Consider the following 121,896-nt stretch of genomic DNA (forward strand, 5'->3'; position numbering starts at 1 on the left):
GTACAATAAGAGAATGACTTTAGTTGAATTTTAGACTTTCAAATGCTAAATACTTATTTATAAAAGGTTCAAAACATTAAATTCAATTAAAAAAATAATAATTTTGAAACTACATATTCATTTATTGCAAAGTCACAAACAGTTAAGGTGAGTTTCAAATTCAACTGAAGGTATTCTCGTTTTTTCATATTGCGGCGCATAATTCTATACAACAAATTTGAATTTGTTTCAATTTTAATCTTTCAAATGCTAAAAAGGTAAATAAAAGGTCCAAAACATTAAAAATAAGAGTATTTTATATAGACGTTATTACTGCTACTGATTCATATGTTTCGTGAATAATTAATAGAAATACTATTTTTCCATTCCTTTATTTAAATAATTTTAGATACAATAATTGAAACAAAATATATATTATTATCGAAAAAGTCATGACAATATAGAGACAAGATTTACACTCCCAGATTTATTTACCTGTCGTGCTCGTGTAATAAATAACGGCCACATCGGAAACACGTTTCAGGAAAACATACATTGGAAGTAGCAGCGGATAGCATGAAATAAAAATCGCATTGTAATCCGGTATTGGCTGCTGATAAGGAGCTGTGACAAGGCAAGAATTATGTGCTCCAGAGGGCAATTTTTCTTTCCCGGGATTTATTCCCGTAATTTATAGAGGATCCCTGTATCTGGGCTAACCCGCCGGCCTAACGAGGCCCACAATAATTAAGACTTCGCCCCTGATACTAATTAAATTGCTGTAATCTGTAATAAAATCAAAAGGGAATTTTGTTTGACTTGAGCACCTATTTACTCCATACAATATTATGGGCGATAAATGACAGAAAAAATCTTAATATATACTGTATACAACTTTAAATTAAACTAAACGTGTTATGCAGCGAGCATTCTGCAACCTCTCCGACTTTATATAGGTACCTACCTACTAAAACTAAAGACCTTCATTATAGTTAAGGAAGGAACATAATAAGAGCAGGGACGTGGTTGAAGGTGCTCGTTTTAAAGAGACATTAATTTATCCAATCTGAACATCAATCGAGTGTCTCGTCGGGAGATATTTGACACGCAAAATTTTGGCGGAGCGTGCTTCGTCATGAATTGTTGTCGACAAAAGTGTCTGCGGTGCGACGAGCCGGCTTAGCGCCCGCCCCTCCGACCGCAGTCGTAAATTCAGGGTTTCATAAAACCAGATCCGAGATAAGACACAGTGTGGAGTGCGTCCCGGATCAAATGCGAGCAAACCGAGCCCATAGACAATAAAAATAACGCTGCCGCATCTGCGAATGCCATTTTACATCACTGCCACGAAATTTGTCGTGTTTACATAAAATACGCGCGCGATAGTGATCGAGGATCCACCAGAATTGTTACAAGATGTCACTCTCGGCCGTACCCCGCACCCGGCGCGCTGAACACGAAACCTTCGATTGAAAAAATCCAACAGAGCTGTCAAAAGGCCAACAAAAGCGCATTATGATTTTAACAGTTTCTGAATTGCTGCGCTATTATGGGGCGTGTATTATGCTTTCAGCCAGTGTAAGGGTATTTGGGCGCCTTTGTGGCTCGGTATTGACAAATAAGTAAGATTTACTCTTAAAGTAAAAATAATGGAGGATTAGGCTGGCTTTATAATTTTTTTCCGATAATACCTCGGAGATGGATGGCGCCACTGGCCGATATTGCATTATCCGCGCGGAGGCGGTGCGCCGTTTCATGCCGTAGTGTTACAACAATATTGCAAATAGATCAAGTGGAAAGCACAATGCCGTTCAGAGACGATGAAAGTATTCTGCATCTATTCACTACAATAAACAAACAGAGTGAAAGAATAGATTTATTTCTAATAGATTTTCTGCTTATGCAATAGTACGAAAGTAAAGCGAGAGTAAACTTATTCGCTTGACATATTCCATTCTTTATATCGTTGTAAGTACGTTTACTTTATAAGAAAGGTACCTATCTACCAATACATCAAGATAAGGAATAAGCTAGAGTTTCTTTTTCTACAGTCTTTCAAAGTAGGTACAAAAGCGTCGTATTTAACTTGGAAACGGGTTGTAGGCATAACTACGTGTCGGGGACATATATTTAAAGCTTCAGTAGATAGGGGTGCAATAATTTTGACAATGACTAGCAGCCTTACCCGGCGAGGCGTAGGCGCGGGCGGCGCGGGGCGCGGGGGGCAATCTGCGCACTAAATCACGCTACGAATAAAATTTATGGCGCCGAGATAAAAACTCGCAGCTTTTCTCTTTTACGTTCCTTCCCTCCCCGCGCGCCCGCGGGCCCCGCGGAAAATCCATAGGGAATTTTCCAAGTGTTCGGGCGACGGCGGCTCGTGTGGGTCGAGCGATTTTGTTTTATGCTTATTGCCGTTGCTATGTTTTGTTTGCGGAGTTGCACAGATAAGGAGATTGTCTCTAACTCCGCCGGACTCCGCGCCCGCGCTAGACGAAGGGTACGGTTTTTTGGTCGTTTAACTCTGAGATCAATGTTACTGATAATTAAATTGCATCCCAACCTTGTTTGGAAATACTCGTTATTGCATTGTTGTACTGCGTGAGCGTGCAACTTTAGATCCGCTAAAATGGGTAAGTATGTTCTTTTTTATTAACAGGTAACTAAAGTACTTAATTAAGTATTTCATAAAACCTGTCAATCATAACTACAAAAACATAGTAAATGGGCCAGTTCGTCAGACATACTAAATTTATTACGATAGGATTCATGTTAATAATCAAAGTCTTAAAGAAGTTATGAGAGTTTATGTCTGTACTTATTCACAATACTTAAAAACCCCACGATACATTACCTACGTCATTTCCACTTTCACTTACCCCACTTAAACCAAACAATATTTTTATTTTTTCAGGACATTTGTCCCTAATGTTGTATATGTATAGTTATGAGTTTCTCTTTTAGCTTAGAATTTACTAAACTGTACTTAAATATAGGTAGGTGACGAAACAAGTGATCAGTAATCAAGTTGAAATACTTATTTAAAATACTCTACTAAATAGATACGTATTATGTAACAGTTAAGTTTTGAACTCTACTGTTATTTAAAAATAATTAATATTCACAAAAAAATTAAATATCATCGTCACCGAACTCACCGACCATACGAAAAGATAAGAATAAATTATCTAAAATATTTTTTCTACAAATTAAATACTAAGTTCTAGATGTACCTAACATTAAAGTTTTACATCCAATATAATGCAAATAATAATTACCCGAATAAAAAGATATATTTTATAGCATTTATCCTGTAGCACCCTTAATAGCCGGCATGATGTTCATTTTAGAATTAAATTAAAGTCCTTGAAGTGTTTGTAATAACTTTAAAGGCAAGTGTATCGTGCGGCTTATCTGGATGTTAGTGTGGCGTGATCGTGCGGGTGCGCTGATATCGCCTCTTTACGGCTTAATTCGGCAAAAATTACCGCCCGTCGGCTTAAGCTAAAACAATTCAAAACTGGAATGTCTCAAGCCAGGACATTCATAAACACCATTTTTTATTGGCTGTAAAATACTCGTGAAACTTTGTACTTTGTCGGCCCGCTTTACTTGCTACCGACGCGACGCGTAATATTGCATGCCATTAACAACTTCACTTCGCATTGCCTTGCTTTGAACTAATTTTGACGATTTTTCTAGATAAACAAGTTTTATAACAACTTATATATTACCAGATTGAAGGTTATAAGACATTCTAAGCCGCAGAACAGCTGTCATATCTTCCTGGTAACACTAAGCGATCCTCAATACACAGCTTCAATTCGCGCTACATAACCCACATCTAAGGGTATTTCGGTTGTCTTACTTATCTGTACTCAATCAGTGTTTACATTATTATGGCGGCGTGCTCCACGTCAAAATAATGTCCCTATTAGAGGACAAAGGGAGCTTTTCAAAGAATCAACAGCAAAAAATGACAAAAATATCCAAGTAGACCGCAGAGATTACACGACAGCAAGGCCATCTGTGGATATTGAGACCGTCTCACACGAGATACCTTATCGGCCCATCTCGACTCAGATTTTGTGAAGAAAAAGCCAGAGAAAAGGCTCCTATTTATAGACGAAGACCCATAGACTACGAGCCCACATCGCATTAGCTCGGCGGCTGTCGAATGCCACGATGATTTGAATTTCCATTGTTTATGGTGGCAGACATGTGTCAAAGTTCGATTGGAATTTAAATTCGGCTCCTTTGTTATTCTTGTTTTTTTGTTGAGTTGTAAACACGGCACGGTGATGTTCCAATTTGGTTACCAGCTCCGCCGATGGAAGGTTGTATCTATGACTTCTCTCGTAGCTCGGATAATATTTTTGACGTCGGTATGCGATATGAATAATTACGAATCATGTTCCAAACGAGCCGGCTTACTTTTTGTGTTTGTGTTGTGTAGTTTCATGTTTATGAATTCCATGATATCTAAATGTCGCGAACATTTTCCTGCAGTGAGACATCAAAGGTGCAGAGCATCTGCTAAATTACCGAACTGGCGCAAGGAGAGGGCTCGGAGCCGGGCGCGGGGGCGCGCACAAAGCGACTACCATTTTGTTCCGACACTTTTCAAAATTGGAACGTGACGGTTGCAAGCGCTCCCAGAGACAATGACATGAAAAGGAAAAATGTAAACGGCCCTGTTCTAAATAGGAGTTTTGCGGGGACTAATATTTTATATCGCTCTTCACCCGCAAGCGACTATAGCAGTGTTCATATTTCGCTTTTTCGCAATAGGGTCGAGAGTGGCGTGAGTTACGGCGGTGAGTTATTGCCTTGTTGAATTCATTTCGGTTAATTTAAAAGTGAGTTCTTGAACCCTTTCAGAGGCATTGTATCTTTGTGAGCTTTGTACCGAGATGGTTTATCTGCGTCGCGGGGTACATAAGTGCTGTTTTTTCATTCCGTAATGCTTTTACATTTCAAAGGGGTTAAATGTTATTCAGGCTGGCTGTCCGCTTAGAAAATGTGTGGGTGTCGAGGGGGGAATGCTTTGGTTTCCTATTCTATTTTTGTGTATTTGTTTTCTACTGTCTCTGTACATCGCTATGTCTATACTACCTATTTATATTTTGAATATGCTCAAAGGTTTTGTTATGTTTGCCGGTATTAATGATTTGTTTATTTTCAATAACTTACTGTAAATGAGAATTATTACAAAATTAGGATAAATGTAAGAATACGAATAATTTGAAGATGCAGTTTGGTTAGTGCTTACTTAAAATTAATAATTATTTTTATTTTAGAACACCACAAATACACTGGTTTATAGTTACAGTATTTTTTCTTAAGATATTAATGAAAAATACTATCTATATTAGTACGGAGAGTATAACTATAGTAAGACTTAGGTATTCAGCAGATACCCTAAGTCCTAGGCGACGCGGAACCTGGCTAATTACAATCAGGACTAAGGCGGACATTTAAATAATTGTACATTTAAATTGTTGTACATTTGAATGAAACCTTATACGTCCAATAGTATAATGTATAGTAATTACTAAGAGAACTAATTTGGTTCGAGGCTTAGTAAATAACATAGCAAAGAAATTATAGGATACCTAAGGTTTTGATATTAGAATGTTTGTAGATTTACGCTGATATCGTGACGTATTTTATATTCAATCGAGAACTTGTTTTTGTCCACTATAAATACATAACCTTTGAAACTTTTCTGTGGTAGTACTAACTTGATCTAATAACCGTTTTGAAGATTAGTCTTAAAGTGCTGAAATAATTTATTTATTTGTACACAATAAAACAGATAAGTAAGTACATGGAACTTACAAAGAAAACAGACAGTACGGTCACGAGCGCGTCAGTTGCACGGTCGCTTGCCCACCATTTCTTTCTGGTGAGATCGTATTCAAATCAGTATAACGTTGGGAATTAAAAGTAACGTTTAAATTCTAATAAGGCCACTGTCTGTTTTGCTACTTTAGAATATGTTTAAATTTGTATTTTATAACACTCTATGCATGGTTGGGTAAGACGGAAAACTTAGAATGTATCATGGTGAGGTACGGTCACGAGCATTAATATACACTTTGGTACCATGTCACATTAACTTTTTTGACAAATTGAACTGTAAGTCTCACTAAATGTCAAATATGTAGTGCTACAGAGTCCTAAAGGGGGTACATTATATTTCTCATGACTGTACAGGTAAGCTTATTTCTAAACAAAGACATTTCTTCCAGCTGACCTACATATAATATTTTTTCCGTAGGTTTCGGTCATGTTTAAGTTCCATGTGATAGAAGTCGAGCCTATTGCCATTAACCGGCCACAAATATCAATGAATTTAGACTACGATGTAAGCTTTCTGATGTGTAAGCACTTTAATTAAGAGAATAAAGGAAATGGTATGAGAAAGTCTCTATTTGTTAACCTCTTTGTTTGCTGTTACAGACAGAGGCTAGTGTCCGAGAGCTAGTCATAGACTTTTTCTGTTATTGGCATGTGATGTTTTTGCAAATTGCCCAGGGTGCACCGAACGAACTATAAATAGTACTCTAATTACTCTAGAGGGTTTCTATCTAGGTGATAAAGTATTAAATTGTAAAGTTAGTCCTCTCTTTAGTTGCAGAATTCTCTTCAGGTATTTAATATTACAATATAAATTTTATTATTTTAACTTAACAGTTGCAGTAGGTACAAAAGTAGCAACTTAACAGTTGCAGTAGGTACAGAAAAGTGAAATGTATATACACTGACGTGTATTGTTGAGTAGTGACTGTTTCCTTAAATCTTTTATTTATGTTTTATTTATGTATATTTTATAATTTAACTGTCAGAACCTCAAAGTTCTGACATGCTCCCTTAATGGGCGTAATCGTCTATATAAAGCCCATCTTTAAAAGCATGTAAATACGATTTATTTTACAGACATAACATAACATAAGCTCGCGAGGTAAATTCATAGAGAGATGAACTGAGTACCTAGATACCCACGCCTCACTGAGATTTCTGTTAGACCGGCTGAAATTTCGACATAAAAACCTACATTCTAACCTTTTATCCTAACGCTGGTGTTATGTCATTAGCCATTAACGCGCAGCACTAGTGCAGATAGTGTTGCGACAGATTTATAGCAGGGTACTAGAATAAATCACTGGGGTTGGCTGTCTTACGGTCGTGTAGCGACATTGTGCCGAGTTTCAGAACGTTGCTGAAGAGAAAATGGAGGGAAAATGGCGCAAAAATTCGTTCGAAAACCGAATACCTAATGGGAATATCTTTCATTGCCTGCTTCTACGGGAAAATACAATACTACTATCTACTAATTTACTACTTACTGGTTTTTTTTAAGAGGCCTGTCTGTAATTCTGCAGATGAGTGTTGTAGGTAGAGCCATTAGTCATCATAATACAATTTGATTTTTATTTTTATATATTTGATTATTTTTTTCACGCATAGTATAGAAGTCCTAATGTAGAGTTCTGATGTAGTACAAAGTAGTATTTAATTTTGTGATTTATATATACTAAGCCCAAAATTCAAATCAGGGCTTAAGGTAGGTAACTCATAAAACTGGATAAATAAATCTATGCGTTATAAAATTAAAAACGCAGTAAAGTCAGTAAAACATTCTTCACATATTTTTTGAAAAGAACAAAATAGATTTAGTGGAACCGAAATTATAGATTACCGATAGTGGAATGCTTTGTAGGTATGTTTAACCAAGTTTGTATTGAATCTGAGACCATTTATATATTCCTATTTTTAATTAAAAAATATAAACGTACTTTGTTTAATTTTATTTTTTCGTACTGAAGAGCAGCCCATAATACTTAGACTTAATCCATCCTTTATCATAGAGTAGGTACCTAATTAACGTGAAACGATCATTGCACAATATCCGACGGCCTAGAAACTACCTAATTTGTTGTAGAAACAATATAATATAGTCTATGCTCTACTTACATTATATATAAATTAATAATATAAAGGTATACTAAAAATAATTATGGCTAAAATAAAAATACATACTTAATATAATTTATATATTTAGTCTAGTACCCATTGTTTTATCCATTTTAGAAAATAAATAGGTAGATGAGTAAAAAAAGACACTGATGTAAGTTTCAGTCTCTTCTACAATAGTTGTTAAGTCTATGTATGTTCAACATTAGTCATAAGAACAATTATCAGTTTAAGGCACAAATAATAAATCGCATCGTAACATTATTAATCCAGAATAGTAGAGCTAGAGTTTAATCGTAGGTGAGATGTAGAGAAGCAAGCATAGAGCGTCGCCGTCGGCAGAACCGCGCGCGCGACTAACGCACACCACCGCACGCGCCCGCCCAAAAAGAGAAAAAGAAAACCTGAAAAGAGAACACTCCCATCACAGGTCCGTCGCGGTCAGGCTCCGCCCTCACCCACCGCCTGTGCGGGGCAACAGCCAATCAGCGTCCGAGAATTTCCGAAGCCGCCGACGACGCCCGAGGGCACCCGAACGCGTGCGTTCACAACAAAAAGTCACACGACTGGTTTAGTATCGGGTTGCGTCCCATCGACGCCACATCACGTGCCGCGGGTAGCGCCGGTCGCCGCGCAAGCGCATACAACATGAACTGTTTTGTCAACTAAATCCGATCTAACCTAAACCTAATCTCATTAGCTTTACTACCATTATTAACTCCCAGTGACCTGTGATACGAGATTTTTCAAACTTACTATAAGAAAATGAACCCTCGAACGGAATGGAGCTCATGATTTCAGTGTGTTTATGTCCATCATCAGTGATTAGTGATAGTGATCGACATTTGAGTGATAAGCATCTGATAAGAACACTTGAGGTATTTAGTTGTTGACTAATAATTTATTTTAATTTCGCCATTATGAAGACAAAATTCAATAACAACTTTCATTTTCCAATATGAAACTTATTTTGAATATTGTTTTGACACAAAGTACTTGGGTATCTAATAATAGTTGAATATTTTAACTACACACAGGATTCGATTATAAGAAAAATAACAAAACACATTGAAAAGAGACACAAAGATCTCTCTAACTTTTTCAAAGTCTAGCAACTCTTTAACACTATTTTCTCATAAACTAATGGAAAAATGAAGTGAAAAAATGCAATAAATATGTAAGGTATTCTTTTATAAACAAATGTAATGTAAAATAAATGAATATTTTTGTATATTAAGCGACATATTTACGTTACAAGTACCGGCTCTACATCCGTCGGACTATGGCGCTCTACACATCAAACTGACGCTACACGTTTCATACTATTACATGTTCTAGCTACTAAAATTTACATCACTAAATATGACATTTAGATAAACTAAATATATAAATTACATCTGCTTTAAACTTGTTTATAAAATGCGTACACTTATATTTTTCTAAACATTTTTTTACTATTATTTATTTGTATTTACCAAGATACATTAAAAAATATATTATTTTCAAAATCATAAACAAATAAGAGTATATAAATAAACTATTTCGCTTACCTTCATTACTAATAAAAGTTAGACTAAACAGTGAAACTCTCATAGAAAAGACATCAACGAACTCTACAAAAAATATATTTACAAACATTCATTATTTCTCTTACGATGTTATTATTTTACATAGAGTTCTTTTTGTTATTAATCTTTAAAAAAAATCGGTACAAATTAATAAAACTATATGAATATATATAGGTACGAGGGGCTCAATTAATCCTAGCCAAATATATGGGCTTGATTAAAATGTATGTTATGTATCCGAAAAAGGCATTGCCACCTTGTAGGAATAATGTTATTTACATTAAAAAGCTGTGAATTGACACCGTGTAAAGTAGGTTAGTTTTTGTACACAAAAACTCGTTTTAATAGTTATGTTTGGACTTACATATTTACAAGAAGACAGTAATTCAAAAAGAAGTTGTATGTGTACAGTAGTGCAGTTGTATGTAGGTACATATATGCACTTATTTAGGTAACTACCTCTGCGTTGTATGTTTGATGTTGTATATTAATTAAGTAGGTATTATAGGGAAAGTGTGATGGGCAAGTGACCAGTCACTATTGGTCGCCAATACAAATTTGGCTACAAATTGTGTTCCGATGAGTTGTATCATTGCCTAACCCTTACGAATTGAAAACACATTATTTAGTGTATTTATTCTATTCATATAGCCATATATAGGTGTCTATAGTATAGAATAAAAATATCCGGAACCCAACAAACTGAAACCTTAAAAAAGTCGTTAAAAAATATTCCGAGAACTTCCAAAAACGCGATTCAATGTCAATGCCATTGCCGGCCGGCTTTTCTGATTGGTCGCCATGACAATTCGAAATTTGAATGCGGCTCGAAATGCGCAGACGCCGATTAGCTATCGATAAGCGTATTTGTGTGTGTCGCCTATGTGGTCGTTTCCGCCGGATTTGCGTATTTATGTACTTACTGTGTATGTACTTTAATACTGTGGTCCAAATTAAGAAAAAAAAGTATTTGGAAGGATGCTTGAAGAGATCTTGAGTTAACTTTACCTTTTATTACATTCCTACAAATGTTTTTGTTAATATTCAAGGGAGAAATAATTGTATTTATTTTTTATTTTATTGAGAACCTACTTAAGGATTACTAATTCTAGAAGAAAGGCCAACAGTAACATGTCTAAAACTAAAATCAAATATGTAAGCCAGGAATAAAATTCGGTAAATGTTGCACAGTAGGTAAATTCGATAAATAATATTCAAACGGTTATCAGCTTGTATTTTTTATCCTTGCCTCGATTGGATCCATACATATTTACATATATTATAATACATGACATCCTGTGAATGGCATATCTAAAGAATGAATATTAATATTAGTTTAATGCTAATATACCTTAATTAAAAAATATGCTGCAATACAATTTTAGCTTCCGGAATTTGTTATCCTTTCAATTCTATATTTTCTGTTTTTCTCTCTGTTTTTAAAGATTGTTCATTAGATATTGTATAAATGTTTTTATCGCTAAGTATAAGTACTTACTTGAAACACAAATATATTTCTACCTTACTATTTACGTAAACATTTATACAAGGTACTAAAATTTTATATACCCATAAAAGGTTTTGATAATATTTAACTTTTATAAAATACCTAGGTCAAGAATTGATGAGATGGTCTGTAAACCAATCTGTTATACAACATGCCTTAATGATACCAAGATTGTACCTAATTGCTCTCTTTTTTTCTTCTAGACAAATTTTGAGAGTGATCTTGGTTTACAAAAAACTTTGTCTTGCTAGTTGCTCTCTGAACACCTACTTCTGCATTTGCCTACCCCAAAAGGGGCAGAGGGTATTTTTGTATTGTGTGCATATAAATGATGGAACTTGTAATCTGAAAATGCCAGTATAATAATGATTGCTTAAAACAATTTAACTTATGAACATAATATTAAAATATGGCCTCAACTCTAAGGTGTGTTGAATCTATGAATTACATTATAACAATGGCTGGTTCAGAGCAGTGTTCCCATCGATAATGAATTTTTAAACGGTAGGTAAGTACCAATCAACAGTGGATTAAACGATTTTCAATAAAAAAACGAATAAATCAAGCCTCGATAAATTATTCAATCTGGTGTTCATTTTAAAAGGCATCGATCAAACTCTATCGGGTGCGTCGTGAAATAAACTAAAATAAAGTATGCTAGGGCTGCCCCTGTCTATGTTTGCCCGACTTGGATAAAAAAGGAGTATTTATATGCTATCGCTATGTATATCAGCTATATATTATTAAATTATTTTTCTTTTTCTCTGAACAAATATTTGGTTGTATTTATTTGTATTTTTAATAGGATTAGGATATAATTGCTGTTGTTATAGTACAGTACTAAATGGAATTGAAATATTAAAACTCCGCCTAAGCAATTTACACACTTACTACTAAGTCCCAAAAAAAAAAAAACTACATAATAACTCCACTTTTTATACATGTGACAACCCTGTAAGGGTTTACTCCTGTCAAAGATTAACTTGAAGTGGTTACAAAGATTGTTTGTTTCTTTGTTTTGTTACCCGAGTGTAGTTTTAGAAGGTTTTAATGTAATCCCTTTGTTTGTACACTTGGTATTAGCTTACAAAACTTTATTTTTCTTTTATTTGTATTAACGGCAATTTAAATCAATAATTCTAAGTGTGGTTGTCTATGAAAGATCTTCGTGGTTTAAAGAGAGTGGTTGAGTACTTGAGATGCATCTATACCTAAACCAATTTAGGAAATGCTGTTATTAAATAAATTCATTCGGGAATCGAACCTGGCTCCACTGATATCGTGGTAAGTTTGTGTATAGATATAACAGAGGTTGACCCAAACTCATGGTCAGTCATCCAGTATACCAGTCAGTATAATATATCGGTTCCAACAGATGACTGACTGTATATAAATCTCCTTTTTTGACATTCTTCTTCTATCGTGTGGGTTCTGAGGTGGATTACCAACCTCATCAATTAACCCAGGGTTACTATTACCATTGAGCCACCAAAGGCCCCTGACATGGCTCATGTAACGACTACCAACTTACATCAGTAAGTAGTAACAAAATGATTTTTGTGATGTGTCCCCATCGGGATTTGAACCCGAGACCTCCGGATCGTGAGCCCAACGCTCAAACCACTGGACCACGGAGGCCGTTGATGACATTATGTTCATTATTATACCTTATTAAGGAGCTATACATAAACGTATGCCTGTACTGGGGACTTCAATCTGGTAATCTTATTCCATCAGGTTAGTCCCACGAACTAACCCACTTTATATTGTACTGAGCCATAATATTTTCGTAATGGCAGAGTAAATTGAAATATACAGATAGGTATTATGATGAAGGTACAGTCGAGAAGATGACTGATTCAAATTCGAAAAGACTTTGAACATTTTCTAGCCCATTTTTTATGATTTTACAAATTATCATATTTTTTATTCCGAAATTGGTACATACCTAATGCAAACATTGGTTTTAATAAACTTTAAAATATTCTTCCCTCGTGTGGGTTGTGACGTTGTGAGATTAATGACCAAACTTATCAACCCTGGTGTCAGGATTACTATTGAGCCGCCAAAGGCCCCTGACATGACTCGTGTAACGACTTAAGTAAGTATTACTTAAGTAAATAGTTACCAGAACTGAGTGCTTAACATGGAGGGGGGGATCCTTTAAACATTATTTGTATACTACATAGTGTATTTTTTATCGTTATGGACACTAACATAGTTTTCATGGTGTAAATAAATAATACACATACACACATACATACACTCACGGTTGTTTCCTAGAGAGAGAGAGACTATGGAATTACATTTGCTTCGTACCTGACATACTTCTCTTGCTTCCTCCACATTCAATAGTCACTTCATACACGCACGCTGGTTCAGAGAATAAAGAATTAAAAGTAATATATTTATATTTTTTCAGATATAGCCATATTGTTATCATCTAAGTGTCTCTATGTAGTTGGCTGTACAATATTAACTGTTGGTGCCCAGTTTCTCACAGTTTACTAATAACAGTTCTTACTGGTAGGTAATAGAATTTAATGATACCTACGATGTGCTTGCTATCTGCTTGCATATACAGATAATTGTCTGTAAGCCGTTTTAGATGGTGCTGCCATTTGAGAAATTCATTAATAAAGTGTATAAATTGAAACTGAAATATAGGTATAATTTATTATCTCAGCCATCATATTTTTTAATCATGTTATGTACTTATCTATTATTGTTGGGCGCGTATCGCTGAAAAAGCAACAAAAACACAAATGCTATTTACCCGACTGTGGCGAAGCAAAAATAAGGGTTATGTGTTTAACCGCCATGTATGTACCTATATACGTTTGCTCCAACGTAACTTATAAACCACCTGTCACAATTTAACAAATGAGGTGCAACTAGAAGCGTATTGACTATACGGAGTGTCTCTCTCTCTATTTACCTAAGAGCTGCGCTCTTGTCGGTGGAGTAATCGCCATTCCTCTCTTCTTCCCGCCAAAACCTTCACCTCCCGATACGACACGACCTGCACCTTCTCTTTTATTTGTTTCATAAATGTTATCCTAGGTCTACCCCTTCCTCTCTTTCCTTAAATTTTTCCTTCTATAATGTTTGTTATAAATGAATCGTGTCGTATCAGGTGGCCAATCATATTTCCTCTCCGGTTCTCTATAGTCTTCAATATGGTTCTCTTTTCTTCAAATCTTTCCAGCAGTTTTTCATTTGACACCATTTCAGTCCAGCTTATACCCTCCATCCTTCGCCAACACCACATCTCAAACGCTTCCAACCTCTCTCTGTCTCTCTGTGTCATAGTCCACGTTTCACTTCCATAGAGTGCAAGTTGCACTCTATACGGTGTGACGTCACGCTAAATTCAATGTGGCGCCCTTTCAGAACAGTACATAATTTCTATGGCTGCCCTCTAGCAGGCTCTCTAAAAGGTATGGCACAAGAAAATAGGTATATTAATCTGAAATTCTTCCCACTAGTGATGTTTAGAAGAAGCCGTGGTGGTATACCAATCTGTCGTAAGAGTTTATTTACCATGGCATGCGAAGAAATGTATCTAATTTCTTTTTTCATATCTTTTTTAGAGCGTAATTTTTGCGTAGTCTGGTTTTACTTTCTAAACTTATATTTTTTTACTTTCTTTTATCTGACTTTGTATTTTTTTTTATATTATCTTAACTCCATCATTTATATATAACAAATACTCATTATTATATAAGATGCTTATATTTATTTTGCACTTACTATTCTAAAACAACCGACTATTATATTTTATGCCTGCTATGACATTTCAATCGTTCTTTAACAATGGAATATTAGAAATAACACATCTAACGTAAGTGCCCAAGTATAGTAAATGATTAACTCTTTCTATTAATGTCATAAGATCGTTCACATGTCTGTACCTACTAATATAAGGTAAAAAGTGGTAAATAAAATCTGATACTGATATGTTCTGCCTATTAGACTTCTAAAAGTCTTGTACTTGCAATGCGAAAAGTTGTGTGATTTTAGGCCTAACATAGTACTTACTAGGCTAAATTCACTTTGTGGTATCTTAGTGGCATGAAACTCATGAAAGATTAATTATTTTATTGAGCAATTATTCGAATATTTCATTAAACATTAAAAAAAAAACCAAAATTGCATTTATGATTATTCTATCTAGGTACATTTTAGGTATCTGTTGTAAATTGAATAAATAAAATTTTTTGCAGTCTTTATATAAAATGACAATGATCATAATTTTTCGATAAACAGAATGTCGACGACGCTGTTTTGTTTTTATTATTTTCATCCAATTTTATTAAATGAATAGCTTAATTAATTTACTCCGAAAGATTACCAAAACAATTCAATTTTGAACATCTTAAAGGCTCTCGTCAAACTGATAAGATTCGAGATTGTAGAGAGGTTTTTTGACCCTCCGCGGAGGTCCAGAGGAATCAATTATTTTAATTGGATGCCGTCTAATCTCGAGATAACCGGGGTGTAAGCTCACATGTTTTGTTAACGAGGCTAAACAACAATTTGTTTATCTTAAAAACTTGATAATAAGAACAAAGATCTTTAGGTTTTTTTTACTTTAGCAAGACCGACGTCTGTAGTGTTTTTATCCTTCTAAAAAGTATTTTTGTAAAAGACTTAAATATTATTATCTAAAAAATATTTTAATAACAGAACAAAATTTAAAACCCAGTAAAATGGTAAAAGACAAGATTTTTTCAATCGATTCGAAACAGTTGACGCAGTAACTCATGCACATTTTTCTTGTGCATGAGTTACTACGTCATTTCTGCTTCTAACAAACAAAATAAAAAATGGCTGAATAAGTATATAAAAAAAAATACAAGTTCACTGGCAATTGACCGCTTTTTATCAAAGCATCTCGGTTTTGGTGAGGTTCGCCCTTCTTGCCTCGAGCAATTCATGCATTCAGCCTACATATTTTTTGTAGCTTATTTACCAGTTATATTAAAACATGCGTTATTTGTACAAGGCTCATTATCCCTCCCACAATTATATTCAACTTACGTTCATTTATTCGTATAGTAAGCTTAATAAAGGTTATTATGTTGTAGAATATAGAATATGTAATACCTAATTTAGATATGCGTTTTTTTTTCAATCGTGTTAGTTTGTTACATAGTTAATTTTCATGTACTCTCTACATATGTAGCACAAAATTGAAAAAAAATATATGTAGAAAGTTTTAAGAAAAATAGTGAAGAAAGAAATTCGTCTTCTTATGTGAATGCTGAATATTCAATTCACTCAATCGATACACTTTTTCTTCTAATTTATTTCTTGAAAACTTAAACAATCTTGAAAATTCTTATTTTACCTTCCACCTACTACGTACTACGGGCTCGTTTAGATTTTGTAGAATTATAATGATAATCAACAAACAGAAAGTAACGGTGGGTTTAAGGCAAGCTTATCATTGTTGTGCGGCAATCTCCGATGATTTATGGTAACGTATCTGCTACTGCGCACCTATCACTGGATCGTGATCGAGGCCGATAGTATGACTGATATCGCCCGACTTCGCTTACTACTGTCGTGTGTACTTCTGTGTGTGTATGTTTAATTGATGACTTGCTTTTGGCCTACAATAAATACACAAATATGTTACTTATTAAATTCAAGTAAGCAGTGTTACCAGTCATATTAATAGTATTACTTTTTTGAAATGTATTAATACAATTTAATACATTTCTGAGGTAGGGTGGGATAATGCATTCGTCGGGATAGACAATAAGTCGGTTTTTCCTGATGATAATCAATATATAAATAATGATGAAAAACTAAGTTGTTTAGGCCTAATCCATCCATGCATGGTTTTATTTTATTCTTTGAAGATTACTAATAGCTATAAAAGAATATCACATGTACCTTCTTACTTACAGCAGACTTCCTATTAGGTATATTGTCATATTACATCAAAATATTGTGGCGATCATTTTCATAATAACCAACAATAATGGTGTACTTACCTACTACAGGTATAACCTTGCTCTGCAGTGAAATGCCATCGTTATCGTGCGCACACGCATCGATCACTCGTATCGTGGATCAAGTGGCTTGTTCGAGCAAAGCATATAAAGTTAATAATCGACGCTCGACTTAAGGATGCATTGTGAACGAGGCACAATGCAGCGAGTCATACTTGCATGTAAAAAAAATATGAAATAAATACTGCTCAAAGCTTACATGTCCACTTAACTATACGTACATAAAAGTAGGTAATTATAATGAAGTTGGGTTTGCACATGAAACTTATACGTAGGTGTATTTAGAGAAAAAAAAACGATGCAGGCAGTACAAGATGGACGACGCAAATGTCAAAATATATGTTCTGTACTATTTAATTTACATAAAGCAACGCGGCCTTCCTGTTGCTCTAAGGACTACTTATTGTTTTTAAAGATTTTCTTCTTTGATTCCAGTAAAACTATGTTTTATACGTAAGTTACACAAAATGAAACGAAACTCAAATGCGCTGAAAGTAACGCGAAAAAAGTTTATATAACTTTATCATATCAACAAATACAAGTCAAAGGTTGGTAAACACTTTCAAGTGACTGCAATATACATATTATCAAAAAGGTATAAGTATACTATAGTACTATACTGCGTATTTGACCTAATACATAGCGAGCAGTTTTTGTTTCAATATTATAGCTTTTTTCTTCTTAACGGGTTCGTGTTCCGCCGTTTTACAGCTTAATATACAATCGTGTAATTGATACAGGACATGCATAGGGCTAAGTACCTATTAAATTAGTACCTACTTACCTATTACTATTAAAAGTATCCAACTACATTAAAAGTTGGGTTTGATGTAGCAACATTGTATTAAACAAGTGAATAATAGTAATATATTGTAAGGTACTTACAACAGTTTTAATTAAATGTTGTGCAATTTTAACACGTTGACAGTCCCCATACCAAATGTTTTGACTGCCTTGTAAGTCCCGCATATTACTTCAACCTTTGCTAAGTTACCCGGGATCCAAGTGGAGCACTCGCCCTTAGTACGTACCTGGTTGTTTCTTAGTGACCCATGTATGGGTCACGGACGTATGGAGCCACTCCATCATGACCCGTATATGGGTCACTGGACTGTCAACGTGTTAATAATATATAATGAAAAAGCACAGTGGGTGGTCGATTTTATATACGTACGTTAGTGAAAAAATATTGCAAGTAAGTAGGTACCTATCAATAGAAACACATACATACATAAACTCACGCCTATTTCCCACCGGGGTAAGCAGAGACTATAGAATTCCATTTGCTTCGATCCTGACACACTTCTCTTGCTTCCTCCACATTCATCAATCGCTTCATACACGCACGCCGGTTCAGAGTAGATCGTATTGAACCTTTTCTAACATCTCCAATTTGGTCATCATAAGTCCTTCTCGGTCTTCCTCTGCCAGCCCTACCATTAACTTCGCTTTATATACCGCTTTTGCAATCCTATTATCCTTCATCCGCTCTACGTGTCCAAACCAACCTAACATTCCCTTCTCAATCAATAGAAACATTACTCTCCTTTTGTCTTTGTTGATCTCGCTTAAAAAGTAAAGGTGTCGTAGTGTGACGTCGAACTAGAGTACCGAATAGTTTTATTTCTTGTGGAATAAATAAGGAACTTTCCAAGCTACGTTCGCCAAAAACTATATAGATGGCGTAGTACAGTTTTAACGTGATTATGACCTATTTTCTCGGGTGCATAATTATTCCAAAATACAATGAAATAGAGGAGCTCGGTGGCGCAGCGGTAAATGCGCTCGGTCTGCGATTGTAAAAGTTAAGCAACTTTCGTAAAGGCCCGTAAAGGATGGGTCGTAAAGGATGGGTGACCACAAAAAAAATATTTCATCTCGAGGTCCTCCGTGCTTCGGAAGGCACGTTAAGCCGTTGGTCCCGGCTGCATTAGCAGTCGTTAATAACCATCAATCCGCACTGAGCCCGCTATCCATCCATAGGGAAGGCCCGTGGCACAGCAGTGGGGACGTTAATGGGCTGGTGATGATGACAATGATATAGCAGAAACATATATAAAAATAATTGTTGCTTGATATTTGGATCACATTATGTATAAAATTATATTGCTTCTCTTTATTTTGATCAGAATGACAGTGGGTGGAAGATGTAATTATGCCTGGGTGTAATAAAAAGGGTCATCATATATACCCAAATACAAAGATAAAAGATGTATTATCCATGAAATTAGAAGGTTAAACGAAGGATTTTTTTTACAGAGCCATCTATATTGTTTTTGAGAAGCGTAGCCTGGAAAGTCTCATTAACAAGACATTAGACATCATTTTACTCTATACTTACCTCAAGCTGTAGTTTTTAGGATTAACATTTTAAACGAGGAAGCCACCATTTGCAATTTTTAATTCCATTAAAATGTTTTTATAATGTAACTAAACAAATACACAATTTATTAAAATGATTGAAACGATCTCGATAGTAACATATTTTTCGTTTAACTATAAATAGGTTCGTACTATATACAGTATGATAATTGAGTCGCATTATTATACTATTCAAATAAAGACATTAATACGATTAAAATGGCAATCATAATTATGATGCATAAAATGCATTCAACACCTTACGTTTTTTTTAAAGTGCTGTTTTTACTTGGAGTTTAAAGCTTTAATAAATTGCCCGTGGTCTTACAGACAGTTTTTTTTTTAAATTAATAAACTAAGAATTTAAAGAATAAATTGTTTTTTTTTTTTGTAAAACGCAAAACGTCTTTAGAGTTACAATAACTAGTGTGTCTGTGTAGCCAGCTAAATAAGGGGATTTCCAGACTATGTTCCTCAAAAACATTATAGATGGCGCTGTCTACATTTGACGTGATAATTACATCATCATCATCATCATCAGCCCATTAACGTCCCCACTGCTGGGGCACGGGCCTTCCCTATGGATGGATAGGGAGAACGGGCCTTAAACCATCACGCGGGCCCAGTGCGGATTGATGGTTATTAAGGACTGCTAATGCAGCCGGGATCAACGGCTTAACGTGCCTTCCGAAGCACGGAGCTGGAATACATATGTTCTTATTACTCGGGTTCATAATTATTCACAAAAATCTATGTAATGGCAGAAACATGTCTAAAAATAATTATTGCTTGATATTTGGATCACATTATAATACATAGAATTATGTAGCTACCTATATTGCTTCTCTTTATTTTGATCAGAATAATAATGGGTAGAAGATGTAATTATGCATGGGTGTAATAAAAAGGGTCATCAGTAATAGTATCCAAAAACAAAGATAAAAGATGCATGTGTCGTTTATCCATCAAATTAGAAGGTTAAAACTAATATCTGTGAGTTAAACGAAGGAAGGTCGAGGAAAAAGGTCGCGGGAAGCCGCTGGATGCGGGCAGCGCAGGACCGATCGTCGTCTTGGGGGAGGCCTATGCCCAGCACTGGGCGTCGTACGGCTGATGATGATGAAACGAAGGAAAATCTTTGCAGCGCCTACCATATTGATTTTGAGAAACATAAAAAGTCCCTCATTGATATAATGGGTTATTTATATATCCATAAAATGGGTTATTTAATTTCATTTAAAAAAATACATACATAACATAAACAGCCTATATACGTCCCACTGCTGGGCACAGGCCTCCCCTCGATCAACCGGAGAAAAAAATAACTATTAACTTTTATCATATTACACATATTTGTCAATGCGGATATTTTGCAACCATCATCAATCACTAATTTAAAAGCCACGTAATAAAAGGTTTAAATATTTACTGACTGAAAAAAATAGGTAGATAACGAGAATGAATTAAAAATATTTTAATACAGGAAACGCCTTGCGTTTCAGTAGGTATCCATCGCTCATTACAGTCATTACTATACGGGCCCTTATCAACATTATCACATGATATTACGAGGAAATCACATCAAATAGACGTAATTTGCGATAAATGTCTGATTTTTATATATTTTCTTTATCTGTAAAATGATTTTCAGTGGATGGTTAGATAGCGGCGGTGCCAGTAGTGATTTTAGATCTGTGCACTCGTATTTAAGACCACTATACATATTGATACTTAGATATATTGCAGAGATTTCATCTTATCGCATACAACTGGTGAGAATGTTTGATCATACATAATGTTGTTGACCTTAATAATTATGTAGTTTGTATATGTTTTTATCTATACTCAATGTGGTTGGATTTTCGGGCGATTACGTAATTTAAATTAGGGAATTTTTGTTTTTTAGCATTTATTTGTCTTTGTAACGTGTAGGTACTTGTATTTTTATATTTCCCTATGTATTTTTTTTAAATAATCAATATTTTATGAAAAGTAATAAATATCGGATTCCTATTTGGAGCTCTACATTTTCTAGCAATTTTGACATAAATAACTTCTTAAATAAGAAAAATTACAGTTTTTTTTTAATAAACTATGTGTATAAATCCTTCTATGTTGAACTGGGAGTGAATAAAAAACATATACCACGTTCAGTTGCTTGACTTTACGGGCATGTCATATAATCCGACTGAGGAATTGTGTCCTTTCTAACGTGGTGCACAATTTTTATCGGCGATAGGCTGATTCTCCGCTCAACATAAGGTTCATCAAGTTGTCATGAAGTGGCTGCAAGTTATTTTTATTTTATTTTTATTTTTTTTTATTTATTTTATTTTGTTATCCTTGATTACTTATAGCTCTGTCAACTTCATTAAGGATTACGGGCGTCAGATTATGTATGTTTGTGTATGAATTAAGCCTTCATACCCTTCAAGGTTGTATAAAATATATAGAAAAATTTAACCTTTTAGAGAGTGCAGGTGAGTGTATATATGTATCTACCACTACACGTGAGGTGTTACATTTAGATAGTAAATTTTAAAGTTTATCTTGTACGTCAGGAGCTTGTTAACAAGCAGATTTGTCAATTGACGTAAATCATAATCTGTTGACGCACAGCCTTCATTGATTCAATACCATCCACGCTGCAGTTATTTTCCATGACCTAGACCTAGAGGCATACATAATTCTTCTTCAAATTCAAATTCTCTATGTCAAATATGTAAAACACCGCATTGTTGTAGTTTAAAATGGCGTCTCTCGATATGAATTTGAAAGACTAGCGTATGAATGAAATATAATTACCTATCTGCGTCACCGTTTGCATTCGTTTGTCAGTTTGTATCGAAATCGATTTTAATTATCATCATTTAAAATCGTCACTCTGAATTAGTTCACTGCTGGACACAGATAGCGATTTTAGAAGAAAGCTACGTCATTAAGTTGATTAGATTACCCGCTTTACGTAGTATTAATTTGAAATTAATCTGCAACAATCTTTAAATATGGAACATAGTGTTGTCAAACATTCAACAATTTACTTAAAAAATGAACTGAGATTCAATCGATAACAATAAAGTCGTTTTTTTTTGTAAATCACAACGCTATTATTTCAAGCAGCATTATTGGCTTAGGCGGTCACAATAGATTGTTATCAAAGCTTAACTTTTGACACATCGTATCGTAATGACAATTAATGAGCTGATAACAAAAAAAATGGCAGAAAATAAGGTTATTTTTCGATTGGTGATAACGATTCCTTATCTACTGTTGCCAAAAGATAGGCACAAAGAAACATTGCGATTGATAAATTAAAATAAAGACTTTTTATATATTATTAGTATATATCATAAAGGAATTCATTTCAGAAATAATTACCTACAAACAGCGAAAAATTTACTCTTCAAAACAGTGGCACTTTTTAACACTCTAATATTATGCAAATAATTAATTAAATATATTCGTTTAGGTACTACTTGAAATTTTTGGCTACTCGTCATCCGTGATCCAGTTTTTACAAAGCTAAAAGTTGTTAGATATATGTTAATGTTTTAACCGCTCTCTGAATAAATGGCGAACGAGTCATTTGCCTCACGTTTGTGTCTCGAGACGTAATTTATTATCTCCCGCGAATTCTTCACCCATGTTCCTCGTTCTTCTAGTTTAACAAATGGGCGATTACTATTCTTAAGATCTTTTATTGTAGGCACTTCGTCATTAAAATATTCTTCTATGTTTCTGACAACAAAACTTTTAAGATTGTGATTAGTAGCTAAACGACGCTATTACTGGTTGTATAAAAGTCGCGAGTGATATACAGGAGCCGTGCCTTTATCCGTCTATAGATCATGAAGCGACGGCTTTCATGATGCGCCGTGTTACGTGTCTACGACAGATACACCACTCAGATATCTTCAGCGAGTTTAGTGGCAATAAAAATCACGGTTCGGTTGGCTAACAGCGGTTAATGCGCGTTATCGCTTATCGCTGCGGTATCGAGTGTTGTTCGCTCGCTATCACTTAATCAAATTGGGAGCGTATCGATATCAGACGTCTTTCGATAACACCAATATTATCTTAATTGATTGTCTCTTTTTTGACAAAACGACGGATTTAATACCCTTTGATGTAGCGGTGTGCGATAATACCCAAAGTGATCCAATGAAAATGTATTTCACTTCGTTTTCAGATAAGGGCAGCATGAGCCGGCCAAGGCTGATCGCGGCCGCGTGAAGTCTTCACGAGGATGAGACTGAACTCGCTTCGATCGCAGCAATCGAGCGAATAAGAGACTGACTGTTGAAATGCGGATAGCAGAGTGGACTCTGAGTGCGTGTGTATAAAAGCGATGCATGGTGTGTGAGGCCGGAGCGAGCATGGACATGAGCGGAGAGGGCGGCGGCGCAGGCGGCGGCGGCGCGGGCGCGCTGCAGCAGCGCTGGTACGACAGCCGCGTCAACGGCAGCCCGGCCGCGGCCGACGCCGGCGCCGACAACAACGGCGACTTCTTCCACTCGCCGCTCGAGGGCGGCCACCACAGCCGCGCCCGCTACTACCACCAGCAGATGCACCCCTCCTACTCGGCCGCCGTCTCCTCGCACGGTAAGACCAACAACTTCTCATCTACCTCAACCATGAAATATGACTCCTCTACTCACATCCATTAATTCTCATTTTAGTACGGATACCGCGGAACTGGACGCCATAACAATTAAGCACGTTAAACGACCCTCTAATTCCGCGACCGAAGCTGTCAGTATTTAAGCAAATTGCTCCCACGGACGGTAGGCAGCCGTCCGTCGCGGCTTATCGCGCATCAGACGATATCTCTCCGAAACTCCACAATTAATTCACCGGACCCGACCAGTCAAAATCGCCATTCTGTAAGGTGACAGCTTAGGTAAACACGATCTAAAATGGGTCTCGGCCGTAAAAGAAAAAAATAATCCATACTTTTTTGTTTTTTTGAGGTTTAAATTTTATGGAGGCTATAAAGTTTTTCGTGGGGACAGGTGGCTCTTCTTTATATTTTAACTGCTCATTTGAGGCGCGAGCGTTCTAAGCACGCGGTCGTTAGGGGCTAGATTGGCATGCGGCGCGGTCGGGATCGCCAGAATTTATTTAGCGGTCGTCGGTAGTGATGTGACACTCGAGAAACTGTGTCACTTCTCGGAATCGGAACTGGGAATTGATTTCGTCGCGTTCACAGCAGTTATGTAGCGTAGTTTATGGGCGTCGAGGCCGGGGACCGGCTCGCCCGAGTTTTGGGCGGTTTGTAAGCGCGCCTTATCGTGTCGCCGTCGGCCGCGGCTTCTTGTCGCTGCGATTACATCTGAATCTGGTGAATTCATTTGGTCGACATACGGGGGCCCGATTAGGTACTTGCTTACATATGATATTACACATCGATTTCCAAAAGAAGATATGGGTGTTAATTAAAGTTACGTCGCGTTCCTTTTTACTTAAGGAACAGTAGTTAATTAATATAGATTCCTGTGTCGCGTTCGGGGTTTGTTGATGTTTAAATGTATGTTTTATGGTGCTGATATTAGCTCGTATAGTGTACTGAGACAGTGGAGTTGTAAAGCGCATTATGAAGCGTTCGCGAGGCACATATACTGTGCGCGATGACAACGCGCATCGTTTTCACTTTTGCCTTCGAGTTTACGAGCGACGTCGTCGGTTTTTGCTTCTGGCCACTGAATTTTTATATGAATTTTATACTGACAACTTGCCGCGTATTTGGTAGAATGCGGTCTCGTGCATTTAAAAGTAAATTTTACTTGTACTCATAACGTTTAATTGGACAGGTCGCCTTGGTTGTATGCCTAAGTTAATATGTCGTTTTCTCATCCCATAGTGTTTTCCTTTTCCATCATTCCAATGCTAGCCAGGCTATAGAGCTGTAGCGATGCATATATATTTTATAGCTACTCAAATTAGTTTTCCCAAATGGATAACCCATTTTGGATTTGGAATTTTGGATAGACAGAGTGTGTGTGTTTAATTAAAATATAAACCTTTGTGTTCTTATTAGTAAAAACTTACTTATTAGTAGAACACTATTAATACTAACAACACATAAATAAAAAACAAAAACAAAATTACATTAAAGCTATACTAACATTAATACATCAATGCATTAAAGACAACTTTTATATTTAGGTTCATATTTTATTTACTTTTGAATTTTGTTGCATGGTGACGGGTGTTGTAATTCGATAGGGTCTGCGTTTGATGCACTATAATTTATACCAACAACGCGATTGATGACGAAGGGAAAATTTATTTCACTCTCCAAATCTGTTTTATTGTTATTTTTATTTCCACTAAAAGTGTAGATGTCTACTGAAACTCTATCCTTTAGTTGGGTTTTATTTAAGGAAACTACGTCTAATAGTCGAGTTGAAAACATCATTTTATTGTTTATACGGTGTTACCCACTCATGTTTTTTATAGTTTAATTTATATTATGGAATCATACAATTTTCCAGTTCTGAAAGTTTGTATAATTTAATTTTCTGTATGCTACTCACCTACTTCATATATTTACATGTGAAGTCATGTCGTCATATTTCTTTTGTTAAATAATGTGTCGTAAGCAAAAGCTATCTAGCTTCTATGAGGTGCTTTGTTTACAGTAGTAGTAGTAGTAAAAATGTACAATTACTGAACCGAATTACACTGAGAGAAGTCGAAATTACGATACCTTGCCACAGACTGATGTAGTTCAATAAAACACACATCAATTTTTACTTTAAATTCCGATATCATCTTGTAGTACGTCCATATACCTTAAACAAACAAAAAAAAAAAAACGAAAAATTATTACTTATCTTGGAATTTTAGATTTACACAAAAATTATTAACTTTAAATAATTGCATTTTAGTCCATTAACATTTGCATTTGCGTATGAATTACGTATTGTATATTTATACAATAAATAATTCAATATTAACAGATAAGAATAGAAATTGTTTATTATAAAATTACGCCACACACAAAAAGAAGACAATAACACCATTCCAATGTGTATCATTAGACAAAAGAGTAGTACTCGATTTTCAATCGTTATTACAACAATAAAAGTCGAATAGCCAATAAAGAGAAAACAGATGAACCTAAAGTGTATCGCGAGGTAAGCTGGATTCGAACCCATTATTCAAGAGTATCCAACCATCGGTGATTTCACACCTATTGAACAATCGCCACCTCGGCCGACCATGCGCTTCCACCTATGAAATTACACCTTGGAACAATGCGACAAAGTTCACATTGCAATGATATGTGACTCAAGTTTGGGGGTGGTTATTGTCTTTAATTGTATGTAGGAAAATGAGTAGAAAGTAAGAGACAATACTATGGATAATGAATGGGGATTTGGTTGTTTATGGTACGAGTTATTGTATGAATTTAGGATGGTAAATGAATGGGACGAAAGGAAGTTTTAAAAAGATAAGGTGGCCTATGATTGGATTGTCGTCGGAATTTAAGAGCAGTTGTATTTACGAAAATAAAAGGAGGCAAGATTTGGTCATAGCTCAGCGCAAGTTTATGCTCTCACGAACAAAACGCTGATTTTTAGCTACAACACGTTGTAGATGAGGTGGTCACAAAATTTCTATGAAATCCATCATGGTATCGAACATAGTGACTCCTTGACAAGTGGCAATTACAATTTGTATGACTGATTGTCAAATAATGACATACGTCGTAAGTATTACAAGGGCACTTTTTGATGTGTACTTAATGAAATGACTGACCTAGCTTAACTAGAATAGGCTGGTTTCCAACTAGTCAAATCAGTTACTTTTTACTAAACGTCAAAACACGAAATTACTATCGTGACGTCATAGAAAAACGTGATAAAATGTCGTAATTACTATTACGTTTTTCTTGATTAAAATTCATAAATCAGTTCAATAGAAAAAAGAAAACGTTTTTCGGTACGTTTGTTTAATTTATTTAGGGTAAGCTATGTAAGAAGTGGTAGAGTTCGAAGGAGGAATTTGCTTGACTCTATATGAGGTAAAACTTATAAAGAGTAAAAAATGGCAGGCTTTGTTATTAGCGGCTAAGTTTACCTCACCCTGCTTCGGTTTTAATTTAGTCGTCAATTGTATGGCGTCAGACGTCACACACACAGATGCCCGTGTACGATAACGTCAATGTGTAGTGTCTGTGTAAAACGAGGTGTTTTGTATGAAGTATCCGGGGAGTGGCAAAACTCGCATTAAAACTGTCAGGATCGCCCACAAACGGAGGTCTAATAACTTTGCCTGTGATTTAGTTCATTTTATTGTCACAAGATGGCGGTGTAATGAGAATTTTTCCAATTACCCTCGGCGAGGTAAAACAGTATGATCGTCGGGTAACTAACAATTAACTCGGGTAAGTGAGAGCAATAAGAGTATGAAATGACTCGCTATTTTTCTCTTGTGGGTAAAGGCTTTTCGTGGTGGATTCTCTCGCATTTTAAACTGTGTTTTTTAATTACTTATGACAATTGCATTTTGAATGCTTGTGTGTGTATGAGTAATAAGAAATATACAGCAAGTAGAGTTTTTCCACCGGTATTGCAGTTATAGTTGATGTCATAAATATCGTGTATAGGTTTAAAAGATTACGAAATATTTTATTGCATTCAAATATTCATATTCATATGTAATGATCAAATGGGTTTCTATGCAAAAATAAGTACGTACATGTACCTAATTTTTTTATTTTTTTACTTGCAATACAGGTACCTACTTTTAACAGGCAAAGGCGCCAAGTCTAAAGATAACAATTTTTTTTATCTACGGAAAAAAATATTAAACAACTAGTATCATGGTAGGGTAATCAATAAAATCGACAAAGAGTATAAAAAAACAGAGCTAAGTCTAGTTTTAAATTGTTAGTCCTGTAAAGTATGCGTGTACGCACACATACGCACCTCCGTGCGTGTGCGTGCGGGGCGGAGATTGGCGCAATTAGCGCGGGGGGCGGGGCCGCCGGCGTCTGCGCATCGCCCGCGACGTCCTCCCGCTCCGAAATCATTTTACCATAAACCGTCATGCGTACACGGCTCCACACTCACAACACTATTCTATTCTATTGCCATAGTTATATCGGTAAATTTGCCTTATTAAAAATGCCTTATAACGAAAACCATATATGCGCCTTTTTGAAAAATCACATTCGGATGTGAGTTTGTTCAACAAAACCTCGGTTTCTTTCAATTAATTCCAATCCGAGTAAAATTGACACCACACACAACGTTGTTTTGTTAACTAAAATCATATTCTAATGTCATTTTTCAAAAAAGGCGCTTTCGTAGTTTTCTTTATAAGGCGACGATATGTTATTCAAAATTAGAAGCCTCCTCTTAAAATGATACCTTAAAAAGTATCTAATATTCCATTTAGTTTTCTTATAAGTATTGTATTTTGGTATAAGTATGTTGAAATGATATCGCTACGTTTTAATTCATAATTCATTTATTTGCAATAAAAATGGTTCATTTTGTAGTTGGTTAGCATTGAACATTAAGGTACTTAAGTAAGTATATTAATTATACATTTATTTTTCATTTTTTGTTCTCCCTAAATATCTATCAATAGGGAAGGCCCGTGCCCCAGCAGTGGGGACGTTAATGGGCTGGTTATGATAATTTACTTTTTTGTTTTTAGGTTTATTGTCTGCAGACAATGTTTTGGACTAAACGTAACCAATTCGGTCTTTCTTCTTATCCTCTGTTACTAAATCAATCTTCAATAGAGATTATCTTACCAAATGAAATGAAACTCTAAACTTGAAAATAAGTAATAACCATCATTATTTATTACTTAAATTGCACTAACTAAAGACAGAATAAAAAAATAATTGAACAGTTACGTAAGTCTGATAACATTTTAAAAAAGTTTTAATCAAAATCATTCAAGCACATCTAAACTTAAATAAGTAAGATTTGTGAAATTATTTTCTTGAAAAGTTTATTTAAATAAAGCTCTAAGTACTTGTAAACTTAAAGTCATCTGTACTTACAATATGCCGCCGTTAAAAGTTAGCCTATTTATATATATATAGCCTATTTTTTTTTTTCAAACATATATATGTCGTAGCAGAGGGGGTGGGGTCGGTCGTAACATCATCATCAGAATGGAGGGTGGGCGTTTGAAGAGTGGGCGTTAGAAGACAATAATGGCCGTCATCAGTATCACAATCATTTTATTTACTTCCACATAGTTTTTGTATCACGATTAAATAAAGTCACAGCATAAGGTACACACTCACGGCAACGTCACGGTATTCGTAACGGTTACACAGTCTCTCGTTATCTAGCGCGCATAAGGACGTTAGCGCGAAGGGGCCCTCCACCACCCATGGTTCCAACATTCGGACCGAATCATCGGGACATGTGAACGTACTTGCTAGGTGCTCTTTTCCGATCACACTTTCTTGACGTCCCTACAAGTTATAGGTGAGCGACTATAGCACTCCACGTTCCGATCGTAATTATTCGACACGTCCGCTCAAGACGATGGTTCGCGGTAGACCGCCCGACTAGAACGGCAGTGCACGTCCGCTCGACACGACGACTCTGTAGTGACTCCCGACTTCACTCCGCTCTGCTCGTACACCACCTTTCGTCGGAGCGTTGCAACTTCATGACGGAAGTGATGTAACTTCATTTTATTTTCCGATTTGATCAATTTCTCTTCTTAATTCATAACTAACTCCGACACGGCCATCCTGCGCGACACACGTCCTCGTGTGTTAATCTGAAACAACATACCACAGCACAGTATCCAAGTTCGCTCGGTCATTCCTGACCAACATGAGACTCTACTTGTGACTCTACACGAGCTCTACTTGTGACTCTACAAGAGCTCTACTTGTGACTCTACAAGAGCTCTACTTGTGACTCTACACGAGCTCTACTTGTGACTCTACTTGTGACTCTACACGAGCTCTACTTGTGACTCTACACGAGCTCTACTTGTGACTCTACACGAGCTCTACTTGTGACTCTACACGAGCTCTACTTGTGACTCTACACGAGCTCTACTTGTGACTCTACACGAGCTCTCATGACATCATGATAAATCATCAACTAACAATACACGGACCATTGACCAGTATTCACACACTATAAACAACCAAACATGAAAATCCAATTACTCTTTACACGTCTGTCGTTACTATCACCTAAACGAGCGATAGTAACTCATGCCACTCTACTGAGCGACGATATCTCAAAACCAGGCGTCACTACCACCTAAATCGAGCGGTAGCAACTCATGCCACTCTACTGAGTGACGATATCTCACAACCAGGCGTCACTACCACCTAAATCGAGCGGTAGCAACTCATGCCACTTACACCAAGTGACGATATCTCACAACCAGGCGTCACTACCACCTAAATCGAGCGGTAGCAACTCATGCCACTTACACCAAGTGACGATATCTCAACACAGTCGTTGCTGCCACCTAAACCGAGCGACAGCAACTCATGCCACTTACACCAAGTGACGATATCTCAACACAGTCGTTGCTGCCACCTAAATCGAGCGACAGCAACTCATGCCACTTACACCAAGTGACGATATCCCAACACAGTCGTTACTGCCACCTAAATCGAGCGACAGCAACTCATGCCACTTACACCAAGTGACGATATCTCAACACAGCTAGCACACAAACTTTACATTTTAGTTGGTAGAATAGTGGTCAATGCGTTACACAATTTCTTTTATATCACTAATTTCTAATTTGCGCAGTTCGACTAATTCTACCGGAGGTCAACTTGACTTAGATTCAGGTACAATGTCATGACCAAATACAAAGTCAACATGACATCCAGGCCTCGACCGCATACCTGTAGTTTCTAAGACGAGCAGCACAAAAGTGGCTGCAGCCCCGAACACTACAAGTGCGCAGCTTCCTATCAGAGTTGCTCCGAAACAGGTCAATCATAGCTGTCATTGCTCAATTAAATCAACCAACATTACACATCTACTGCAAAGCACAACAGGCTGTAATATTCCTCCCCCAACTGCGGTTACGCTACAAAACAGTCATGAGTCACAACATCCCCTCCCGGGATGGCCACCATGGTCCACGACCACAAAACGACAGAGCACCCTGCTCTCACACACACAAGTCATAAAGTCACAATGTAGCGACCAACACCTCGAGGAAATATTACCGCACTTACACAATTACTGATTCGGTATGATCATCATTTAGAATGTTTTGCTCCAATTTTCTCACTAATGATTTACTCTGTTTCGGGCATTTTCTAAGCCTATTTCATTTAATCATAATCCAAATCATTTTACTTCGCAATGTTTACTTCACTTCATTACGATTTCCAATTTAACTAAAGTTAACAAAAGACAACTTTCTGCACTACATTCGTTTGTATCCTATTAAAACTTCCCATATTTCAAATCAGGTAAAACAGATAAGACTCACCAGGACTTATAAGAATTTCCAATAAAAGATCAACCACTGGTCTTGTGACATGGTTTAGGTCTTCACCAGCGCAGCAAGTCCGACTGGTATAATACAACGTGCTGCCATGATGACGTCACTGCACGGCTACAGCTCAGGCCGCACCACTTACATCGCCGCTAGCAATCCACCAGTTGCCGAACCACGTGGCAAGTTATGACATGAAACAAAAGAATTCACTGTATTATCGTATTCACATGACTTTCTTTCAATCGGTTTAAAAAGATTACAAATAAAGAATATTGAATATTGAAACATTTGATGAATGACGGTAGATTACAAAACACGTTATTTAACGAGACTCAATTATCATGTCATGATTAATTTCTTTTTGCTTGGAGTGAGAAAATACAACTTTAACCACGCAGGTCAAGCGTGTCTACACCAATTCGAAATATTTTTAGACCAAAATACAAAGATTTGACAATGATGAAAACAGATTGGAAAACGCGGTATGATTGACACAGATTGACACAATATGTCTCGCCAATTTGGTTTTTAAAAAAAAGCAATTTTCCTCATTACTAGAAACGGAAATTCACCCAGCAATAAAGGATCCAGTATGAAAACGACTCACCGTAATAACAGTTTCCAAGTTGAGGTACCATAATTTCCAAACACGACTGCACACATTATGGAAATATTGTTGATGTTCACGCCATCATATCTTACGGCATGTAGTGATGCCGATCATTGGCAAGGTTCATTTCAAATTCAGGTCCATTTTCAAATTCAGTCATGGATGGACACTACATCTTCATCACGTGGACACACGAATGTGATAGTCATCATAATCTTCTTCTGATTGTGATAATCCAAACTTACATTGTCTTGTTGTGAACGTCGCATCACATTGTCTTCATCCAAGTTCACTAATCCCACTTCTGATGTCGTAAAAGTGGTGTGATGTCAGAAGGGATGGGTGGGCGTTACAAGACAATAATGGCCGTCATCAGTATCACAATCATTTTATTTACTTCCACATAGTTTTTGTATCACGATTAAATAAAGTCACAGCATAAGGTACACACTCACGGCAACGTCACGGTATTCGTAACGGTTACACAGTCTCTCGTTATCTAGCGCGCATAAGGACGTTAGCGCGAAGGGGCCCTCCACCACCCATGGTTCCAACATTCGGACCGAATCATCGGGACATGTGAACGTACTTGCTAGGTGCTCTTTTCCGATCACACTTTCTTGACGTCCCTACAAGTTATAGGTGAGCGACTATAGCACTCCACGTTCCGATCGTAATTATTCGACACGTCCGCTCAAGACGATGGTTCGCGGTAGACCGCCCGACTAGAACGGCAGTGCACGTCCGCTCGACACGACGACTCTGTAGTGACTCCCGACTTCACTCCGCTCTGCTCGTACACCACCTTTCGTCGGAGCGTTGCAACTTCATGACGGAAGTGATGTAACTTCATTTTATTTTCCGATTTGATCAATTTCTCTTCTTAATTCATAACTAACTCCGACATATACTTAATGAAAAATATACCTGGGGGTCTAAAACCACATTGAAGCAATTCATCTAAAAAAGCTATATTGCTATTTGACATTTGTTTTTACACTTAAGTACTTAAAATAGACTTTAAATTGGAATATTGCTGTTTTAGATGAATAGCTTCAACGTGGCCTTTTTAGACCCTCTGTACTTTTACACAGTACATACGTTACCTCTATCGGGCTTGCGGAGCCACAGGTCACCTTGCACTGGCAGCCTCTGGATACGATGAACCATACTTTTATTCCAGAACAATACCTCAGTAGACTAACGCTGTGCTTGGTACGATAAACAGCTAAACGCTTTTGTGTGTTTTCTTTACTCCGAGTGCAACAGAAAAGCGTAAGTTCGAATAATTACGCATGGTAGCCGTAAGCGAGTGCCTAAGTGCATGAAACCTAGTAATAAAACTTTAAACCTTGTTTTTAATCCAGAAAATCATTTTAATCAACATTAAAACTGGCGGCGGTCATCTAACCGGTTGTAACTACACCATCGCTTGACGACGCCAATTCAGAGTTCCATATACGGTGTATGCTGTAAGAACCAGGTTCTGCATTAGGGCTGTCGAAAGAACCGGAAAACTTTTTGACTGAATTTTGAATTACGTACTTTTTTTAAAATTACGATCCTAAGCTTACTAAAATTACTTAAAATAAGGTATAAAATATATAAAACTATGATAGCTAAAATTCATCGGATTATACTCGAAGACTGTTTAATATTTCATCTCAAAAAGAAGTACTCATTTTCGCTTTATATACCTATAATAGATTCAAAGATGTACCTAATTACACGTGCGCCGGGATTTTGACATACGAATAAATAAATAAATATACCTAGTGCGAATACAGTGGACGTGTGACAGCCCTATTCTAGTCGCTAGTTGTGAATTTTGAGTGCGCCAGTACCGCACTATGGTAGAGCATTGAGGCTCGTTCGTTCGGAAATGTAATATTTCGACGGAGGGTAACTTTGCAGACGCCGTGTATCGCGACGCTTTCCCTAATTTTGTCGATTTTCTCCCCACGTGTACACAATTTTAGAGAAGGACTTATGTTTTGAAAATGAGGTGCCGCCTGAAGTTTTGAATTTCATAATGGAACAATTTGTTTGCTATTTTAAATTATTCTCTTGTAAGAATTGAGATGCTATGGAGTTATTTTGAGCTCAGTATGACGTAGTGGTGACGTTAAAGTGTATACTGGCTTTTTATGTAAATGTTAAAAGACGCATTTGATGGACTTTCGCGTGAGAAGACAGACTCAAATATATTTATGCATATTAGATACAAAGATAAACCTAGAAGATAAAACGAATTACAAGTTACACGAGGCATATTTAGCTTCTGATTTTATTTCGCGCCTAATTATTTCACACGAATTTCTGCGAATTAAGTGGAGGAAATATAACACGTTTTAGTTCGCAATAGAAATCTTTATATTAAATGTAGTGGTAATAAAAAAAATGTACATTTGAATGGCAGTTGTGAAAGGGAAGAGAAATGGATTACCATCGTTCTGTCGCCACTGAAGATTCTCACAATATTTTGTTGGTAAATTAAACAGTGTCAAAATCTCACGCTCTGGCTTTATCTACATTTTGGTGTTGTATCTTATGTTAATTGGTTAGAGAGATCGTAAACTTCACATTAGTTTAAGATGATATTTGATATTTTAAATCGGCCCGCTTTTGTAATAAAATGAGAACTTGAGATTCCGAAAAAGGGTTTTATAACTGCCGAATAAAAAAATCTTTTGGTATCTTTAACTTAAAAAAAAGCAGTCACTAAGCCGTGATTTAGACGTCGCCATGAGTCGCTTAACCTAACCTTTTTACTTTCTATCAACATATCTACACAACTAACGAAATGTTAAAATCATATTTACAAATATACCCAAGCGTTAGAAAACACCGTAGAGTAGAGTCACATTGAAAAAAAATCGATAGAAGCGCACAAACACACGGAGAACAACGTTTAGCTTTATTTGTGTACTCCAAGTTAGCTTCAACTCATGCCATCGATCCTCACTGTTGGCCTAATTACCCAACTTTTTAAATTACTCTAACTAAAACAGCACGTGATTCTAGCTAAGCTACATAGGTATAGATAAATTTCCGGCCAAGTAGTGAAAGTTAATAATTCACTAGGTGTACAAGTAATTAAATAAAATAATAAAACAATAAGCCAATTTGTAAACGACAACAAAAACCTCCATCGTCCAAAAATACTTTTTGCAAATCAGAATGCAATATGTTTAACTTCTAGATTATATTAGATGGTGTATTTAAATTTAAATATTCCATAGCATTATTGATGACCAGCTTATTTCCAATTTTTCAAGCTAATTAATACTAAAAATACGCTTGTCATGACGATATACTTAATACAATGGGCACACAAGTTCCCAGCGAGTTTTTTTTCTAATCGTTCATTATTAGGTTCGATGTAAAAAACGTCCGCGCAGTCGCGTCGCCCCAGCGCTCACTATACACTTAATGTATTCATTTTACTTTTATATCTTTCGCATGATTAACTTTGATTGATTGCATCCAAATATTGATATTTGATATTAAAATTGGCCGTCGGATCGAGAGGGACAGATGCATATCTCAGATGTAGGACAGAGAGAGATAGTGTTCCTTCTGTTCGCATGATAATGAGCCATAATTGCGTTAGCGACATGATGTTCGGAAGCGTTACTTTGAAATAGATATCGCAAAAAACTTTATTACATCGACAGGAATATTGGAGACAAATACCTATAATACTTTGTTATTATACTTTGGTATTAATCGAATAAATAATAGTAAGTAATACTATTATTTATTCGTTCCATATGCCACGGAAAGTTAAAACCTTGTCTAAGCAGGAAGTAAACTAAAAACTATACTATACTAAATACTTCGTGTTTTGGATAATACTCTGATTAAAGGTTCCATTGGTCTGACCCGCGCTTACCTGAATTAACGAATTGGTTTGTGATACAAAAAGGCAGAGGATTGACTTGTGGTCGTTTAATTGTCCCAGTCCAATTTGGAGGCTGTGGTTCATTCCGGTCGATTGCCATGTTGAAGGTGATGTGTACCGAGCTTGATGGATGAAGGTAGCCTCGGCATGCGGCTGAGGCCGCCAGCTCGCATGAATTCCTCAACCCACCAACTTACATTCACCCGCCGATACTAACCCATGCTCGTATTGACCATCTACCACAATTAAAATAAGGCTCAAAATTAATCACTCGTCATTGTTTCCACCGGCATAGGTTAGCTTGGTAATCGCGCAGATGAGTCGGTGGTTTTGTCACGATTTGTCATACAGAGATGCGGTCTGAACTTCAGACACAGCAGAAGTTATGACAAAAATTCCATGGGAACGACCGTTGAACTATGTCGTGTTGTTTTTAATTGACTAGGCATTATTATTTTATACCCGTCTAATGGCGATCGTGCACAAAGTAAGTTATTAACAAAGAAATCTCTGTGGTGGGTACGGCTGTTGTAAATTAAAAAATATTACCGATTCACGATCCAGTTAGCTCCATTGTTTTAGGGAGTCATCCACCACATTGTTTGTTTTTAATTAGAGCATGAAATAACAAAAAAAGTATTTCGTTTAATAATGTTCAATACTAATAGAATCTATTAACATGTTTTTTTACACAAGTAATTTCGAGGTCGTTTCGTCGCGTGTACAGCAATAAGTATTAACGAGTACAAAGCACCGAAACTTCGGATAACTGAGAACAAGATTTATATTTTCATTAATGCTATAATTTTCGGTTTAAAACGTTAGGGTGTAGGGGGCGTTAGCGTCGCGTTCACTGGAAGCCTATTTTCGCAGCACATTACTGAGGATGAATGATTTCCTGGGCCACCATGATTTATATGGCCTGTGCTGTTCAGGCTACCAGCGACAAAGACTCATTACCGCCGCGCCGCAGAATGGACACTCGTTTGAGCAAAGAAAGCGTCGCATTTGTCTTCTTTTGTTGCGTTCGAGTTGCGATAGCCATCGCGTGGTTACTTGAGCTTTATTACCGTTGATTTCGATCTGTGGATTAATGAAAGCTAGGATTAGAGGGCACGTGCATTTACCTGTTAATCATAAGGCATGTGTTCCGTTAACGTGGTATCTGCTAGATCTATGACTGGGAATGCTAACTATATTTATTGGGAATTTGCAACAGCTTCATATACATACTTACATAATATAAACTCACGCCTATTTTTCGCCGGGGTAATCAAAAGACTATGGAACGAAAGTTGTATTTGTATTGTAGGTATTTTATAATTCTAGGGATCAAAGAGGAGGAGAAACTCTGCACAAGATAACTCTCGTAGGTCAGAGCGACTAGAATCAGACAGGTTTGCGCTAGGTATATCGAAATAAAATGTACTTAAACGTAAAGTATAGGTATAAACATTATACCTATTAGTCACTTTTGAAGATTCACGCACTTTATACTACCTACTGCAATTTCGAAAATAGTTTACTATCATACCAATTGTCGAATCTGTTAGGGAAGTTAGTCTATGTCCGGTACCGCGCGTCAGTTGCACGGTCGCTTGCCCACCATTTCTTTCTGGTGAGATCGTATTCAAATCAGTATAACGTTGGGAATTAAAAGTAACGTTTAAATTCTAATAAGGCCACTGTCTGTTTTGCTACTTTAGAATATGTTTAAATTTGTATTTTATAACACTCTATGCATGGTTGGGTAAGACGGAAAACTTAGAATGTATTATGGTGAGGTACGGTAACGAGCATTAATATACACTTTGGTACCATGTCACATTAACTTTTTTGACAAATTGAACTGTAAGTCTCACTAAATGTCAAATATGTTAGTGCGACAGAGTCCTAAAGTGGGTAAATTATAGTGGAGCGGGGTGATGCGGGGTGGAGAGTGTCCCTTCTATACGTAATATTATTGTTTGTTCTATGGCTATAGTTACTTTATAGTGGTGTAACTACATCCTCCTCACTGCTATGTAAACTAGACAATGTAATTCAAACAATACCGATGTGTTTGATCTATGTGCTTGTAACAATGGATACTTATTTACATACATCATCATCATCAATTTAAGAGCCACGCTCTTGTCGGTGTAGCATTTTCCATTCCAGTCTATCAAAGGCCAATTCCTTGACTTCCCTATAAGACACGACGTTAACCTTTTCTTTAATCTGTTCCATGTAAGCTCTTCTTGGTCTTCCCCTTCCTCTCTTTCCTTCTAGCTTTCCTTCTATGATGTTTGTAATGAATTCGTCGTGTCTTATTAGGTGTCCAATCATCTTGCCTCTTCTGTCCTCAATAATTCTCAGTATTTGTCTCTTTTCCCTTACTCTTACTAGCACTTCCTCATTTGTAACCCTTTCTGACCAACTTATTCTTTCCATCCTCCTCCAACACCACATTTCAAAGGCCTCGAGTCTCTCTCTGTCCTTCTGTGTCAGTGTCCAAGTTTCACATCCATAGAGGGCTATGTATGTGTATTTACATACACACACATTTATTATGTGTATGTACGAATACCTACTCGCAATTTGGTAGGTACCTACTTGTAATTCAAAGAGGACAAACGGACAAGAAGTGCAGGAAATTATTTGATTAATTTCGTTTTTTATTAGAGTCTACACAATCATCTTATTCGTATTATAGGAAGGAGGGTAAAAAGGGCGCATCGAAGCAACTCATCTTAAAAAGCAATATTGAAATTTGACATTTGTCCATACAAAAGTAAGTGTGCAATGCAAACAAATGTCAAATAGCAATATTGCTTTTTTTTTAGATGTATTGCTTCGATGTGGCCTTTTTAACCCCCCTGGTGTAGGTATCTGATATCAGAATAAAACTTTTAATTTTGTCAGCCTCTGTCTAGTGTGAGCAGAGAAATTCTAATAGGAAATACCGTATAGGTACCCGACACAAATAAAAAAAAAATGACTGTCATTTGACTTAAGTGTGACTCACACTATTGCATAGATTCACGCTGTTAATCCCTATCGAGGTTCTCTGAGTCACAATTCATCGTAAGACTACTGACAACCTCAAAATGTCACGAAAAAACACATTAGCAAAGTAACTGTCACTTGTCTGCTTATCTAACGTATTATAGTCAATCCTTACAACTACGATGTAGGCTAATCTAGAACCTGGAATATCCTAAACATAATTATTGAAAATCTGGCACAGTAATAAGTACAGCTTCAGAATATGTAGTGACATATACTGAATCATTCAAGAAAACAGATGAACTAAGTACCCATCCCTCACCGAGCTTTCTGTTAGATGGTGAGCCGTATCGCCGTCAAAACAACTCCCTAACCTAACCTGATCTTCCCTCCTCCCCCCCCCCCCCCTCTAGAGTCTCTCCTCAAAATAACAGTACCTTTTCACCAAACGTATTATCGTCGAGCCTCTCCTTACCATCAAAAGTATAAACAGAAAACTACAGCTTCGAAATATGAATTTTCTAATGACACAAAATCACACACTAAGAAAAAAAAACTCTAACGAAACAACTGTGACTTGTCTACTTATCTTCAAGCCTTCCAGCTATGATCTAGTCTAATCCAGCACCTACAGTATCCTAAACATATTGAAAAATCTTGCACAGTAAGTGCACAGTGCAGTGTAAGAGCGACTGCACCTGCGAACTCGATCACGGTTATTTGCTCGCTCCCATTATCTGACCACGAGCCATTGTTGCCGGAACGAACATTATCCTCTACGAGGCAAAGATTTTTGTTTGCTTTTCTATGTTTTATGGGTTCGTAGCGTAGTGTGTACCAGTCATGCGATCTTTTTCTTTCGTTTCGGTACTGAGATCAAAGACCGACCTTATCAATACTGGTGTCGCCAAAGGCCATGGTTCATGTAATGACTACATTCTTACACAATGTATGTAGTATCCAGGACCATCTTACATTCGGACAATCATCCTGCAATATCCCAACTAAACAAGGGATCACAAAGTAATTTTGTGACTATGTCCCCACCGGGATTCAAACCCGGGACCTCCGGATCGTGAGTCCAACGCTCAACCACTGGACATATGACGGCTTTCATGTGATTGGAATACTATTTGAAGAAACTGTTTCCTTAATTAATAGGAACACTCATATTAAGTCATATTAATTGGAAAATATGACAAATCATTCAGCAGATATAAAAAACCAAAAGATAACCTGAACTGCATTAAAGTCGTAAGAATATCATAAGCTGTAATGTACAGGTTACCACCATATCGTCTCTTTTCCTTCACGAGAGAAGAAGAACAATGGAATAACAGCGAATTGAATCTGAAATTATTATTAAGTAAGTATTTTAGTTTTCACCAACAATTTATCAGACACTGATAAAAAAGTAGTGGTGCCTTAGTTACGCGTTCAATGCAAACTTTTTTGATCTTCTATTTATATCCTGTTTCGATACTTAGAATGTACAGTCATGACAAATATAATGTATCCACTTTAGGAGTCTGTTGCACTAACATATTTGACATTTAGTTAGACTTACAGTTCAGTTTGTCAAAAAAGTTAATGTGACATGGTACCAAAGTGTGTACATATTAATGCTCGTGACCGTACCTATAGGAGCGGCTCGCTCACTGCGCCGCACTCGTAAACTCGCGGCCTTTATACAGAAATATTAGAACAAAATGATTACTACATCTTATAAATAATAAATTTCTGTAAAGTAATTTATTTATCAATTCACGCAATTCAAAATAATTTTGTCTAATTAGATTTTGATATAGGAAGAAGACGTTGATGTCTTTTGTATGGAGAAATTGTGACTTGACCTTTTTTTGCAAAATGTTCGTGACATTTTAAGTAGTGGATAGGTTAAAAATATTTATAGAATTAGAGGCGGTGACTTAACGTTCTGTATATTATGTAGTCTTTGTATGATATGTCATTTTATAGTACTCAGAAATAAGATATTTTAGATAGTTTCCCCTTTTCATAATTAAATATACTTAACGGGCTTGTAATTAATTGGCTGGCTATCAATAAATCTTACTAAATCAATACTGTTGAGTGTTGACAGATGATGCAATGTTACACAGCATAATCTAAACGAGATATCTTTTGTACAATATATCAAGAAAATGTGTGTATAAACTGTGAACATAGTTGTGTAAATAAAATCGAATATTTTAGAAATTATTTTCGGAAAGCATTTCTTAGATTCCAAATTATATAATTTAGACAAAGACCCATTATTTTTGACCTCATGAAATGTGAGATATTAGATGTGCAATTTTAAAAAGTTGTAGCATTTTAATTTTCAGACAAAATATTAAAAAATGATCTTTATACTACTTTACCTTGCAATTTATTTTGTATTAAACTTTAAAACGTTTTGTATTTACCTATCTATGTAAAATAGTATAAGGAAAGAGATAGCTAAACCAACATTTTACTAACCAGTAATTAAATTCTCGGTAAGTGAACTATATCTACAGGCAATCTGTCACAGTTCTGATTAAAATGTCCACTGAGTAAGTCCAGTGAGTAGTAGAGTATACGAGCAATTGATTTATTGTCTCGAAGCATTCGGTACTGGTCGCAAACGTAATCAATATCCGTGTTGTAGCTTGTGTTGCTTAACCACAATAATCTTGGCCCATGCGCCTTCAACTGACAGACAAAACTCACGCCCGAAATCCTTATCAGGGAGGGCAGGGTCACTAGCCACAGATGACAATATGCTTGGTATTCTTTTTCTCTCGTGGGAGTTGTAATCTCGGTCACTGACCTCACAATGACCAGGGGCCTGATTCATAAAACTTACAATTGTAAATTACAATGACAATTTGATGTACATTGCTGAGTGTGTGATCACAAATATTTTGCAATTTCAAATTAGCTACGTAATAAAATTGTAAGTTTTATGAATCAGGCCCCTGGTGTCAGGGTTACTATTAAGTCGCCAAAGGCATGACATGGCTCATGTAACAACTAGTCACTTACACTTAAATAGTAGCTAGCACCGACTGCTTAACGTGCTCCCTGAAGCACGGATCGTCTTACTGTTGGACAATCGGGTGATCAGTCTGTAATATCCTATTCTAACTGGGGATCACAAAGTGATTTTTATTATATGTCCCCACCGGGATTCGAACCTCTAACCTCCGGATTGTAAGTTGTCTAATCAAATGATTCAAACTTTCATTGGCTGCCAAATTCTGGAACACATTAAAGTCGATAAAACCATACTAAAGTCATATCATACTAATAAAAATAATGTAGTAAGACCGTTTATATTTTTTAACAATTCAGATGGGTTCAATATCTCGTGTCCAAGTTATATCTGTGTTGAATATTCAGTAGGTCATAGGTGCGTGGTTCCTAGAACCGTAGCACTAATCAATATGTAAGTAGCATAGAGCCAGAGTTAATGTCTATCGGGTTGTAATCATAATAGGCTTAAAGCATTCGACTTTTCATAACGCACATTTTTTCAATAAAGTAATCTTTATTTACTGTTAGACAGTATTCATTAACAATGTCTGCTTAGTTTTTGAAATGGAATGTGGTACGTTAAAGAATTCGCCAATAAAAAGTAAATTGTTGATATTAAAACCAAATAAAACACGACGATATCGGTTATAAGTAGTTACGTTATGATTTCTTTCGACGGCAGTGCATTCAAAGAAAATTGATACCCTGTAAATTGGATGCACATTTCTTCAATTATGCGAAACAATAAAAGTCTATACGATTCATTAGCTGCGATGAAAAACTGACTTGGTAATCTTACTATACGATGATTGTACATTTTGCTTTTTAATAGGATCTAGTTGTGTTAATGAGATATAAACAAAAAACTGGCTCCATTGTTATGAAATAGTTTAAAGGTTGCTTGTCCAGAGAAGGATTAAGTTATAGGTTATTGACGATCCGTGAACGAGTTAGACTGCGTGCACAGGGCCGCACTTGCTTTCAATTAATAAAATTTATAAGTGCAAAAAAGTAGGAAATTCATTCATTCTTCTTTTTTTCGTGTCGATGACAAAAAAAGACGTTTACTCTGATAGTTTCCTCCCAGTATTTGGCTACGGCAATGACGTTATTAGTAGCCTGCAAATACTGCGTATAGAACGGCAACTCCCCGCCTCCCACCAGCGTCTGAGCTAGGTTTACTTCACCCCCTCGAACACAGTTTAGACTTGAATCGTATGGCGTCCGACGTCACACACACAGATGCGCGTGTACGACAAAGTTAATGTGTAGTATCTATGTAAACGAGGTTGTCTGTATGAAGTGTCCGGGGTGTGATCAAGTCCTCTTGCGTGCAGGTGGAAGGCCAAGAAGCCGTTATTAGATGTTCCATCTTCTGGGGAACCGTTCCGCACTCACACTCTAAGTTGGAATCACCTGTGTGGAAATTAATTTAATATTTAAAGTCTAATGCATTTTATTAGATTCTATTATTCCAACGATCAAAAGAAGTATCCCGATCGCGTGTTACAATGGCGTTTTTGCTCGTCTCAGCTGTATCGATAAACCAATATGCAATGCGTTTATTTCGTTTAATTAATTTTACTATCGCACGTCGGAACTGATATTTAATAATTTATGGTCTTTGAATAATTACTAGAGTTTATAGTTTTAGTTGGCATTTCAATGACTTTATTTTATCGCGGGCTCATAATTAGTCGCATAACACAAATACGAGCATGTGCACGTGTCATAGGATCAGGAATGTTTGTATTTTATGATAAAATCAATTATGAATTACCTGTAAACCTGCAATGAATATATACTTATAGTTTTATATAGGTACTTAGTAAATTAGCTATCAATTGAATTAATAATAGTCTTTTTGTTGACCACATTTAACCTATTTCTTTGGTTCTATGGATATCGTAAGTGATTACTAGGAATGGTTGAGTACACAAACTTATTTATTTATCGCATGTCACATGGTATTACAGTTCTTATAAGTAAATATGTACAAACATGTGACACCATGTAAGGGCACCGCAAAAGTATCTTAACAATAACTTAAAACTATTTTTTTTATAAACTTTAAACATTTTTCTGAGATTAGTTCCAATGAGAGAGAACTGCGTGACTTTTTCTTCCGTTATCATGAAAACGAAAGAATTCCCAATTTGCATTATAGAGGTACATTGCATTATACGTGTTATAATCATAGTCTTACGATTAACCTGTAAATTGCGCGAATAAATAAAGAAATCATGATTTTTTACTTTTGTAAAGCAGACCCACTTAACCAGTAGACGCCAGCTTCACCTCACATGGAGGATGCGTGGCAACCAGCAGGCGGCCCTGTACGGAGTCTTATTTTTCTCCGATACCGTAATGCGCGAGTCACGAGCAGTTATGTAAGCAAGCTGCCGTCTCTCATTATAGACATTACCGTCCAGCGCGGACTGGGGGCCATTGTCAAGATTGTGGGGTCAGCAGACCCCGGCTACGTTAACCAACTTGTAATTTCGCAACTATTCCTATAACCCAATAAATCGCTTGTAAAACAATTTGCGAGAAAACACAAGCTGAGATCACGTCTAATGGTAGACATCGTGACCAACGCACGGTTATTAATTATGGAAATTATTATGACGACTCATATTGTGCTCGCGTCGTGTCTAACGTTACTTTATGGAGATGTTGTCATGATTTCACGGTTGCACTCTGTTGCTAGCTCCTGCAGATATGCATTGTAATGTTGCCATTTGTTTAACTTAATAAGTAGCTACATTATTAATTTACTGGTCAAAAGTCATTCATAATTTAAAACGTATATTCCCGAGGAGCCCGGTGGCGCAGCGGTAAACGCGCTCGGTCTGCGATTGTTGAAGTTAAGCAACTTTCGCAAAGGCCGGTCATAGGATGGGTGACCACAAAAAAAAAGTTTTCATCTAGAGCTCCTCCGTGCTTCGGAAGGCACGTTAAGCCGTTGGTCCCGGCTGCATTAGCAGTCGTTAATAACCACCAATCCGCACTGGGCCCGCGTGGTGGTTTAAGGCCCGATTATCCATCCATAGGGAAGGACCGTGCCCCAGCAGTGGGGACGTTAATGGGCTGGTGATGTTGATGATGATTCCCGAATAAAATTACATTATAAAGATCATAGAGACATCATCGTTCATTTAAAATTATTATTGTATAGAAGTTTGCCGTCGATAATCATACATTAACTCACGCCTATTTCCCACCGGGGTAAGCAAATATTATGATTCTATCATGTAACATAAACATTAATAAATGAAATGCCAACCACTAAACATTTTCTAACAAAATATTACAGCACGTACCAATTCTCGTAAGAGAGCTACCAGATGTATCGCGAGGCTGCGCGCCGGTAATCCATCAGGGTTAACAAGACTCGTCATATCGTCTGACGAGTTTACGTAACTCTCAGCTCGACACGAGAGCCTTCTTACTATTTGTGCACGAGTTTTCACTGCAATTTAATAAGTAAGTTAGTCGCAGGATATTGTTTTGTTGGAGTATATAGTTTGTTTTTATGTTAAGCCCTCTTCTACTTTTAATATGCAAAAGTCTGGTAAGTTAATCTGTCACCTTAATACGTATTATAGACTGTTTATGTTATGTATTGTCACGCCCCGAACACTTCTTACAAAACACCTCGTTTCACACTGACACTACACATTGACGTTATCGTATACGCGCATCTCTGTGTGTGTGTGTGACATCTGACGCCTATACGAATGAAGACTAAAGTAAGACCGAGGAGCGGCGGGGAGGGGTTGGGGGGGGGGGTCTATACGTAGTTTTATTATTCCTCATTCCATGGTATTATTGTATCAAATCAAATATAATTTATTGCACACACATCCATTCTGGTGTATACGATAACTAGCTTTTGCTTGGAAGGATTTTTCCCGCTAAGTCCCGTTCCCGTGGGAATTCCGGTAATTCCTTTCTTAGTGCACCTCTACGGTACCTAAGCTACGTCCCTTCCAAATTTCAAGTACCTACGTTTAGCCGTTTAGGCTGTGCGTTGATATGTCAGTCAGTCAGTTTCTCCTTTTATATATTTAGATGAGTAACAAATACACTTACGTAGGTATTTATTATATTGCGAAGTACAATGCACGTTAACCACATTAAGTCACCATGGCGTTCCTATAAATATTGCGGTTGGTAGGTATTCTGCGATGACACTATGACCTAGAATACCTATAAGCCTAGCACAGTATATAATTGTAGGCTAACTGAATAAATTGCGTATTTATGAGCGAACTAATGAGTTTAATATGAAGATGTACTATGATAGAGTTTGAACTCCAGTTATTTTGACTACTCAAGTCTTCAAGGCTAGAGTGAATAGGCATTCGCTAGGTAAGCGTGATCCATCCTAGACCACATCGTCACTTGTCATCAGGTGAGATTGTGGTCAAACGCGAGTCTATTTTTAAAAAAAAAAACTACCTTGGAAGAGACGTATCGTGTCTTATCGTGCGGGTTGTGAGGTGGAATACCAACCTCATCAACCCTGGTGTCAGGGTTATTATTGAGCCGCCAAACGCCCCTGACATGGCTCATGTAACGACTACATACTTACCTCAGTAAGTAGTGACCGGGACCAACGGCTTAACGTGCCTTCCGAAGCACGGATCATCTTACTTGAAAGATATAATGACTGCAAACGCATATTATGTTTAGCTTTTCGTGTTTCATGTAGTCTAGTCTATGATGATTCATGATCTACTTGTATATTTGTGAAATTTGAGATGAGCCATTATGTGAAGTATATTCCGTTTGGTGAATATTTTCCTTGTTTTAAGTTAATCGATCTATTGGTATCGATCTAGTGCGCGTATATTCATAATCAAACAAATCTTTATGTACTTACATCTGTAACAATGACAACTATAATAGGTACTGTATAATACCTCACAAACAAATGAGAATCGAAAATTGAATTGTCCAATTACCCAACTGGTCCATCAGAGTCAGCTGTCGAGTCAAATGTAGTGGAAATATTCCCGGGCAGGTTGCGATTGCGCGTGCGCCGCACCGCCGGCATAGCAAAGACGCGGCGCGTTTGATCTCCGGCACAAGTGTAGCGTGACATATCCGACGGTGCCCCTGTGGTCGCAGTAACGGGATTTTTTTTACGGATCTATGAACTCTTTAGTAAAGCACGATGGCTTGATATCACTGACATCCGAGCTGTATGACTGCTTATCTCGAAAGAGGTTAACAGTCTTTCGCGCGAGTTCATCCGGGCAATCTTATATCCATTAGTGAAACAATGAATTGTGGCGATATTCTTATTTTAGATGTAAACAACTGTCATGGGGAATAGCGAAATTGTTGTGATAGACAGCTAATGACAAAACTCAATTTTATTTCTGTCTGACAGCGCTACAAAAAAGGCTGTCCTTTACTTACGATGAGTGCATGAAAGAGGTAGAGCTTTATTTAAAATTAAGTTGGTGTGCGCATAAGTGTATGTTTTATTATTATACTCTCAATCATAAGCATACATAAATTCAACGCACAGTCCTCATTAAAAAATAATAAACAAAAACAAAAGATGAGCTTCCTTCCTCCATACTCGGAACTGGACGAAAGCCATTGACAGTTTGAACAATGAAAATTTATTAAAATACGATAACAATAAAATGCGTGTCCGGACATTAGTTATGTAAAGTTATTCTCCAAACGCCACTTAATGAGAAATGATGGGTTCGTAAGAAAATAAAAACACTGTCTCTACACTCCACTACGAAACGTGGTCAATATATCAAAAGTCTTCAATTAAATATCATCTTTGTTACAAGTGTAAAGGGTTAAGTGTTGCGAGTCGTGATGGACGGTGGCTAGAGGTTACGTTATGACGCAGTGTGCAGTGTTCTACAAGATGCATTCAGTATGCAGGGCGCATGCACTTGAAATTACATGTCCTGTATGCAAGAAGATGCACAAATACCTTTCGCGGCGATGTCGCCGAGAAGAAATTGTCGACTCATCTAGTTATTCGTTATCGTATGTGACTCGCACGCCGCCGTGGCTGAGCGGAATTCTGTTTAAGAAATGTCAAGAAACAAGATTGTGTTTTGTTTTCATTCTCTTTTTGAATACGTAAAGAACAAAGATCTCCAAGTCTGTTAAACATTCAACTGCATAGAAATATTTTATGTTCATATTTGGAGTGACATAAATTGTATGTAAAATATCAAAGACTACATCTCTAGATTCCAAAAATATTTCGATTGGTAACTAGTAAAGCTGATTTCAAACGAATCCGTGTTAATTTATGGAATTACAAACCAAAATGATCGTTGTTGACTACTCGTGGCGATTCGATTAATTATTTTTATCGGGAAACAGACAATGTTTTAGTAGCTATCGACGTTTGTGAGCGATGCGATAGCCGCTGTAAATCACGTGAGACACCCACGTAGTGGTGGGGGCTTAGATATGGCTTACCGGCTCCTGTCGAATACCGATTTGACATGGGAAGAGAATATCGATGTGTTGTTGCGACTGCGTATTAAGATTATGATTTCATAGTTTTTCATTTGTTTTGTAGAGGCGTAACTGTTGAGTCAAGTTTCTCGTCACTAGAAAAATATGAAGTTTGGGCTTGGATTTGGTTGTTATATTCTTTTTCGAAATATGGCTCTATTGTTGCATAGATTTTACTTCCCGCATGCAATCTCCTAAGTAAGTGCTTAGTCTCGAAAATTTCATATTGATTCAACAGAATGTACGTAGATTCAAACGTCATTAGCGGGATTTAACCCGGATTCGGCGTGGAATCGATCACCGGCACGCCGCCGCGGCCGCTCGGTCGTCGCCGCGCGACAGCTCTTCCGCTGACACTAGTTGGTATTCCCGACGTCGCCTGTCACACGCCACTCGGTAGCACCCACCCGTAATAATAAGAATCGTAATATAAAAGCATTATAATCCAATCAGAAGGGAACTTGAGGTGTGACCGCCCGCGCGCTCGATTTACCATTCGGGACGCGCCCGTGTCGATCGTAAAATATTTTTGGATGTACAACACTAAAAAGAATTAGAAGTAAAATAGGCTGTGTAAGACACACACGGCGATGGCATTGTTATTTATGTCAGTCTCAAGCGGTGGCGTTGGATGAATGTGAATAAAACAACTTTGAAATTTGAAGATTGTCAGTAATCTTTTACCCGTTAACACGGGCTCTCCATACATGATAAGTCCATGTTTCTTGAGTGGGTTTTAGTGTATTAGCATACTTTCATAACGAGGTAACACGAGTGGTGCAGCAGGGAAATCCGTCCAATTAGTGAAGAATATTTGCGTACGTCTGACCGTTACGCCTCGCTTGCGCGCATTCTACATAATTTAATCATTTGTGATAGGTAACAACAGTTTAAACTGTTTTTGATGAACATTACAAATTGTTAATGCAACAGTTTAGCTGGCAAATAGAAACTGCAAGGCGAGTTCAAGAGACCGAATATGAAGGAAGTATAGATCTTTTGCTCTCTATTAACGATAACAAGTTATAAACCGCAGATCTCGTGTTGGAGCGATCGCAGTGGAAAACAATTCCGTCGCTCGCGGTCCCGGGAGTCACGAGCCAGTAAATAAATACTTTTAAACCGAGACAGCGACCGCTGTACTGCAGTGTTAGTAGGCACCTAAAATACTCCGCGTCGATACGACGATCAATAAATTAAAATTAATTCGGCGTGCGAACGAAAGATCCGATACGCGATACCGACGCCTACATTTATCATTCGCTAACACGTCGGACAATTCACAGGGGTTGCTGAGGGAATTTGATCCTTATTCTTAGGAAGCAGCGCGTGATGAACAAAGGATAACACGTCTAAAGACAATGAGGAGAAGGGATAAAGTGCGTGTGTTGTAAAGGCGTGATCACACGTGCGAGCACGCCGCGCGCATTAGGATGCGGTGATGTCACGCCGAATACCCCAGACTGGACGACGCTCGTGTGACCTTGGCCGTAAACTCTCAATCATTGCTCCTGAAAAACAATCACGTTAAAAAAATCTGCAAATGCAGAACGTCCAAAAGAAGTTCATTACACTGTAAAGCCGAAGACATATCCATGCGAAAATGCCCGGCGTCATTTACCCACACTTTGAAAATAGTTGAAACATTACAAAATACGAACATAACTTATTTGCAACAGAATTTTAGTTCACAAAATGAGGGGAGAAATAATTGTAACTGTTACCGGAAGACGTCCCGCTGGTTAGGGCATGCACACATTAGGGTTATTACGTACATATGCACCAGTTACGGGTGTTTGAACGAAAGGGGGCAATTGTGCTCCGGGCCAAGGAGTCAGGAGGAAGCCCAGTTTCGTAACCACGCCTTACCTATGCGAGGGGCGGTTAAACGCAGTCAATGCGCTATTTTACGTGTTATATTCCCTAATGATAGGTACCTCTTACGCACGCACTTAAGTATAAAAGCAGGGAAAGGAGACATTTACACGCGTTTGTGTGGTACCTACCTTAGATATGGGTAAGTAGAGATTATAAATAGGGACTTGGCAATCAATGTGGTTGTTCAATTTACTTTCGGTGCTAAAGAAGAAAGAAACAACAATATAGCATTGTAGTGTCTGAACATCTGTCATCGACTGCATATATTTTTGTCAAAAAAGTAACCATCAGAAGGGGTAAAAAAAACCGTTACAGCGAATAAACAAGACGGGTGCGTTGCATCGTCAATTTCACCAACACTTGCAGGACCCTGTGGCGATGATAAGATCTCTCGCTGCATCTGCCGCTAGGACATGGGGGTTGGGGTTCAATTCCGGTGTTTTGTTTCGGCACCCGCTGTGGGAACCAGTCATGATTGGTTTATGATTTGATTTTATTCGTATTGGACGCCTTTATTGACTCGACAAACATATTTGGTCCTCCCACTTATTTGCTCTCGGCGTGCGTGTCTATTTAAATTTGTATTAGTTCCCTGATGACTCTTTGTTTAGAAGAGATGTAGAGATAAACCGAAATTAGAATCCTAATTCAATTTCCGCTGTTTTTACTATAGTAGTTTTGTTTTCTATTACCACGGGTGCTTGTAAAACACGAAATCCCCAAACAATCAGGGCTTAGTGGAACACAAGCGGCGTATCTAGCACAATGGCCGAAACTTGCAGCCCTCTAATGAATAAAAAGCACCGGTGGCGGCCGCTACCACGGCATCCGCTCACGAAAGAGTTGAAGGTTGTTTAGGGCGGCTCATGTATAGGAAGTAATAAAATTGTCGCATGAAAATCGCGTATTCGGGGGACCGTGGTAGCGGGCAGGTAGGGCATGTGGCGAGATGGCGCGATAACAGGAATTATTCATACGCGCGTTATCGGTCCGCCATCGCTGAGCCATTGTGAACGCTGCCTAACGCGCGAGGGGTGGCTCCTGCTTGTCGCTGCTGTCAAAACGTTGTGTGCACTCGGCCTAATGCGACACTGGATTGATTATTGTTTTATTCCGTGTCGTTTACCGTAATGACTGCGCGATCGATCCTGAATTGTTTACCATGTATCGGAAATGATTGTAAAACTAGCGCTCAATTTTTCATTTGTATTTCATTAGTCCGATCCGACTAGTAACCGAAGTCATTCGTCAGATTATGCTTTAGAGGTTATCAGGCGACCTTCCTTGTTGTATCCGTCTAAAGGTTTATAATTACTCAGTTTACTATTCATTGGCAGCACACTGTGATCCCCTACGTGTGTGTCGGCGGCTAGGCGTCGATGTACGGGCGCCCTTGTGATAGCATCCATCTGATAATCGCGATCGCCACCTGGATCTAATATGCGGGCCGTATCTACACTATATCACTCTAGTGAGTTTATTTCGGTACCAAAAACATCTTTGTTTGTGTCCGAGTTCAAGGGCGACATTAATAACCCGTTGTTACGATAGGTGATCGCTATCACAAGTTCGATGTTCTGGTCGGTGATACTGTCAGTGTGGAGTCAAGCTAATGATTTGGTCGGTAATTGAAGGGTTTGTTGGAAATGTGGAGCAATGTGAAGTGGTACATAATGATGTAATGTTATAGTTATTATTGTTAACATAAAGAGCGGTCATTGAAAGGCTGAAATACAATGAGTGACTCTGTACATTGAATTTGTTCAATTTGCATAGTGAGTCTGAAATTGGATAACTACCTATAATAAGCATACGTTTCTCTTCTGGTTGGATGTTAGTAGTTACCTAGTATTGTAGCCTGAAAATTTTCAATGATCCAAGGCTACAACTGATAGTCAAACTCACATGTCGTGCCCTTAGAAGCATGGACGAGTTTGACCAGTAGGGACGCTAATGTTACGCTTTATCGAACTGAAAAGTACCGCAATTATCAGTGTTTTCAAAATAAAATGAAAACATACCATAACTTAGCATCACGCCTGTATCCCCGATGGGGTAGGCAGAGGTGTATAGTGTGTAAACCCAATTCTCACCAGCTATGTTTAAGTCCTAAGCCATTGGACACCACGTCATACCAATTATCCAACGATCCAAAAATAAATTAAAACTCATAAAGTCGTAACTTCGTTTCGAACAAGCTATTACGAAAACGAATATAAACAATATTTCAAGATTATTTTTAGTTTTACAATTATCATAGTTCTAAACAACATTTACTTAGTAAATAATGCAGAATCACGAACGATTCGTTGAATCCAACGATACTATTACCCTTCAGCACCAAACAATACAATTCCACACTAAAAAAATGAAATTAAACATATGTTTCTGTACTGGTAAGTAACTTTGCTACCCGCAGTGCGTAGGGTTCCATATCCGTGGGGACATGGGATGGCCCCTTACAACCCACCAATGGTAGAGTCCCGCAGATACCATTAGTATAGCCACCCTTCGAATATCCGTACATATGCTCCTTTCACTTACTGTAAATAATAATTGTTGAATGTATAGTTGGTGAAATTAAAAAGAGGGTTCATGGTTCATGTCTGTGTGTTAGACGGTTTTAAACGTTATTGTTATCTATAGATGTTTATAGTAAAATAATGCACTTACCGTCGTCTTATAGTGACACCACGTAAGCCCTTTCTGAAAAATCATATTCTGTGTGTATGTTTGGATCATAAATGATTATCACGTGTTCAGCGGTGAAGGAAAAACTTCCCAAGGAAACCCATATATCCGAGAAATGCGTTTCGGAGGTATGTGACGTAACTTATGTTGGGCTGGTTTTCCCTTCACGGGTTGGTAGGTCAGACGGGCAGTCAGTAAAATCCGGACCTGTCAAATCTTCAGGTTAGGTAAGCGGGCGCTGTGCAGGGCAGATGATGATGATGATATTCTGATGTGATTTTCTTCAACAAAACCTCGATTTATTTGAATATCAATCCGGGTAAAAATTGAGGCTACATTTTTTTTTTACTGAATTGAAACTAGCGTACTATTATTGGTAAGTTTTGTTAACAAAATCACATCCGAATGTAGATTTTTGAAAAAGGCACCTACGTGGTTTTCATTATAGGGCGACCATATCGTCAATGATAACCCCGACACCAGGGTTGATGAGGCTGGTATTCCACTTCACAACCCACATGATAAGAAGATATCGTCGCTCATGTTGCTAACTGACGTATCTGAATTTTTTTTTTGTTATTGTCAATAACACACATTTTTTTAATATTGCTTTGCAAAATCAGCCACGACATGTAGTGGTGTAGTCAGAATCATATAGTAGTTTTAGTTTCCAAGTCAGAATAATCTATTATCTCCTTAATATGACTTTTGATAAAGATAAGACAAAAAAATAATGGAAGTTTATTTACCTTTGAATGAATGTCTAGACTTGATCTGACACAAAAGGAAAGGTTTTGTCGTCGAAGCTCAAATCATACTTATCACTGTTAATATTACGAAAGGTAATTTTAGAAATATACAATAATCCAATTTTGTACCTATGTAAATGAACGAGAACTTAACTGAAAGAAAAAAAATAAATAAAAAAAAATCATTTATTTCGGGTGTTCGAAAATACGACGAAAAAAAAGAAAGAGACGGTCCAAAATACGTATCAAATTCACTCTAATTCGAAATTTAAAATTTCAAAATTTCGCAAATCTCCATTCGGCAATAATACAGTACGCAAACAAATCACGGTTGGTATCATCAAAACTGACTCGTAATTAATGTAATTTCCAGCTGGCCTACAATTTTAATTGCCAGATGTTGTGACACGGCACTTTTGAAACTTTTGAAATTTCCCAAAACGTGCCTTTGTGTAAACGCAACCGTCGGGAACGATGCTCTATTATTTGTTTATCAAATACGCATTAAAGTTGAGAATATTCATGAATACGGAGCAATACCAGTGCCGTGGCTAGGTAGCCGTTGTTGGTACAAAAAGTTGCAGATAAACTCAGTTTTCTGTTGAAACAAAGAAGCGCTTCGTTGAGTTTTAAGCGAATATGTTTTACGACTATGTTGATTAGAAAGGTATGGTTGATTTCGTTCTTAGTTATTTAACCGAATAGTGTCGTCCTCTTTTGTTATGATTTAAATAGTCGATGGCATCCGTGGACCCACTGAATACATCACTCTACTCCGTTACAACACGAATGAAGATGTCGTGTGAATGACCGGTTGTTACAAACAAATGATATTAATTTAGGCAATCGCGGGGTAACAAAATGCTTCTAAATCGGTCTCCTAATGACCACGAGTTTAGTTTCGGACTCACATTACAATGTCTGTCTATCAGTCGATCTTCTACGATAAATGGACACTTAAACGCTCGTAACTTTGAGAGCTTTAGGGAATCAGAAAACGGACGCTAATGCCACAGTTATAACTCCAGATACATAATTTATACGGCTGCTTTTATATCTGGGAAAAGGGCTGAAGCCTATTAAACGGTACACGTTATCTGACGTAATTAGATTTGGGGGTCACTAATTTGTCTTGCTTTTTCAGCAACATGTTTGTTTTTCGATGAATATTAAAAATGTTTCCTTTTCTGTGTGCAGGTCGAACGTTAAGCGGCGGCAGCGGGCAGGTGTGCAGGCCACACTTCCACACGCCGCTGCACCCCTGGCTGGAGTCGAAGGCGCTCGGCGGCGGCGCGTGGGGCGGCGGCTTTCAGCAGGACGCTGCGCCCAGCGACAAGCCGCTGTCGCCCGCACAGCACCACCACCCCCATCCCCTCTTCTCCTTCCCCCCTACCCCGCCCAAGGACTCTACGCCCGACTCGGTGGCGGCCGCGGCGCTAGGCCAGCAGGACTACCAGGCCGCCGTCGCGCACGCCACCGCCATGAGCGTCGCCTTCATGCAGCAGCAGCAGGAGCTCCCTCTCTGCGGCGACGTCAAGCCCATGATGGGCGCGCCCCCCTCCAAGCAGCGCGAAGGTGCGCAGCCGGAGTGCCCCCAGGAGTCGAGCCAGCCCTCCGGGGAATACAACGCGCAGTACAACGCCGCCGGCGGCGACTACTACAACTACCAGGGGAAGGGGTTTAGCGGGGCGCAGCAGCAGAGCAAGCCGCGCCCCAACAAGACGCGGACGAGCGCCGGTGAGTGGCGGCACGCGGCACGCGGCACGCACCGCTCTCGCACCACACGCGCCGCCCGCTTCTCCGACCTCAGCCGCTCCGCCGCTGACTATACCCATCAAATCGCATCACTCTATCTACGTACAGCTTTCACTAACGAAACTCACGTTGCTAATCAGTTAATAAATCAAATACGCCGCGCCGTTCAAGGCTCGTTAATCGAGCCTTTACAAAATGGCTGCCAGAATAGTGGCCGCGTAATTAGAATCTCAGTGTAGATTGTCTCATCGACAATTGCGATTTATTAATTCGATAAACGGACGGAGATTAATATTTCGTTGGGTATTACGAGTGGCATTGTGGAATAATTGTGGCGGCGAGATGTGGTCGGATAAGCGCGTGGTATCTTGCACCGGGGTTGTGGCGCCGTGTCTCGGACATGGCTTGGGACTAGCTCACTCGACTCGATGTTACTAACGCTTCTTAACTGACTGTGTATGGTGGAGGTACTAACGCACTTGATTTTTTCCAGTGTAAGAAACTTCTATCACCGCAGCTTAGGATTTGCAAGTCATTTGAATACGAAGCCAGCTTTCACACTATTCGATATTCTCATGCGCATCGTCGACCGTGTGCAGTTTCATTGTTCGGCGGACATGTGAACGCGCGGCTCCTCTGATGTTGACCAAACAAGCTCGGTTCTCATTACTTAATTGCAACTTACTATTGTTATACTAAGATAATTAAACAAACGCTCTTAAGTAGATTCCATTAGTTTAGAAACAATTTCCTAATTTGGGCGAATTTGCCGCGTCATGAAATTACAATCATAATAAAAGAATGAGGCATTTTTTATCGGATACAAAATGAAAGGAGTTTGAGACGATTTATGAAGACGCCCTGTTATATGTTACAGTAATACTATGGTTTGCCTGTTAGTTTGACGATAACGATTGCGAAAAAATCTATAAAGATTAAACTTTATTGCACAGAACTTTTAACAAACAGACATAACACATGAATACGCAGTACAACTTGGGCGGTCTTATTGCTCTAGAGCAATTTCATCCAGGCAACCACTACCAGGAAACAAACATTTACTAAACTAGGACGCGAAAATATGAATTAAAATATGAATTTTCGCAATATCGTTTCGCAAGATGTTTTATAAATATTCAACAGTATGGCTCATTGGCCACTAAATATCAATGTGCGCAGTAAATAATTGTATTGTTAAGGTCTTTCGGATACTGCTCGACACGACCTTTACAACTAAACAGGGTATTGTTCCAACCACAAATTGGATAAGTTTTCGCAATAACGAATAGCATTATTATACGTTGTAAACAATAAAGAGTTGCCTAACATTAACTGTATTAGCACCACATAATGCATTCTGCTTTATTTTATATTAAAAAACGTAATTATAATGTTTAATAATGATACTTTGACAATGGTCTATTGTGTTTTGCGGATAATGACGCTGGTTATATATAGGATGACTGTATGAACTGGAGCTTCCATAAATGCGGTGGTAATTACATAAACAATATACACAGATACATCCCACACATTTTAATGGCCACCACAATTTGAGGACGTATGCAGCATATTTTTTACCAAGCGCTGCTTAGGTGACAGCGCCGGGTTTTACCATACCCTGTAAACTGACATTATATCTCTTCTCTTTCGTACTAAGCTGTGTCCTGTTAGTGAGTAAAAGACATATCTTTCGTCTCTGTCACGATTAGAATGACACCAGGACAGGGATATAGTATAACGCCTACTGCGAACGAGACGAAAGATTATATCTCTGTCCAGGGGGGTTAAAATGGCCACATCGAAGCAATTCATCTAAGAAAGCAACTACAGGGTACCTATAGGTACTTTCATATTATGTCAATAGATAGATAAGACCAATAAGTAGTTGTTTTTACAAGCTAGAAGCTCAAAGAAGATCTACAATAAATACCATGGCAATATTTTAGTGAATTACCATGTTACGTGTTATCTCACGAAGATGGAAACCGTTAGGGAAAAATTCTCACATCGCGTCGTTTCAAATCATGTTTACGTAAGAGTTAAACAAAATAAGATGTACACTTGACAGTATAATTGCAATTAAATAATTACCGTAAAAGATTAGGTGACGTAAGTTTTGAATTTGGAGCCGCTTACTTACCCATTCTATCTTACTTTTCCCCGAAGATCTTAGGTAATTGTTCATTATATTTGAAGAAGTAAAATAACGAACGGAGAGTATAACGAATTGGCATGAAATTTGTAAGCACCTATTCGTGTAGCGGCACTGTAAACATTTTCTAGTGTCCAATACATTGCAATTAGTCTGTACATTAGCATATTCTTACAATAATTAAACGGGAAAAGTAACAGTCGTGATGCAGCGGCGCAGTATGTGGGCACATGGGCTGTGACGTCACAAGACACCATCGATCCCACTTCTACGAGCCAATTTACACAACATTTACGCATCGTTAACCAGTTTTTGTTCGTTCTACTATGTCGGCTTTAATTGTGGTAAAAAACGTAATGTACGCAGCCCGGAGTAATTGGAAATTGACTATTAGCTCATTTATTTAATTAAAAGCGTATTGTGTTACGTTGTTTGTTAAGATTTAAACTATTTACAGAGATAATTAATCTTCCTATCACGTCGCGAGCGCTAAATCACTTTATCTGTGTGAAATATCTGAGTTGAGGTAATTCTAGACCATGTTTACTGTTTCAAGGTAGGCACGATGGGTTTTTTATTATATTAATTTAGTTGGACGAGAATGGAAATGGCACTGTTGTTTGTATTATGATATCTGAATCTTCAGCTGAAATGTTGCCACCGAGCTGACAGAATCAATAATCGTGTCATTGTATAGGTTCATATTCGTAATATGTGAAAACGGCGTGTCTTACTAACACACTGTGGGGCGTGTCGTGTCTAGAGTATTTAAATTCAACAGGCAATAATGCACTTTGCTTCACGAAGTAGACAATTCATTGTTTCAACCAAAAACGATATCGCGTTGTCCTCAATCGTAGGAGCCTAGCAGTCTGCCGTCGCGGGACATTCTAGACAAATTATCGAATCTACATTCTGCATAAATTGCAAGTTTGCTGTAGGTACGGCTAGGTATGTCGGGTGGCAGTTCCTTAGTGGAAGCAGTATTATGATAATGCGGTCTGCCGGATGTGGCCCATTCCATTGTTGCCGATCGCCTGACCTCGAGCCTCCGCGTTCTATAAACCGAGACTTGAGGAATTAAAGCTTTTAACTCTATTAGTGCTCTACGCCATTTATGAACATTTAATACCGCCTCGCCCGCCGCGTGATAGATTATCCTACATTTTAAATAATGCCAGTGAAAATGACCATTTAAGAGCGTTTAGTACAACTGGTAATTTTACCGAAGCACTATTTGTCTGGAGCCGTGATAAATCACATCACTTCTAGTAAGTCATTGTTCAATAATGCAACAGATTGAGTTATTAAAGTCATCAACTTGTTGGAGTGACGTATTAATTTCATAAAAGATATTTATTTGCAAATAGTTCGCGTCTAATGTTGGTGTAACATTAACATTTCGGACAAAACTTGCAACACAAATTAACTACGTACAGAGAGCAGCGCAGATAGCATGCAGTAGTTGGAACGTCTGCAGTGTTATGTAAGGCCGTCATTGTTTATTGGCGGGTAGAACTAACGTTGCCAACTGTACGAAGCTACGGACGGCCGACCAAGAGGAATGAAGTCTGCTTCGCGCTCTTTAATATGTTATTATTTTAGTTGAAGGAAATTTTATGTGCATGTAATAAAGCGCAGTTTCCACACATATATTGTAACCCTGGTTAGATCTCATTTAGTGTTTTGTACAGGCTCCAATGGAATACATTCGTTCTAGATTCTGACATTCGGAAACAAGCTAGTAATGAATATTTTGGTGTTTCATCGTTATATTTATGTGTGGCCGTCACGGTCTGCCGGCAAACAATGTGGGGTACAATTGCATTCAAAATTTGCATTTTACGTTGGACAGTCGCGGAACTTCAGTGATTAATTCAATTATTACAACGGGTAGAGGACAACGGACTTTGTATTCGAAATTTAATCCTTTGTATTTAAAAATGTAGGTATTTCATGTAAAAATCTGCCAGCTCGTTTTCATTGACGTCAGAAAAATCAATCTACCTAATGAAATATACCTACAGAACGATACAAACCGTATAGACATTCCATTTACTATCGAGTGAAACAAGAATGTTTTAATTATTGGTCGGCTACCGTTCATAGGGTAAGAACATGCACAATTCATGCAAATCAATCTATCAACGAACTAATGAGAAAATGGCGGCTGAACTAGAAAAAGTGGTAGGTACATAGTGTCTCATTAGTGGTCGATATGAATGACCGGCAATGATTGCACAGCGCTGTTGCAGTGTCGGCCGTCACACGCAATTATCTCGCTGTATGCTAATAATAAATGTAAATATGAGAGCGGCTCATGCACCAGCGTGAAAAATGGCTTCATTCCTCCGGTCACCTTCCAAATTAACACCTAATTTCAATAGGCAAAAAACCTGCATACCTTCCAAAACGGTTAAACGAATTAACAATTTTTAATAAAAAATATTAAAATTCTTTTTGGTGTTGTCTCGTTAAAGGTTTTCAACATTGTAACGTTTATTTTTCCACAAAGGCGGACAGCCAGTTACATACAGCGTGTGGAATATTTCCTGGCGTCAGAACACAATGCTCAATAAAGGAGAGCCCCCGCGCGAGACCATCGGCTTCCATTAAAATTTTCTATTTGCATACAGGCATATAATTAAGGCGTAATAACAGCCTCTGTGGCGCAACCGAGAATAAGTTTTGAGCAATAATTTAATGGTTTGTATGCAAAATAGCCTCACCGTTACGTGTTGATGGGCCGATGCGCCGGCCAGCGTCACGCTACACGGGAGCGAATTAGTCCTTCATTTAAATTACATTACCCTACTGCACATTAGCGTAATACGTGACTATGTTCAGGTTTTTACGCTGTGGTTTCATTCAGGAGTAACGGGCTGTCTTCATCCGTTTCGAACGCTTGGCTAGCTCGACTCGAGGCTTGAGGGTCAACATCACTCAGGCAGTTCCGCGCGCTCAGCTTGATTGTCCCGGCCTCCGGACTCTCCGGGACAGCGCGAGGGTCGCAGCGTGTGAAAACTTTGCGCGCTCTCGACTCGCCCGAGAGCGCTCGCGTCGAGACTCTCGAAAAATAAAAACCGCCCACTCCACTACGTAAATATGGCAGATGAAAATCTTTTATCGCAGTCACGTAGCGCCGCCGCGTCACGACCGCACGTCACTCCGGGCAATAAAGACCGGGCCGCATCCTAATTTAGAACAAACGCTGGAATTTTTCGCTCAAATTTCATATTATCTGCAGCCATTCAGGATACTAGCCGCTGAATGCGTAGGTACTGTTACATTCGCAGATATTTTATCTTTATTCCTTGTCGAAATCACGTCCACCACGCATACTTGTTAATAGGCTAGCTAGATCGCTGGATAATAACATAGAAGGAGACTGGAGGAAATAAAGAAATAACTCTCACAGTGTGAACATATTAAAACACAGTTATCGCTGCGATTGGACCGGATTGAACAATTATATCGTATAGTAATTAATCAGAAATACTGCTCTCTTTAATAATACGTGTAATGTCGATGTATGAAGGCAGCCGCTGTAAATCTCGCGCGGCCCGGGGGCCCGGTCACTTTCACAAACATTTTTACCAATAGAGACGTTACTATTGAACCAAATCGTTCCCAAAGCGAGAGACACTATCATAAAACTCGGTGCGCCGAGTAATATCCTGTTATTTTTTCCTAATAATCGTTATTGGTGTTTATTTATTACTAACTTCGGAACAAATTACAGGCTTTATCGACGCAACAAAAAATAAAGGGTTAGTCCAAAAAGTGACTCGTCGGCCCGATCGCAATAAGTTTTCGATAAGGTCCGGGCGATTTAATTGCCGGTTGTGATCTGGTTTTACATAAAAAAGATGAATGGCTGCATTGCCTAAAGCTCGTAAAACATTTTCGGTTCGTTTAACGTATTTTTTCTATCGGTCGTTGGGGCACTTTCACCTTCCTTTTTACGTAGCATCGTCGGTCGCATATCGTTACATATTCAGGCCGGCGGTCACCGTCTGCCCGTCCGCGCTGGGACCTCGGTGATCACATCTAGATGCATATCATTAATAGATACAACCGATACGCGCACACCCGATCGATACAATCAGCCGGACAATGAACTCGTTCATGCAAAACAAACAAAACAATTTCGATCCAGTCTCGTTAGTTATCATATTCCCACGTTAATTTCGGCTTGATGCCAATAACTAAAGCGTGCATCGAGTTTAAGAGGATGCGAAGGTGTAACGAGATGAGCTTCTAAATTCGATCTCGGTAAATCATCGATCGTGTAATCGAGTTTAGAGAGAGATTGTGGGCGGCGCGCGCGCATCCCATATGTGAACACATCCTCTCACTAACCATGTGAGCGTTCTGGTGAAATTGCTTACTCCCTCACTAAATTAATCACTAAATATTCAAGAGATTTCCCCGGAGGACGGCTCATCCTGGGGTCAGAAAACTTTATACATTGCATGACCAAATATTTTGTAAGCATGTTTCTTAAACTTGTACTGTGCAGTATACAAACGTTACTTTTGTAATAAGAATATTTTGGTATTTTTAAACATATTGCTTGAGTAGACATTTTTATTAATTAGGTGTCAAGAGTAGAGCTTATCCGTCTCCCCTTTTTGTAGTTGGATTAGCAATTCAAGTTACTTCATGGATGAGATGTTGCAGCTTGCGTTGAAAATTGTTTTAGACGTACATACTTACATACGAACAATTACATATAGCAAAAATTAGCATGTAGGTAATACTTTACTTTATAGCTCCGTTCCGCTCTGTTTCGGCTAGACGCTCTCCTACATTTTTGCAACAACCATTTATTTTTATAGCAACTCGCTTTTGTTGCTCTTACTAAAACGCTTAATAACAATTTGTGATGTCTTGTCAAATAGTTTTTATATCAATTGTTAAAAAAGTAGTTTTAAATTAGAGTCAAAAGTAATTGTTTACGATCCAGAACACAGAATAGAAGGAAGTGAATCGGATTGGAAGTAATTAAAAAAGTTAGGTAACAGTAAATGGAATCATGAGGGCGCGTGCCGCTCTCGTGGCCACGATTAGAACAAGTGACCTCAATGTGTATTGCTTGACCAAACAATTTACATACAGTACAACAACTCCCACTGTGCCCCGGAGCGGCCAACTGAAGGGCATTTTGCATGTATCGCCAGCGAACCCGGCGTCGCTTACTTTCTCCATGTTTCTTTGCGTGTTAAAAAAATCTTGATAATATTTTTTCCTCGAGAGAAACTCGCGCTTTCCCTGGTTAATTAAATATTTTACTATTTTCGTAGTAATTGCAATTATGTGGTAAAAGTTATGAAGGATGACGTAGCAATTTATGTAACGAACGTTGTGTCCATGTTGCATGTTTTGTTAGTGAAACTCGATTGGTAATGTTTCTGAATGTGATTTTCTCTCATCTTCCCCAGCCTGCCAGGAGACAGGTAATTCACTCATACAACACTTTCTTCTCCTCATTTGTCATCGTACCATCACTTTCGCTTTTTCTCTTAAAATTTAAGTTTCATTATGTTCCTTTGGTATTGGTATGGTGAATCGTTCGCTTGTTTGTTATGATTTGTTTGACTTTTATTTTCACCTTTTTATTAATTCAAAGATTAGCTTATTAACATATTCCCATAATATTTCCATTTTTATTAAGGCAAAAAGAAATTCCATTTCGTTAAAAATTTATAGGAAATATTTCATAATGGCCACCTGCACTAAACATGAGCTCTAATAAAGTTATTCATTGTAACACTAACACGGAACATTTTCTCTAGAAATAATTCAACTCATACCAATGTTTATTGCAACTGGAAATCGACAGCATAAACACTGCCTTATTAACATGAGAAAAAAAAGGATTTCGTTTACAAGTAGCAACTATCGACCGCTTACGGCTACATGTTTCCCACTGCCCCTATACTATCATCCCACTTTACAATTTTGCAGACGCCTATGAATTTCCTGGCTTTTTTCGCTCTCAAGAGTGTGTAATTAACTCAGTTTTTGTATGACAACAGAGGGTCGCGAGTGCGTGAACTGCGGAGCGACAAGTACGCCGCTGTGGCGACGGGACGGCACGGGACACTACCTCTGCAACGCCTGCGGACTCTACTACAAGATGAACGGCCAGAACCGTCCGCTAATCAAGCCCAAGCGAAGATTGGTGAGTGTAAGAATCCGACCAATTTTTCTTCTTAGCTGGTAGAACTGTGGCTATAGAAGTTCTTGCGGAAAAGGAAAATCGGAAAGAGACAAGATTTGAATGATAGGATACGTATGGAATGTTTTAATCTTTACATTGATAGCATCGGCGACTATAATCTAGATAAACGTCACATTTTTGTGACCACATTATATCACAAAAAGTTTTATAAAAGCTGTCGTTTGGGTTAGCATGTCCACGAATATATTTCGGTGACATCAAGAATGGGTGTTGTTTACAGTTAGGGGCAGCAATAAAAAGGCGGAGCATGCACGCCCGAGCACGACACCGCATTAAGCGATCCCACAAATTGGGCTCTTAAGAAAGCTGAGCGTTTCGAGGAAAGAGCCCAACGGCCACTAAACTAGCCTCCATGACCGCAATAAATCTTCCAGTTAACATTTAATCTAAGGTCGGGTACGCATAAAACTAAAACAATGCGACATTCGGCCGTCGGCCCGTCACGTCAGCCAGTATCGGCTAACGAGTAGCCCGTGCGCGCAATTGTACAATTTACCTTAATGCCGTCTCACAGACATAAACTAGCGGAATGGTTGGAATATTTGCCTTTTGTTGGCCAAATTACGTAATGGCGAGCGTTATGGTTTCATTCCACTGTCCGGCCGCACCGCCCGCCGCGGCACACCACACCACGCGTTAATAACGCACGTATAACGCGTTACGATTCTTTAAATTACAAAATATAATAAAACACATCCTACGCTTAAATTTACATACATTATAATCGGAGGCATTTCGTAAAACAATTTCATGTCGCAGCTACTTGCTCGCTTGAGTCATGGCGTTTACACCCGGATGTTGTGTTTAATAATGTGTGTGTACTGTGGAGATGCCGTTAATGCGGCTTGGAAAGATTGAATTCTCACTTTTATTTTCGTTGTGGGAACCGGAGACAATGCGCGCTGCGTGCTGGGTAATCCTGCGCAAGATGCACCCAACGGGCCGTCTCATTTCTTATGTTAAACAAAGAAAATCAGAGAATAAGGCTAAAAGCGTTTTAGTATTGTTATCGGGAAAGTTGACACATATCATGATATTGGTACATCGAGTGTGAGATGCGTTCATGCGATGCATATACTTACGTAGCAATAGGTACTCGGTACTCTAACTGCGACGTCTGCTATCTATGCTCATGTGACATAAAACTTGATTTGATTCAATATCTTAGATTATATTAACATAAATAATAATGATAAATCAATTTATTATGAATCCAGACAGACAACAGACAGGCAGAGTAACGACCTGTGACAGTCTCCAACCAATGACAATCTAGACAGTAGCGTACTTACGTTATCTTACGAACATGACGCGTGCAGTCAAAATTAATAACAGGGCTGAACTAGGTAATTATCTGGGCCCACTAGATGCCCCGACCTTGTCCGAAGTGGGCCTCTAATTGGACAATGCGCCTAATACTTAAGCAACTTAAGCAACGCAACTTAAATACAACAAAGAATTAAAACTTAATTTCTATTCATAATAATTATACAAGTCAAATTACCTCGCCGCACTTGACACGGATTACTAGTGGGAACATTTCGGACAATACTAATTGCTATAACTGTGTGGACAAAAACTTGGAAAATGGTCTCGCTAATAAATATAATCGGCCTTGCAATTAGACAATGGGTTTGGTTTAGTAACTATAATAATTAGATCAAGGGTCTTGCTTATACGCTAACAATGTTAGCTAAAACAGAACTGGAGCGATAAAAAAGTCTTTTAGGTGTAAAATGTACTGCCAAAAGTGACTTGACGTGCGATTGTAGGTATAGAACTGAAAATTTAAAAAAAAAATGAGTCATGTGTTGTTCGTTGATTTTATTGTCATCCGTTATAGAAATTGGTTGTCTCTCATAGTCTTCCTTATTGGACATTATTATATAGGTACTATAATATTATTTGTTCCGTCAGGTTATACTTTTTATTAATCAAAAATAGGTTTGCATTTGACCACAATCTCACCTGTAGATAAACGAAGATGTGGCCTAAGGCGCACGCTTACCTAGTAAGTGCCTATTCACCCTAGTTTCGGACAGGGAGAAAGCAGTGGGGCGAGGTACTATGCACACGGTACTAAGGCACCTGCATAGTGCAACTGGCCAGACCTCTTTCCTCTAGCAATTTCTCCAGACATCATGGCGAAACACCAGATTAGTCGCTTGGTGGCAAGGCTTTGTCTGAAGTGGTAACCAGCCACGGCTGAAGCCTACTGGTGAATGTACCACCCAGCTTAGAATAACACCACCCAGGGGTCACGTCGTCGCTGATGTCGCGAACAGACCAATCTATCTGCAATTTTTGTAATGTGTGAAAACTGATTTACACCTTTTACAATTGCCATTACGACACAAATCACTTTAGCAAAAAAATACAGATACGTCATTTAGCAAAGTCAGCCATGACGTGTGTGAAGGGCCTCGACGATAAAACCTACGGACGTGAGCTACTCCAAACCCCAAAACAAGAGACAGGACCTGACAACCCTAGGATGGGATTAACTGTCTGAGAACTGATATTAGGCAGCTAAATTACTCAATTGTATACCAATATTTTATGTTTATTTTTATTTTTTTAAAGAACGTCTAGGGCCCTGTGCCGAGGTTTTTCTTGCAGCTTCTTTTCCCCGGCTATACAGGTTGTGAGAAGCTGCAGTAGTTTTAGGCGGATGAGACGTTCGTTATGTAAAAAATTGACGATTCAAAGTGTAACTATGTTACCTACTGAATAAAGATATTTTTGAATTTGAATTTGATGAGACTAGAACTCCTACATGCTTTACTTTATCTTTATGACTTCCCTTTTCCACGTGACCTTTTATTTGTAACTTGAAAAATAGAGACATAAATTCGCACATACGTACATAGGTACTCGTATATTTCAAATTTTATGTACTTTACTGTAGGGCATTATAAATGTAAATAGAGTAATAACCAGTCGGTAGCCTACATTGTAATTAAAATGCGTTTTGCCACCACATTTAGTAAGCTAGAGATGGCTTTGCGATAAAACTTTTTATTATACAACGTACTTATAACAACCAAATTTATATTTTCCCTCAAATGTTTATAGCTTAAACGTTTAACATGTTTCCAAGCTCTAATTTACTTACTATATCAGTATTAAGTGCTTCATCAAACGTGTAAGTACTTTTAAAGTTGAGTTCATTACATTTTACATCTATAAAGCATTATTACATACATTTGCGCATATTAAAGTCAACAATTGGCAATATTGCTTTCTTAGATGAATAACTTTGAAGTGCCTTTAATACCTGGGGGTTAATACAATTCATAAAAAAAAACAATATTGCTATTTAACGTTTGTCGACATTACGGACTTAATTTTACATGCGCAAATGTCAAATTGCAATATTGCTTTTTTGCATGAATTGTGTCTATGGGGCTGTTTAGCCCCCTGTTAAGTATAAGTAGAATATTTTGTCGATTTTTCTGCATTATGAGGCAGTAAGATTCGAAAAATCGGAACTAAGTATTGTAAAAGGATTACTACATGAGTATGAGCATCCGTCTCCTCATTAAGTGTCCTAACAATAGGATCCAATTATTTTGATCTTACAAACAGAATAATTCAAAACAAATATGACAATTATTTCTCTCTACAAAACAATTGTGTCCACCAGATTATAAAAACACTTCCCTTCCTTGGAAGCAGTAAAATGCTCCTTATTTATTCGTAGCAGTATATTGTGGGTAGAGCATAAATTGCGCAGTTATCATGCAGAATTATGGAAACAAAAGAGCAAAGATGCGAAGCTACACCGGCGCGGGCGCACCTGTGCTTCTACCGAGATAAGGGCCCGGCCATACTGGACCTTGCTATCTCAATCTAGTATCTCAAGTACAATATTATTAATGTTTCTGTAGATACAAATATGTACTTAAGTACATAAGTTTTGTGATATTTGAGACAGTTAGATATTATACCCAATCCAATTAAGATTTATTTGTTTTAGCTAGAAAGTTTTTGTATATCTTTAACAGTTTGTACAGATCTAATACTTTAGATCTGCATCTAATAGTTTAGATCTGCGCTATGTTTACGCAGTAGCGTAAACATAGCTAAGTATATATACACTGGCAATAAAAAATGGTTTTTGAAATTGTAAATAAAAAGTCGTAAAAATATATAAGTACTTGAACGTAAGTACACGAATGTACCGTGTACATTCAAGTTCTTAATGATATCATGAAAATATTTTCAGAGTTTTATGGCTTTGGACTATTAAATTGGCAAATAAGTACTTCGGAGCTCTTTAACGCTTACTTAGTAGGTAAAAAGGGCCCTACAAAAACGCATTGAAATATTTGTCCTCGAATATTTTTCATATAAGTAAAACAACTGAAGGTTAGGTGTGAGTAGGGCCCAACGCAATAAACCTGCGCGGGAGTGCCCACTATAAAGATGGCGGTGCATTACGAGTGATGGCGCGCAATATTTTCCCTGGCAACACTGACTCTCGGGAGCTGAGAAAAACAAATGGACACGCGTGCGAACATGACCAAAGCACTTGGGTCGTAGTTTATGGCTAGAGCTGCCGTGCGAAATGGAGATGTTGCTCCAAGTTGCTCTAAGATTGATGTTGTACCAGCACCCTAAGGGCTTGAAGTAAGCAAATTATCTCCACGCTTTATCCTACTGTCTTAGCAGTACGTGAAAGCGTAATTGTTAGATCGTTTTATGAGGAGCGATCTTGTAAAAACCAATATAAATTGCCACCGTGATTTCTTTAAAATTTCGAAACATTATTTTCCAAACCCAATATTAACCAAAGATGTTCGTTAACTACTATCAAATTACACGTAGTTGTTTGTCATACAGAGGCTACTTATAAAATCAAATTCCAGTTTCGTGTTGATTTTGTAAAAGAATTATGGAAACAATATAAATAATTATCCCATTAATATGGATGCAAGAATGTGATAATTTATGACTTAGGTGTCAAATATTTGCGAATATATCTGAACGGATGGAATACTTGGAAACGTGGGCATTCTGAGTAAAACGGACAACAGGAGCGGTCATAGAACTTTCCTATTTGGCATTCATACGGCCAAATATACTATTACAATGAGCCTTGCCGGTCCCACACTGTCTGCCTGATGTATCGCTATGATGTCATCCTTTGATAGCTAAACCTTTTGGAGGTCACGATGAAAAATTATATTAATCAAACGAATTAAAGAAGCAGAAGGGGTCTAAAATGGATCTCTTTCTTAAGTAATTTGATACTTTCTTAAATGTTAGTGTAATGTTAAAATGATAAAGCGCTCGCTTCCTTGAATTTATAAAAAGAAAAATAGATGTCAAGACTAGGGTGTCCAAATGATTTCCAAGTAACAACACAAATATAATATATACTAATTTTACGATTCATTCAAATGCATGAGCCTCTAGATTGCGCATAGACTCGAAACAAAGAGAACGAGTTAATTAAATACTAAACTGGAAATTTAGAGCGTGGTAAAATATTTTTGTATTTTGGAACGGCAGCGGTGTCCGCGTTGTCTCAGTGGCTGGGACAAGAGTCGGCGGCCATCGATCACCGCGCGCCCTCGAATAAATTGTAGCTTAGCGACGGCGCAAGTCATGAGAGCCATCAACCAATAAAAAGAATAACGTTCCTATAGAAGAAACATGACGTTCTTAATTTAAAAGCGTTGCTTCAGTTTCTTTTTTAATAAATTGGTTATCGAAAGTTGGCAGCCAGTGTTTAGTCAACATATAGTGATATATATCAGTGACATATACAACGATTCTTATCTTTTCATTGACAATTTTGTATATAAATAACAAAGTTATATTATACTATATAGCTTGCAGGCACATTACACAAAGTAAATATTTAAACCACAACTTGCTTTCACTGAAACCGCAAACAGGCCTTAGGGTCTGTTAACTGTGGCATTTATAATAATATCACTCGAGTGACTCATTGGCTCATTGCGGACTCATATCAATGAGTTACGACCTACTCGGTCACTCACGATGTGGTCACTCTCTATTACAGATTAGGGCTTTGACATGTTGATCTGTGCATTGTTATAGACTGTTGATTTAATATTTCCATTTTGAGATGTTTATCGCAATGTGCAAACACATAAGTTTCGTGATGTTTGTAGATCGAAATTTTAATTTGCTGCGGTTGTGGTGCAGTTGATTAATTCGTTAACTGAGATGTACCTTGCGATACAGTGATAAAAATACTTGTTAAATTATATGTAGACATTAAACTTCTGAACTGTACTAGGTACGAGTAATATAGAGTCTATCTGGATTTTGAGATAAAGCTGTTACAGTCTATTGAAACTCTAAGATTAGAAACGATTTTACAAAATCTAGTAAATAATAACATTATAGTCACGAGATTACACAACTTGGAGCTATTTATAAACTTACTTACTTACTTTTTATAAACCACATGTAGGTTAAGAGGAAAAAGGTAATAAACCGATGTTTCGTGGAGGTGCAAACCATGGTTACCGTCGAGTGAGTGACATTCGGGTCTACGCGCCGCGGGGAGCACTCACATTTTTCCCATTCTCGCCCTCCGCAGTCTTACCTGCTGCTGCGTTGATGTAGAGGTAACTGGTGAGTAGGAGTTCAATTCTCTGCTAGACATTTTTGTGATGAATTACTCATTTGTAGAGCTGTGATAGTTAGATGTATCGAAGGCTCGTATTTGTTTTGAAACGAGGCGGGAAAGTCCTGCAATGTATTAGATTTCTTCTCAAAAGTATTAAACCGTTATCAATAGCAAGTAAAGCTATTATTACAGGGTTCGCTGCGCGAGCGCAAGTCTCACGTCGCTTTTATTGCATTTCCATAAACACGGACCCTTTTTTCATCCCACGGTGGGCACCACGAAAAAAATCCAGTTTTGTCAACGCCTTGATTGATACGGTAACCTTCCCTTGTTTTAGCAATAACCCAAGCTCCTTCGACCGTTTTTTCTCATCGTCTCGTACATTTTTATTTGCTACGTCGAACAGGTTTGACATATCACTAAATTTTGTAAGAAAAATTACAATTCTCAGGATTTTTATACCGGTGGCCGGGTAGCGGGAGGTGTTATAAATTATCGATTTTTTTCCTTGAGTCACCGTTCATTGTTAGGAAATTGAATGTTTTTGTGTACGTATTTTTATAGTTTGGTGCTCTACCTGTGCTAGGCGCCAGTGAGCCACTGGCTGTGACATTTATGGCCAGGATATCGGGACTGTATTAATGTCGATATTAATAACGAGGAAACAAGCCTAGTGGGAGACCATAAATTCAAATGATAGAGTGCGGGGCACGTTTTATTTTCTTGTCAAAATACAGGACGACATTTTTTGTTCGGTTGCTACTTTCTTAGAAGCCGGGCGGTTTGATTAGCTTCATTGGTGTGTCTAATAAGCGTGTGATACTTCAAATATTGAGTGGCGGGAGCTTCCTTTAATAGAATAAAGGCTTGTATAAATTTAGAGGCGGGCGCTAATCGAATCAGGCGGCCGAGTAAACGGCGATCGATTCGAAATGAGAGCGCGCGCTCGATTTCACGCGGCGAGGCGGGGAGAATCGATTGCTCGCCCGGGACGTGCTCCTATTCACGGCAGTTACCTCACTAAACATTCTTAACCCTTGTAAACGCGTACTGGTCGCAAAATTTTAGTGTTTTGTTTCATAGTAGGTAACGAATATAAATGTTTTCTGGCAAATAACTCAATAAAATCAGCCCCTCTGCACTTCAAAATGAAACATTCCCTTGTTACACTAATCGTTTCGCACGGCGTGCTGTTATTTATCGGTAGCTGTAGTGCCAACTGTGCGGACGCTCTCCTTGATTTAAAGCCTTAAATTGCACAGCTCGGAATTGCGCCGGCAATCTTCTCGATTCAAGTTCACGTGCAATCAACACTTCTATATTTTTACGTACCGCTCAACTTGATGCAGGCTAAGACTAGTTTTGATCAGGTAAAAAACAAATTAGAACCTTTTTGCACGCTTGCTCAACTCGTCGCATACATGTCGAATACACATAAGTGTCTCGATTTGTTTTTTATGGATCCCAACCTCAGCAATTAAAGACATTAAGCAATCGTCCGAGCAGCATTAGAGACAAGCAAACTACCGTATTACGTTATAATCTGGACTAAGCCCCGGCGAGACTGACAGACGGGTAAGTGGCTCGCTACCGAACATGACGCAATAAAATACGACCAAAAGTCGATCTAATAAATAATGCGATGCGCTCGCGCTATGGACTTCCTCTCGACAATTAACATAGAGGAAGCGCGGGCTGTCATTAACCCGTCAGCGCGGCCAACTGTTCCGAAAGCTGTACAAGTGTACAACAATCACGGGTACTCGCTACTCGCCGATGTAATTAGGACGCGAATGCTTTATAAATACAAATAAATAAAAGGAGCGGTGCGAGGTGGCAGCCCGCAATTTAGCCGCGGCGCGCTCAAATTGTTGGTTTCGGCCGCGGTGTCTCCCTGACTAATGACGCGACTCCCGCACTACCGCCACACTGTTATAAGCATATTTAATCAGCTATTCGTAATAATTGATACCGGGAACATATGCCCCGGGATATCGGGGCGTTTGCATACCGATTTTATTCAAATGCAACGTTCGAGTTGGCATTTACACATGAGCGGTCACTAGTGCGGCTCGCGATCATTTATCATCGCGCCTCTATCGACTGTCGTCGGCTTATTTTTTTCTTTAACTTACCGTAGCGAGAGCTATTGAATTCTGTCTTAATCATTTTTCTCCTCATGTACGCTAGCTACTTTCGAACGGTGAAGACACTTTCGCACATAAATTTTTAGTCCAATTTGCGCAAACTCCACCTCTCCTTTGTGAATACTTTCGAGAGAGCGTGTGGTTCCTATTTAACGGTACGTTTAGCTTAGTAGGTAGGCTAGACGTTATTTTGTCAATGGTGTAGTGTAGCCGACCCACGCGCGCCCGGTACACGGCAGTAGCGCGGGTTTGACTCCCGGTCACTTCCGTATCGCGAACCTTTAGTTAAATCTAACTAGCCAATTGGACCTTGGTTATCCTATTGGAGTTTCAATGTGAATGATACTGACTCATGAATCGGTAATGCCAGTTCAAGTTCGTTTAGAAATAGTTTTACGCTAGCCAGTTTATTTGATTTATTAATGTCGATTTGCATGACTTGCCTTTGTGACATAAATACTTATCTACATTTAGCTTTTGTTTGGTTTTATATCTCTTCTAGTATTATATTAAGTAAGTATTTAATTACTACGATTCAGAGCAAAACTTTATTGAAAAAAAACTGTATAAAGTTATGTAACATAAATAAGTAATGTTACCGTAAAATTGCAAAGACGCGTCCACGCGTGAGCAAAACTTGTTCATAAAAATAAAAAAATAAAGGTAGTTGCACACAATACATTGGTATGTATCGCGCGATCGCGCATCAGTCGCGTAATTGACGCAATTCGATATTATCCGCGACGCGAGATCACGCATCGCACCGATAGCCTTATCCGCCGCGACAATATTTACCTACGCGAAATGTTTAATGAGACTCACATTAACATAACTACACGAACTCTAAAATTTTTACATCTTCTACAAACTAGGGAATTTTAAAACAGTTTTGTATACCTATTTATTCAGAGATACAAGTAATAAATCCTAGTGAGAACGACACTTAGGTACTTGTGGCAAGCTTTTTATAAAAGAAACATTTTGTCAAGTCCATTACTCTCTGTATACAGGAGTCACGAACAAAAATGAATAAACAGTATTAACCTGAATTTATTACAATATAACTCCTCAATTATTAATCTATTGTAGAGACAAGTCGGTCTCCGGTCTCATTTATCAAAATACAGTATTAATAATCATAAAATATTCCCAATACGAAATTAATAGCATCAAAACAGGTGTAGTAGCTAATCTCTGATACTGGCGTTGTTCTTACCGGCTGGAAAGATAAACGACTACTATGTATAGAGTGATCACATTGTCCGAGCGTGTTAAAGACCGGTCGGACGAGAGCCGTAACGAGCGTTTCGTATACAATAGACCTTTTAGCGTCATGTGGACGCGCGTCAATCGCGAGTCGGCGGCAAGACTAGACTTTGTAGTGTGTGTGCTCCTTTACAAAGCTCAGCACTACTACGGTTATGGTATAACTGGGGCAAAACTAAAATGGTCTAACGCATCAACAAATTTATTTCATTCACGTTTTGTGCATAAAGCGTATAATAAAATTAATAAATTTTGCAACGATCGAAATTAACTTGAATTTTAAAAAACTGATGAATTTTCAGATGTACCTGTTCACCCTAACACGGCACAGCTAGCACCTAATAAATAATTATAACTAAACGTGCGGTTGAGTTCGGTAACAACAACTATGATAACAAAAAACGAGACGAGTCCGTTCGATTCGTATGAAAATAAAACATATCCGAGGACTGACGTGCGTCCGGCGTCACTTAGTAGCGCTGGAATGATGTGACAGGCCTTGCCGAACCGAATTCCTTTTTTAAATTTATAAAATTAAAAATAATATAAAAGCAAAGATACCTTCTGAATCTGTTCCATTGTGTTCACGTTTTGGAAAAATTTAAATGACCGAATACTGGCCGCTTTTTTGAGAATCGGAATCTCGAGTTCGGCGTTTAAATACATACAGTTTCGCGGGTTAGCGCCATGTTTTTTCCATTTTCTGCGCATTTTGGCGCGCTGCTCGCTGTGATTTTGCGCGATTAAACCAAGGAGGTCCTGTGAATAAGTTGTTAGTGTTAACGATCTAGATTCGCACCTTTCTTGACGTGAAAAGGGGTAGCATACTTTGAGGGTATTTTAAAGGATATTTTGTTAAAACTTTTAAGTTAACTTCTTAGGTTTTTCGAACCTGTGTTCTAAACTCTTTTTAATTCAATTTATAAGATTGCACGGTAACTATAAAATACTTTTTCTTGTATCAACACAGAGCGTTGTACCTGTTTGTATTAGCAATACTTATACAGCGATATAGCAGTTTTTTGCTCAAGTCGGCATCGCAGAGAATCGATCGGCGATATTTAGAGTGGCAATATGAATGTATTTATTCAGGGCTGAGGGCGGCCTCTAACAATGCTACGGTTGTCGCCGACGACTCGCAGGGCTGGCTCAACAAGTGATACTTATCTTCATTTAAATAACTTTTTAAGCATTCTTAACTACACCATTTATAACAACATAACGTAACACAGCATCACGAATGTATCGCCAAGGGGGTTGGCAGAGCCTGCAATACGTTCAAATACGAAAGGTAGATATGATATGGACTGAAAGTCCCAATAGGATTAAATTTCACCTTACTTACCTATTTATTCATCATAACCAAAATTGTAATTGAATGTAGAGTCATTTTAATTGACATTTGAAAATGCAGAAAAAGCAAAGGAATTAATGAAATACTTAACTTAATTTTTAAGAAATTGAAGAAGATAACTTCCTTCTCTTCTTTCTGGCTCACCTCACCTCCTATATTTGTAGGGGTGCCGGTTCCGAGTCATCTCTCGCTTACATTTGCGTTTAAAAAGATAACACCGTCCCTAAAATCAAAAATATTTGTTAGGTTTATTGTCAACCCTATATAGTGGTGCCGTGAATCAGGGCTGCCACCGCCGCGGTGGTCCGCGCGTCACCCGCGCGTGCGCACTGCGTTGTCCGCAGCCCTGCCAATTTACATACCATCCTCAGCCTACCACACTGCCTTCAGATACTGCCAAACTTTAATTTACAATGGGATTATTTTTTTTTTCAGTGGCAACTAGAACATTGATAATTTGTTTTTCTTTTTAGATGACTTCTCTTTTTGCCAAAGTCTGATTGCTAGATTCTGGTAATTACATAACATAACATTAGTAATTAGCTTAACTCTATCGGTATAGATTGAACTCGAGAAACCTAATTCTTACTTGTAGTGTTGGTGTAGGTACTTTATATAAAATATGATGAAATGCATGTACCTACGTATTATTGCCACAATCTTATAACTATTAGTGCTATACTAAACACTATTTCTGTTTGTAAGCAAGGAACTTTTAATCAAGTGAGTACAATTCTCATAACACCATATTACGCATACTTTTTCTAAGTACCCTACGAACATGTAGGACCGCGTATTTATTGTCTCTATTATAATCGTTATTGAAAATACATCAGTAAGTGCGCTCATAACTCAGAGTACGTACGAGCATTGCCGCCGGCGAGCGCTCCACTTTGGCTCACTTTACTCATTTTGTTCACTTTACTCATTTTGCTCACTTTGCTCATTTTGCGAGGTTCGGCATTGTGTTTACCGCATTTACCATTGTTCGGAGCCCAAATAAATTGGCCCGCGACGTCGTGCGGCGGTGACAGGTATATTTGACTCGATTTTAGTCGATAATTAATCCGTATTGTTAACTGGATCGGCCCACCCTTGTTTGAGCATCCCGGGATTTGTTTTGGAACGTCAATCTGTGACTTACGATTGTTAATTGAAAAATGTTGATTTTGAGCTCTCGAAATGTGAATTGAAGCTGCCGTGTGGCGAGTTGTATTACGGCTCTAACATTAGTGAAGAGCATTATCTCTACGTACGATAAGCTGCGAAAGTCCATTCAGATTCTTGCAAAGTAATAAATTAACTACTTGAACTTAAGATCTCCTGGTTACATGTCACCTACAAAAACATACATTTTATAATTATGACAACTAATGGTTTATAATTTCACCCCTGTTTACAAATAATTCGCTGGGCTCAGTGACTGATCTTTTGCTCTTTGATTGTACATACTTAAAGGGTACTTATAACACTTAATAGGGGTAGTAGAGTCCAAAATGTACAATCATCTTTTAGTTAGTGACCATAAGTATATGAAATACATATAAAGGGATAGGTTCCCTGTTTATAATACGTTCATCACGTTTGATAGAATGGCAACGTGAGAACATTATTACGTGTTTTTAAATTGAAAAAGTTATTGAAATAACCTTCAGTGCTACACAATGTAACCGCTAGATATTATATATTTACAACTTCCTCTATAATTCTGAATATCGGAGTAGGTATTGTATTACCATTTCTAATTGGCGATCCCGTTGAATGAATCTAAGAATTACACCGGTCATAAAAGCGCAATAACCGTTTGTAAAGAATACAATCGCAATTATTGTACAATTAAGACTGATATATTCCGCCATTCACATATAAAAGTTTATGAATAGATTGAAGCACATGCAACGCTACAGCTATAGTGAACACCTCATCCTTCATAGTCAATTAAGAGCAAAAACAGCGAAGCGAACTCTAATGAGTGAAGGTTGCTGTGTCACATACGATAACAGAAAAAAATATATTCTGAAGAAAAAGCCGTCCTTAACTCTTAGCACTGAATGTCATTTCACGGTCGCTTAAGGCTCGATGTGCAAGTAATTAATTGAATTGGTAAGCAATATAGTAACTCTAGTTTGTCCACTTTTTTCACAGCAAAATAATGTTACACTAACCGGTCCAATTACACAATGCTTGGTATAAAATTGCAATTCTTCAGAGAACAGCAGCGTTAATACCCATTAAATTTTCGTGTGGATTATTTTGAGAAATGTTTGAGCATTGTTCTAAAGAACAATAATGTAATTAAAATGTTTTCTTATTTGCATAATATTTGAGATTTCGTTTATACATGTCAACTAAATTATGTTCAATCTGCGAATTCGCGGTATGAATAATGCGGTTGTTAACACTTTAAAGGACAGAACTTCTAACGACGTTCCGATTCCAAGTTGTCATACTCTCATACTACCTATTATGAACCATCAAAGCCTCTGTCCATGAAAGGGTTAAACAAAAGTATATGAACAGGTGATTAGATAATATGTGTAATAAATAATGTGGTATATAAAGATACTGATCGTTTTAATAGTTCATGTTCACATATTTATTTCTTTTGAATATTGCAGTTTAACAAGTTTATTGCACTTTTTGTGTATTATGCACTAACTTAAAATAGCTCTTATTTACTTATCTATTTGTTATTTGCGCTGAATCGTACTATCCGCGTTTCTAACGGCTGCCTGTCATAAGTTCTAACACTAATCCGTTGCTTATGAACCTCCGTACATTTTATTGCATAAGCTTGTAACCACGAGTGATAAAACAAAATGCCATCCACCTCGCCCGACCTATGGGACACCTGCTACGAACAATCGACTGAACCGTTTTACATAGAATTGATTGTAAATTATAGAACAATAAAAGCGAATTATCTAGAACGTTTTCTGCAAAGTAGTGGTGTCGTTAACAACTTCTGTCCAATATTATTGTACTTTTTTAGCTATAAATGTATTTTAGAATGCCAATTAGCACTTTTGTATGGTGTTAAAACATTATTTGTGTCATTGTTTCGCGTAAACATTAAAAAAAAGATAAACGATGTTAAGAAAAGTGAATTAAAAGGCGAATGATGTGTTTTTTATTACTGGAAAAAATGGAGTTTACACACGTGTAAGTTACATAGTAATATAGACACATATGGAGGTTGCACAATACATATTGTATCCTCTATTTTGCAAGCTTTAAGTACCTACATCATGTTATGATGAGAGTTGGCGTATGAATAATCCAAATTATTATTACATACATAATTACTCTGAACGGTACGCGTCCTACTGGACCCCCCTGGCTTGTAGTCTTAAATATTTATGCTGTGCCCTTCAGCGCCCCCCATTTGTCCGGCCAAGTAGTTAATATGTAGAGAGAGTAGATAATATTCGTATATATAGTAATGGCGTATACATAGTAAAGCTGAAATGCGTGCAAAAACGTAACCGTTTAGCTTTTTTAAACCTGCCTTCGCTTGATTGTTTTAAGTCGGGAAGCTCAAAAGAAAGTTGATCTAAACAACTAATATTCCATCAAGTTCGATGCCTCTTTGCGGGCGGTCATATGAGCATGGAACGATTAAAAACGCACCGCTACTCAACATTATGTCTGTTCTTATGAAGGCTGTCAGGGAAGCGACGCGTGTATTCTGACTACTGTCTGACAGACACAGTTTAATATAATATATGTGTACTTATAGCAGATGTGGATTCTGACCTTTGCGGTCTACTGTTGAAACGAGGAAGTTGCCTAAATACGTTCTTTGGCACGAGTCTAGACTGACTCTCATGACTCTAGAGAGGTTTTGGCTTGGCTGTAACTTTTTGCAATTTTTTTGCAGTTTTTTCTCAAGTAGGTATAGGAACTGTTGTGTTGCAATTGTAATTCCGTATTAAAAATGAACGCTTAAAAATAATACTTGTTGTTAGACAACCTTAATTTGACTTACCTAGTATAATTTTAGCTGAACAGTGAATTCAGGAAGTACTTAAATTATCCTTTTCTTTTTACCTGTTTGTTCCACCGACTGTTTATAAAACATTAATTATCTTTTAATTAGTGAAGTACATGTACCCGTCACCGTGAGATGATGGCTGCTACTTCTCTGACAGTCGACATGACGGGGTTTTTTTATCCGGCCACCATTAGATACACGTCCGACATTCATAGTATCTGTGTCTAATGCTTGTCTACTGACAACGGCTCACACGAGATCCCAACCAAAGAATTCCACGCTCACATTCCATAGCCAACCTTTATAAAACATCATCAAAATAACCATTTATGCAAAATCGTTGCAATTAATTTGCGAGAAAGAAAGGTCCATTTAATGATATCGTTTCACCCTTCATCGGAGCTTATCATTTCTCGTTAAAAAAATGATCCAATTAAAGGGTCCCGCGAAGCCTCAATAAGTTACCGAAAGCGAGTTAAAATCTCGCGCACACCCATTGTAATAACGCATGCGCCCTCAATATTAAATTTTAACAAGGTATTAATTAAAAAAACTAAAGCGAAATATGTTTAAATTTTCTCAGGGCGCGCGGTCGCGGCCCCCTCGCGCTGTTTTATTTTTAATTCATTTTATTCGGCGCGGGGCGAGCGGCCGGCACGCCCACCGGTGATTTAAAATTTTGATTTATCGACGCGCGCGCAGCTCGGCGCGCAGACTGCGCCGGCGATCAGACACCACGGCTCACGCAGGACAATGAGCCCACTCGGCCTCACATCCAACTGTAAACCTATTCTTTATCTAAATGACTTGCACACCTAATTTGTATCCTGTTCTATATTGATCTAATCTGACATTTGGCTAACTAGATCTAGCCACATACTTGGTCTCATTAATTCTTAAATATTGTCCGATGCCCTTTCTGAAAAAGGGGTGAACATATATTTATTCTTATTTAGTATTACTTTTAATTTATTTCATACCAGTGTCTAAAGCAACAGCCATAGCTTACGTGGCGCCCCGCTAGCCGGCTGGCTTGCCCGCGGTAATTATAAATATGACGCGGTGGTAAACTGTGCGAACTGACCCCCGACCCCGGAGCTTCGCACTCCTGACCATCTCCGGTACCATCTAGCGAGTGTGTGCGTTACCTTCGCAGGACTCTGGGAAAATCTAGAAATTATTGATTGCCTCAATAATATAATAATTGCCGGACTCGACTCGCGCTGTCAAGGGATTCGTGGAGGAATGATAAAGATGTTTACATCCTTCTATCAGTTTATTTCTCCTCTACATTTATGTAATGTACCTACTTAAACCATTTCAGTATGATGTTTTAGGTACCTACTTACAAATTAAAATGTCATTAAAATATTTATTATTGTGTAGGAACTTATTTCTTTAGAACTAATCGTTATTACTTTTACTGTGACATAAATGTAATTACGAGTAAATGTAGGACAGTTCCGAACAATTCATTCAGGAATAGTTTAAAGTTAATTTCAATACAAATGGGAATCAAAAGATACAATTGCATATTAAGTGACGGCATGAGGCAGGTGCCATCGTATTTACGACTTCCCCGAACGCTTTGTTCGCCCCGCGGCGTTGCTTGCATTGCACCTGTGATGTTTGATTAATTATATAAGAACTACAATCGCTGTTTCGTGTCCAGTGTCGTTAGTTGCCTCATTTGACGCGATTATCACTTGCAAACGTACTGTATAAGCTCTATAGAGGCGACTCCACAGTACATTACGTTTAGTGAAAATAACGATAACGAAAAACCAAAGGTGGGTTGAATGTGTGGTGACTTTTGAATGTGAGAAATACGATGTTAGACTGACCGGTATCCGATGCCAAAAATAATAGCAGCAAAACACACGACACGAATCGCATCGTGCTAAATCAAACTTTACACTGCAAAGCCGTGAAGCCCACCAAATGTGCTTTAAAATGCTTTGTTTTTCCAACAAACAGTGTGTTGAGCACGGTGTGCGGCTGGTCCCGTGACACGTGCGACACAGTGTAGGTATCGCCGCGTGTGTCGCCACCGGCTTCCACATGGAATCGTCCGCAGTGTCCTTCGCCATTCAATGCAAATTCACACGTTATAAGAAGCGATCCAGCCCAGAATTACCAACGTTTAGTCGCCTCCGGAACATAATTTCGAGTTACTTTGTAATTTTACCGAACTCCTGCCACGTTCTCGTAATTTAAAGCTGTATTTAAAGACGTGACTGCAAGCTGGTCGCTGCACCTGTTCAGTATTTAGGTTTGGTACATTATTTTCTACGTCACTTCTGATTCTCTAAACTGATTTTAATGAGACCACCGCTTACATCTTCTTTCCCTATATTATTAGGTAGCTTTATTTAGTTACTTAATTTGATACGAGTAAACGGATTACTAAATACTTATTATGAAACTTATATTACTTATATTACATCTAATCTTCTAAATCAAAATTCAAAGTTATGCATCTGTTAATAAAAAATCTATTTTAGCATTGGAATGCTATAGATGCTTCTATCACGTGCGTCACTTAAGATATTCGCATAAACAGATTACTTAGCTATGATCTATGGGACCTTCGCAGTGTCCTGTCCACAATGATGCATGCGACATGCATCGCGCGCGCACTCGTCTTATAGATCAATCTTCTTTGCGCAAATTCCTTTATTTTTACATTTGTAGTTGTAGCAGAATTATAATTATCTTCCTTATTTACATAGTTTATGCTTTTGCTTTAAGTCAGGATGCACCTAAGTACACGGAAAGAAAGTTTTCTGAATTATTTTTAACTAGGTAGGTACCTAGATATTCTATCAGCACATTCTTGGTATTACAGTGGAGCCTTTATCAAAGTTTTTGTTGGTAGGTACCTACCTACTCAAAGGGTTCAAAGAACCTCCTTTGAGCCCATAAAAAGACCCAAACTGTGTTCTATATATAATCGATAAAACATTAAAAGTAAAAATATACTTTAACATGAATAAAATATTAAGGAAATTCCGTGCAAGATTGTTAAATCTGACTCGCTTTTCTTTTATGCGATACAGTGGCGCCATCCATCAACGTCCGTAACAACTAATTGATGCTCTCACTGAATATCGTGAGATTTGTATTGAGGAGAAACTAGGATGTATTTAAATATCTTTTTTCATAAAGTGTAAAGTAAAGAATGCTATGGTCGATCTGATAACCTATTGTTCATTCTTAGATTATCTAACGTTCGCGCTCTTTGTGTTTGCATACGATTTTTTATAGAGCAAACTAAGTCGACACTTCCCTTTTATTTTTTTACGCTTGGGATTTTTGATATACAGACAACTATTATCTTATATTTCTTCTTCTACAAACAGGCTTACTAGATACCAAATCGTATGTTTTATAACAGTTTCATACAAAGGGACCATGTGTGGAAGATAGACTAGTATCCTGGTTTTTGATGAAGTTTGATGCATGAGAGATAAGACAAATTCCTGAATGAAAAGAACAGTTTAAAAATATTCAATCTAGGCTCCTAACTCTAGAGCATAATTTTAGATGTAGGATTCTTATATCATATATAACATAATAATCAATCTTACCAAAGTACCTACTTTCCGTCGTTTAATGACTGTGTAATATTGAGTTAAAAAGGCAGCTTGTCAATATTCATGATAGATGTAGTTGGGAGGAGCTTTTGGGATACGAGCGGCATTCTTGGGCCGTCTTTTTATTAGCGGTGGAAGAGTTTGGCAGTTGGATGGCCGCGGGTCGTGCGTCGTCGGCGTCGATTACGAGAACACGATCTAATCTCGTGCGAGACGGTTTGATGTGTCAATCTCGATCCGTATCGCTCTATCGCCCGATACTTCGATAGCTTCGGTTGCATCGGCTGCTTCTATTGGGCAACCGCGCCGCTTTGTTATCCTAATGGTCCGAAAATTTCGACGGCTCGTAGAAAAGAAATCGAATGGACAATAACGCTCTTGCTGTCAAGTTCCTGTCTATTTACATAGTAAGCGTTTTGAACCTATTTGGAGGTGTTCTTTGTAGTAGTGACTTTCACCCGGCTTTTGGGTTAACAAATTGGGAGATATTTTAAGACGGGTCCGTCACGAATGGTTGGCATTTGCCTAAGGGTCGCATTATTTGTTCATGTTACACGCTAATCGAGGCGTACGCTGACCGACAGTACGATCCGCACACAAATAAATCGTTAAGCGAATTTCCCAACATGGCTTCCGCGGCGCGGCCAATGGGAGGCAGGGGGCGGCGCGGGCGGGGGCGCTGCATCTTCGTGTGAAAATTTAAAAAATTACGACCTCCGGGTTTATTTTACGATCGCTTTGAGAATACCCCGCGAGAGCTTCGATAAAGTTGAAGCGATACACGATCCGTAAACGAGATGTTGTGCACATAAAATTATGTGCACGTGAAATTCTTTTGTTTACACATTTATTCATCTTTGCTTCATTATTATAGCGTCTTATTCGTAGTAGTTCATAACTTTGGTCCCCATGGAAAAGGATTACTTGGCAATATTTTCTAAAAAGAACCACTTTGTATTGAAACTGTGTTTACCTAACTGTCTTGTGTACTATAGAAGTACCTACCTACATGTGGACATTATGAATAAATAAACCACGATAACGGTTTCAAAGGAGGCTACCCACTACATCAAAGTTTTGTCGACCCTTGCTCTATTCCAAGAGCCCTCCGCTTCAACACACGTACACTGCGAGCTATATCACCGCTGAAACTAGCGTGGTGTGAGTGAACACGATGAAAATCTTTATTTTCACGCTCTATCTCTCTTTATCTAATCGCTTCGGTCAGATAAGGACGGAGCGCCGGAAAAACCGGTGCGGGGCGAGGGGTAAAGGCTACATCGATTCCGCGCTTTCACTGCTAGGGGCCGTGTAAACCTTTAAAAACAGCGCTTTTGCCGCGCGATTGTCATCTCTAACCTTACACGGATAAGAGGGAAAATTCAGTGCTGAGACAGGTCTAGTAAATGGATTGCCTCCCCCTCGGGGGTTCTCGTAGTGGGATCTAGATGGCGTAGATATGCTGATAGGCGCGCGGCGTGGTGTGCGCGGCGTCGTGACGCGCGCGACGCCACTGGACGCGTGCGAGTGTGCGTGCTACGTTTGTATTTTCCGGCTACAAAGTTATGTACGTATACCCATAGAGGGTTGTTTCCGGAGGTTAAATTTCGCTTGTGTTTGCAAATATATGAGGGGTTGTAGATGTAGGTACGACCATCCCTTTTTGTAATATAATTTTATGTTTGAGCGTAGATAGGCGAATAGATTAGGGAAGATGGAGGCTGCGATTTGATTTGATTAGGAGGTGTTCGGAGGGTCGGGGGAGATAAGGCTGATTGGATCGCGGGAGGGCCGCGCTTTATGGAAATATGTTTTTAATGTGGGTGGTTTATTGAATTAGCCGATGCTGCGAAGTGATGCGAGATAATCCGTCTGGTGTGTTCGTTGCCGATAATTAACTGGATGAACATCGGTTTATTAGCACATTGTGCTATTGTTTTCTAATCTCTTTTTGCTCCCGTTGTAACGAGTTGGCGAGCCATTATAATGTTTATTGAGCCAAGCAAATACAATACATGTGAGCTTTATCTAATTAGCATGGATTTTCTTTTCGATCCAAGGAAATACAAAGAGAGGTTTTTTATATTATGTTGACAGTTGGAATGGAGTTTAAAGGAGGCAATCTTACGTAAACTGTCCACTTATTCGGTCAGTATGGTTCTATTATAATCGCTTGTTCAGTTCAACATAACAACAAAGACTTGTTTTTGTTCCTGTCACGGCACAAAGCAGCCCTTGATGTCATCACGGCGCATGCTCTTTGAGTTTACACTACACTGAAAATCAAAGTACCACCATCACAATAACACTGAATTTCGTCTATTTGTTTGTGTACTGCTTTTTATCTTTGTCGGCATGTTTCCCGTTTTGATACTCGTTTTTTAGCCTGCACGCTATCGATCGGGAATGTCGTTGACAGTGAAATGGGTTTAACAATTAATAAAACTCTCTAGGAATCGGATAGGACAAGTGGCATACTCGAAATTTTATTGTATGTCTTATATCGTAAAAGAGTTTTCGGGATGCCGTCCTAGGCTGACTCCAATAAAGAATGACCCAAATAAAAAATAATCCTAGCTATAAATTTTATGGGTCTTTCCAGCCATTTCAGCGTTTGAGGAGCGAAAGTAATTCGCTCATAAAATTACGAGTAAACAGCCGTTTTTCGAGGGAAATAAAACCTCCCCTCCGGTGGCGTCTGAGCGGCTTACTGCCCTCTGATTTCGGTGGTCCCCTGGGTCCGCAGCCCCGCACGCTCCCGTTATAACTTGATGAGAAATCTTATCTGCAGATTATAAAATCGGTTTCGCGTAATTGAGTCGTAAAATGCAGCGGTTAATTTTTGAACTGTCCAGTCGGACAACGTTTTATTGCATCTAGCTTTTGTGGTCAGTATTCTGGTTTGAGTACCCACTAGGTACTGAAACGTACTTTCATAAAATATGTATTTTCAGATGATGTTTGTAATTTTACACTTTGTTGCTACTTGTCACACGGGCACCTTGTGACTAGCTTTGGTTGTTTGTTTGATACTTTCTTTTAACCGAAACTCGATACACTAGCTTCATAGCTGCGTATATATAGCAAGATAGCTATACACTGTTATATTGTTTTACTCTGTACATTCTAAATTTAGCAGTTTATATAAGTACACTGTCTGTATTTTCCTTTTAGTATTGCCTACTACAAATACTTCAACAATACAGTTAGGTTAAACAGGTATAGTGCAGTACTAAATACTTAAGTGATCTTATTGTCATGTCATAAATATTGAAAGCAGCCAATAATATGACGAGACTAACATGACATGGCGGTCGACCACCTCGTATTTATCCGTCCAATAGCCTGCTGCCATTGGTACTGCAGCTCACAAAGCGACGTCGAATTAGCGTAATGCCTATACGACAGCCTGTTAGTCCGATTGCTATTTGTGGCTAAGCTGCATTAGTGCTAGGATTCATTCCATGGGATTAGGTAGCTGTAGCGGTTATGATGGTTCAGGATGGCTTATTAAAAGTTGGTCTTTGTGAACGTTGTCAACCGATTGTATGACAATCTTACACAGTGGCTTTAATCAACATATTAAGTTAATTAAGTTGAAAATTTCTTAAGCTGCTGCACTCTTTTTGTACTCTTCTAATTACTACCAGAGAAGCCTCAGTCCACTTTTATTTTATAACGGTTCTTTCAAAGAATCCATTTAGTTAAAACCCCTTTTAAGCGCGGTTGTTCGCCTCAAGACGGCACTCACTTATATTAAACCGGACAATACACCACGATATCTGCGACCAGTCCTCATAGTTACCGAGACGGGACCGAATGTTCCGAATAGTTGGCTCTCGTGTTTTACGACCTCGATACTTTTTGTCCGGCAAATGACATGACAAATTAATGGATTTATTATAAGTCGGATTGCGCGGCTCGTTTTATTTCTCGTGTCGGTTTTAGGATGAATGCATTTTTAATTGAGTGAGGCACTTTTGTGGACTGTATAAAACGGCCACCGCATGCCGTGGATATTTTTTGTTTGATTGACGGGTAGTAATGGGCAGGTGCGTAAGAGGCCGATAGCTACCTCGCTTTCCGAATCGACTCGACTCATTTCGAGTGGTCGCTTTTTGTCTGTGTCGTTTTGCGACTCGATTTTGTCATGTTTTATGTTGATTGTTTTAATATATGAACAAAGTCAAATGCATGGACAGGGTGTGCATGCAAATGTTTGTGTACACAACGTGTAAATTAATATCACACTTTTATTCAGTCGCTCTCTACATTACATACCTGTCTATGCGCAAATTTGTACAATAATTCTTAATTACAAGTACTTTATTTCTGACTAAAGTTGTACTATTTATTTAAATAATTTAACTGCGTGATAGTGATAATAATAGGTACCAGTACCTAATACAAAACATGAGTTAGATCTAATAAAATTATTATCGTTTAACTCTACAAGGATTATTAATTAGGTATAATTTACTGGACATTATACTGGATAGGTAGTTTATTTGATTAAATTGCCAATTTGACTCATTATTTTTTATTACAAATTAAGTGCAAGCCGCTCCATTCATTTGACTTTCGCCGAAGGTTCCAACGGATATATTTAAAGTGGGGCTGTAGTGTTTTTGCATTTTCCTATATTGAATTTGGTGCAAGCCGTTTTGCCTGGGGCCTGTTTGATGGGTCTGCTTTATGACGCACTAATGGCATTTACCCCATGGTGCAGCAGGTGTAAATGCACTTGTATTTATGGCAGAGAGTAAAACTCATGTACTATAATAATTTTAGCAAGCAATAGTACCCTTTCCTCGTTAAATACTAAAATGCTATCATCAATAATGCTCGTTGCAAACATGTTATGGTTTTACATACCGATGCATGTTTTGCAGAAAGGAAGGAAAATATATGGGTTTAGTATATTTATTTATTTCCACAAACTGACTCGGTGGTCTAGGGCTTTAGGCTCACGATACGGAGGTCTGGGTTCGATTCCCGATGGAGACTTTGTCGAAATCACTTTGTGAGACTGTCCTTTGTTTGCTAAGGACATTAGCCGTAAAATGGTGTGTGTCCACTAACCCGCAGTGCAGCAGCGTGGTGGAGTATGCTCTACACCACTTCTGGTTGATTGAGAGGAGGCTTGTGCCCAGCAGTGGCACGTGTATAGGCTGTTTATATTATGTTATGTTATGGTTATGAAAGTATTATTTGCAATTGTCTTGTTGGTGTTATGTTAACTACTAGAACAAGGTTTCTTCATAAAGTATTTAGGTAGGTATGATTTATGTAAGTATAACATAACATAAACATAAACTGCCTATATACGTCCCACTGCTGGGCACAGGCCTCCCCTCAATCAACCGGAGGGGGTATGGAGCATACTCCACCACGCTGCTCCACTGCGGGTTGGTGGAGGTGTTTTTACGGCTAATAGCCGGGACCAACGGCTTAACGTGCCCTTCGAAGCACGGAATCATCTTACTTTTTCGGACAATCAGGTGATTCAAGCCTGAAAAGTCCTTACCAAACAAAGGACAGTCAGGACAGGTATGTAAGTATAATATTACTTATTTTTTCAAAACACCTTGCGCTTTGATTTAGTTACCTATCTATATATTTTGTGGGGTTAACAACTTTTTTGAATTCTTTATATAGTGTGTTTTCCACTTTGACACAAGGTGTTTAGTTCGATAACTAACACAGGTGGCTCGACAATTACTTATAAACGGCGATATGGCTCACCTACAACGTTGGTCTAACAGAAAGCTCGGTGACGTGAACTTGAGATGGATCATCATCATCAGCCCATAAACGTCCCCACTGCTGGGGCACGGGCCTTCCCTATGGATGGATAGGGAGATCGGGCCTTAAACCACCACGCGGGCCCAGTGCGGATTGGTGGTTATTAACGACTGCTAATGCAGCCGGGACCAACGGCTTAACGTGCCTTCCGAAGCACGGAGGAGCTCGAGATGAAAACTTTTTTTTTTGTGGTCACCCATCCTATGACCGGCCTCTGCGAAAGTTGCTTTACTTCAACAATCGCGGACCGAGCGCGTTTACCGCTGCGCCATCGAGCTCCTCTTCGAGAACTTGAGATGGATGTACCTCTAACTACCCTAATTGGGATATAGTCGTGTGCTTACATTTAGTTCATTCGCATGGGTTATAAACGATTTGTAGCAATATCCTTTTTGATACTTGGCTAGACCCAAACACCAAACAAAATTATATTTCACTACGTTTTACTGTGAATCCTGTTACATGATGGTGCTGTTACCCTGACACCAGGGTTGCTGAGGTTGGTAATCCACCTCACAACCCACACGATAGAAGAGAGATGGTGGAGAAGACTAGCGCGTGCACAAAAAGCCTCACTATCGTGCAACCTCTTTGACGCGTGGTGCCTTCATCATGATGGTCTGCAAGTATTAATGTAACGTGTGTGTATTGTTACAGTCGCTACAGAGCGCGGCGCGGCGGGCAGGCACCTCGTGTGCCAACTGCAAGACCACCACCACGACGCTGTGGAGACGGAACCAGAACGGGGAGCCCGTCTGCAACGCCTGCGGACTGTATTACAAGCTGCATAATGTAAGTTGATTATTTTGAGCCTAAACTCACACCCCGGACAGTCCATACAAAAATTACATTATTACCGTGTGCTGGTTAATACGTAAGTGCGAGAGAGACACAACCAAAGCGGGGAGCTTGTATGCAACGCCTGCGGACTGTATTACAAGCTGCATAATGTAAGTTGATTATTTTGAGCATAAACTCACACCCTGGACAATCCATACAAAAATTACATTATTACCGTGTGCCACTTAATGCGTAGGTACGAGAGAGACAACCAAAGCGGGGAGCCCGCATGCAATGCCTGCGGACTGTATTACAAGCTGCATAATGCTTAATCTAGTCTAAAGTCATACTCCAGACACTCCATACATAAATATCAGTCAATCAATCAATAACACTTTATTGCACAGCGACATATACACAGGACATAAACATACATACATAACATAAATAGCCTATATACGTCCCACTGCTGGACACAGGCCTCCCCTCAATCAACCGGAGGAGGTATGGAGCATACTCCACCTCGTTGCTCCACTGCGGGTTGGTGGAGGTATTTCCACGGCTAATAGCCGGGACCCACGGCTTAACGTGCCATAAACATAACCATACGAATAAAAATGAGCACAATAGGCGGTCTTATTGCTAAACAGCAATTTCTGCCAGGCAACCTTAGGGTGAAATAAGTGAAATATCATTCTTACTATGTGTCGCCTAATGTGTAAGAGCGAGCGAGACGTCGCGCACTGCCTTAAATGGCCGTGGGTAGGGGGTGAGGTCGGCGTCTGATACGGATTGGTGCGGGACGGAGAATTACCATTCTGTGCGTAGTAATTATTCTTTATTCTATAGTGTCCCTTACCTATAGTAAAAATCTCCTTCTACTTTGTCACCCTTCTAACACTCTATGAAAAGTATCTAGGTTATCGCTTCCTGTCCATTCTGTGACAGATTTCGCCCACCTATCCAGATGGCTATGATTTAACTCGATCGGGCAAGAAAACACATAATTAGATTGCTTTCAATTGATCTCAGACACGGCGTGCCAATCAACTATGGGATGACCTTTCCAACATGATGGACTATCTGTATGGGCAATATGCTGATGTTACGTTTTGTGAGAAAAATACGCATTCGGTTATACTTAAACATTATTTTCAAATTTGATTAAAGAGCTTTATGAGGGCAATACGATTCTATAATTAAGAGTCGTTGCGATTACAAATATGTATATAAAGTAAATTAATTATAAAACATTGGTTCAAAATTATTTAAATTATAAGACGATAAATTAAAGCAACATTAACCCTTGCCTCATATTTGTTTGATTTAGTTTACTACTTATACGTAATATAAGTAGGTGGGCAGCAATCGCGTGAATGTAGTATATTGAAAGTGACCTTAGAATACTCGTATAACTTACTCTATTATTTTCCTTCATAAATTAACAAGCTTTTTCTGAAAAGCGTTTAAGAAAAGTTAAATGCTACGTTGCAATTACGTAAGCATTTTTAATTTTAATTTTATAATAAGCGAATTATGGAATCAAAGAAAAAATATTTTAAAATGGGATTATGAAAAAATAAGGCAATATTTCAAATAATTCGAGATTCGAAATTCAAATAATTTTAAATATTTAAATTAATAGATTTAACTGAACCATTCCACGGCAAAGGCACAGATTAGGTAATAGTCAAACGCTTTTTTCTTTCATCCAATACTTTCTTAATTCAAATATATTAAAAGTTATTTAAAATAATTCCTGCCTCGCGTCATTCCCCTCGCTCCCTACGGCTGCGGTCCCCCGGGACGAGTTGACAGTATCTCGGTGACAGATAACCCACCCCGAGGACGGCTAATGTGTCATAAACCCCAATACGATTGTCTCAGATGAGTTACGATCCACGATACCATCGCTAAACGTTAATAAAATAACTGCGATTCAGCGTCGCGAAAACTGTTAGGTTAGGACCCCTCTTAATTAACTTAGTGACTAGTAAGTAAATTGTTGAGGGGTTTCTTTTTATCTGTTTTTCGTTGGACGATTACGTAGAAAAAAAAAAATTATTCAAACATAAATGTAGTTGGGAAATTTTCAAACATTATCACAGCTTAAGTGACATGAAGCTTTTTAAGTCTCTTAAGCACGGCGTCCAAAAACAATTGTTTGGTAAAATTTTAATCTGTGTATTAGTTCAATATCGTGATGTAAACCAGCTGTAAGTAGCTCATTCTCACGACTCTCACAGCCCTAAACGAAACAATAAAAGGAGGCATGCACGCAACGATACATTCTAAAAGCGAAAACAGCGCAACAATCACAAAAATTGACTGTCAAAGCGACCCTTGGTACTTGAGAGTTTTTTTGAAATGTATACTTTGGTATTGTTCGGGCGTTATTGCGAGTCTAATTATTCGGAAGGAGCGACAAAGCAAGACGCCTGTTCAGATGTTGAAGACATAATGACGGGAGGACAATACGGGAGCTCTGGTAGCGTTGTCGCCGGTACCGCCTCTTCATACATATTTATACCGTCGCTGTACCGCTCGATACCTTGGCCTTTACGAAGGTTGCAATTTATCTCAATTTGAAGCCGACGCTAAAATTGTTGTCAAAACAAACAGAAAATAAATTATGATACAGATCTGGGAACTAGTTTGGTGTGATGATAGTTTTCAATAAGTTTGTTGTAAAACACGACTTTAAATTAATACGCAGTTTTTTATTCTTGTAAAATTAGCTGGGAAAATTCAAGTAGGTACCTACTTACCTAGTAACAATAATAATGTTACATCAATTTTCAATTATAATAGTACAATTTTGAATTGTATATAAAACACAACATATCAGGGCAATTACAAACGGTATCAATGCTAAATACTAATTTCTTTCGGACAATGTTTGAGTGAACATAGTTAACTAAAACCGATTTAAAACTAATAAATCACCAATCCTCAAACGAAACGTATACAAATTACGATAGTTGGAGATCAGAAAGCATATTATAAGCAACAATGTGTAAATAAATACAGTTTAATGCGTGGGGAGCAAGGCGGATACTCCGTGATCGATTTCAGTGAAAAAACGCAATTCATACAACAAAGCATGGCTATTGTGATATACCGACGTCACCCTCCTACGGCGACTCAGCCACCTTGATACTTGAAGAATTAATCTAGTTTAATAAGCCGTGTTGGTGTTAGGGTGTTTATTGTCAAGTTTTGACCGAATGAATGACAAGGCAAATAAATTTTCCATTTTTTCCCTTTTTGTGAATTTTGTGATGGAAGTGCGGTCAATTATACTTGTAATAGTACTAGATATAAAATTAATTGCTGTATTCAAGCCCATTACAATTAGTCGTATAGTTTAGTCTCTTCAAACTAATAACTCACGATTTGTTTTTTTTTTCGTCTAAAAGCATGCGACTCTTAGCTAACTTGATATACCTATAAGTATAGCCTTATTTATTAGTTTTAATGTTCACTTATAAGTTGATAAGATTATATTATTTAATGAAATTTCTTGACTATGTAGGTACATACTTCAAGTTTAGTAGTACCATAACCTTATACCACAATTAATAATTTATTATTAAAACATAAAGTATCAATACCACAGTCTCGCAATATAGAACAGAACAATGTCAAGTGTGTTTACTCAAAATATATCCTTAAGGTCTCTACACGATTGTGTGTAACAAATACTTGTTAAGTTCAAAATTAGCTTCATAGAGTCCGTATAAAGAGAGTCGGCATTCGGTCTGTTGCTCTTGTGAGGAGAATAGACCCTTCGGTTTCTAAGGGCTATTGTTTCTAAAACATTTTATTCGACCTTCTGATACAATTTGCTTTTACTATGATTGATATGAGAAACTTTGTAGAACTTAAACCAGTATACAGGTATTTCGTGATGAATTTTAATGTATTAATATACTATTTTTGGAAGTCATTCGTGTTTTGACGTGAATAAATTATAACGACTAATCCCTCGAGTTTTTCATAATGATGAGACGACAATTTCTAACTATAACGGGCGTCTTGGGAATAACCGACCAAATCCAAATACAAATTGAATGGTATTGAAAATAAATTATTTATTTGGCCATCCACAATGGCCGGTTAATAGGATTACCAAGGCGCGTGGGTTCGATTCCCGTACCTGCGACCGCAATATACCATCAAAAAACCTCCGTATGTTAGTGAATGTTTTTTTAAATTTGTTTATTTAATTTATCACGCTCGTTTATACGTTACTTCCTCTAAGTTAAAGTCGATTATGTTTTTGTGGTAATCGATCGACTTATTTTTTTCTAAAAATATTATTAGTTGCGGTTAGCTGTTGTTTGGAGGGAAAACCTCCATACATTCCAATTGTTTATAAGTAGTTTCATTTGCTTTGACATTTATACAAGTACCTCAAGTGTTTAGTTTCTTCATGCTACGTTTATTTACTTCCAGTTATCAGAATCAAACTGTATTATGAGAATTAAATATAAAATCAGAGGCGTACAAATCACCTACATAAATTGTACCTACAAGACTGTGATTAGGCGAATCATTTTTAACACATTCGGGCCTCTAAACATTCGCCTATAAAACACTAAACAAATTAACTTCTAGTGAGGGTTACGTCATTTTGGATTTAGATAGGTGCGTTAAGTGCCTTTCATACAAAAGTATTGGATTACCAGCTTGTATAGAGCAAGAGAGAGCCCATAATAACAGCTCAAATGATACATTTGGAATACAATGGGCCGATTTTTTTTTTTTTTGTTTTGGTTTTCCCCGAAGGGTAAGGCAAAGGGAACTATGCCCATACAGCCATGTCTTACGTATTTTTTTTCTTGATGAATGATGAAATGATGAAAGGTGATGATGATGAAACCTAAGCCCCCACCCTCGGAGTAGACTCCTACTCCGAACCCCAAACGAATTAACTCGAAAGTCCGCATAAACTTTCGAGTTATGAAGCGGCTTCTTGACACGAAGCGAAAATAGGCAGATACACTTTGTTTATTGAATACTCCAATATAATAACACTCGCGAATGTCTTCCGACTAACTTAATGCGATCATCAACCACAAAACACCACTTCGTATTAATTATTTAGATCATTCAATGAAGAAAGCAACTGTCCCGTTCCCGTTTCCCGCCAAAAAGCCACAACAATGGGCCGATCAATTCAATTTTTGAATCGAGAACGCTCTTCTAGTTTTTTTTTTTTCGTCTAACTAAAGTGCTGTTTTGTTCAGCCAGCATCCGAGGGAATTTGACAGTCACTGTTTTTTCTCGTGTTTTTCTTTTGCATCGCTTTTTAATGTGAGGTTATGGATACAAAAGCAAATCTTAAGTTTTTTTCGCCGGTTCGCTACGTTAGCGATTTTAATGGTTTTATGGAATCTAGTATATCACGAACGGATTTTTTCGTGACACGATTGGGCATTATTCATTTTAGACACCGGGTATAAATTGTATTATTTTGGTTTCAAACTATACTTCTTTATTTAAATGTTTCTAGTCATTTCTTTATAACTATTAGGTATCGATTGCTCCTGCAATCGTAAGAAAATCCTAGATGTTTCGGTAACCTTACTTGTAATATAAACAAGTTAACAATTAATAAAACTTGCTTAGATAAATCAAGGCAAGGCATTCAGGAACCTAGTTTGAATGCTAAGCAAAGAATGTGATTTAGCAGTTTAGGTACCTACGGCTTTTATAGTACCTAATGGGATTTATTGAAAAAAAGAAGTAAGTAAATTACTCCTACAAATTGAATGTATGTTTACTTCTGTCAAACATAGTAAGCTAAATCATTGAGCTGAGCCAACTGATTTAAAATATATGGATTATTTTGCAGTAAGAAATGAATTAACCTAACATGGCCGTCGTAGGCTTCGAGATAAAAGAACCAGGGTTTAATTTACTCATTACATTACATTTTACATTACACATGCGACTGGCCACCGGCCAAACGGCCGGCACGTTTGGCCGAATGTTATAATGACATCAATTTGAATATTCAACATCGAACAGCTATCCCATTAACATAAGTTCGACCGTTGAGTTTTGTGGCGTAAAACGTTCCCTGCTAATTGAGCTCATTGTTTAAAAAAAAACATCTAGTAGGTAACCTCGATTTACGACGATTTTACGACCTCGCGCCCTAATAAATTATGGATGTCGCGATCTCTTTCATCTCCTTGCTAAAGGACACCAACGAATTTTATTAACTTATTTAAATAGCCGATTTTATAGAGCCCAAGCACAACCAGAAATAAAACTGAACCTGCCGCCAACCTTCACAAGGCCGACAAATACATCAAATTATACCATCAGAACTAAAAATAGAGAAGCATTTTTATCTATTAACTAAAACACAGTGAATTTTGCCAAAAAGTGATCGCGTAAAATAAAATAAAAGAAATAAAAGCGGGCGTCCGCGCAGTAGGCCGGAAAGATTTTATCTGTTGGCAATACAGAAAAAATGGCGCCCACCGGAAGTGTCCGAGCGCGGCGCGCGGCGCGTTACTATTTTTTCTTTTTTGTTTTAAATGGCTTTTTCCCGGCAGCGTTCGGCCGGAAATGCGTTTGCGTAGAGTTGCCCCACATAGCCGAATAGTGATATATCCGACTAAGTTTATAGGCAAACTTGAAACTTGACACCGATACGTAGAGTTCACATCGCGTAGAAGTATAAAATTGGAATTGTTTGGGTAAAGCTGAAGAAGTGGCGAGTGTAGCGCTAAATAGAATGTTTTTATTCATGAGGCTTAAGCTCCTATTCTGTTTAGTGAGCGATTCCCTGCTGATTTATTTTCTTTGTAATAAATTTTGTGAAAAGCTCGTCCGAACGCTCCTCACCAAAAGTAATAATTTAAAAGAGGATTAATTAAAACTAAAGTGTTTAATTTGAATTGCTTTTTAATTTATGACATGCATTTTCATAAAGTGAATGAACCCTAATTCAAAAGGATTGTTTGAATTCTATCGTAAGTATAAACATAGAAAATATTAGTAGTATCTAAGGTTTATAAATAACTAGCTTTTTCCCGCGACTTCGTCCGCGTGGAAGGATTTTCCCGCTAATTCCCGTTCCCGTGAGAATTTCCGGAATTCCTTTCTTAGTGCACCTCTACGGGACCTAATCTACTTCTAAATTTCAAGTGCCTACGTTTAGCCGTTTAGGCTGTGCGTTGATATGTCAGTCAGTCAGTTTCTCCTTTTATATATTTAGATAAAGCAAGCTGTTGATTAACTGTCGCTTCGAATCTATTAGGTAGTTTTTTATATCGTTTTTATGAAGGACTTTTAAAAAAAGAACAAAAATGGCAGCTGCACGTCAGTCGAGCGATCGTTCGGCGCGATAAGCGAATGTCCTTCTACAAAACAATTATTGCGCTTAGCCCGACCGAGCGAGATTTGCGCAATGGCATTGTCGCAAGCTTTTGTCGCTACAACTGCGATTTGTAAGTATCGATATTGATATTTTAACAACGACCGTCTTGAGGTATTTCGTTTCAAAACCAAGGAGATCCAAATCTGCAGTGATTTAGTAAGTTCGCATAGTACCGTGCTTGAAGTGATCCAGTAATTAGGCGATGCGACACCGCGGCTCCGATGATCGCTGATCTGGCGCACGGCCACGCTATCAGCGACATCTAGCGTGATCTACGAGCTCAGAAATAATCTCCACATTCCCGTACCGTACTCTTGTACACCACATTAATTCTTAAGAATATAATCATTTTATAAATTGAAAGTATGAGCGGTCGACATTTATAGCGGAAGAGAAGCTATTAGTAGCCGCTTTTAACGGTAATGTCTAGACAAAGCAGGTAATTAACTGAGAGTGTATCAAGCGTGCGCGGTTGATTGCGTCCACGAGAGAGTTTGGGCCGTTACCCCTCCGGTACATCTGTAAACATCTTCTAGATAAGCATCTGACGTTTGACACAAAGCGCGGTTGCGAGAGATACTATCTCAAAACTATCCGAGTGCCCCTCTCCCTGCTTCCTCGACTCGTCTAATTATTTATTTATGCCCCACTATCACACCATCGACGCGCTCCACTGCAAAACTGTGCGGACACGGCTTACATGAATTCAGATTTAGAACCAGAGACGGCCGTTATCATGTAGGTGATCTCGGTGACAGCTTAGCAAGAAATTAACGCAACATTTTTAAGAGCCTTGTTCCATTTTCAAAACTATCTATTTTAGGAGCCTTTGTTTGACGCTTGCGTGCGAGCTCCTGTATTTGTATTCACCCTGAAACCTTTTGTGTAGAATCTCCTTATGTTCATTGTCCTACTTCCTAACACAAAGGAACTAAATCCATTACAACAAATACTTGCTACAATACTGAGACGGGGAACTTACAAAAGGTTGCATTAATCCGTGGTTTAAGTGTTGCATTTGTTTTCGTTTTTCAAGCTCCTTTGCAATGCAAAGAAAGCAATGAAATTCTATACTTCTGATTAGCCGGTATGATAAACGTTGTTCTACTTGAATTTTGTTATAAAGTTTATAGTTATTTTATGATCACGTTACATAATTACATTTAGTGTTTGGAATATATTTAAACGGCTTCAACTTTTATCTATGGTCAAACTAGGGGTTTAATAATTGATAAAATTCCGTTTTACACCGTTGCCGTTGCCACACAACGGTTGGACTCAAATTATGGGTGAACAAAAAAACTTTATGACATCTCACTCACACAAAGTGGCTGGCCAAGGTGTAATTTGATTGAAAGCACCAAAAAAGTCTTATAATCATATAATAAGTGGTGGAATAATTACTGGGGGCTCAGAGCAGGTGCGGTCGTGGCTGCGCACGCGCCGACGGCTTTTACTGCTCCGAAAAAGACAATGATTGTAATAAATATAAGAAATAGTGCCCTGTCCACTTATTATTCAGAGCGAATATTTATTTCCAGTCGTTGTTGGACCCTCGGCACAGTAAAATATGTTTTATTGTAGCTACTGATGTTGCTAATATAAACACCTTTACAAGTTTTGAAGTCTGTTTCTTTGTCTAGGTTCTAATTTGAATACATTACTTGAACTTGTTATTATTACACATAATTTAACCTCTTTCTAACATCAAACGCCATCAAATTGTACCAGTTAGCGACGATGCTTGTAAAACTACTTAACTCACAAGTATTTCTTGAGTCATCATCTCCCTAGCATTATCCTGTTTTTCACAGGGTCCGCTTACCTAACCTGAAGATTTGACAGGTCCAGTTTTTTACAGAAGCGACTGCCGCATGTTCTTACAATATATTTACAAATTTACTATATAAATAAATTACTATATAAAACATATAAATAGTAAATTTGTAAATATTTTTTTTCAATTATCAAGAAAATATTTGTGAGTTAAGCAATTTTACAAGCATTCTTTCTAACTGGTACAGTTTGACGGCGTTTGATGTTTGGTTAGGCTACTGAAAAATTTTACACACTGGCTAGCAACCTGAGTTTTTGATTACACAGGCAGTTTGTTTTATGTACACGTTAATCATTTAATTAACTTTTTATTGATGTTAATATAAAAGCAATTACTTTAATTATATAAAAAAAATTATTTCTTACAATTGTAATAAAGTATCTTGGACCACCTGGAATCCATTTTAAATGGTTTTGCAATTGCTTTATGTTATGTGTAGTTAGAACAAACGAACGATGCAATGCAATGTGAAATTTTAATAAAGAAATTGTTTACAATTAAAGAGAGCGTGTGCAAATCAAATGTAGAGATGCAATTCAGCGCGGCGACGCGATCTCTAATCAAATATCAAGATGACGCGCGCTAGTGTTGTGCACGAAGATATCGATAATCGAGAAGCTGTTAAGGCTCGTGTCGACGTGGACAGTTACGATGCTCGTTGGCGGCCGCGTATGAATTAGTGTAGCATGGTAGCCATGCGAGATTTACTGCCGACGCGCCAACGCTCTAATTGGACCGGGCTCAGAGCCACGGGCGCGAAACACACAAATTTATTGTTTTCCATAATTGTTTTTGAGATCTGAACCCGGTGATGCACTGCCACATATACCATCTTCATTACAAATATTTAATGCCATCTATGTTATTTCTTGAAATAGCAAACAGGTAGGATTCTTGTTAGCATTCGCTATTTCATTGTAACTTGTGTGACAGCTCATTAAATTGCAAAACAGCGAGAAACAGTAGCAACGACTATGGGAAAGTAGCCGCGAGTTTAACTTGTTTTTACTTTTTGTCAAAAATGTTTGTTTACTGCAAACTTCATTAGGGTTACGCATAAGTGTTTTTGAAATCCGTTTACAAAATGAAGTTATTAATTTAATGGGTTTGAGTCTTTTGTAGGATACCGACGACTGTATTAATATCGGCAATTAATCAATGCGATGGACTTACGCCGCGGCGGCATCACACTTTTTTGTTCATACTAGGTACGTGAGAACTAATTAATGGTTGATGGACTTCGAATTCCACCCGAGATAAATCACAAACGGCTGTGATTAACTAACTGGCAAACAAACGATTACACCGTTCGAGATATCAACAGATATTGTCTTATTCTTGTTACAATAATAATTGCATTTCACTGATTGTCTTGTTGAAATGATAATTACTTCGCAATGACTTTTATTGACGGCCCGTTTAATTGCATGAAGTTCCATTAAGAAATTACGACTTTAATTTAAGAATAGTAAACTGATAAATGTTGTGAGTGGGAGAAAAATGAAATGTTACGATTATAAGTGGCGCGTAAGGCCGGTCTCACTATAAATTGTCGATGTCGATAAATTTGGCGGGTGTATAAATCGTCGTTTCAATTATCCCGGAGTAGCAGCTGTCTGCGCGCTACTACTGCCCCGAGTATTTATTTTAATCACGCGCACACATCAAACCGCCGAGTCAGTTTATCGACATCTCGCGATGCACATCCTTAATTTATTAAGAATTTTGCTCTTAGCCATCTTATTACTGTACTTTTAACTCACCCAAGTTTCTGTTGGACCTTATCAATTATTCTCTAGGCTACGTATAGAGGTGCTTATACACATTAGAATATTTCTTGTTGAAGATTAGTAACGTGTAGTGCTTACCTTCTCAGGAAAATCCTACAAGATGGCTCTGGAATCACATAATGTACAACGTAGACATTATATACAGGCGATGGTCTGATAACTTGTCGCCATACAGCGTACATGAAACCAAAAGTCTGTAACTAGTTTTCTAAGGGTTTCTGGTTCTGCCCACCTATGAATATTCCAGCTACAGATATAGCCACATGTTTTATATAGAAGCAGATGAAGGGATGCGAGCGCAGGCGCCGGTCTGCGTTAACTACGCGGAACTAATTCTCCGTCGGGCCGAAAGAACCGCACTTTATCATTGCGCATGTCAACAGAAACATATTTCTGATGTCGCCAGTGTTTTTTAACATTTTTAAACCCCTTCTTGCAATAGTCGATTGGTTTCGAATGGGGCGCATAGGTACGCCATTTTCGGTCTATTTTGCGGGTGCACGTGTAGATGATACTGAAATAGTTCTACCGGTATGGGTAAAGATTTTAGACTCTTTATGCATACTTTTGAATAAGTTTACTTATACTACACTGATTTGTACGGTAGAGTCTAGACTCTACCACACACCCTAGGGTGTGTGATAGACACGCTAAACCTTTCCTTTGCTCTCCCCTATATACCTAGATTTCTTACTCCCAATCATTAACAAATAACTAACTATCTTTATTCGTACATGACTGTTCGCGGCCACCTCTCTCCTGGCCGTGGAAGTCTCGATTCCGAGTAGTTATCGTGTGTGGCCGCCACCGGGTACCGTCGCGCCCAATCGCCACCACTTCTCTTTTTGCCCGCGTCTCTCTTCCATCCCAACTTTTAATTGCCACTTTCGACACTCGACTGATTTGTTTTGACATCTGGCAAAATTGCTTCTGGATTCTGTTCGTGTTAATTGTACGTAGATGTATCTAAATTGTACGTGTATCGTATTGAGGCAGGCAGGACAGTCGGGCATTACCTTAATCATCCGCATTATGATTTTCATTGTCCTTACTAAGCGTAGATTAGTATTACATCGCATTACACTTCTGGGGTTTATTGTAAGAGAATGTCGCAATAAACAGTTCTACATGCTATGAGAAACACAAACAGTGTTAAGTAAAGCGCAGGATTACAAACATTATCATTGAAGGCGCCACACTTGCAAGCGACATATAATTTGAATAATTGTAAAATATTTTCGCTGTGAACCTCGAGGCTGTCAAACGTGCTCTCACAATTCACTGGCGGGAAAAAATCCACAGACTGTAGCCATTTCTTACGCCGTTTATAATGAGTTGAAATATAAAACGTACTGTCGCGGAAAAAATAAAAGTGGCACGCTATACCGACACCTTTAAGGTGTCGCTTACACGGTGCGAATAGACGGGGGCAATTGAATATATTATACATATGAAACACTACACAGTAGTCACTTTTGAAATGGCAATTATTTTATTACAAAACTCACTAGTTTACTTTGTTTGCTTACTGTAGAGGAAGATTGTAAGCCTATTTTGGCACATACAATAATCATGAGATAATTTTCAATCCAGAATTGAAATTCTAATAAGTAACGCAATAAATAGGTATCGATTACTATCTCTGAATATTTTAAGGAAATTGAATATTCATTTGGAGCCATTTATATTTAACACATTGATTGTGTCGACAAATTGCATAATGATAGAGTAACAATTGACATTCATTAATTCAATATAAAATGATAGAATGGTCTCATTAGGTAGAATATTACCTTCTTTATTATCTTATAATTGATTCTTTAACGGGTTTATTCTTTAACGTGAACCTAAAAGCGATAAAATATTAGTATAATTTGAATATTGGTAACTAAAATGTAATCATTACAAAATAAGAGTAAAATACAATTAAGTTTAGTATCAAAATGAATGTTATTTATTTACCTTATGCTATCTTTATAACTAGTCCCTAATTGCTAATTAATAATACCTTCATATACGATACGATTATAATTCTTTAATACCACAGTTTAATAAAACAAATAGGCAAATCATTTTCATATCAAATTGCATACCTTTGTCGGTAGGCCAACATCAACACTGTTGCGGTGTTTCATAAAGTCATTATGATAGGTATGTTTACGATGCCTTCAACTGGTTATTATAAAAATTCTTATTTACTTTCTATTTAAATCCATAAAAACTAAAAGGGTTCCGATGCAATCTAATGACTCTTTCCTGCTATAAAATATAATGAAGTTCATTAGGCTTAAACGCGTCGACTGGAGTTACACACATAAGGGTTATGTTAAACTTGTTACGTCGATAAACGCACGTAATGACTGTACTCACACAATGGCATAAAAACAACATGTCTCGTTAATGGCAACGTTTATTTAGGCAAATATTGACAGCGCATCACTAGCAAAAACAAAACTCTCACGTAATAACGCGATCGGTTTCAATAGAGTCATTTACCATACTTTTTGCACGGTAATGGGTGTATAGCATTTTTTGCCGCGTAATTGGTTGCTAATTCTTAAGGTTTGTCGTGTATCGGGCTCGGTTGTCTAATCTATCAGATCTTTATCGATTGATTTAAAGTTAACCGATTAAACACGCATTTCTATAAATTGCATTCTTAATGCTTTCCACGCAACTTTCTGGGAGACTTTTCTACAGTTTACGACTTTGGGAACAGTCCTTTGTTTAGTGGGTAATCTATCGACGACGCCATATTTTAAGTAGTTATTTTTATCGCGTCATAATTGATTCACATGCCATTTACTATGAAAGGTTGGCAATTTTACTGTGTGGAACAAAGCTTTCTAGCGGTAGGAAAATGTGTGTTGTGCATTTTCCATGGCATTGTGGTGTGAGCCTGTCATTTTCCCATTTGGCTGAGTTTATGGCGCTGGCTGTGGCCCGATGGACGCGCAGATAGCGAGTGCTCTCCGATCTAGAAACGTACCAACGCAATTATTCGCACGCACTCCCATGTACTTTTTACCCGTGTTCCATTTAGTTACGCTTCCATTGCGGAGTTATTGCAATGCGCGAAATGTTTTATGAAACCCAAGAGGCAGTGTAATGCGTAAGATAAGCGTTATTTGAAAATACGCTACGCACTATTAACATACGTTGTGTATCGTTACTAAAATCTTGTGCAGTTGGCCAACATCAATCTATTTTACTACGAAGTTTACTGCCTTGTGCTGTTGCTAACTGTATTAAAGAAATGTGGGCTCATTGAATTTGTCAAAAAACGGCTATCCTTCTTTATATTAGTAGCATTCATCAAATTGCATGCAAAGGTAATATTTCGTGCAGTTTCTTATTTGACGTTTCTTATTCGTGATTTACTCGTGCTTATTGTAACCTTGTCGTTTTTACCATGCAATTCCTTGTAGGTAATCTATGTCTTTTAGTAATCGTACTTCAAGGTTTGACTCTCAATGCACACAAACTGGTCTGCATTTTGTGTAAACAGGGCCTCAGTCAAGTTACAAACCATTTGAGAATCCGCAGTGTCAAAAACCTATGGAATTGACAAATATTTATACAAGGACTTCAAAACCCCGTTACCGACCCTGGTTGACGATTTTCCTCATTCACCGCTTATTGCTGTCGACCCACTACGTTCGATTAATTCTTTCAAATACTATCCTCTTAGACGACGCCCTGAGCCTAGAGGTACGCGCCCAACTTGGTACCCTCAGACCTGTTGTCTTAAATTTTGTACCAGTTGAGAGCCCCTTAGCGCTTCCCATTTTTCCGGCCAAGTAGTTAATGCCATTTGCAAATCTACAATAAGTCACGTCAATTTTTTTTGTTGATTGTCTAAATCGTTTGCAACTTGTCTAAGGCCCAGGAACGTAATCTAATCTAACCCAACTCCCATGTTCTAGAAATCAGTACTTTATTTGGTTTCATGATTCAACAGCATAACTCAATAGCTATATACAATCACATAAATGCATTGGCATATCTTTAAATCTACATTCCTCCACCAACCAAACAGTTATAACACGAGTTACATAACACGAAAGCTAGTTAGCATACTTACCCTAAAGTTTCCTCAAATGTTAGGGCGTGCAAAAGAATGTAACATGCACAAGGCATGTACAATCATACTGGATTCATGGCGGCATTAAACTTTACATACCTCGGTTATGATTTGTATTACTTGCGAAGTAGATAAAGTTTGCTGTAAGTTGAGGGTTTTTGAAATACTTTTAGCTTGTGATAGCTGAAAGTACGATTTTGGTTTTGATAAGCTGTTTGTTTTGAAGTTGCGATTTATGAGCGCAGATGATTTAATAGATATCTAACTTTCTTAGGTATACTAAATTAACAATGCCTGGAAGATATGACTACTTTGCAATAAGGCCGCTTATTACATTATTTCTATTTCTTTTTGTATTTTTCATTTTCTGTGCATGCAATAATGTATTTGTTATGTTGTTAGCAATTGGCAATGTATATCACTTCTTTAATCATAAAGTCATTCATTATACAAATACTCTTTAAAAACCCAAAGGTCAGTTGAAAAACGACAACGTTAAACAACCCCATCTTCTCTCTCTTCTTCTATCGTGTGGGTTGTGAGGTGGAGCACCAACCCCATACTAACAGTAAAGTCTGAAGTGCTACTACTGAAACTACGTTCTATTACAAAAAAACACAGTCTAACAAACATGGACAATTCCCGACGACCTATGAGAAGTATAGCTAAACATTGAGCAGAGTGGGAACGCTGATGTAATTAACCTGCATAATAGACAGTTATTAAGCAATTCTGCCATAACATGGCGGATGTGTCGTGTAACTACGGCTCTAGGTGTAGGTATAGTATAGGTAACCACAGTATACCTAGTTACAGTAGGTATACAGGTACTGGCCTTCCGTATAGCTACGGTAAGGTGGAAGTAAGTCGTGGTTATGTGTAGGTATGCATTATTTAGTAGTGAACGTATTATTTGTATACTGTACTGTATGGATTTCCTCTATGTTTGTAATACTAAAGAAAATAGCGAAGATAAAAGACAATATTCAATTATAACCATTTAAAAATATAACTATAACTTCTACGACACATGAATTAAGTAAGTAAAATACTTCATATTGAATAAATTGAAAAAAAAAAAAAAAACTCTGCCCTACTTTGTAACCCACACGAATAAGTATACTTATAATAGAATACTTAGTGAAGTTTATAATTTAATACAATAACTTTAATTACTTGCAATCTCGAGTCCAGTTAACTAAATCTATATTCCTTTAGAAAATCTAGACTTGTTTTAAATGGTTTACACAAACTTCCCAAAGAAGGCTTCAGTTGACCCAATTCCCTTTGCCCAGCAAATCCGTCTGCTAACAGCTAATGCATTTTATATTGGTTCAATTGGCGGTGCGACGGCGTGGTATGCGCCGGCGCAGAGTGGGCGATTCGCGGTAACGTATTATGGAACATTAGGGCCATCGGCAACTGGCACGCACTTGTCATTTAGCACCATTGTGGAAATTAGATCTTGCACTTTGAGCTGTCTGTCCGTCTAGTACTCGAGTGCATTTGCTATTTATAGGCCCAGACTGTCGTTTAATCAAGCCACAATAGTCATGTAATAACGTGACCGCAGTAATTGGACTTCTACGCGGGCTGAAGGGCTTCTTAACGTAAAGGTGGAAAAGTTATTGCTAACATTGTTTCGTTTCATGGATTAAAAAATAAAACAATACTTTGTCTTCGCATTTGAAAAGTTGTTATAAATCACCATAAAGGAAAAGTATTTTTATCCCGTAGGTAATGAAGATTACTTATCATCAAAGACATCTCCCATTACCACGGAGACACAGTATTTAATCGACACCAATTGAGATTTTAAAAAACAAAAACAAGATCAGGTCATGCGGTTGGGCTGGCAGCGGCAGCGGCGCGGGCGCAGCGCAATCGTGCGTTCAGGACGCACATGCCGCCATTCGGCGTTCCTTGGAAGACGATGAATAACTCATTGTCCGTCCGTCCGCCGTGACGCACGCTTCGAGGAAAGCTGCACTGACCGAGATCCGACAGAATTTGGCAAAGAAATTAATCGAAACACGCTGTATGCTGTTTCAATTGCAATTCTTGAGTTGCGCCTTGTTCGCAGACCTCTGAACTACATTAAATCATCTCTCTACCTTCTTAAGTATAAAATGGTGCTTACAACACACGTTAATTGGAACCGAAAATACAGAAAGAGTGATCAAAAACTGTTTTATGTATATTGTCTACTTTTAGCAGAGTGTACTTTCTGTATTACGATTAATTATACCAGTCAAATGCTCGTTGACATTATACACAGTTTATTTTTCTTTTAATTAAGAAAAAAGTCAGTAATTATCACAATTTTTAACCTTCAAGTATCTCAGAATAAGTGATTGATGCAATTTTCATTTCTGCCCCCGTTATTTTGGCAAACGCATATTTGTTCCTGTCACTTAACACGTGAAACTTTCACGCCATTTTAATTAAAATCTTGTTAAAATTAATCAATGACAGTCTTGGCATTGACCTCTGTGGCATTTGGCACACTCACCACTCTAATTAAGTGTCAGGTCCACGTTTGAGGATTTTGGGTAATTTTCGCTGGCCTCTTTCTAGCTGCATAAGCAGTTTGTCTCCGTCAGTTTCAATTATTAAAAAGGTACCTGCCTACCTGCTCAAAAGAAACCAAATATTATAAATAAAACGAAAATTCTAGAATTTAAATTTTCTTGTCATCATTTGCAGCATCAACATCGTCATTTACTTTAAGATAAGATATTTATTGCATTCCTGATGTTATTACAGAGGTCTTAAAAGTAGAGGAAAGTACAAACAGGAACCCTGTAAGGGCACTACAACATAGTCAACACAAGTAGGTTTACCTAACTTAAAATTGAAAACGGAGAATATAAATGACTAGCGACCTGTCCCGGCTTCGCTCGGATACAATGCTAAGGAAAAAATGAAATTATTTACGACATCACATTAAAAACCTCAAAAATAACAGTATTTCTCCACCATTTAATGGATGTTATTTTACATATAAAACTTCCTCTTGAATCACTCTATCTATTTAAAAAAAACCGCATTAAAATCCGTTGCGTAGTTTTAAAGATTTAAGCGTGCATAGGAATATAGGGACAGAAAAAGCGACTTTGTTTTATACTATGTAGTGATAATGATTAAATTAAAAGATACGTACATTTATTAATAAGTACCTAACAGATTGGTTAAAAAACTCCTGCGCGTATAGAACGATTTTTCGATTAAGTATTTTTATTCGTAATTGAACTTCGTCTACATTTTTATTGTCCTGTAGATATTAAAGTAGCATAATCAGTGCACAATCCGTGAGGAGCTTCACCTCACACGTCACCTTTCTCACACGGCCGCGAGTGCATCAGTGCAGTAATTAGGATGCACCGGGAGTCCGCGTTACATGTCGGCACCGCACCAAACACAATATTCGCATACTACTATTGTTGTACCATTTTATGGTTTCGGTTTCCTTTGTACTGCCTAGTTAGCATTCTAAATTGGTGCCGCAGACGTTTTTTTCATTACTAAATGTCATGTCAGAGCAATAAAGTTGGAATGGTTAGCAGAGCCGTGTGATTCAGCATACTGTTGTTTTATTATCCTCGTACGAATTATGAGCGTCAATTACGGATTCTGAATAAATTTCGCGCTGTGTACGGTACCGGAAATTTGTTTCTAGCTAATGTATTTGCATTAGTACGGAACTTTTACATTTCGTCACAACAAATGTTTGGTAGACTTCTTGGTAGTTACGAGTACTTACCTAGATGTGACGATATCAAGAAAGTTTTGTTCAATATTAAGTTCAAAATGAACTTGCGTTATGATAATGATTTGTTCAACTAAATAAATTCGCCAAGTTGCGCCCTTAATCTGGAACCAGTTCCGGCTGGTGGGTAGCGTTACAGATCATCAAATGAACAGTTTCGTATCACTTTGTAAAGGCCATTTATTTGCTACAAACGGGTGTAGTTGTATTACAAGAGAATCATTTGGAAATACATTCTAGAACCTAATTGGGATGAGGTCTTGGTTAGATTAGACTTATTTTGCAAGCAATATTAACAGAACCCTCTCCTCTTCACCAGGTAAACCGACCGCTGACGATGAAGAAGGAAGGCATACAGACGAGGAACCGCAAGTTGAGTAGTAAGAGCAAGAAGAAGAAGGGCGGTATGGGCATGGGAGGGGGAGGCGCCTGCGCACTGGCTCTCGGCGGCGTCATGGGAGACATGATCAAGCCGCTAGGAGACGCTACGAAGGGCTTCGGAGGTTCTGCCTTCCCCTCTGCTATGGACTTCGGTAAGCTCATAATCAAGATTTTAAGTGTCTAGATATAAAGCGAAAAGGTCTGGGAATAGCTCATGTCAATCAAGCTTCGATTCATGGGTGCTCTTTGTTCTTCTTTTGAAATTATATCTGAACGTTGTCCTACGTTAAAATCTTTCATGGCTTGGCATTTTAAAGGTAAAACCTTCATGCCAATCCTCAAATCTTATAAACATAATTTTCATTTTTTGGGACTTATGGAAAGAAGATAAACAAACCACTTTTATCTGTGCTCTTTTTATAATTTATCTTTCAAGAAATGCTATAATGATAGTCGATGTGTGAGGAGATAATTTTTTGACGTGACTTATTTTACATTTGCCTTGAACATTCACTGCCTGCTTATTTGGAGAGACATAATAACGATTGAATTTAATTCTCTATTTAGGTCTGCATTTTATCTATTTAGGTCTGCATTTTATTTATTTAGGTCTGCAGTTCAGCCAAGTGGGTTTGTAGTGATAGCATGTTTGTCTTCTCTGCAGGTCAGCACCAAGTAGGCTTGGTGCACCCGGCGGCGGCGCACATGTCGCACTGGTACGGCGCGCCGCATCAGGGCTTCGCCCCACCCCCCACCTCGCACAACCCCTACCACCACCACCACCTCGCGCAACTCAACTCTATGGTAAGCTTACACATAATTATTAAAAAGAACTCTCTATGTACAAGTACCCTGTGTGCATATAGGGTGTTAGTGACATCGTAACGAATAATGAGGGAATGGTTGAGCTCATGATTCTGATGATAATATCAAGTGGAATTGGGTCGTGTACTAGGTTCAAGATAAAGACAGATCTAAAACTAACGAAAAATATTTTCTTTTTTCTATTTTAATCAAGAAAAACGTAATAATAAGTTCGACGTCTTATCACGTTTTCCTATGACGTCACAGTGTGCTTTTTCATACAAATTTCGTGTTTTGACGTTAAGTAAAAAGTAACTGGTTTGACTAGTTGGAAACTAGCCTATTTTCCGTCTCAAAAGTATGGAGTACAGTAGAGTGTGTGAAGAGTATAAATCCATATTAAACTCACACCCGTAACTCCTAATGAGGTAGGCAGGGCTTCAGCCACTTATCTTCTTCTCTCGTGTGGGTTGTGACATCAAAAACCGACCTCATCAACTCTGGTGTGAGGGTGACTATTATGCCGCCAGTGAAGATTTCATACTCACATAGGTAAATAGCAGACGGAACCGACTGCTTAGCCACTTTGATAGGAAGTCTGAAGAGACGTATGGTAATAGGTCATCACCCATATACACTAACATGACGGAAAATAAGCCTTACACAATCATTTTTTAAAGTAAAGAGTCTATTTTTTTCCAACTTAGGTATTATCAAAGAAACTTGAAAGGTGTAGTAGTATTATTTTGTTACACTGTACTGACTGTCATTTGTTTCTTTCCAGACCGGCTGGAGGAGTGAATACACGTGATAAGTGTACCAAACTGGAGAGCCTCAAGCTATACATAATGTGAATTATACGAGTACATGGCCGTCCCAGGACGATACAGATCAGGAGCGACAAGCTGTGATCACTCCCCGGTCGACCCACTTTGACACATCACATAATAATTATAAGACTGTCGAACAGAATTGATGTTTGTAAGTTTATACAAACGATAATTTTACGCATCAGTTTGAATTGATTGAACATATCTGTTGCCAGTCGACGTGTACCAGTCGTTGCCCAGAAAGACTTTATATTCCGTGATCAGTTCCCTACAAGTATTAAACTATAAGAGTGTTTTACAATTAGCGAAATTGTACAGTATTATATTATTAGTTAAGCTCGGTAACGAACTCTAGACGATTTATACATGTAAGTATAGTTCAAAACATAATTTTCTGTGTATTTTGTACATATCGTTTATTAAGTTATATTCCGTTCCTGTATAAATTGTTTTATTTTTTTTTTGTATTTAATTTGAATATTTCGGTTCGCTATAGGGATTGTGATGTGTTCAGAGAGTTATTCCAGAATTGTACATTTTATTTGTGTAGTTGGTATTAAATGAAATGCAATAGTAATTTATGTAATAGTTATAAATCATTGGATATGTAAATAATAGCCGTTTCAAATAGTGATATTGACTGTATGCAGAACTGAATTGTGGATATCAACCTTATGTTTCATTTAACGGGTCACGTGATTCGATACATTTGTCTAGAACTAATTGAAATTGATAACAGAAGTTGTAATATATAAAAGATTTTGTATTACTTTACCGTTGTAAAATTAAGATATTGAGTGGCCATAAATTAATGTGGGTTTGTGTTTGTAGATGACCAAGATAAGTACAAAATTACATCAATATTTAGATTATGTTTGTCACCTGGTTAATATTGATTATAATAAGTTAAAAGGAATTTTAAATGAATCACCTTTTCGTCATAATAAAGCAGAAATAGTTTGAACAGCTTATATTGTTTTGTCTACAAACACAAACCCAAACCCGAAAATGTACATATGGAAATGTAAATGAAATCTGTAGGAAATAAATGAAAGATTCATAATAAGATTATCAGAAATAATGTAAATTAGCGATCAATGCAGCAACAGCCTATAACGATATCCCGTACCTAAAGTTTTTAGTTTATAAAACAAAACATTGTGAAGTTGTGTATTTTAAATAAAATGTGAATAAATTATCAATATTGATATTACGTTTGGCTTTTTATTGACGGCGATTCTTCTCTGATAAACTTCCATACCAACCCCCGCTAAAGGACACACGTTGATATACCTATAGTCCGTTCAAGAATGATCTTCATAAAAGGTAAACAAATATGGCTGCCGATATTTTTTATCTGTGTCAAACTGCATACTAGTGAAGTGCTGAATTGATTTTAGCTCAAGTTATTTTATCAAAATGAACTGACTCTCTTGGGTTGTTTGAATATTTTGTATGATAATATTAAAATATATATTGTATGTTTCTTTGTGGTTACACTAATTCACTTTGAACGTCATTTTTTCTGCGCATTTCGGCTTATTAAGTACAGTACACTCACTTAAGTTATTCACGGAACTGACTCGTTTTCCTGACCTGAATGAAATGTCTCATCACTAATCGTCAAATTGACAGCTAGCCACAGATTAACAAGAATTTATGATGTCAACTTTTTTGTGTGAGGTTTTGTTTGATTTTTGTTTTTACATGAAAAAATGTGTTTTTAATAATTATTTTACGTTAATTTCACATTGAGCTAAGAAATCATACATCTATTGAGTGCTACGGATGTTATTAGAAGAATACTTTGCGTAGTTTAGGTGAAATTCGAACATTCTTTGTAGTAACAGGTTTGTTTACCTTTTATGAAGATCATTTTTGAACGGACTATACTTACATTATAAGACTACTTAATTAGAAACACACACACTCGATAAAGAAACATAGTCCCCGACAGAAGTAACAACAGTATTGTCCCTTAGAAATTAGAGAGCAAATCAATTGTCCATCCAATTACCCGTCTTACATCGACGCTATAAGTCACCGGATCAATTTCGCCATCCAGCAGAAAAAGTCCAAAAGTCGCGCTTATCTCGCGGCAAATTGAAAATGCACCCGCCCGTGAGATTGTGACGCAAGCGAGCACCCGTCGCGCACATATGGACCTATTCAATTTTAATCGCATTTCAGAAGAATGGACATCGGATAAAAGCTCCTATAAAACGGCCACGATAGACCATCCCTATAATAAGTTGGTTTATTTGCGGTTTACTCCGCCGGATTTTAAGGGTGCATTCAACACAATCAATGTTTACAATTGCTCTTTTCAAGTTCCACGGAGATTTTGACAATCTTGTTAGTTTACGCTTCGCTAGACACGTGTATCTTTCCGTGACGGTTTTGGTAAGATTTGTTGGTTTCTTTTCATCGGAAATGAAGGAACTTTTTACGCATACTTCCGCAAGAAATTATAAAGTGTACTCTACTTCAACAAAGGACAAGTATATGAGCGGGTATTTGTAAAAACCGTGCGGTATTTCAAGCGAGAGCCTTTCGAGACAGAGGCATAAGTCACCTCTGTACCGTGGTGATATATGCACGGCTAGCGCGGGAAAAAATGTCGCGCGGCAAAAAGGTGGCATCAGTCTGCGCGATTTATTACACTTGGCAACACTGTGGAGTATTCGAGTGTTACTATAGTGTAGCGGGAAGCGGGCGTGCCTACCCCCCGAGGTGACAACTTCGCACCTCGCTAAATTACGACTGGAAACACCGAACGGTATGCAAGAATCGGTGTCACGGAATATTCGCTGGATATCTGCAACTTTACTTTAAATAAACCAGCTGTGGCCTCAGTTCAACGTTAAAATCTCGGAAAGTAGCGTTCATATGAGCGAAAAATTAATAAGAGTAGTTCAAGTATTTAATCGAATAAGCATAAGTATTCAACAAGCAATAAACCAGTAAGCCACAAAGAACATAACAATTACAATGTCATGATTCGACTGCATAAATGTGCACCGCTATGACAATAATAAACCAGCGTCAACACCAGACACCTGCAGCACCCAAATCTCATCCCTCAAGTGTCTAAGACTAACCTCACAAATCCCTTAAGGAGAGCCAGTCATACCACGCAGTGACTCGTGAGTAAAGGATCGTCTCCACTCGAGCTGGCGGCTGATCCGGGAATCAATCTCGGACTTACGGCTTATCTCGCTGACCCCGCGCCAGACGAATGTCACGACACATTTGATTTGCTTTTGAATTTTATATCCACTGCAGTAAAACCGAACGAGAATAAGAGGTAGAGTATGAAGCTGCTGATAAATTTTATTGGTGGTGACTTTGTTTTTGATTTGTCATTTAAGTAAGTACCTATATGAAGGGACGAAAACTTGTTTTCGTGATGTAGACAAAGAGAGATCAAGTTAGCTTTTCTACATGTACTTACTGGAACCGATATTAAAACAAAATATAATCTTTTCTCTCTAAAAGATTATCTCTTGTTGTTTTTGAAAATAACGGTAACTTTACTTAATAATGACTCAGCATCGATCATCATGCTGATGCAATTATATAAGCATTCATTTATCTTAGAACCGACTCTTGAGATTCAACGAAATAATGTCACTTTTATACGAGGTCTACCCCGAAAATGTGCAAATAAGTAACTTTTTGGAATTGAGGTCTTCTTCTTCTATCGTGTGGGTTGTGAGGTGGATTACTAACCGCATCAACCCTAGTGTCAGGGTTACTATTGAGCCGCCAAAGGCCCCTGATGTGGCTCACGTACCGACTACTTACTTACATCAGTAGGTAAGTAGTAACCGGTACCAACGGCTTTCCGTGCGTAGAAGAAGTAACTTTTTGAAATTGAGGTGTCTAAACATTATAAAAGTTGGAAAGCAATCGGGTCCAGTGAAGCGCACGGGATTCCTTACATGATCCGGTCATCATTTGCGGGGTTAGTGCCGCGCAGATGACCGCGAGGTGCGACCCGGCGCGGCGCGGCTCGCGGCCCGGGCACTCGAGTGTGAACACGCCTTTATCCCGGCTTTTTATACAAATTGATTTTGCCTCCTTAAGAAAGGGTCAGGATAAATAATGCGCCATTTCAAGGATCAAGCGTTGTTTTATTATATAAGCAAACATTTTTATGCTTAAATAAAATGAATAAACATTTTGTTCGAACTTGCTTGGTTGTTGTGTTGTTAATTCAATTTAAAATATCACGGAAACTGCAAAATTTACCAAACAAGGCGACTTTTATTGTCGATTGCAAAATAGATAAGATAATTACAAACACAGATTTATGAAAATCAGTAGGTACCTGCTAAATTATTAGACTCGTAAAATTAAAAGGTCTTTAAAATTATTTAATTTTAATTTAATAGGATGCATTGTAAGTTAAGATTGTTTACAGTTATTTTAGGAATAGGCATTAAATTTTTATTAAGTACTGTAAAGTCGATCATTAAGAGAGCTATAAAGGGGACTAGTTTGGTAGATGACCTGATGTTGGTCCCAACCGAGGAATTTTGTTCCGAGAACTATTCTCTATGAGATAACAGATCGGGCTTCATTTAAATTAAACAGGTATCTAAATGTAGGAGCCGTGATTTACAAATGGACTCCCCGAATACAGGGTGGAAAGAGCTGTCTGTCTACTATTTTGATACCGAATTTATATCTATTAGAAATGAGAAAATAACTAATAATAGCCATAGACAAGGTCGAATATTTTGATAAACCCTTGCCAAAGTTTCATCGCAATCGGATGAATGGTATACAGAATCGAAGAAACATTATTTATTTTTATATAACAACATAACATAAACTCGCGACTATATCCCAATGGGGTAGTCAGAGGTACATAAAGCTGAACTAAGCACCTACATCTCAGCGAGTAACCCTCGTCGAATGTTTTTAATAACACTAGCAACCCGCCCCGGCTTCGCTCGGGTGCAATGCTGCGGAAAAAATGAAATTATTAACGACATCACATTAAAAACCTCAAAAATAACAGTATTTCTCCACTATTTAATGGATGTTATTATACATATAAACTTTCCTCTTGAATTACTCTATCTATTAAAAAAAACCGCATCAAAATCCGTTGCGTAGTTTTGAAGATTTAAGCGTACATACGGATATGGGGACAGAAAAAGCGACTTTGTTTTATACTATGTAGTCATTATTTTATGTATCTTTTTTATTCCAACATCCTGTATATTTATTTTACGTACAAGCTCGTTGACACCCGAAATATCAGAGAAGACGTACGCCTTATAATGCCTTATTTACGTTCAAACAAACACAGTGTATTGAATGTCTGTAACTTAATAACTTTGATACGCACCTGCCGCCCGTCAGCATTGTAATTTATGCTGGAAGATGCCCCTTAATGTCCACAACTCCTGTAAGTAATTATTCATCATCATCATCAGCCCATTAACGTCCCCACTGCTGGGGCACGGGCCTTCCCTATGGATGGATAGGGAGATCGGGCCTTAAACCACCACGCGGGCCCACTGCGGATTGGTGGTTATTAACGACTGCTTATGCAGCCGGGACCAACGGCTTAACGTGCCTTCCGAAGCACGGAGGAGCTCGAGATGAAAACTTTTTTTTGTGGTCACCCATCCTATGACCGGCCTCTGCGAAAGTTGCTTAACTTCAACAATCGCAGACCGAGCGCGTTTACCGCTGCGCCACCGAGCTCCTCAAGTAATTATTATTTTGTGTAAAAGTATTGAATATTAACGTTGTCTGTACCGACTACCTTCAAAGTAGGTTAATAATTTTGGCGAATATTTTTTAGGATAATCTAGTTTTTGTAATCGATTAGTGAGCTGGTTTGTGAATTGTGTGCGTAGGTAAACTTGATTGCCTAAGGAGCAATCAAAGTAAAATATTGTTTTTTTATAACTTTATGTATGTATACCTAATAATAATAAAAAATATACTGTGTAAGAGCAGGAGGATGATGATGATTTAATACATAATTGAATATATTTAGTATTCGAAATACCAGGGTTGATGAGGTTGGTACTGCACCTCCCAACCCACACGATAGAAGAACAGATTCGAAATAATGTACAAGAAAGGGTACTGGAGTCTGAACTAGAATACTTACATTACATAGGTGATGTATACCTATAGAAAGAAAGAAAGAAAGAAAGAAACAAAGAAAGAAAGAAAGAAAAAATATTTATTCGACATACTTATTGTTTTAACATAATTAACATAAAATGATACAATTATGAATGTATGCCGAAACGGTTCCACCTCAGCATAATGCCATAGCCTAGACTATGACGCTGGTTTTCAGTTGAAACCAATGGCCTATATGTATTAAGTATTATTCACATTGGCGTAGTTTGGCAGATTTATAAGTGGGAAACATCAGAATACGTATAATATGGTAAAATAACTAAATACAATTATACTTATAAAAAATACTAGTAAAACCCGGGTGCTTCTTCAAACTGTCGTAATATCAGGTGTGTTCACTAAAGTATGCTAATTGGGAATTGATTACAATAGATCTTGTTAGGTCGCAGTGATCTTTCGGGCTGCATCAGCACGAGTCCTTTTCCTTTCAAATAATATAATATAAAGTATGCTAATTGTAGTCGAACAGTGTAACGGACTGTAGACACAAGGGGGTCGGCAGGTGACCTAATAAAAACCCAGGGAATTTTGATAAGGGACACGTTATTTTAACGATATTGAATTTCATAATTTATCGCAGCCGCTGTATAATATAAACGCATGTCCGCCAATTAATGAGTGTAATAACATATTACAACTTGATATTAAGTAGTAGATTCCTTAAATTATAATCGCTAATAAATTATTTGAACGGTGAAGTGGCAGACTGCTTGCAAATGACCTCGTTATTATTAGCAAGCTATTCGCAAGCGACTTCGTTCGGCTGTCTGCCTGACTTCGGTTATACTCAGTGAATTCCCAGTAAAGAGGCGCAAAAGTTATGTAAAAAGAACTTTATTATCTAGCCTTTATGCAGATAGGATCAGAGTATAAGAAATAATAATTAGAAAAAAAAACTGGCCAGTGTCTTTACTATTAAAAAGTTTTTACAACAGAAACAGACCCACTATGGGAACATTCTCGGGAACGCCATATCTGGTTATTCCGTAGTAAGGCATCAAGTCCAACCCTGGTACTGTCTCTAATTTTGGTTTAGAATTTTTCAAACACGAAGTGATAAAATAGGTACATATATTTCGTGATTTCTAGAACAATGGATAGATATGTTTTTTTTAAATCATTTTCATTGGATATCAAAACTTAAATCTGTGATGCAGCGTCATTTTTGCATCTTCTCTTACCTTACACAGTATCTAAACACAATAGGTACAGAATACCAGCGTCGCGGCTCACGCCGCGGCATAAGCTGAGTGAGGACCTTTTATTCGGGACACCATCCACTACACATTGGTAAGCCGACATGACGTCACATTTAATTTAGGTATAAGTTTCTGTGTTCTATATAGAAAATATTTCACGTGTGCGTTATTTGTCTTTTGATGTGATGTCATTGTACTTTATGTAATCCGTGTCTGTGGTGTCCTAAATAATAAATGTTTCTTTCTTTCTTTATTTCTTACCCAAAGCAATAGGCAATAGGTACCCACCTATTCCATCCATGGTTGACATGGTTGATACACTCTATTACAATTTGTCTTAATGTTTACTGTCTATTTATTTGTACTCTCTTGTGTAAGTTGTTTTTCTCGCGTGTTATGATTGTAAGTTATGTGTTATTCCGTGTTTTGTTTTTTATTTCTTACTGTGGTGTCCCTTTATAATAAACGTTTCTTTCTTTCTTTCTTTCTTACCTGGTTCTTCTTCTTTGCGAGTCGATGGCGATCGATACTAAATTTTTGCTGACCAATAATTGGCCACGCTTACGGCATTGTCTTACCTGGTTGATTCTGGTTGATACTTTTTAATAGACACGAGTATTTTTCCATCACACTCAAGACGACAGGCACGTGGATGACATAAAAAAAAAACAAAAAACTCACAACACAAGCCAGCTGGATCCTTCAATGCGCAACCGCAAGTCCACGAGACATTTTCCACTTGACTTCATGAGTTAATTCCTCCTGACATTAGAACTTGCTATAAACTCCCTCTAACGTCCTCACCTACATTTGTAAGGCGATATTGCGTGACCTACACGTTTATGTGTAGAAGAAAAAAGTTATTGATTGACGCGAGATGTGTTATAAAATGTAGGTAGGGTGTTGTTACAATTGGCTGGAAGTGTTGCTATTTAATCTAGTGTTTAGTAGAAAAATGTTATAAGTAATTTCTTATAAGAAGTTGTGTTAAACTGAATAATAAGTGGGGGACTAGTCTTTGGTATTTTGTACTTAAATAAATTGATTTGATTTGATTTTAGCCATCTTATGACCATACTTAGATTGGTAAAATCAAAACAAAAACATCAAATTATAAATTCCACGTTATTTCAATGCTACACTTGACTGCCCATCAGATGTCAGAAACGTTGGTAGATTATTTTTATGTAAAAAGAAAATTGTAACCCCTCTAAGCAGACTAATTTGTAGATAATATATATATTAATTAATATATATTATATATTAAATTTAGTTTAATTGTTAAATTGTAATAGGCACGTTAAGCCGTTGGTCCCGGTTACTACTTACTGATATAAGTGAGTAGTCGTTACATGAGTCATGTCAGGGGCCTTTGCCGACTCAATAGTAACCCTGACACCAGGGTTGATGAGGTTGGTACTCCTACCTCACAACCCACACGATAGAAGAAGATTAAATTGTGATAAACGTTTTGTAACGTCCTTTTTTGTCTTGTTGCAGGTTAACTAGAGGTTTAGCTCTCTACCAACAGTTTAAATGTATTCAACCTGTAATTTTTTATTCAGTTTGTTTTCTGATCACGTCGACACTGGCGGAATGGTCGTATTCCTAAGCGACCTATTGCCATAATCTTAAAAAAACATTTATATAATCTTTACTTATTTTGAATATCGAACATTTTAACCACAACATAGTGTTGAACTTTTCAGTCTTTTAATACCAAGGCAACGATCAGCCTATTTAGGTTCTTAAGGCACCTACAATGGGTTATTTTTCTTAAAAGCCGTACCAAATCATTAATATAATTATAGAAATATAATTACAAAGATTGAACTATTTGAGGGCTGTGTTCCGGATCGAAGGCGTATTTTTAGCGGCGTGAGGCACCTGTAGGTACAGGTGCCACGTTTATGGCCTCTGATTGCACCCCCCACTTCCGAAACGACTAACGGAAGTTAGCCCACCTTTTGGACCTACTAGGGAAAAAACCGCAGATCGAATAAGCCGACCGCAATGATTTTAATTAGGTTGGGTGCGAGACATTACTTTCGATACATTTAAATTATTTAATAATCACACACATAACATAACATAAGCTCAACACTATGTCCCAATAGGGCAGTCAGAGGTACATCCATCGAAATGAACTAAGCACGCACACCTCACCGAGCTTTCTGTTAGCGTGATAGGTGGTTAGCCATATCTATCCGGCCATGTGGTTTTCCAGCCAAGTAGTCAATGCCATTTGCGGTAAATCTACAAAAAGTCACGTCAAAAAAAGATGAGCTGTATCGCCGTGTTGGTGAAAACTGCACTAAGTTAAGTAATAACTTAGGTAAATTATGTTTTTTCTTCTTCTAATTCACATCATTAATGACGAAAAGGCCTGTCATACAATTTTTCCGGCCAAGTAGTTCATACCATTTGCGGCAAATCTACAATAAGTCACGTCAAAAAAAATATGTCATAAAATTGGTCTAACTGTTGCTTGTGGAATCGAATTGATTTTGAAAATGTACTTAGAAAGATCGTCGAATTTGTTTTTCCTGCATTTTAGCTGAGTCACATTTTAATTACGCTTTGATTTCATATTTGTAAAACGCAGCGTTTCTCCCACACGTTTGTTTCAGTCTAACGGTCGTCTGCACGCACCTTTTAGTGTTTCAATTTGTGCGGCTCTTGACCTGGTTAGGGCTTTGTGAGAAAGAACCTAATTATAACAGCCTAACGTATATTTTATATGCTAGCATCCGGCAAACAAGGCAAACAAATAATTATTTCACGCTCGGCAGACTGCAGAACTACAATTTGGGAAAAAGAACTTGATTTTGCTGATTGATTATATTCGCTGAAGTGGATTAGAATAATGCTGTTCTAAATTTCAAATTTTAGTTGTTTATAATTTGTAGGAAGTAAATAAAAACGACTTTATGTCAATCCCATAAATTTTTATCACTGTTAATGTCGACTGTCATAATTATTTGCAACTTGGGTAAGCTTGTTCAGCGTATCCAATAGATTTCAGCATAGTATGTAGTGAAATATGCGCACTGTGTCCCCGGCCGCGTACCTAATTAGAATTGCTAGTTCAATACGTCCCCGCCAGCCGAAACGAACTAGAGAGGGATTCCAAGCGAAAAACGTCCGTAAACCCTACTATAATATGTCTCAGACAGTGACGAACTGGAGTAGGATTTCCAGGTTAATATTCGTTAAAATGAGCTAGAATCCCTCATTCTACTCGCCAACCTCGCGTGATATATTGGTATAAGGTTTCAAAGCGCAAATTAGAGGTCATCATAATTCTATTTGTCATCGTATAAAGTTATGAACTAATATTATGTTTCTGGTTTACAGATAAAGCCAAAAAGGAAATCCTACTCCAGTTCGTGTCAGCCGGTGGAAACGTATTGAACTAGCATTTCTAAATACGCGTCCCGGTCAAGTGTTTGATACCTTTTGGGGCAAATAGGGCACGTCAAAAAGAAACTACTGTGCAATATGGTCTGTAAAGGCTGTAAGCTACCCAAATAAAATAAAATAAAATAAAATAAATGAAATCACCACCACCGCGTATGGTCATCTTGACAAACATCTTTTTTGTTTCATTTTTATCTTGTAAAAAAATTATAACATCATAAGCTTAGGTTTATCGCTAGATGAACTAAGTACCCACACCT

The 121,896-nt window shown here is 37.9% G+C and overlaps 1 protein-coding gene and 1 long non-coding RNA gene across 4 annotated transcripts; one reads left to right on the forward strand and one right to left on the reverse strand.

The window, feature by feature from the left end:
- Window positions 1-8,551: 8,551 nt before the first annotated feature.
- On the forward strand, window positions 8,552-112,053 carry LOC126367047 (GATA-binding factor C-like). 3 transcript variants are annotated; one of them, XM_050010432.1, is made up of 8 exons: window positions 8,552-8,837; window positions 23,608-24,020; window positions 55,435-55,974; window positions 64,189-64,340; window positions 89,824-89,958; window positions 109,145-109,358; window positions 109,871-110,010; window positions 110,795-112,053. In XM_050010432.1, exons 2-8 carry the CDS (start codon window positions 23,771-23,773, stop codon window positions 110,819-110,821), a joined length of 1,458 nt encoding a protein of 485 aa, XP_049866389.1. In that variant the 5' UTR covers window positions 8,552-8,837; window positions 23,608-23,770; the 3' UTR covers window positions 110,822-112,053. The 3 variants fall into 3 exon arrangements, with proteins under 3 accessions (XP_049866389.1, XP_049866391.1, XP_049866390.1); XM_050010434.1 differs by having other exon boundaries at window positions 64,189-64,334; XM_050010433.1 differs by lacking the exon at window positions 8,552-8,837 and adding an exon at window positions 21,078-21,190.
- LOC126367143 (uncharacterized) lies at window positions 29,612-33,400 on the reverse strand. Its single transcript, XR_007566442.1, has 2 exons — window positions 31,036-33,400; window positions 29,612-30,893 (listed from the first exon to the last, which is right to left on the reverse strand). It is a non-coding gene; the product is annotated as an uncharacterized LOC126367143 (long non-coding RNA).
- Window positions 112,054-121,896: the final 9,843 nt, after the last annotated feature.

Source organism: Pectinophora gossypiella, chromosome 5, assembly GCF_024362695.1.
Source record: "Pectinophora gossypiella chromosome 5, ilPecGoss1.1, whole genome shotgun sequence".
In the NCBI taxonomy this organism is placed as follows: domain Eukaryota; kingdom Metazoa; phylum Arthropoda; class Insecta; order Lepidoptera; family Gelechiidae; genus Pectinophora; species Pectinophora gossypiella.

Excerpts from the sequence above, each read along its gene's own strand:
- LOC126367047 (XM_050010432.1), top strand. The coding sequence starts at position 23,771 with ATGGTGTGTGAGGCCGGAGCGAGCATGGACATGAGCGGAGAGGGCGGC. Across the intron at positions 24,021-55,434 it reads GGCCGCCGTCTCCTCGCACG|GTCGAACGTTAAGCGGCGGC; the intron begins GTAAGACCAACA and ends TTCTGTGTGCAG. Across the intron at positions 64,341-89,823 it reads CCAAGCGAAGATTGGTGAGT|TCGCTACAGAGCGCGGCGCG; the intron begins GTAAGAATCCGA and ends GTATTGTTACAG.